General features: G+C 41.5%; 3 protein-coding genes and 1 long non-coding RNA gene across 9 annotated transcripts in view; 2 read left to right on the forward strand and 2 right to left on the reverse strand.

Moving 5' to 3' along the window:
- Window positions 1–8,358, forward strand: part of OTP (orthopedia homeobox) — a 9,730-nt gene extending 1,372 nt beyond the window's left edge. The window contains exon 3 of the mRNA XM_080973065.1: window positions 7,629–8,358. Coding sequence (XP_080829191.1) covers window positions 7,629–8,159 — 531 coding nt within the window. The 3' untranslated portion in view covers window positions 8,160–8,358. The remainder of the gene's footprint in view (window positions 1–7,628) is intronic.
- The window catches only part of LOC308458369, a 33,978-nt gene extending 25,520 nt beyond the window's left edge, over window positions 1–8,458 (reverse strand). For both annotated transcript variants that reach the window (XR_013977291.1, XR_013977292.1), the window contains exon 1: window positions 8,352–8,458. This is a non-coding gene — a long non-coding RNA (uncharacterized lncRNA). The remainder of the gene's footprint in view (window positions 1–8,351) is intronic.
- Window positions 8,459–56,680: 48,222 nt separating this feature from the next.
- Window positions 56,681–80,435, forward strand: WDR41 (WD repeat domain 41). Of its 5 annotated transcripts, none has more exons than XM_080972891.1 (14): window positions 56,681–57,423; window positions 59,735–59,847; window positions 62,714–62,762; window positions 64,556–64,687; window positions 65,570–65,632; window positions 66,972–67,083; window positions 67,868–67,930; window positions 69,083–69,190; window positions 70,531–70,712; window positions 72,552–72,673; window positions 73,425–73,513; window positions 74,024–74,157; window positions 75,095–75,272; window positions 80,068–80,435. In XM_080972891.1, the coding sequence occupies exons 1-13, from the start codon at window positions 57,373–57,375 to the stop codon at window positions 75,245–75,247; spliced, it is 1,371 nt and encodes a 456-aa protein (XP_080829017.1). In that variant the 5' UTR covers window positions 56,681–57,372; the 3' UTR covers window positions 75,248–75,272; window positions 80,068–80,435. The 5 variants fall into 5 exon arrangements, with proteins under 5 accessions (XP_080829017.1, XP_080829018.1, XP_080829020.1 ...); XM_080972892.1 differs by having other exon boundaries at window positions 80,078–80,435; XM_080972890.1 differs by having other exon boundaries at window positions 56,682–57,423; window positions 80,105–80,435.
- Window positions 75,920–118,580, reverse strand: PDE8B (phosphodiesterase 8B). Its single transcript, XM_080972475.1, has 22 exons — window positions 118,201–118,580; window positions 106,449–106,508; window positions 103,175–103,365; window positions 101,284–101,343; window positions 100,250–100,307; window positions 94,127–94,215; window positions 92,435–92,513; window positions 92,026–92,166; window positions 91,533–91,621; window positions 90,151–90,211; window positions 89,694–89,745; window positions 89,182–89,259; window positions 88,671–88,747; window positions 86,434–86,598; window positions 85,791–85,836; window positions 84,708–84,846; window positions 83,503–83,701; window positions 82,524–82,741; window positions 81,577–81,706; window positions 80,983–81,150; window positions 79,597–79,726; window positions 75,920–78,711 (listed from the first exon to the last, which is right to left on the reverse strand). The coding sequence occupies exons 1-22, from the start codon at window positions 118,519–118,521 to the stop codon at window positions 78,590–78,592; spliced, it is 2,673 nt and encodes an 890-aa protein (XP_080828601.1). The 5' UTR covers window positions 118,522–118,580; the 3' UTR covers window positions 75,920–78,589.
- Between the last annotated feature and the right edge of the window lie 3,316 nt (window positions 118,581–121,896).

The raw sequence follows: 121,896 nt of genomic DNA on the forward strand, positions 1-121,896 counted from the left end.
GAGCGGCCAAGCCACCCACCTTCCTCCACTCTCCGACCCTCCATCGCCCACCCCGTCCAGGGACAGGGGGGGCCTTCCAGGCCAGGGGGCGCCCCCGTCCCCAGACCCAAAAGGAGGGTGGCGGGACTTAAACGTTACTACCCCGCGTTGGTTAATTAGGGTCATTGAGCTCCCCTGATTAGGGACCCGAGGGCTAGCTAATCAAATTCCTCAAGGAAAGGATTTTCAATTACGCAAGGGGGGCGGGAGTTCGAACTTGTGGTTTTCGTTTTGTTTTAAAGTTGTCTCAAAAGTGAGAAAGGGCTGCTGTTGTTTCTCCAATCCAGAGACGCGAATGCAGCAGTTTCATAAAACGGCACCAACTAAAAGCAATGCTTTCGATGCCCCAAAGCGAAGCCTTCCCATTAAAAGAATAAAATAAAATAAATATCCTGCCCTCCGCTCCATCACAGCACTGAACAGCACAGACGCTGCGTTACAAAACTTAGTTTATTTGAAGCGGCCTGGGAATTTCGCTGTTGTACATTCAGTGAACGCTACAACGCTTCGAGATCGATTTCTAAGGCAACAGACTGGCACTCCGATCCCAAACACATTGCTCGATTTCACTACCAAGGAAGGAGTTTGAGGCAGCAGTCTAAGAAATATTTTCAAAGAGCCTTAAAAACCCAAGGAAGAGAAAGCCTTTGCTAGAAGTTTTAATTTTAATTTTATTAGCGTTTTATGTTAAGGAGTATTAGAAAAACAGCTCTCTGTTTATGAACAAACGCATTGGACGCATTATAGAAAAGATGAAATAATTTAAGAGAAGTATAACAAATCTCTTTTTTGTGGTGAGGTAATATTCAATTTCAGCACACATTTGCCCTACTCTTTAAGAAAACAAATCATTTGTGTGTTATCTTCCTGTTTCGCATACTGGCAGGTTTGAATTTGTTTCAGTCCGATTAGTTAAAATGACTCTGCGCTGTCCTCAGTCCTGAACTTTCCCTTTCCTTGGTTCTTTCTATTTTGATTATTCTGATTGAAATCGCTGACATCCAAAAGGAAAAAGAAATGTATTCTTTTAAAAAATCTTAAAGTGGAACCAAATTTATCTGGAGGCATTTGCATTTTAGATCTTTTTTTAAAGGCACTAATTAAATGCTGCTGACTCCAATACCATCATTTTAGTTTGATATTATTAGCAGGTTTATGAGGAACTTAATTACAGGGAAATCAATGAGATTTCTCTCTGTATAGAGAGAATAGATGTGTATGTACTTCGTGAGTTGAAATCCTCTCTAATTAATTTAGCCAGAACTATAGAACGCCAAGCAGATAAATGCAGAGGAAATCTAGAAACAACACTTTTAAATCCCAAGGAGGACTTTTGTGTTTGCGTTCAACAGAGTTTCTGTCACCATATACCTACCTATGAAAAGTGCATTAATATTATCTATTAGATTAGAAAACACTATAATGGGGAGTCTTCCAGAAAAATTGTTACGCATGCCCAAACCAAACCAATTTAAAAACAGTAACACCAATGCTAAAACCAGAAAGCTACCGCAATTCTTCTCTGAATATATATATATATATATATATATATATATATATATATATATATATGATAAGTTATACAGATTTATTCAACCAGTATAGAACGTTAATTAGTTTAAATTAAAAACGAAATCTGGTTCCAAATAAAATATAATTGGACAACTAACTTGGAAGGAAGAAAGGAAAAGAGCAGGAAGCCTATTAAACTCCACTGGGTTTCTCCAAAGGTTAATAAGCAATTTCATTATCAGGAATGTGATGAACGAAACAAAATGTATAATATAGAATGGAAATAGCGATTATTCACCCGCTTCCTCTCCCCAGTGGTCGAAATCCGTAGAACTAAATGATAATGGGATCCTGGCCGTACAACGATTTACAGATAGTAAACGAAATTACGGAGAATGAACAGATGCATACGATCTTATTTTGGGTTAATTAATTAATACGGAATAATTACCTCGCTTCATTTACAATTGCTAACGCAAAATAAAACCCTCCACTTCAACATGAACAAGTGCTTTTCAAAGACCCCAGTCGCGGTTAAAACAGGGATAAGGATTGTTATTCCATTTTAAATCATATTGTTTCTTGCCTTTCCTTCGAAGGTAAGCGCGCGTCAGATGGCGACCCGAGGTCGCTTACAGCCTGAAACTAACCATATTTTTACCCCCGTGGTTTTCTAGCCTTACTTGTAAGTAAGTCGCGTTCACCTCAGTAGGACTCACCTCCAAGTGAAATGGGGGGGGGGGGGAGCATTTTAATGACCTTAGCATAATCCTACACGCTGCTAATAGCTACGGGCGGCTGAATAGAAACAATTTAATCGAGTGGCAATTTAAATATTCTTTACAATAATGTTCTGCAGTTTAAAAAGTAATCAAATCAACATAACCTTCTTAATTAACACTTCAGAATGATTAACATTGTGTAAGCTTGTGCAAAAATAAATTATGGGAAATGTATTTACTTCCCAGTTCATTGTATTCTTGCTACTTGACCAAATGGAAATGAAAGAGTAATGGATGGGTTTATGGTCTCGTTTACACAGCCTTTGCGGCGCGTAGGGGGCTCCACATTGATCCGGGAATGCTCCACGCGCCCGCCTTTCGAGCTGCTCTCTATGCACCATTATATGCAAGAATAAATTATATTTTTTCTCACTTTCCTGTCTTCTACATTTTAAAAACCTACCCCTGCTTTGTCGAAAAGGCCTATCCCACGCCTAAGCTACCACTTTGCGCTCTCTCTCTCTCTCCCCCCCGCCTCTTTCCAGACCGGGTGTAATAAAACCATTCTTTTTATAGCATGCCATTATTAGAAACCAATTTCAGAATTATTTATAACCTGGAATGGCTTATTAAGCAGCAATGCGAGAATCATGCAAATGACAGCGATCCAATGCAATATAATAAGCATAATCATTAGTCTCTCGCGCTGATTAATTAACTTTCAATATTTTATTTACATAAAAAGCAAATCAGTGAAATAACTTCTGCACAGCCAGGCTTGCCTTTCAATATTTTACACCAACCTAAAAATAATGTGCTGAGACTCCATTGACCGTGTCCCCCCCGCGCTGGCCGTGTCACCTGCCACATCTTAATAGGGGACAAGCTGAGAGTATTTTCTAGTTTTCTAATGGAATGAGAAATTGCATTTTCTTCCTCTCCCAGTAACTATTAAAGCGTAATGAATTCGGCCTAGAGTTCACGGCTGGCTGATCGAAATGAACCTGAAATCTGAGCTTTAATGCAGCTCCCCAGATTTCCTACCAAATCTTCGCATTAATCATCCGCTGGATTCCAATGAGATCTTCATAAAGCTTTGTGAAAGGAGGGGGTTGGGGTGGGAAGAGAAAGGAAAGTAATACCCTCTCCCCTTTTTTCTTCCCCATTTATAGCTGGGGAATTAAACGGGCTATATATTTCCAAATACATTTACAGTATGTCTATATTACTGTAGCAGCAGGTATCATGAAAGTAGAGTTTGAAATTGCAAACTCCATTAGACCCTCAGTGTTGTATTAATAATGTTGGGCGGTGGGGAAGCAGAGGGGGAGTCGCTGCGTTTTCTGATCGCAGCCGAAGTTGCCCAAATGCCTGTGGCTAATATATTTCCAGCTCCGAGTTGTCATGTGCGCCTTTTCAAAACCTCCCTCAGGTTCTCTCTCCCTTTTAATCTGTCATGCACCGGTTTCCAAGTGGATACGTTCACATTTTCAAAAGCATATGCGCCGTCGCTCTGAAGTGAGGCGATGACGACCTGATGGAGATTCTTTTACAACCCCAGTAAACCATGACACATAAAAAGATTTTGTGGCCACCATTTAACTATTAACCCTAAAACATAATTGAACACGACTTCTCTCCGTCTCTCTCTCCCCCTCTCATCTTTTTCTTCCTGCCTTCCTTCCTATTATTATTCCTATAACATTTAAGTCCTTAACAGCTGTTCCTTCTTGCTAATGGCCAATCGCATTTCCCTGTATAAATTGAAGGGTTTGAAAGAATGCGGCGGTGCTCCGGAGCCTCTCAAATCCGTAGGCTTGTAGACTGTCCCTAAAGCAGAGTGAGTAGGCACAAGAGCTCGGAGCGGCCCCATTCCAGAGTGGCGTGGCAACCCAGTGCGCCCACCGCCCGCAAATAAGACAAGGATCTTTGTTACTAAAGCGCACACGGACGGTTCTTAAAACAAAAGGTTGGAGTGGGACAATAAATACTAAAATCGATTTGGAATTGTTACGGAAATTCCCGGTTCCAAGGCTGGAGTTTGCTTCCCTGATTAAAAAAGCACAGCAACCAAGTGGGGTGTACACCATGTACCCAGATTTGACTCTGGATAGGGCCCAGCCCAGATACGCATCTCCATTCTGCCCCCTTTTGCGCTGCAAAAGTTTCTGCCCTTTCACGAATTTTTTTTACGCATCAACTTGTGGCGGCGGCAGCGCTGTGGCCGGGGTAAAACAGCCAGAGCAGGGTAAGACAGTGCAAAGAGAGAAAGGGGTCGAGGCAGAAGAAGGCAATAAAGAACAGGCCAGATGTAGGCGGGGAGAGAGCTGGGGAGAACCACCAAGCTAAAGAATATTCCCACAGAGAAATAAATGAATACCAGGCCAAGTCACTTATTAAGAACCCGTAATATTTACATATACAGTACATGCAAAATTGTGTATATTCGCGTGACATATACGTTCATTTAATTAACTCAACTGGAGTAAAACCAAAAATACCAACATTGTCTCACAATAGTTGCGCCGCGCGATCCTAAACATGTTTACTCGAAAGTAAGCCTCACTGAGTTCAATGGAGGTATTCTAAGGCTAGAAGGGGAGTGTGCGCCATTCAGTTCAGTGGGGGGGGGTACATCAGAGGAAACATGCATAGGATTGCGGTGCCCGCCTCAGTTTGCTTTTCTATCCAGCCAAGTCCCGCTTGCTCATATTCAAAAGCCTACTTATAGTGCAATACTAAGGATGTTTTTCAGAAGTTGAGTCCCACTAATTTCTGAAAGTCTGATACCAGGTCAAGTATGCTTAGCGTTCGAGTCTTGTTTATTTATGCTTAGTATTTAGACACTTGGGAAAGGCCTAATTTTTTTTTTAAAGCCGAGTTGAATGGCTCAGTAGAAAATGAAAAGCTGCTGACACAGACGACTTCAACGTTTGGTGGAGCTGACAGAAGCTCGGTTGATTAACTAAGGCATCAGAATGAATATCTAAAGCAAAATGCTCCACAATTATTGCAATGGCAGCTCACTTGAAGTAATGATTTAATGCATCTTTGTTGCATCTCCTTAATGAGGTACTTGAGCTTCACCACAAGTCAACTGCAAAACAAAAACTTTAATATATATATTTAAAACTCAGCTTCTCAGTAAGCAGCAATCTTTTCCAAGTAGTCACTAATCTGGCTTTGTTTCCAATTACGTTATATAAATTATTTTTTGAGGGGGGAAAGTTTCCCTTATGTCTTATTTACATTTACAATATGAATATTTCTCATGCCTTGAAGTAGGAAGAAAAACATATGAAAACACCAATTATTTCACTGGGAAGTATGGCATATTCAGTGCTTTCAACTTCTGGTACTCAGGTAGTAGGAATAACTCCTATTGGAAACCACTGCTAAGCACTAAAATAAAAATAAAAATGTGTATGGGACCTCTACACATCTATCTGCAATGTATATTCAGAGTGTTCCACATATCTGTAACAAAACACACTTATTTGTTTGATCCCAGTAGAGAGATCAATACACAGCTTTCTCCTGTTCATCCATATTCCCTTGCTGATCTAGGCTCACATATGCAACAGATGCTATGTGTATGGATCCTGTGGCTGGATGCTTTAGGGCAGCATCAGTGCTTGCATGTGTGATTCCCAGCCATGGGTACCAAATGCAGGGTTCTCAATAACCAGCATAGATAAAATATGGATGCCAATTGTAGATGAGTATGCATCTTCCATATTGTCTGTTGATGTATTCAAATCAGGATACAAAATATACACATATCTAGCCTCACATAAACACACACACATACATGCATATGGGTAGCTAAAAATGTACTTCTATATTCAAAAGTCCTTGTAAAGATGGGCAAAGAATGCAGTCCGTATTCTAATTTATATATTTGCTCTAAGCATATGGAACTAATGTAAATAAGGGGTGGATACTTTTAAAACTATTATAAGAAACACAATCTTCTGGTGCATTAAATGAACATGCCTACAGATGAATCTCTTGCTCATAAATATTTTATAGCTTATATTAACGTACTTATCTTGATTATATTTATTGCGTATCCTTCATAAGATACCCCATTAGATTATTTAAAAGTGTAGATCTAGTGAACTCAAGTGGTTAGTGAAGAACTTTTCTACAATCTCAGTCAGAAACCAATTTAACCTGAACTTAAGTTAAATCACTGAAACTAAAGAGCCCACATGGCTTGTGAATTCAGCTACTACTGAACACCTTGTTCAAATGTGAGGAATGGAACTTATGTGTAAGTCTGAAGGTAAATGTGCATATTTGAGAAAAAACACAATGACACCATTCTCTAAATATGTTTTCTTTGAAATATTTCACCAATATTTCGGTGCAAATCTCAAGAGTGCTTAGGATGAGGTACTATTAGAACCATGAAAGTTATGTCATTCACATTGTCTTAAACACAAGTTTTGCACAACTTGTTTATGCATCAGCGTATTAATTAGACTGCCAGCTCCAGAAGTAAGAGGTACGATTGTAGCTTTATTTTTTTCTTTTGTGCCTATGCTCACATAGTAGGCCTCCCAAACTAGATATGAGTCTAGATGCTTAAGAAAGATTATTATAAAATCTAAACATTATTACAAAAATAGTAACAGCTGTAGCAAACTCACAATAGTAAAATAACAGATTATTGGTACCAGAGTAACAACTTTATTTTCTACTGTTTTCCCTAGGTTCTATCAGGGGAAAAGGCAGGGTATAAATAAATAAATATATAATAATACTATTTCAAAGGGCTAAAATCTAAGGATTGTAAATACAGTATGCCAGCTCTTTTATTTTTATCCCTCAAGCCATCTGTGTCCAGAGTGGGGAAATGTTCCTCCTCCTCCTCCACCACCACCACCACCACCTTTAAAGGAGTATTCTCCCTTTTGTCCCCTATGGAAATAGAATAGTTGCCCTTATTTTCTCCCTTCACTTATGCTCCCTTATTAGTCAATGGAACATTAGGGGTCGGTTTCGGAGGAACCGTGGCGAGGCTGAAGGAAACAAGGCAGCGAAAGTCCTTTGCGTTAGGAGCAATGATAAAATACCAGTGCGTAAAAACCCATATTTTAGCCGGACAGCAGGACAGACACCAGACGTCTGTATCCACACACAGACGCCTTCTTTCCCCCCTCCTGACAACTCCATCTTCACCTTTAGGGCCTCAAGCCAGAGGCGTGGGCCCTCAGAGAGGCGGGTGGCGGAGGGACGCGGGGCCTGTTCAAGCGCTTTGCCCGGAGTGCCACGCTAACCGGCCTCTCTTTTCTCTGTCCTTCTCCCCACTTGTCCTTTCCCTCCCCGCCGGCGACAACGGGCGGCTAGGTGTGGTTCCAGAACCGGCGGGCCAAGTGGAAGAAGCGCAAGAAGACGACCAACGTGTTCCGCGCCCCCGGCACGCTGCTCCCCACGCCGGGCCTGCCCCAGTTCCCCTCCGCCGCCGCTGCCGCCGCCGCCGCCATGGGCGACAGCCTCTGCTCTTTCCACGCCAACGACACGCGCTGGGCCGCGGCAGGCATGCCGGGCGTGTCGCAGCTGCCCCTGCCGCCGGCGCTGGGCCGGCAGCAGGCCATGGCGCAGTCGCTGTCGCAGTGCAGCCTGGCGGCGGGGCCCCCGCCCAACTCCATGGGCTTGTCCAACAGCCTGGCGGGCTCCAACGGCGCCGGCCTGCAGTCGCACCTCTACCAGCCCGCCTTCCCCGGGATGGTCCCCGCCTCCCTGCCCGGCCCCAGCAACGTGACGGGCTCGCCGCAGCTCTGCAGCTCCCCGGACAGCAGCGACGTGTGGCGGGGAACCAGCATCGCCTCCCTCCGCCGAAAGGCGCTAGAGCACACAGTCTCCATGAGCTTCACCTAATGGCGTCTCCTTCCCGCCTTCCTAGCCAGCCAGCAGCCTGCCCCCAGCCGCGCCTCCCGCTTTCCCGCCCTTTTTGCTTCTTCTAATTCCTCTTCTTCTTCTTCTTCTTCACCTCAGCCCTGCCCTCACTCCCCACTCCCGCCATTTTTTTGTACTTAAAAGAGGGAGGGGGAAACAAAACAAAACACTTACCAGGGAGTCGACTCAGGATCAGAAGTGAGTGGACTGGTTTGCGGGCAGAGTTTAAGAGTGGTCGTCCAAATAACACGACCCAGGCAAGCGCACGCACACATAAAAACATACAGACAAGGAACACGCTCACCCCAACCGCCGCCTACTGTGCTCCAAGGGCGGAAACACAATCGACGTGTGTCTTAATAAGGATTTGAGAGATACTCAACCTGACAAAAGGACTCGTTGGATCTCCTCCTTTAATTTCCTCCCCCCCCCCCATGTTCCAAGCCCGCACAGCCAAATTCAGATCCAGGCATCTGTTGGGCTTTTATTTTTTTATACAAAACACCAAAACAAAAACCCACCTCATGTAGAAAGACAGTATACAATGTGTGCATGTGCGTGTACAAATAAAGATGAAAGTTGGTTGCAGGGGTTTTGATAGAAAGGTTTTCTTAACGGGCAAGTTTGGCCCTCGGGTGGCTGCGAGGCAAGAATAGTGGTCAGGATGTGAAGCGTGAAGGGGAAATTGAACCGATTTTGATAAAAGCATTTTTAAGCGAATTTTTTTGGGGGCGGGGGAGGGATTCAAACGATTTTTAAAAAAGAACCCGCTCCAAACACTTCCTATTACTCTTTTTTCTTTTTGTGGGCGTTTTGATTTCTTTGTTTCGGTTATTGCTGTCCCTCCAGTTTCTCTTGTTGCCCTCCCTCTCCGAGCAGCAGGCTGATAGATAGATGCCTGGCGCACGTGGACTTGAGACATCTCCAACCTGGCAAAGACTTTGTACAGATAAAACAATCAGCTATTTTTTTCTCCCTTTCTGCATGTGCTGGTCCAATCCCAGAGAACAGAAGCTATTTCGAAGAATGAACAAACAACGTGAAATAGGATGTTTTGTGTAGATAAAGCATTCTTGTTACATACTGGTCGATTTGTGATATGTTAAAAGAAAAAAGAAAAGAAAAGAAAACTTACTGTCTGTGCTTATTTATTATGGAATTTTGGGTTTCTTAATAAATGTTTGAGGCTACTATAAAGCATATGATTTGACTTTTGCCAACAAGTTTATATATCAAGTTAATGTAAATGGATAAATAAAATCATTTTCAATATGTGATAATGAGAACGATGGTGTGGCTTGAGATAAGAGGTGTTTTAAACAAGAGAAGAAATAAGATACTTGCTACCTTATTTTTAAATTTAGGATCCAGCGAGGTGGGGGGGGAGGGTTGTCATACATTTGGAAATAGTTTGCTTGCTTGAACTTTGCGATGAAGCACTTCATTTATTACAATTTGGATACTTTATGTGAATAAACTTTTTAATTTCTCTGCGTAAATGACCTTTTAACTCTCACGAGCAAGGTTATGATGACAATAGCAGCAGCAGCAGCAGCAGCCGGAAGCAATTGAAGTTAAACCAAGTAACACACGATGTGTGCGTGCACGCGCCTGTGCTCGTGCCCGCACATCGAAGGACGGGAGAGAGTTACAGAGAAGGCAGCAAAAGTCTAGGGCCCTTTGTGTTGGCAACGTTTTGTAAGAAGTGGCACCATTTAGTTGTTAAGCCAAAAGCAAAAATTTATTCGGCTAATTTCAAAGAAGCCCTTTCAGTTTCACAGAGAGAAGAGGCATGCACGGCTGACTGCAAGGAAAGTCCACAGATTTCTGACGGTAAAAATCTTAGCATTTTTATTTTTATTTTTTTGCCGAATACGAGGGCTGTGAGCTCCAAAAAGAAAAGAAAAGAAATAAAAACACAGAAGCCCCACTGTCGAACTATATGAAGCCAAAAAGAATTGCTAATAAAAATCTGAAAGGGCGGGTTAAGATTAAAGCAGCGTCCGGGTGTTTTCTTTCATCTCAGTTGACTAAAGGTTGTAGGCAGGAAGAAATGAAATTGACATGTATTTGGAGAAAGCAGAAGGTGCATTTTGCAATCTATCTTTTCGCCGGCTTTCAAATGAGCCGCTGTTATTGTTGCTGTGACTCACTAGACATGATCTTACGGCAGAGAAGACATTCGCTTCCCTTCCCTTCGCTGTTTGCAAACTTGGGTTCTGCTAAAGGGCAGAAGGTTGTCAAGCACCAGGTAGAAAAGGATGCTTCGTTTTTTAATGCTTCACTCAGATCGTTTTTGTCTGCACATCAATTATAGATCTCTTAATTACACACAAGAGGGTGCCCAAGTCTGGAGCCTTTCACAGAAGGGCCCTTGGTTGCTCCCCAGTGAATTCCGCAGATGCTTCTTTAATTTAAAAATAAAATAAAAAAGAAGTCAATGATTAAAGGTCCAGGATGAGAAGGAAATCACTTTGGTGTCCTGAAGAAGGAGCCCTTTGGATAACTTAGGCACCCCAAATGCCATTTAAATGAAGCTCTAATTTAAAAGTGGTCACTCTCCAGGGTTACACCACAATGGCAAGAGAAAGGTATCATTCTTTAATATCAGTTTTGAGATTCAGCATTCACACAGGAGGTAAACATAATCAAATATCACATACAGATTAACGGATGATAATGTGCAATCATATGGAGCCATTTTGAAAATAATTTTTGAAAGCTCCCTCTTCTTCAAGCAAAAATATTAATCCTTCCTCCTGATGACACTAGAGCTCCACTGGCCCAGGAAATGAATACTCTTGAAATTTTTATTATGCCCTTTTGTTTGCGTTTTTGTTAAACTAGACTAGAATCTAATTTTTCCCCAGATTGTGAACTGAATGTATATTCAGTGACTTTAATTAAACATGCTGCATCACACCTATTTTGGTCTTGGGGATACATTTAGAGACAAATTTTGATTCTCTCATTGACTTCTAAGGTCTGTAGAGCCAGTCCCCATCCACTGATGCACCCGACCTCTTTTGTGTGTCTTCTATAATCTCAGTTGTTATTAGAGATCCCAGATGGATCTATTTGATCCTTAATCTTAACATCCTTAACACCAGGGGCTTCAGAGAACATAACAGAGAGCCCTTATTTTAATACCCCCCAATTCAGTATCAGTCCACATAGATGTCATCTTTCCATTCTGCCTTTCGTCTTTCAATCTATATCATAGTTTCCTTATGATGTGCTTCATGCCTTTAATTGAAATACAGTAGGTCTTTTATCTGCTTTATAATGTATTTTTCAAATAAAATACAATTCCCTCCCTCTCCATTTCTTGTTTGTTTGATGTTACTGAGAGCAAGGAAGATCGTACTTCTGAGAATTTTGCTTTTCTTACAGAATTTTGATTAATACTATTTTTTTAAAAAGAGGACACAGGGTGTGTGTGTGTGGAGAAATGCTCTGATGGGCTAGTTGCTGCAGCGCTGGCCTCACATAGTGGCTCAGAGCAAGGTAGGATATGCCAACTCTAACCTCTGTCAGAACTGCACCAGGGCTGACCTTAGGCACATTACTGTTCTATATGGGCCCCTTCACACATTAGGTGGTGGCAGAATGGATCAATTCAACTGGGATCTGCAGCCAGCTCAGCTTTCTGACTAGCATATTTGTAAGAGTTCCCAAATGCAGCTGTGTACAGTGGTACCTCGGGTTACATACGCTTCAGGTTACAGACGCTTCAGGTTACAGACTCTGCTAACCCAGAAATAATACCTCGGGTTAAGAACTTTGCTTGAGGATGAGAACAGAAATCGTGCTCCGATGGCGCAGCGACAGCAGGAGGCCCCATTAGCTAAAGTGGTGCTTCAGGTTAAGAACAGTTTCAGGTTAAGAACGGACCTCTAGAACGAATTAAATATTTAACCCGAGGTTCCACTGTATTGTATTTTTAAGTGAGCAATTAAAACATTAGAATATACCCAAAAAGTGACCCAAATCTGCAATATATATGGGGATAATAATGACATTAACTTGCTTTACTAAGATAACATAGATGAAGTGTTTGGATCCTAAAACCTCTTATTAACATATCTAATGTTTGGGCAGCCCAACTTGAAAACCAGTTAAGTCACATGTGTTGGGTTGAGCTTGAGGCAAAGCAAATTGTCTTCATAAGCAGATAGCAGTGAGATGCATGTATTTCCACCACTGAAGTAAACACATCCAATATTGGTTTAAATTCTAATGCTCCAATGCATCTAGGTTTTCGATGGACTTATTGAACCCACAGGTGGCTTGCTCTAGTTGTAAAAGAGTACATGGACTGCCATCCTTAACTCAGGGGGGTAGCATGGGTGGTAGGAGGGCCATGGCCCCCGGTGCACAAGTTTGAGGGGTGTGAACTAGGTGTCCCCATGGAGGCACAGCCTTTTGCAGGGATCCCTGTCCCACCCAAGCATATCCTGGCAGGCCCTGTCCCTGGCTTCCCATCCTTCCCTGCCTGTCACTGGGGGGTTTCAGGGAGCCCAGTCTGGCCTCACCACTGCATCCCCAACCCCCTTGTTGAATGGCCACCTGGCTCAGTGTGCTCCTTAGACAGTGAGTGGGTACAGATGGAGGGAGACAAGCAAGGGGCAACCCCAGTATGGCCTGGCCTGGTGCTCCTCTACGTGGGTGTCAGGGGGATTTGCCCACCAAGGGTCATGTTGATTGGCTGGGCTCCCCCCGCCACAGGCGGGCAAGCTCTGGTGGGGAGGTGTCACTCTGGCAGCATTGGCATTGAGGGCTGGTCTGGTGTGGTGGGCTCAGTTCACCCTCCGGACCCCGCCTGGTGTGCCTGTGCGCACCCCAGGCGCCAGCAAACCACACTACGCCAATGCCTTAACCTGCTGGTTCAAGAGTGTGTCCTATTATCATAAACAGATACAATGTTAAGTAAGCTTAAAACTTAAGTGCTGGTCTTTTCATTCTTCTGAAATAAATCTGACTCCTCCATATCCTAAACCTTTCAAAGGTTGAACCAATGGTCTCCAAGCAGTGATAGTGTAGAGAATTATAGAGAAACGAGCTACACCAGCATAAAGGGTTCTTATGTAACCCGCTTTTGTCCTTCCATTTGTGCATAAGAGGCATGACTCACTTCACATTTAGGTGATCTCTGCAAATCTCCCACTGCTCCTTACCAAAGTGCAGCAAAGGTTGTTTACAAGCATGCTAATTTTACAGCCCTTTTATATAGCTTTAAGTGAGACAGGTTTGTGATGTAGGCATGTAATAAAATATAGTCTACAAGAGTTTTTTTTTTTCAAAAACAACAGCTCCAACATCAACCATGTGTTTTAAAGTGTTAGGTGGAAATGGGCTCTTAGGCTGGGAAGGGGGGTACCAATCCAAAAGGTCCAACTCCATTCACTAATGGAAATGTGGTAAAGCATTGCAAAGACTTCCACTTAATTATTATTCCCAAAATATGCATCATGTTCTCGAGGGTTTAATGAAAAATGTCCTGGTTCTGAACAAAGCTACTTGGCTTCACTTATCCTCAATGTAACATTTGTTTCCATGGCAATAGATGTTTGCCTTATATGAAGGCCTGGAAATTTGTGGAACCAGGTGGATCGGGGTGACCTGAAAAAGCTCTACATTTGCCTAGTATAGGGGAAGTGATGCACTTAGAACTGGAATGTGGTGAAAGAAAATAAGGCGAGTGCAACTTATGAGTAATAATTCCCAGAACAATTTTCCTTTACAAAGTGTTTACAAACTATATCATATATATTCACAACAGCCTTGTAAGTCTCTCGTCTGACTGGTCATTAACTTCACTTTGCAGAGGAAAACGGAGGCTGCAATTCTAAACATGCTTACTAGGGTGTTGTTGGCATCTGTCTGTCTCAAGGGACAATTGAGTGAGCCTGCGGGGGTGAAGTCAAACCTCTGGAGATGCATTAGCAGTCCGGAAGTGACTTCTCTGGGGCGCAAGCCTGGGCAGTGTGTATGGAGGCCCTGGGCTGTCAAGACAATAAGACCCCTTCTTAGTCTCGCGGATGAGGTCCAAAGGCAAACAGAGGAATACAAATGGCACCAGCCTGGCTGCTGGAACTGCCAGAAGGAGGTGTACAAGATGCCATCCAACCATCTTAGCGACTCCACTCTGGATTTGTCTAGGGTTTACTCCTTAGTCTTTTCTTCTCCTGAATATATCCCGCAAGGTAATGGGTACAGATTTTTCCTTGGGGTTTACTCCCAAAGCCTTTCTCAAGAATGAGTATTGCCGCAAGGCAGAGGAGGTTTAGGATCAGAGTTTTCCTTCTTCTAGATGGGCTACCGTACTTTCCCATGTTAATGAGCCCCATCTGCGCGTACTAGGGTGTATGCCCTATTGATCATATCGAGGCTTACTTCTGAGTAAACAGAAATGGACTAGAGCTGCATATCACAGAATCGGAATCCAGATCAAACTTCAGCAGTACAGTGATACCTCAGGTTACATACGCTTCAGGTTACATATGCTTCAGGCTACAGACTCCGCTAACCCAGCAATAGTACCTCAGGTTAAGAACTTTGCTTCAGGATGAGAACAGAAATCGCGCAGCAGCGGCGCGGCGGCAGTGGGAGGCCTCATTAGCTAAAGTGGTGCTTCAGGTTAAGTACAGTTTCAGGTTAAGAACGGACCTCTGGAAAGAATTAAGTACTTAACCCGAGGTACCACTGTACAAACATTGGACTATGTGGAAGGTTACTTCACACTTGATTTGAATTGAATTTAACTACTTGTGCTGTTTATTGTGATCATTTTTATTTTTTATTCATCTTGTTGGTTTTATGGTTGTATCACGTGTTAATTAGCTACTCTGAAACGAATGGATGTAGATATTTTAAAAACACAGGTAAAGGCATTTTCATGTTGGAATATCTGCAAAACATATGTGTAGTAGATCATTCTGTGTGATTACCTCACCTGTGGGTTTGGTTTGTTTGCTTTTGTTTTGTTTATGATTAATCTCAGCAGTCCTGAGGTTAAAGGCCTCAAGCATATTTCCATAGGCTGATTTGCTCACAAATGAGCGTCCTTTTCAAATGGCTAACCATAAAAAAAAACATTCTAACAATTATCAAATCACCAAAATAAGCATAACAAATCACCAAAATAAACATATCAATAAGAGCTCACATATTAGGTGGAATCTTGGGAAGAACCCCATGGGCTTACTGAGTGGAAATGGGCAGGCTGCTTTCAGAGCTGGCAGAACACATTTTGATTTCTGAAATGATGGGTAGCATGATGTCCCCTGCTAGAAACTAACCATACTGCCTGGTGTATCTTCCTTCAACATTGGTGATGGGGGACAGCGTCCTCTATCATGCCTGAGGGCAGCAAGGAAAAAGGAACATGAAGCCCTGTTGTCCAACAGAAGAGCATCACTGGCTTCCAGTACAATTCAGTTTCAAGGTGCTGGTTATTATCCATAAAGCCAAAAACAGTTTGGGACCAAGCTATTTAAATGGAATCTCTTGCGTGAATCCACTTGCTCATGTTGTGCTTCTCTTGACCTGGTCCATTGGCCTTTTGAGACAAGGTTGGTAACAACACATGAGAAGGCATTACCTGTGGTGGCTTCCATCCCGCAGAAGCTCCACCTCCATACCCCAAGAGCATGGGTAGGCAAACTAAGGCCTGGGGGCTGGATCCAGCACAATCGCCTTCTAAATCCAGCCTGCGGACGGTCTGGGAATCAGCATGTTTTTACATGAGTAGAATGTGCCCTTTTATTTAAAATGCATCTCTGTGTTATTTGTGGGGTATAGGAATTTGTTCGTTTTTTCTTCTTCAAAATATAGTCCGGTCCCCCACAAGGTCTAAGGGGCAGTGGACCGGCCCCCTGCTGCAAAAGTTTGCTGACCCCTGCCCAAGAGATTAGGTCTCATTGGGTCTTTATTTTTGTTCTGTTGACAATATAAAACTTTCCTTTTTAAGAAAGATTTTGATTCTGTTGCTAATTAGTGTATTGATGGTACTACTCCTGGTGGGCTTGGGGGGGCTGTTGTTTTAATGGTTATTATTGTTTTCATGTTTACTACTTATGTGTATGCCACACTGAGCAACAGTTGAGGGGTAAAGCAGAATATGACTTTTTTTAAAGGTAACCCAGAAAATATGCATCTAGATGCAAATGTATTTGCATCAGCATCACACATGGCTCCCCCCTGTTGGACTGGGCTGAAAGATTATAATGCAGTAGATGATGATGATTACTTATTGTTATTATTACTGATTTCTATCCCGCTTTTTAGGATGGGGTATCTAACCTCACAAGACAACAATAAGCCATTAACATTAAAAAATATTGGGTGATATCCCTTTATTTCAACAAGTCTATTCTAAGTATGACTAACACTGAATATCACTCATTAGCATCAGCTAATGAATATTTGATAAAACAGAGCTCCATTAAATACAGACTGGAATAAAAACATTTTTAAAGGTTCTTCTAATAACGAGAAAGGAGACTATTCATAACTCCCTGGGAAGGGCTTGCCAAAGATGAATTTCTTCTATAAAACTGAAAAAATGCTATCAGTTTCTAAACATCAGCAAAAGTATTTTTTAAGCAAGGATCAGTTATTAGATTCCAGCCCTGCACAATACTTTATTTATAAATATTTCAGGTGACAGTAGGCCAGGGTCACATTTCTGGCTACGTGCACAACTAAGGTGCCTGGGATATAGCCAACCTTGTTCATCTAATATTTTTCTGAAAGGCAGGGAAATGGAATAAACCGAATATCCTTTCAACAACTGCAACAAATACTGAATTGAAACAGGAAAGAGGAAACATTTCTCTCTCTCTCTCTCTCTCTCTCTCTCTCACACACACACACACACACAGAGGAAATTTATATTTAGCCTACATTTAGCTTTCTCAAAGCTTTCAGCATTAATATAATATTTTACTGTTTGTCAGGACTTGCATATGCTGGACATATTTGCCTTCCTTAGTTTTAATATTTATAGAGCTTTAATAAGATTCAGTTATTAGCAAGTAGATATTGATTTATTTCCATGCCAACAGGCTTGCGAACATGTTTATTCCCCTTTAAATATTTCTGCCCCTTATACCTACAGATGGCTGTGTAATTAGGAAGAAGCTTTTATTTACTTCTATTAAAATGGTTTATCACTTCCCTCTCGTCTTCTTCCTCATGGGAATGCAAAATTCCATCACTTTGTAGACTGTAGCATTGGGCATGATTCATGTATAGCACTAGTGTAATGCCTTGTGGATGAATCTTTTGCTCTCTGCTTGGTGAATGGCAATCCAGAGAATCTGAACTAACGTGGAAAGGCAGGAAAGGATTACACTAGAAGATGAACTCTCATGCCACTTCCTGCTTTATGGTTCTCTAACTGCCTCTGGTGAGCAATAATTAACAGTTGCAGAAACTTTGGGAAAGGGATGCTACAGAATAGATTATGCTATTTTAGTATCACCAGCAATCATCCTTGCCACTGGCAACAAAAATGTGTATTAATTTGTGTTGTGCACTTTAAATTTTCATGTTCAGAATAAAAACCTCAGAACATGAAAATGTCTCTTGCAGTAATGGAGTGATGGCAGTTAACCTGTCAGATGAAAGTGCGTAACCTTCCTTTTCTCCTTTTCATGACAAAGATAATCTTATCTGAGGACATTTATGTGAAGAAATAGAACCATGGCATGGGGAGACCCCTGGATCATTAATCCTGGCATCTACTTCCTTCGCAGTTCTTTGATTAGTTAGATTCATTCATTGGAGATTTCAGAGCAGGTTTTTCCTCCATTTGTCACTATTGGCTAGGTTCACTGAGTTCAGGCTGAGCTGAGGCAGCAATGTTTACTAGTAATTTGGTAATACAGACTACCCTAATAATTCAGCATAAATATATCTTCCTGGGGGGTGGAGAGTAGCAGCCATTTGCTCCTACATACTAATACAGGTTGCACTCATGTTCAGAGAGAAATGAAAGAACACAACTAACTAGGAATGTGTTTTGTATATTATATGAGGATTAATAACTAGGCCATCTTTGTATCTAAGAAAGAATATTAATGGGCTGCCATAAAATAGTCGCCTTCAGTCTGGTATTAACACAGATCATGCCCATGTGGATCACTGCAGGAAATTATGCCTTTTTAGCATTTCATGAAAAAAACAACATAGAGGACAAAAGGCGTAAGTCATTGAGCCATTGAGCCAACCCATTCAAATGGCCCATGCAAGGGGACTTTAAATGGGACTTCACAGGAGAATACCAATTCTCTCTGAAAATGGTTCCAATCCGTATCAGGATGTAAGAGCAAATAGCTGGTGCTTTTTCAGATGAGATATTTGTGCTAAATAATTATTAGGACAGTCTATACTACCAAATTGCTAATAAACTTTTATTCTGACTCAGTTCAGCCCGAACCTAGCTAACAGTGACAAACAGAGAAGCAGGAAATTCTCTGCAATATCCAATGAGTGAATCTAACTAATTAAAAAACAACAACCCTCTGTGGATTGTGCCCACAGAGGATTTTGTTTTTTTCTAACAGAGAGTGAAAAATGTAAAACACATATGTCATTATATAGCAAATAATTACAGCACACCCATCTATACTTATTCACAGTCAACATTCTCTTACAGTATTGGATTTAGGGCCTATAATTCATACATTAGGCAGCTGACAAATGCTGAGAATAATATTAAGTTCCAATTCTGCATTACTCACACAATGTTTAATATATTCTCTGTTTCTTTTCGTTTAAATAGCTAGCCTGGTACAATCAAGCAGTGTATAAATTTTATTAAATAAATAAATAAATAAGGTAGGAAATAATATAAACACACCCTTCCTTAACTTCCCTTACTCCATTCCCTGTCAACTTGTTTCAGATTCGCTGCTGTCATTTCCCCACATTTCAAGTTGTTAAAGTTAAAGTTGTTACAAAGAGCTGTGCTGTAAGGAAAGGATCTAACACATATTTTGTCTAGACCATGTGTCTAAATGCACTGGAAAGCCCCATTTGGACTGAAGTTTTAGATCAGGTTGGAAGTCAATGTTATTGTTATGGATTTTCCTGAAGGACTGTAGAAATGAGAGTTTTGTAGAGGTGCTGAGAATGTATGCCATGACAGTCAAACACGTTCATACTGATTCAAATTTGTACAGTGGTACCTCGGGTTAAATACTTAATTCGTTCCAGGGGTCCGTACTTAACCTGAAACTGTTCTTAACCTGAAGCACCACTTTAGCTAATGGGGCCTCCTGCTGTACCGTGCCGCCGGAGCACAATTTCTGTTCTCATCCTGAAGCAAAGTTCTTAACCTGAAGCACTATTTCTGGGTTAGCAGAGTCTGTAACCTGAAGCGTATGTAACTTAAAGCGTATGTAACCTGAGGTACCACTGTATTGTAAATGTGGCCCTAGAATGTTCTGGGGATATGAGTGATATAAGGCCTTGCCACAAATCATGTTGCAGGAATTCATTCTGGTATCATGGACTTCAGAGTGTGCGAAAGCTGCCAACAGTCTCTTGAGTAAAAATATAACATAAGGCTATACTGCCTCCTTTAGTATTTTTTAGGACCAAGTGAAAAGTGGACTCCCAAGATTTTTCATGTTATTTGTGGTTTGGTGGTGGGTTCACCGAATATTATTTCACCAAATATTATTGGGGGCGAGGTAAAATTCTTCAACAGTTGTTATCAGAAAACACTTCTGATAAATTTTCTGCTGACTTAATATTTAAGTAAACTTCATTGTTAGACCATATTGGTAGATAAAGGAAGCAACAGCCTAAGACAAGAGGAAGTTAATTGAAGGAGTAGAGCTAGACCCATTATTTCTCTCCAGAATATTAATATAATATTGAAAGAATAATGATGCTGGATCAGCAATTTTACCTAAAATTCATAGATAAAGAAAGTGGGGATGCCATTTTCTGAATATTCTCCAGAGAAGTAACAAAATTCCCCAACAGGTCAAAATAGAAAATGTTCAATGAAATTTCATAACGTTTTCTGAGAAATTTCAGCTCAGTATTTTTCCACACCATACAGTGCTGCTGAATATTATCCTCATATTCACAATACCAAAAGCTTCCAAGCTATTTGCTCCACAGCCATGTCCTCTCCCCACAAGGATCACAAATGACAACTAATCTATCGAGGAGAGGGCAAGAAAGAATGGAAGCATCTATCAAATATAGGAGGAGATAGCAGTGATTCAAATGAGACTCTTTCAGGCACTTTGCAGGTTCCAGGTTCCACCCAGGCCCCCTGTGAAAGAGAAAACACTTAATGGTTGATCTCTTCAAACACAAAAAGCAACCATTACTTAGTTCTGCTTCCATCCTCGGGCAAAAACTGATTTATGCTTTAGGTATTGCGTAACATCTCCTAAAATTAATCTATGCCTCTGTTTCTATAAGGACTGCCTAGTACTCCACCTGCTAAAGGAACCTGTGTGTTTTGCCTAAAACAACAACACAGTTCTTTGGATTTTGGGCTATGGTTGTATGCAACCTGTATGCTTTGTTGGGATGATATTTTTCCTTTGCTTATGATGAAGCTTAAACATTTTATTTTTTTCCATGTTAAGAATTATTAACAAATAAGCATCTTCATCTGAATTAGTCCTTTAATGTATTTGGAATAAGACTAAGGTTACAAATGCAGCTTGTTTGGGGGAGACATTAAACTACAGATGGATATTAAAGTTACAAAGTTCAGAAGCTGTTCTCTTACCCAGGGTTTGGTATGGTAATTGCACATTCTGAACAATCATACAACTTCTTTAATAAAATGAGGTAATATGAAATTGGCTAGTTTTTCCCTCTCTCTCCATACTTTCAAGTTCAGTGAAAATACAATAATTAAACTCTCGGTACAATGATTTTCAAGCCTCCATGTACCTTTGCACCCACATACCCTCCCTTCGCCTCTGCTCTCTGGATAATAAATCCTTATGAAAGCTACCACCACAACTAAGATGGGTTGCAAAATTGTTTAATAATGTTGGCTCGGGTGGTGACATCACTTCAGAGTTCCTATTTATTTATTATCACGCGATGCTTAAAATATGTTGGTAGGCAGGATGGTAGAAGCAAACCATGAGAGCAAAGAGGTACGATGTGGGGATCAGGAAGGGATCTTTATCCATGAGAAACTAACATCAGGGAGCAAACTAGATGCATCTTCTTCATCTCTAGGATAAAAAACCCATCCAAACTATGGCAGCTTTGTAAGTATCCATCTTTATGCTTCATGTCTACATGCCCGAACACACTAGCACCATCAATGCCTCAGAGATCTGAATGAAGTACGAAAAGCTCATACCAATAACAAACTTAGTTGGTCTCTAAGGTGGTACTTATCTTACGTGGGTGGCACTGTGGGTTAAAGCACAGAGCCTAGGACTTGCCGATCAGAAGGTCAGCGGTTCGAATCCCGGCGATGGGGTGAGCTCCCGTTTCTCGGTTCCTGCTCCTGCCTAGCAGTTCGAAAGCACGTCAAAGTGCAAGTAGATAAATAGGTACCGCCCTGGTGGGAAGATAAACAGCATTTCCGTGCGCTGCTCTGGTTCGCCAAAAGCGGCTTAGTCATATTGGCCACATGACCCGGAAGCTGTACGCCGGCTCCCTCAGCCAATAAAGCGAGATGAACGCTGCAACTCCAGAGTTGGTCACGACTGGACCTAATGGTCAGGGGTCCCTTTACCTTTAAGATGGTACTGGAAGGAATTTTTTAATTTTGTTTTGACTACGGCAGACCAACACGGCTACCTACCTGTAATCAGGGATCTGGGTTTAAGTATATGGGAATGTAAGTTGCCTCACCTCAAAAAGGATATTGGAGAGTTAGAAAAGCTTCAGAAAAGGGCAACCCAAGTGATCAGGGGGTTGAAGAAACTCACCTGTGAGGAAAGGTTGAACCTTTTGGGGCTTTATAGTTTAGAGAAAAGCTGATTAAGAGGTGACATGATGTTGTTGTTGTTTAGTCATTTAGTTGTGTCCGACTCTTTGTGACCCCATGGACCAGAGCACGCCAGACACTCCTGTCTTCCACTGCCTCCCGCAGTTTGCTTAAACTCATGCTGGTAGCTTCAAGAACACTGTCCAACCATCTCGTCCTCTGTCGTCCCCTTCTCCTTTCCCAACATCAGGGTCTTTTCCAGGGAGTCTTCTCTTCTCATGAGGTGGCCAAAGTATTGGAGCCTCAGCTTCAGGATCTGTCCTTCCAGTGAGCACTCAGGGCTGATTCCCTTAAGAATGGATAGGTTTGATTTTCTTGCAGTCCATGGGACTCTCAAGAGTCTCCTCCAGCACCATAATTCAAAAGCATCCATTCTTCGGTGATTAGCCTTCTTTATGGTCCAGCTCTCACTTCCATACATCACCACTGGGAAAACCATAGCTTTTACTATACGGACCTTTGTTGACATGATAGAAGTTTATAGTTTTGCATGGCATGGAGAAAGTGGATAGAGAAAAGTTTTTCTCCCTCTCTTGTAAGACTAGAATTTGTGGACAACCAATGAAGCTAAATGTTGGGAGATTCAGGACAGATAAAATACTTCTTCACACAAACCATGTGTTAAACCATAGAGGCAGTGATGACCAAAAACTCAGACTAGACCTACTGAAATTAATGGACTTAAATTTAGTCATGTTAATTGCACTGGTCCTACTCTGAGTAAAACAGCTGAATACCACCCATATATACAATATACAATAATTCTGAACACATTTACTTGAAAGTAAGAGCTAAGTCATGCATTACTTGGTGTGTGAAAACTGCTTCCCTTTGATTTCTTCCCATGCTGCTTCGCAGTAAACTTGTGGGCAGAATGGCTTTTTAAAATCATTATTGTTTCCTGGCTGGGGTAGAGAACATTTTCAGGGAACTTGACTGGTTCAGGCACACTGGGGGCAGAGTCTTGAGGACACAGCAGCTGAGATGTAGAATGGAAAGTGAGAGGCGGGGGGAGGTGAATTTTGGCATTGCACAGGGTGCCACTGAAATCTGAGACCCCAAGGTCTGCTACTGTTGTCATTTTAAAACTGATCATGCAAATCATTTTTAATCCATTGTTCTATTTGTGCTAAAGCGCTTTTAAATTTTGCTGTTACTGCACAATTGCATCCACAGGTTGTTTTTTTTTTAAATGCAGTCTAAAATGTGTTTTAGAATAATAGAACGGTAGAGGTGGTAGGGATTCCAAGGGTTATCTAATCTAACCCCCTGAAATTCAGGAATCACAGCTAAAGAATCTCTGACAGATGGCCATCCAGCCACTGTTTAGAAACCTCCAATGACGGTCCACCACTTTCTGAGGTAGTCCATTCCACTGTCAAACAGCTCTTACCATCAGAAAGTTCTTCCTCATGCTTAGCATTTATAAAAATATTTGGCAGTCTGACAATGGCACCAACTGGAATGGTAGGAGATTTTAAAAATCAGTTTTGCAATTTACATGATAACACTTCGATGTAAGCACAGCTCAGAAGGTGCTGGGAAGGAGCTGGACTTGAGACATGGACAGATGTTGCCAGTCAGAGTGGAAAATACTGGGCAAGATAGATCAGTAGTATAAGGCAACATTGTCTGATTCTATGAATTATGCTTGTTGTGAGTGTGTATTGACTTTTGAATTACAGTGGTACCTCGGGTTAAGTACTTAATTCGTTCCGCAGGTCTGTTCTTAACCTAAAACTGTTCTTAACCTGAAGCACCACTTTAGCTAATGGGGCCTCCCACTGCCGCTGCGCCGCTGCTGCACGATTTCTGTTCTCATCCTGAAGCAAAGTTTTTAACCCAAGGTAATAGTTCTGGGTTAGCGGAGTCTGTAACCTGAAGTGTATGTAACCTGAAGCGTATGTAACCCGAGGTACCACTGTATACCTCTCTATCAAGCAGAATTCAAATAATTAAAGTGACACTATTGTTGAGAAGAAATCAAGATGTATGTTAAAAATCCTGCAAATGAAGCTACTTTACATCACAGGAGCTTTTGTAATATACCAGGATCTAACATAGCATTATACCATTTCCTCAGGTTAAAATTGTATTAAAAATAAATGAAGTATGAAACAAAAGTGGCACATGTCCTAGTTAAAAGCTCATATTGAAGCCATATCACAAAAATTTACTCCTAATTCTGAGAACAGTAGAAGGGGGGGAGGGAATTACTACCACTAGTAACAGATGTGAAATTACATTAGATAAATATAATCATTAGTTTCAGTCTCACCCTGGTTAATTTGTTTGTGGAAATGTGCAACCCATTATTCATTAGGTAATTTTTCACACATTGATTAGAAAGCCATGTCGAATTGTGATCCCAGCACATTTGGGCCTACCTATCTCACAGTGAACTGTAGCGCTTACAATAGTGGAAATGGGGGACAAAATGTTTATCTCAGGCTGATTTTGTGCCAATAAATAAAGTAAATCAATAGCCAGTGAAGTGTGAACGACATTTCTCTGCTGTATAATATGGTTTTGGGGGCAATTTGACATGCTACAAGGGGAAACAAGGGTCTTGAACGGAAAGGTAATAAAAGCAAATCATGCTGGTAACTGTTATTGAAGTCCTGTGTTTTTCTATACTTGGACAGCTTTAGGATGTGAAAAATAATGCACATAAAATTATGAAAACAATGAGACAGTCCCAAAATTTATAAGCTTATTGGATCTTATTCAGATATTCCATATGCAGATGCAATGAAAGGGATTTATGTCCACTGGGACCAATGTAGAATTCTTTTTTCAATGAATCTATTTCTTAAAAGAGTTATACTAAACCAATGATTTTTTATCTCCATAAGGTTTCACTTACCATATCCCATAATTTTAAATCGGGTCTGAAAACAAATGCTTGCTAGTTTGATCTTCCATAAATTCTGAGAAGAGGCTGTTTTGTCTTTCGAAATGTGCCATGTACAAAACCAAAAAGAAGACCTCCACCATCTATGCTGTATTGTCCATTCTATAGATGCAAACAAACAACACTCCTACAACTTCATCCTAGTTGAAGAGATTTATGCTATTGATGAGACAATGAACTAATATTGACAAAGGGAGTGGTTCATGGTAGAATTTTTGCCATGTTTCTTTTATGTGTTACAAGCCAGGGACAAAAAGAGGGCCTTAGACACTGAATATATTGTTAAGAAACTTATTTCTTCGTAATCCTTAGAAAAGCTTTTCTGGATCCATCTAGTCCAGCGTCCGGTGACAAACCAGATGTCAACACGAAGCAGAATATGAATCACAACAGCACTCTCCCCACTTGCGATTCCTATCAACTAGTCTTCAGAGGCATTCTGCCTCCAGCAGAAGTTGAGCACCGCTAACATAGCTAGTAACCATTGATAATTGCCCATCAAATGTTTTTCTCCACAGATAAGTTGCTCACATGCCCCTGCCAAAAGTCATTCCTACAAAACTCTCAAGTTTCCTCTTTGTGGTAATCTGGATGATGATGTGAATCCAGCCAAAAAGAGAGTTTTTGTGTCAAAAATAAAGAATTCTTTATTACAATAAAATAATTGTATGATATAGGATATAGAACTGGTATTCAGAGGAATACTGCTTCCCACCGTGGAAAGAGAACATAACCACCATGGCTAGTTGTCAAGGGTAGCCAAGAAGAGCTCTACTGGATCAGGCCAAAGGCCCATCTAGTGCAGCATCCTGTTTAATCTATGAGAAACCTGTGAGGAGGTCTGTGGAGAATCCTGTCTGAATGCTATTTCTCCTAGCTTCACAAACAAAAGAGACTAGAGACTTATTTTTTTTAAGTGTTGAAAATTCAGGGAAGTGGCCTGGAGCATCCTAGCTCTTTGGTTATAGCCCTGGACAAAATAAATCGAAGTTGGGGTGGTGGTGGTCTAAAATCCCACTGAGAACGCTCCATCCTTGGATGTGCTTAAAGGAACCCCTTGGTATCCATCCGTTATAAACTGATTCCAGTTATGGCCTGAGGCCTCAGATGTTTTCTTTTTAATCCAGATTAAAATAATTTGAGCTTTCCACATAATGCAAGCTGCATTAAAGCAATTAACATTTAATTAAAAACAGGTTTTCCTCAGCAGGTCAGATTGTGAAGGGCTCAGAGCTTGTTGCTATAGAAAGGGGAAAGGAGGGGAGGGCTGAGCTGTTTGGTTTCCAGAGATGGAGCAGCTGCATTGTGGTTTTGACAGGTTGAAATCACTGTTGGAAGGACCTGTGGAGCCAAAGGATGAGAGGTTGTCCGTGTCACAGAGACCATTTAATGCTGCAGAAGAATGTCATATTTTTCACAAATGCATTGTTTTCAGAGGGCTTTTAATTGGCCTGTAACTGTATAGATTTAAAATTCATTCGAACACACAGAAAATTAATTTAACTCATTGATCTCTGCTGTCTGTTTAGATCTTAGATACCAAGGTGGTTTTGGGTTTGTTTGTTTTTAGTTTTTAGGGTTGTGTGTGGTTGGTTTTTTTTTACAGAATCTTCTCTTTATCTTTTACTAGGTTTAAAAAGAACAATAACCAGCCATACATTTCCTGTCCTTTCTTAGTCTCACAGGCTATGAATATGATGAAGAAAGGAGCGTCACCTTCAGTTGCTTATGCTACACTCATTCATTTATTATTATTATTTAGACTGCTTTTTCTTCAAATTGCGCAGAATCACATTACTTTACCTCATGAGAACCTCTGCTAAGGATAAGACTCCAGGGCTTGCATTTGGAACCTCAGGAACTGTGATTCTGTCAGATCTGGGCTGTAGGTGGATGTCAGAGGGGAGCCAGGGATTGTACCAGGAATCTGGAATGGAGATTTGAAACATAGGCATATAGGAAAGCCTTATACTCAGTCAGACCATTGGTCCATCTAACTTTGTAATGCTTTCAGTGACTGGCAGCAGGTCCCCAGTGTTTCAGGCAGGGGACTTTTCCTGCTCTACCTGGAGATGCCAGGGATTATTGAACCTGGGATCTTCTGCATGGAAAGCAGATGTTTTCACACTGAGCTAAGTCTGCAGTCAGAGCTGAAGAACAAACCACAACATGTTAGAGTAAGGGAGATCAGGCAGAGCAGGAAGCCCTTTCAGTCTTGGTTGGATAGGGCCAATCCAGAAATGAGAATAGTTTATTGTTTTATTATATATGGTGGATGACAAGTAATACAGTCGTACCTTGGATCCCGAACGCCCTGGAACTCGGACGTCTTGGCTCCCAAATGCCGCAAACCTGGAAGTGATTGTTTTGGTTTGCGAGCGTTCTTTTGGAACCCGAACGTCCAACAGGGCTTCCGTGCCTTCTGATTGGCTGCAGGAGCTTCCTGCAGCCAATCAAAAGCCACAATTTGGTTTTGGAAGTTGAACAGACTGCCGAAACGGATTCCTTTCGACTTTCAAGGTACGACTTTAATACAAAAAACATAAGCACAACCAGTAATAAAACAGTATTCTTAAAAATCCAATAAACTCTCATTGATGCCGACAGCAGCAAGATAATACATGCTATAATCTGTTCAGCATATCAGGATGTCGAAGATCTCCTTAGAACAACATCAGTTGGGTCTAAATGCCTGAGTAATAGACAAACCTCCTAAGACAGGGAGCTCCATAAAGAGGATTGTCCACAATGTCCAGGGAGATTTTCAGTACTTCAGGTCTGGTAGCTTACCACCTTGCCTCAGGAGTGTCAGCTCATGGATCTTGATAGGCATCGTAAGCTACCATGAACTGTGCATGCTCAGCCTTTAGTGTCCACTTCAGCAAGGAGAAAAGGAACGCGTATGCAACATCATCTTCTGTGGTTGGCAGATAGTATGAAGCTGCTGGATTTGCCAGAACCAGTATGAATATATTACAGGACTAACTTGGGTTCATTAATTTCAACGGGTCTACTCTGAGTAGAACTTGGTTGGCTGCAACCCTAGAAGTCTACTGGCATGATACTTCATGAGTTAACGAGAGAATAGGAAGGAGAGGTGGAGTTCAAGAAAGAAGGGGCTATCTCCTCAGGGAGAGGCACTTCACAAAGTTTCTGTTTCAACACAATTGCAGACCCTCCAAGTGTCCCTATTTTCCAGGGACATCCCTGGTTTAAAGAAGCTGTCCTAGTTTCTGATTTGATCCTGAAATGTCCTACTTTTCCTTAGGGTGTCCCTATTTTCACTGGAGAAATGTTGGAGGGTATATAGCTATCTGAACTCAGAGCTGTCTGAAGACAATCCTGTGTAGGGAAGTTTTTTAAACGTTTCATGATTTATTATGTTTTTATATATGTGGGAAGCTGCCCAGAGTGGCTGGGGCAACCCAGTAAAATGTGTGGGGTATAAATAGTAAAATTATCATTATGGAATGGAACGTCCCTATTTTCATCAGATAAATGTTGAAGGATATGCAATTGTTGGTCTTTCATACACACTAAAGCCTTTTTTTTTGGTACTTGCCTGCTGATCAGCAGAGCAGTACATCCTGCTTACTGTCCTTTAGGCCCCAGCTGCTCCTAATTCAAGTCAGAACCTTGAGCTGGAAAGCCACCAAGCCTGACTCTGCTTACAGCTGCCCATGGTCTTGCTCTGGCCTTGAGAAGCTGAGAGACAAGCCCCCCCCCCCCCGAGGACTCTGGGCCAATTAATAAGTTGCATTTTGAATGGCAAAAAAGTACACCAAAGAGTCTGTCAATTGCAGATGGTGTATTTGCATTTAAATGGTTGTGTTTCCTTGCAACGAACATGGAAGCGAGGGTACAATTTCTATTTGAGCTACATGGCTATTGGTCCTCAGGAATTCTGTAATCGTTGCTTCTTGTCAGCCCTGCTCAGGGAGACTTTAAACCAATTGACAGCCATCCATTAGATTGGAAGATGCTCAACTGCCACAACACACACACCATCCAACTCTTCTTTCACCAAAAGGACGAGATTAAAATAAAAAATAAAAAATACCGTTGATGAAAGCTGGTGAGTGATGGAGCCATTTGATGTCCAGCTTGTCAAGTGATGCCCGTGATCATCATGTGAAAAAAACACACCTGTGTGAATTCACCCACTGGCATAGAACAACATGTACTATATATTTGTCCTAGTGAGATCTATTTCAAAGACGTCAAGAGCGCCAGGACATTTAATGTTGCTTGTAAACTGACTATGCAAGGCCCATATGCTGTAAATTGGCTACCATAGCTTCCCATCCACACTTCCATTTTTCTTTTGTTTCAGCATTATTATAAAAAATTGGTAGACTGATAAGATTACAAGTCCAGGGCAAAACTAATCATACGTTTAGTGTAAGGACATTTAAATATTTAAACAGATGGTTCCCTGTGACCTTACACGTCTCCTTTATAAATGTATGTACTGCCTTATAGAACCATCTGCATCCTAATATGCGGGTCATATGTTTCCAAGTGTTTCCTCGTTAGCCAGCGGAAAACTCCAACTCCATCTCCTGCCTGCCACAGGTTTAAATATTACTCTCCATTATTTTGGTGTGACTTCGATTGACACCATGTGGAAATGGACACTGTAAATTATCGCAAAGTGTCATATAGCTCACACGTTTTATAGTGCTACTTACCCTTTATTTACCTGTGAGCTGGTGACTGGTAGACTTTCATGTGCATGGCTTTCTGAATTAAGGAGGGGGAAAGATTTAGCATGAGAATAGTTTTGAGAAGTCTCATTCTGAATCTGAGGAGAAAAGACACATAATGCTGAGATATGCCTTGTTGCCCAAAAATATATTAAATTATATCAAACACACATGTGTATGCCTCTGTGTGCATGTGCATAAATGTGTGTGGATGTTCCTGTGTGGATCTTATGCATGGGGGGGAGGGAGGTGAAAGAGAATGTGTCTGGGGTGACCCCGTCCACTTTTACACTGATCCCACCTACTACTGGTATATGGGCTCCACATGATTAGCTATGAGGGAATGCAGCTTTCAGACTACCCCTGGTTTCTGTCAAAAGGCAGCATGGTCCCAACCCTTGGCTGAAAGGAAATATCCATCAGTAGTTCAGAACTTGCCTTTGCTAGTTTTCTGCTGCTTCACATATTTCAGGGTCTTCTCTCTTAGAGTTCTTTCAACACATCAGTGATGTTGAGGGTGAATGACAATATGAAATTGCCATGAAGAACTGTCTATAAAATACATGCATCCTCTGCTCCCAGAAAGGAGCGGAGAATAGGTTGTATGGAAATTGGCACACCACTAATTTATATTTCAATTAGAAACAAAATGCCAGAAATGTATCATATGAGAAACTGCCAAGAGTTGTACAGAATATTGTGCTTTAAGAGTGACTGTAGATCTTTGCTGGTGTCTATGAGAGAGAGCATAATTAGCACCCATATTCTCAGTCATATCAGACTAAAGGTAATGGGGTGTAAGAAATGGTTCATTAGGCTTCCTCAAGTACTTTTACTGTGTCCATACTATTTATACCAGCGGGGGTTGGGAGGTGGGGAGGGAATCAGTGCCTTTAAATATCAAGTCAAAGCATTTGCTTCTGGTTTCTTTTGGTCCAAGACATAGCACTGAGTAATGATCTCTTAAACATAAATGAGAGAAAATGCATTGTTGAAAACTTAAAAGTGTTTTTTTTTAAAATAAACAAAATAGCACCGCCCACATAGCAAATATGAGCATGTCAGATGGCTCTTCTGTCTGTACATTTCATATGCACACATGAATTGGTGGACATTATAGGAAACAGTGCAAAATTATTATTATTATTATTATTATTGTTGTTGTTGTTGCTTCATTTTTTGGTGGGTTGTCTTTTATAGACAGTGAATCGGGAGGGAGGGAATAAGAAACTAAACGTAGGTCTCTGTTGTACCACCTCATATGGTGGTGGGGTGGAGGAGGCAGGCTAGGGCAGTTAAATAACTCAGAGCATAGTACCATGGCACATATGTGTATAAATTTACATATGTTAATGACTATGTATAGCTACCACTGGCAAGTTAAAATGGCAGCTTAAAAATTGCAGGTGGGTAAGCTCTCACCAGCATTGGGTTTTGCAGGGTGCCCAGCTGCCCTATAAGCCAGGGATGAGGAACTCAAGGTGCTCCAGATGTTGCTAGACTCCAACTCTCATCAGCTCTAGCCACCATGACCAATGGTCAGGGATGATGGGACTTGTAGTCCAACAACTTGTGGAGGGTCACAGGTTCCCCAGTTTACCTATAAGCATAGTTAAAAAAACTGGAAAGGGCAAAACATATGGGGCATGGCACAAAATACTCATGGTTTGGGCCTCTCCCATCAACAATACCCCTGGGGGTAGGGCTGCTCCTCACCTTAGGTAGTGTGAGATATTTTCAGGGATGGACCTTGGTAGTATGGCATCCTGTTGAAGGCCAACATTTGACACCCCCCTCCCACCTTCTCAAAGCTGGGTAATGGAGGTACTGGACTTTGGGAAGGAGGCAGAAGGCTCTGGCTTCCTATTTCCCCCCTGGCGCTCTGGTGTGAACAAATTGACTCGGGTCACAGGATGGGACGAAAACACACCCATCTTTTGGTCCTATGCAGAAGCTGGGGCTTCTGTCAATCTGGGATGTCTTGCTTGAAACAGGACAGTTGCGCAGTATGATAACAAAGGAAGCAGTTTTGTGCCAGAGGAGCAGTATCAGGAAAGCACCATGTTGGCTACCCTTAGTCTAGGAGTGAGAATGTAATGCATCTGTGCAAAAGATCTGGATTTTGCCACCTCTATTCTTCTTGTAGCTTCATACCTTGTGTCACAGAAGTTTCCTGAACCCTGTGTGCAGCTTGCCATGCACTGGCTTTTGCCATTCTGTGGATTGGGCCCAACATGACTAGGATTGAGATAAACCATAGAACCATAGTATTGTAGAGCTGGAAATAATATAGGATGGACTATGATCTGAAGCCGAGTTAGGTCAAAATATTTGGATTTAATATGAATGATATGAATGGCATTTATTTAATTTCTAACACATTACTTGGAGGTAAGTTCTATTGGTGTCTATGGGACCCAGATTCCAGTAAAAATGTTTAGGACTTCAGTATGAACCAGTTTAAAAGAGGGTGGTGCGGAGGACTGAGGTATTTGAACATAGCATAGTTGTGGATCAAAGTGTACTCCTGGGGAAAAAAGGTCTAAGTAGGAGTAATGGCATAAAATTAAGAAAAGGAAAATTTAGGTTAAACATCATGAAAAGCTTCCTGACAGTCAAATCTATACAACTGTGGAGCCATCTCTCAAGGGAAGGTGTGAAGCCTCATCACATAAGACGTTTAAAATGAGACTGGACAAAGCAGCTGAGGAAAAAAGAAGAAAGAAGAGGAAAATATAGTGCAGGCATTAGGGGAAACTAGATGGCTTTGTGCAGTTTAATATGTTTGCCTTAGCTTTTTGAGATTCTGCTTCAGCTATGATTTCTGGACAAGTAAGCAAAATAAAGAACCACAGCATAAGCTAATGGAGGCACAAAAATAGCGCATAATAATGCCAGGCTTAATTTGAGAGAGGGCTTAGCTCTCAAACTAACTGGCTTTCAGTGCTAGGGTTCAGCCTGGAAATTATGCAAAGTTATAATTATTTAAGGTTTTATTTTAATATGTGAAGAGAATGTACGAACAGTGAGAAAACCCATAAGTCTAGTGTCTCAAACTCTGATGTACAGTGGTACCTCTGGTTACTAACTTACTGTAATTCGTTCCGGAGGTCTGTTCTTAACCTGAAACCGTTCTTAACCTGAGGTACCACTTTAGCTAATGGGGCCCCCGCTGCATGATTTCTGTTCTCATCCTGAGGTAAAGTTTTTAACCAGAGGTACTATTTCCCGGTTAGTGGAGTCTGTAACCTGAAGCGTTTGTAACTCGAGGTGTTTGTAACTCGAGGTACCACTGTATAATGCAGTAAAAACTCAGATTTCACAGTCAAAGTGTCCATTTCTAAAAATAAATTAAAATACTTTAAAAAATTGAGAATCCTGTGATAGATATTGGACGCACACTGACAGACAAACAAACAAACAAACAAACAAACAAACAAACAAACAAACAAGTGTATGCTTATGCAGCTATATGATCACATATTTACAGAAGTACTTTTGTGAAGCTCCATCACCTGAGACTTCAATTTCCACTTGTGAACATTTTTACCCTGGTATAGGTCTCTCAGAAGAAAACAAAAAAGGATACACCTGCCATTCATAATGTGATGTACTATGTCAAGTGTACAAGGACAGGGAATATAGTACAGTACAATGTTATGCTATGAAAGACAAAACTTCAGAAGTGTGATTTTTTGGGGTCAAGGGAGGGACCTACATAAATAATTCAAATCTCCTCTAGGATAACCTGTTTTTCAATTGATCTGTCAAAGAGATTGGCCTGGTGGCCATACTCTATAAGGACAGGTAGGACAACCGGCTATTTAGCATACCGGCAATGAATATCTGCAAGCAAAATGAATACACAATTAAGGCATCCTGATTAATTTGATATTTCAGGTAATTGCAAATATGCATCTTCTAAAAGAAGCATGGTATGATTATCTAGTGAGACACAATATCTAAATCAGGTACGTTGCAATGCTCTTTTCAAAGTTACTCAACAATTAGCTTTTAACATGATCTTTTGGGTGCCTAGGGTTGCCAACTTTTAACTGATTCCTACTCACTTGCCTTTTACAGATGATTCATCTGCAAACATTAGCAAGAGGAAATACTAATCTCTGTACCATTTGCCCCACTGAGCTTCAAGTCTCCTGTTATGCTGCTGTACACACCAGAGTGGGGATGTCTTCACCCAATGCCCATTACCTGATTTGTTTCCCTGTGCCAAACTCCTATTCAATGAAGCTGCCAACTGTGCATGCACTGTCATCTGCACATGTGCAATGGCTGTCTCAAATGTACACACCTCAGCTTAACTGCGGCTTATGTTTTCAAATTGGATGAAAGCTGGTTTGAGAGAAAATGCATCTAGCAGCAGATACATATGGATTGTGGCTAACATTATGTGGTGGGAGCACACTAGAGTCGGTAATGTGTACTCAGCCATGTTCTTGCACCAGAATGTATAATATGATTGCTGGTCTGGCCCAGTATGAAAATTGTGTAATTGCATTAACACTGTAAACCAAAAGCTATCTGTGTCAGGCACACTGCTGTGCTGTGCACACGTGCACTATGTAACACAGAAATGGAGTAATGGGATGTACGACAGGAGTAGACCTTCTACTGAGGCAGACTTTTGGTCCATCAAGCTCATTATTGCTGGGCACTGACTGGCAGCGTCTCTCCAGGATTTCAATGGATTTTCTCCCAGTCCAACCTGGAGATGACATGGATTGAACAGAGGACCTTCTTCGTATAAATTGAACGCTCCACTACTGAGCTACAACACTTTGCTTTAAGGTAAACTGGTGCTGGAAAGAAGAAATATCACTCCAGTACTTGCCTGATAGTAAGGTACCAGAAAGAAAATACTCCTGGAAGGGATTGAGTTGGAAGCCAGACCCTGTTTTCATTACAACTGCACATGCCATTGTTTGCGCCTCTGCAGCTGAAGTAGGTTAATAGGCTTATCCTGTCATATGGCTAGGATTTTCAGGGTGGGGAAATCTGGGGTACATGCTGGCTTACGTCCTATGATTTCTGAGTGCAGTCCTACTCACTGACTGATGCCTAATTCTACTCCAGATTTTACCCCTTGCCTGCTTTTCAACGAGTACAGCCAACATTGCTATAGAGGAGCTATTCCAATTGCAAACCTTCTGATCACTTGACAAAAAATCCTAACAATTTTACGCAGTGCAGCTTGTGAATAAAGATCAATTTTATAAACTACTTCATAGCTGTCTCTAGCTATACTTTCCTCTCTCTTTTCATTCAAAATTCAGGGGAATTCCAACACATTTTGCAATTAGTTAAGGATTATATTTCCTTATTTTTATTAATTTTATGTAAAGTGGGATTTATCAGTGGAGCATTCATTGACACTGACTTCAATTTATTCTGATGAAACTGACTGACATCTGTGTGTGCTGTTCATCAGTCATAATTTAAACCATTCTTAATTGCATTAAATGTAAATTAAGACATTCAATTTCAGCCATTATTTTTCATAAAACACTGTGAACTGAATTTTAGTGGGTCATGAGATCTTGCGTTCAAGATAAATAGGGTAAATTCAAAACTTACCATTGATGTTCATATTTCACCCTTTGTCGACTGTATTTCTTTCGTAGCTTACTAGATTGGAACAATTAATTTTAGCTGTGATGGGAACATTATTGGATGAGAATGATGTAGCCGATTTTTTTCAAAACAAATGAATTTCTCATTCTTAGACTGTGTTTGTTACTGAATGGTATTAAATATTTTAAGAGCCAACAAAATTATTCTTTAGTTTAAAGAAAATATAAATTGAGTAGAAAGCATGAAGAGTCAGGAATCTGGTTTGGAAAGCCTAAAAACAGACTTTCCAGGTATAAACCAGTGTTACTGGGATAACTTGGGCAGGATAATGCTATATTTTAAAGTAACGGGTATGAATATGGGTAGGATCCAAAGAGGCTCATGATTTTCTCTTTTTTTTAACAATGAGAGCAAAGTAAGTTTATGTACTGCATAGATATCTTCTCTACTCCTGCAGAAGAGTTCTGTGCAATCTGTAGGCCCTTTTTCACACTTTAACATCAGTTCACTAAGCATGCTGTGGCTTGTGCCCCTTTCTCGTATCACTGATGAATTGGGCAGGATGGGGAGAAACACTTCCAAAATCATATGGGAAGATGGATTTCTCCAGGACTCCAAAATTCCATTTTCTTGGAAAGAAGCATGGGTGTAGCAATCAGTCTCCTGAAAATGCGCAGGAAGAACTAGGTGCACAGAAGAGTGGTCTCAAGTAAAATGGAAGAACAATTTTAAAAGCTATGCAAAATGGGTTATTAAAATAGGAGACTGTGGATGAATATTAGTTCAGCATTTAATTTAGCCTGGCTGTGGGCCAAATATTCTAATGCGTCATTCACCAGGTCAATTTTTTTCACAGAAAATTTGACCTGAGAAAGGGCCTACAGTCCAATGTTCCATACCATAAAGAAAGTAAGCAGTATGCACAAGAACTGAGTCTTTCATGAAAACCCATGTTTGACAAGAAAGAAGATTCCACCTAAACATTAGGAAGAACTTAGCTGTTCGACAGTGGAATTTGCTGCCAAGGAGTGTGGTGGAGTCTCCTTCTTTGGAGGTCTTTAAGCAGAGGCTTGACAACCATATGTCAGGAGTGCTCTGATGGTGTTTCCTGCTTGGCAGGGGGTTGGACTCGATGGCCCTTGTGGTCTCTTCCAACTCTATGATTCTATGATTCTATGACATGTTCATACCTATAACATGTAGTTCATTATAGTATAGCTAATAGAGCAGATTGCAATAAAAGCGAGGGAAAAGCCACAGACTATAATACAAACAGGAACAGAAATTTATAGAACAACGTGGTACCCTAGCTTTCAACATATTTCTCATCATAAGCTCAAAGGGGATGTGCAAAATGGAGGACCAACATAGACTTCATAACCTGATGGTAGGCTATGGTATAGCCATACAAAAATATCTGAGGACGCTAGTCAAATATTATACTAGGGAAATCTCCCTCCCCCCATCTTAATCAAGCTAAACCATGGTACTGTTCCTCATCGCAAGTACCAGCTACCCCTTCCCCCATCTCTTCCTAGGCCAATTTCACCTATTATACCATCTCTTCGCTCACTACGAGAGTTGCTAGATAATAACTAAAAGTTTTCCATAGGTTGGCTAGCTTTTTAACATTAGTTTCATATACTGTACATTGCCATTCTGTTTTCCCTTTGTGTCTCATCTTCTGATAACATCCTTCTTGACTCTGGCTTTGGGGCTTTGTTCCTAGACTAACTGGTTGCCTAGGATGAAAGCAAGTTCCATGGAGACAACAAGGGGCTAGCTAGATGCAGTTAGTGGCTCATAGCTCTGGAATTCTTACCTGGCCAGAGCTAGAGGAAATAAGGGGAGGTGGTGGCACACCTCAGAACTCTGCTGATACAACTGGCCTCTGCTGGTATAAATGGTGGTGTGGTCAGGCAGGTATTACAATGCAAACTAAGGATAGTTAAGCAGATTCAATCCCCTACCCAGACTCTAATTAAGCCCTCAGAGAGATAATTGTTGGATGCCAATTAACTCCTCGTCTTCATAGTATATTTTCTGTGTATTCCATACAGGGGCATCCATGGAAACTCTGGTGGCAACCCCTGTCACTTACTTGGAAGTAAGTTCCATAGAATGCAATAGAGCTTACTTCTGAGTAATCATGAGAAACGTCACACATCACAAAATTCCATTGCAGAAGGTAGATAGCTCTATTTAGTGATCACACACCATATATTAGCTCCACATTTGCAACGTGTACATACAGTCTTCATGTGCTGGGAAGAGCCACAGAAAATCACCATGCATGGGAAGAAAAGCCATATACACCCTGTTTTCATGTGTAAATGTTATATATGCAGGCATTCTGAAATGTGTGAAGTGGCCCTTATTCCCGTATAAGTGTGTGCAAGATGTGAGGGAGCCTTTGGGCTGAGATTAAATTGGGCCCTAAAGTGATGGAAATGGTGCATCTTGGCTCCTTTCCTCTCTGTAGTAAAAATTTTATCTGACTATTATATACGACATTTACATTCCCATGTCAGTTGAACTGATGGAGAATGAAGTGTTGCAATAAGTCTGGAGATGGGTAGTGATGCAATCATCCTCCCCGTTTCTTGCTATTAATATATGTCTCTTACTCATTTTTAAAGATAGCCTAAATGAGAGTACTGAATATAAATGGCTTTTGTAAGTCATTCAGGTCAGTGAAGCATGTCATTGTTTGCATCTAGAGTTCCACGAAGGCCCCGGCTGGATGATAGGCACACTATATATTTTTCTCATAGATAAAAAAAACAACATAAACAATATTCAGTGTACTTAATGAAAATTAGAAGAGAATATTGTCTACAGTGAGTTTCCAAAGGCAGAACTAGTTGCAAATGTTTGCATGGTGTGACCTTACTAGATCATCTTTTGAAGAGGACGCGATGCCTATATGCCAGCAACGTATAAATTATTTCTCTGCCTATGCATTAGCAAATGTTTGATTATGATTTATTTTGGGGTTCCCTGAAAGATGAAGGAAGTTCTTTCTAATATTAGTATTACTAATGATTTTAATGAGCCATTAAAATGTTGCAGGATTCCAGGAACATTTTTCTTTTTAAATATTATTTCATTAATAGTTAACATGATCGTTTGTGCAGAATTGATTAAGAAACCTGAAAGAATGATCCACAAATTGCCAGTGCCCTTAATATAGTAGTCATCAAAATAGTAGTTGCAATAATAATAATAATAATAATAATAATAATAATAATAATAATAACAACAACAACAACAACAATAATTTTATAGAGGGATAGGTGCCTTAGTCTGTTACAGAAAGAGCAAAGGGTTCTGCCTATGGCATATTATAGACTAACAGTCCAATCTTGTGCCTTTCTGCCGTGCTAAATTCAAGGAGGTGTGGACAGGATTACAGCAATGCAGCACAATGCTAAACATCTAAACATGCTTACCCAGAAGGACGTCCAATGGACTTCAGCGTGATTTACTTCCTAGGGAATAAGCCCCCTTGTTTATGAGTATGAACTTCCATTGGATTGGGGTAAACAAAAGGCTAGCAAATTTTACTGTGGCATAAGCTTTCACAAGCTAGAGCCCTCATAATCAGGTGCATTTATTAATAACAGATAAACAAATACCTTTGTGAAGTACCTACAACATTAGGCACTGTACACAGAAGTACAATCGGGATGCGTGCTGGTTCTGATAAATATTACATTTTGGCAACCCTTTCCATAAGCAAAACTGTAAACAATTCAATAAAAAAACCTTCATTTAGAGCAGGATCCTGTGGCCCCCTGGGACGCGGGTGGCGCTGTGGGTTAAATCACCGAGCCTAGGACTTGCCGATCAGAAGGTCGGAGGTTCGAATCCCCGCAACGGGGTGAGCTCCCGTTCCTCGATCCCTGCTCCTGCCAACCTAGCAGTTCGAAAGCACGTCAAAGTGCAAGTAGATAAATAGGTACCGCTCCGGCGGGAAGGTAAACGGTGTTTCCGTGTGCTGCTCTGGTTCGCCAGAAGCGGCTTAGTCATGCTGGCCACATGACCTGGAAGCTGTACGCTGGCTCTCTTGGCCAATAAAGCGAGATGAGTGCCGCAACCCCAGAGTCGGCCACGACTGGACCTAATGGTCAGGGGTCCCTTTACCTTTACCTGTGGCCCTCTAGACATTGCTGAACTACAGCTCCCCAAATCCCTTCTGGGGAAAAGGGGGACCGCAACATCTTGAGGGCCAAAGATTCCCCAAGCCTGACTAAGGGTAAAAAAGGGTAAGGATCCTTTTTTGGCCAAAGTGTGGCACATTTACTCATGAGCGGACTTGAGGGTGGGGATGAGTGGATCACATGTCAGTGATGGGCAGAGCCAGAAGCAAAAGTGGGCAGGGTAGATAGTAGTGGCGCCCGCCCTGTGGAACGCCCTCCCTTCAGATGTGAAGGAAATAAGCAGCTATCTTCTTTTTAAAAGACATCTGAAGGCAGCCCCTGTTTAGGGAAGTTTTTAATATTTAATGCTGTATTGTTTTTAACACTTGATTGGAAGCCGCCCATAGTGGCTGGGGAAACACAGCCAGATGGGCGGGGTATACCTTGCCTGGGCCGGTTCTCTCCAGTGGAGATCCCTCTGTGGGCCAGATCGCGCGTGTGTGAGCGCGACTGCGATTTCCAGCATCTGTGTCTGCACAGACACGACTTCTGGCATCAGCGTTTGCACAGATGCGATTTTTGGCATCTGAGCATGTGCAGACGCAATTTCCAACACTGTGAAAGCGAGTCCCCGCACTTTGCTGTGCCAGTTTAGCGCAGCATGCGGGGACTCACCAAGCAGGTGGCTCAGTTCGGGGGCGGCTTGTGGGCCAGTTAAACGACCCCCGTGGGCCGCTTGTGGCCCATGGACCTTAGGTTTCCTACCCCTGGGCTAGAGGTTACCTACTCTTGAAACAGAGCTTGTCAGCTATGCTAGTTACAACATGCAGCCCCAACGTCTGAATGTTTATTGAGAAGTAGGTCTTAACTGAGTTCAGTGGGACTTACTCCCAAGTAAGTATACCTAGGCTTGCGCCTTGCATAAAGGCCTGGCTGCTCATGCAAATAGTGGATGCCTCTGAACAGTGCCAGCAAGATGCAACAAGTTCCTCTGTGGGACTTTTATATATGTGTGTATATATATATATATATATATATATATATATATATATTTGAACCCAGAGAAGGAGAAGGTTATGCAAAAATGACTTGGCTTTTGAGATATCACTGAATCTGAAGAGTGGAAGTTTGCACCACTGCAGAAATTACACACTGTCTCACACCGTCCCAATGGGATTTATCCATTCATTGTAAGTACTTTCCATGTTTCATGGGTTATTATTATTATTATTATTATTATTATTATTAGCAGGGTGTAGATTTAACCAACCACCACCACCTCTAAAAGGCTGATTGAAACATTTCCCCTTTACTGATATTAAATGGGTATTTAAGCTATCAGGCTGCATTATTGCATGTAGGACTGCGGAGGGGAAGCTGCAGGGAGATATGCAACTGTGGAAAATCTGAAAGAGGAGTGCAGTGACAGACAGGCAGAAGAGGAGATGACACAAATTTGCCCCGAGGTTCTACACCAATTCACAAATTTGAAAGGTGGAAATGTTTTCAGATACTTTGTCCCACAGCAGCTTTAACTTAAGCAACCGGCACTTATGTAGCAGATGAACCAAGGTCTGCCTGACCTTGGTGGCCTTATGGAGGAGAAGTTAATGGGGAATAAATGAAATGCTCCTGAACAATTTCACCAACGTGCGCGAGGCAAGAAAAGTCTTGCGCTGTAAGCTTTGTGCATTCCTCACTTTTCTAATGAGAGCCCTTGGTAGGTAATGTTAGTAATCAAGCCCCCATTCTGCTGCCACCTCTCCATATGCTATTAGATGCTTAGGGACATTGGGAGCTGTCTTATAGTGAATCAGGCCATTGGCCAATCTAGCTCAGTACTGTCTATAGGCAGCAACTCTTAGGGGTTTCAAACTGTGGTCTCTTCCACCATCCCTGACTGCAGGGGCTGATGGGAGTTGATTTAGAGGGCCACAGGTTCCCCATCCCAAATTAAATGGATGTCTGTATGCAGGTGGCGCTGTGGGTTAAACCACAGAGCCTAGGGCTTGCCGATCAGAAGGTTGGCAGTTCGAATCCCCGCAACAGGGTGAGCTCCCATTGTTAAGTCCCTGCTCCTGCCAACCTAGCAGTTCGAAAGCACGAAGTGCAAGTAGAGAAATAGGTACTGCTCCGGCGGGAAGGTAAACGGCGTTTCCGTGTGCTGCTCTGGTTCACCAGAAGCAGCTTAATCATGCTGGCTGCATGACCTGGAAGCTGTACACCGGCTCCCTTGGCCAATAAAGCGAGATGAGTGCCACAACCACAATGTCGTCCGCTTCTGGACCTAATGGTCAGGGGTCCCTTTACCTTTACTAGCCAAGCATAGCACAAATCTCTTTGCTTAAAAGAGGGTTGGGTTTTCACCTATTGCTAAAGCTACTGTGGTGTATAAATACTGTTGTGAGGGCTAAAAAGCAGATATTTACTCCTCACTGTGATTCTTTCCTGACTGAAGTCTCCCTCTAAATTCTGAGATGGAACCTGTAGCTCTTAATTTATTCCCTTTGAAGCTGGGAAGCAGTCCAAGCCAACCTCTGTTGATGCTAGGGGTCAAGCACAAGCTACACTTCCAGGTTCCCTTTCTTGACTACACATAAGTCAAACTGGACTGAATTATCCAACAGTGAAATCCTATAAATGTTGAGTTAGAAGTAGCTCCCATTGAGTTCAATATCAATACCCTGAGCCAATATCAAACATTAGTTTATTTATTTTTATTTTATTTATAAAGTTTCTATACCTCCCTTCATCCGAAGAGCACAGGGCGCTTTGCAACATAAAACCACAAAAATACATAATATAGTAACAAACAAAAACAATAAACAGACCGTTTAAAAGGCCATAGATGGTTTAATTAGCCAAAGGCCTATAGAACATATTCAGATTCTTTTAAATGCTGCAAATTGTGTTTTTTTGCATATTATTCTCTTTCTCTCTGCAGTTGGGTTAAAAATACTGTATTTATGGGAAAGTATACATTGACTGCCATGGGAGTATAATCTTTGTAAATAGCAATGCATTGATCATATTGCACATGAAATTTCACAACTAAGTTAAGACAATAAATATACTACCTTTCCTAATTTTGGCTTAGGGCAGCATGCAAAATATTCTGATGATTTCTTACAAGGCGAAATTTCTGGCTGAATTCATTGCCACCCCCAGCTGAATATATCATTAAGTAACAAAATTTATTAGCAACTTTAGATGCATCGCTGGACACATAAGCACAAACCCATCCCCAGTGAGATTCCCTTCACTTGAATGGTGTTTAATACAGCATCTTGAATGTACACTGTTATCCCTCTTGTATTAAATGAAGATATATTATCAGTATTTGTCTTAAGCATTCGGTTTTAACAGTCTGCATATATATTCATTAGCACCTGGAACAAGAGCAGGTTTGCACTTTTACAATTGCAGTTATTTATTTTCCAGCAGCGATCTGGGTGCAAGAGCTCTGTGTTCCTTTCCATATGCAATTTCAGTGTCTGTCATTCACATGTAGAAAACTCAGCTCTCTATTTAACACATTGCTGGTGTGAGATAGACATTTACAGGGCCCCTCTGCCCTTGAGCTGTTCCATTAGTGCATGGAAAGCACCTTGCAGCCTGTGACAAGCGCAGCAGATCGGCACTAAATCAAAAATCAGTGCCAGCCAGGGATCTAAGCCACCATGAAGGTCACAGCCATCAACTGCATGCCATCTCAATCCAAACAAAACACATTGGATACAGGGGGATTTTCGCAACTCACAATAGGAGGCAAACATGTCATGTTAGAATAATCCCTGATAGCGGCAAAAGGGGTAAACTGACCCCTTTTTAAAGCACTTTGGAGTATTTAATCAAACTTTGAAGAAGGGTAGTTTGTAATTTTGGGGTAATTTTTATACTGCAGCTGAAGCTCCGACTTTCAGCTGCTCCAAGCCACACTTTGAACAAAGGATTTCCATTTTTATAATAATTGAGATCTAGTGTTATTGTTGATATATAGAATTCCAACTAAAACCACAAATATAGCAGGGTATGAAAATAATAATAATAATAATGCACGTATAGTCTGTTCTTTATTAAGTAACAAAGCTAAGCATTATAATTATTTTTAAAGGGGGGATGTCTTGATTGTGTTTAGATATGCAGCCTAATCCATAATCCATTTAGGTGAGGTTATTTAGGCATAAATTTATTTACTGTTGCATGGCTGTGGTGGAGGTATATGTGCATTGTGGAGGTAGGTATGCATTGTTCGTGTACAGGATATTTTGCTTGAAGGCAGGGGATTGAACTACATGACCCCACTGGCTTTCTTTCAGTTGTATGATTTTACAGACATGTCTCCAAATGTGTAATCCTGGAAAACTTAGATATGTCCTGGGGATTGCTCTGCAGCTCCTTTGTAAAAACGGGTATACACTTCCCCCATGAAACAAACAGAGCCCGCACTGCCATGCAGCACAGTGAAGCAACTGGCTTCAGTCATGGGGTGGGAGGAAGAGATGAAGGTGCGGAAAAGTCACCCGGCCCCCAACAGGCCCACAAGTGTCGGGAGGGATGGGGAGAATTTTCGTTCAGTTTGCATTTTAATGATAACCTATTTAATTTGCACCAAATGAAACAACATGCATGCTGAAATGATGCTCTGCTTTGCAATTCACACTTCTCTCCAAAGTTTGCAGTTCCAGGGAAAATTGCTTGCAAAAATGTGTATGTTGGGGGAAACTGCATACCTAAATATCTGTATTCGGAGAACTGTGAAAGAACATGGGTGTGATGGGCAGCTGGGGCAGCATTGTGTAGAAACAATGTGTGGAATTTAAAAACATTTCTGAGATGGAAATGTGGAGAACTGGACATAAGACTGAAAAAATGAAGAACCGAGAGAACCCAAAACTGACATATTCGTCCATTCCTAAGTGTTACCTGCTAACAGGAGTGACATATTGGGACTCTGCTACAGGCAGTAAGATGTCTTGGGCTGGTACTGCAAATACCAGCATAGACCTATAGGTTGTGGACAGCTAGGGGAAAGGAGAGCACTTTGCATCCAGCATACTCAAAATGATAGTCTTCTCTGCCCTGCCTCATCATAATCTCTGACCAAGAGGGCTGTTCTAACTAGAGCTGCTGCAGTGCCACATGTTTGGCTAATCAGGAGGTACACAAAGACATGATTGCATCACCATAATGATGATGCTCATCATTTGGAAACCTATCAAAGCTCCAGCCTGAGAAAGTTTTAGAAATGTAGTTAAACATATCTGTTTGGGCTGCTGTTGTAGGTATAAATAGTACCAACAAGGGGTATATTCACAGGATTTCTGAACAAATGGGATGCTTCACCTGCTTCTGATGCTGTTCTAATTGAGATAGGTAATCTCAATTGGCAGCTGACTATTGGGGCTTCTCTGAAATAGTTCTGACATTCTAGAGGAGGACTGAGGAACCTGTGGATCTCTAGCTATTGCCAGACTAAAACTTCCTGGCCACTTGCCAGGCTTGATGGGGCTAATGAAAGTTGCAGTTCAGTAACATCTAGAATCTCCTTCATGGATCACTGCCTTGTCGTGGCGAAGGGGCTTGAACAACTCAGAGAACCTATGAGCTATGCCGTGCAGGACCACCCAAGAAGGACAGGTCATAGTGGAGAGTTTTGACCAAACGTGACCCACCTGGAGCAGAAACCAGCAAATCACTCCAGTATCCCTGCCAAGAAAACTCCATGGACAAAGACAACAGGCGTGCCCTGGTCCATGGGGTCATGAAGAGTCGGACATGACTAAATGACTAAACAACAACAACAACATCTACAATAGGACTGGGGGACCTTTTCTGGTTGGTGGGCCAGGTAACAATCTCCTTACCCCGGCGGGCCAAATTTAACAGGAGGGTAGGGGGTCATCCACCTGTTAGTCATGGAACATCATAGCGACACCAGGTGATGCTGCCCTTCTAAGCCCCAGTTGCTTAGAAAGTCTTGCACTGTAAGCTTTGTCCATTCCTCACTTTTCTAATGAGAGCCCTTGGTAGGTAATGTTAGTAATCAAGCCCCCATTCTGCTGCCATCTCTCCATATGCTATTAGGTGCTCAGAGACATTGGGAGCTGCCTTATAGTGAATCAGGCCATTGGCCAATCTAGCTCAGTACTGTCTACAGGCAGCAGCTCTTCAGGGTTTCAAACAGTGGTCTCGTCCATCATCCCTGACTGCAGGAGCTGATGGGATAGGTGAGCAGTGCAGGGATGCTTTAAAGCTCTTTGCAGTCTCTTGTTGCTCCTTTAGAAACATTGCTATTTGGGCCAAAAGTGCAGGATTCCCACCAGTGGCAGTGGGGAGGAACTAAACCAGCCTGAGATCATCCAGATCCCAAGTTAGACCTGCTTCCATTGCTCACCAGCATCAGGCCTGATTGCTACACCAGCACCAGGGGGGTGTAACTCAAAGCAGTTTTACCTGTCTTCCGCCTGACCATTAACATTGCCACGTCATTCCTAGTCCTGAGATTCTGAGATGGAATAAGCTATGCCTGTGGCCTTCAAGTTGTTGTTGGACTCCATCCCCCATCGTCCCTGATCATTGGCCATGCTGCTGCAGCTGATGAAAGTTGAACAATTTCCCCATCCTTCCATAGTGCCTGGATAGTGCATAAACAGATCCACTCCACTCCAGCCCTGCCCACCCACATCTGGTGACATGACATGGGTTTGCTCAGAGTTGGCTGTTAGACATGTGGTAATATCGACGACGTGCTCTGGTCCATGGGGTCACGAAGAGTCGGACACGACTAAACAACAACAACAACAATATCAATATCAATGACCCACAGAATTGCCATAATGATACGACTGGTTGCAATGGCAACAAACCACAAATTACAATGCTGTAATGGAATGGTGACTGGCTCATGCCCCATTCTGACCAGTAATTTTCTCAAGGAATTAGAGGATAAATCTAATTAAATCCAAGCACACCAGATTAATTAGTTTGTGGGTCTCGGTGTAGTTCAGCTGTTCTGCAAAAGCATAAGCCTGTTGGTTTGTACTCTTGTGTGTTTTACACACAGCTTCGTTGTGATGAATGGCTGTCTCTCCTATCGGTATATAGAAGTGCAATAAAGAGCTACAGCATTAAAATGGAAAAATGGCAGAGGGATGATGTGATAAAGGTGTTCAGGAGAGCAATTTTTTAGCTGAAGTTTAAAATGAGATGGGCGAGAGATAAAAATAGCAGCCTTTAATTTCATAGAGATGCATGGTTGTTGGCTTTTGGTAGATATGTTGAGGAAGACTATATATATTACTCTGCTATTGTATAGTTAATATTCTGAAAGGGTAGGCCTAAATTTAGTGGGAGAGAACAGAGTCTTGTTATTTAGGAAGATCCCCCTTTGCACTGCAAATAATTGGAGCAGAGGACTCCTACTGGTGTCCATGCAGAGGACGGCCCTGCGATCTTCTTGAGCTCTCTGAGCAAAGAAGACCAAGACCAAATAGCAAAAACAAAACACGTCTTGTTCTTTTTAGCAGCCAGCAGTAAATCTGCCAATAAATTCAACTTTTAAATTAATTTGGCTAAATGTCTGCTAGACCTGTGGTTGGAACAAGTCTGTACTTGCTTGGCTACTCCATTTCACCTACTCTGTCAGGGATCCTCAACCCTTTTGGGCTCAGGCACACATTGGGAAATCTAAGATACTTGTGGCCACTGCCAAACACCCATTTCACAGAAGGAAAATGTGATAATGCTAGGAATTCAGAACAATCCAAACACCAACATGCCCACAAACAAATAAAACACAGACAAAAAGTGAGGGAAAGCAGGTAACCCCCCACAAAGGCAACCCCCCAAACTGGTTTTACAAAAGTTCATCATTTTACTACATAAATAAATGGAAGGTGCAATGCAGTGCTGTTTTTCTAGAAAAGAGGGGAGGGTCTGAGATTCCCCACCTCTGCTCTAAGGCTTCACAACATAGCCATAATTCAGTAGGAGAGCACATGAGGATTCGGATTCTGTTTGTCCCTAACAGGCATAGGCAACCTTTGGCCCTCCAGATGTTTTGGACTACAACTCCCATCATCCCTGAGCATTGTTCCTGTTAGCTAGGGATTATGGGAGTTGTAGGCCAAAACATCTGAAGGGCCGAAGGTTGCCTATGCCTGGTCCATACCATCAATTGGGGTGTATGGGGTGTCAGGGGATGGGTAGTACCTCTGCTAGGAGACATGTCATGCTTCTACTGGTAGTTTGTCCACCTGCACTCAGATCTCACTTGTGGCTCCTAGAAGCTGTCAGCTTGTGACAGCAGCCACATCCTGACAGATTGAGCAGATGAGACCAATAGTGGGTCCAGTGCTCAAGAAGGTGGTTCCTGCATGTGCTGTAGAGGGAAATGAGGGGCAGATGGGGCTCATCAACCTGGCACCTGGAATGATAGCCCATTGAAAAGAAGGAAAAGTCTGATCCTAAACCTCTGGTGCCTTGCGGGATATCTTCAGAAGAAGAAAAGGCCACAAATCCAGTGTGGAGTCCCAAGACGCCTGGATGGCGGCTTCTACGGATACTTTCGACAACTCCTGCAGCCAAGCTGGTGCCAAGTGTATTGCTCAGCAAGGCTGGGGGGGGGGGTCTTGTCAGCTGGGCAGCCCAGGACCACCATAGACACTCGAGGAGGTCACTTTGGTGCTGCTAACACAGAGGTTTGACTTTACCACTGGAGATGCACTCCATTGTCTCTCGAGACAGAAGGAGGCCAGCAACAATATTAGTTAAAGTAGCCTTCTCCAACATGCTGAATGGTGGCTGGGATTTGTAGTCCAAAATATCTAGAGGGCACCAGACTGGGGAAGGCTGTGTTAAAGGGCCTCTGGTTCCAGGAACCTAGAGTTTCCTCAGCTCCATCTCCTGGAAATCTAGATGAGAAACGTGTCGCTGTCAATCAGGTCTGACAGTAGCAAGCTAGGTAGGACTGTTAGCGTGGGTTTGATGCAACTTGGCTGCTTATAAAATTGCTTATCCCTCGTGTAAAATCTGCTGCCTGAAAGAAGTCATCCAGGTCAGTTTATGAGTTCTGATGTCCTTGAATACCTGCAGAAAACAAATGGGTGCTGCGCATATATGTGAAGAATCTGGTTGGTTGGTCACCATGAGAAGGAGATGCTGAACTAGATGAGCCTTTTGTTCTGATCCAGCAGGACTCCTCTTTTGTTCTTATAACAAAAGCTTTAATTGCTGGTTGCATCCGTTTAAAACCAGTGCACCCCTGTTTTGATTGGCTTGTGAAAGGTCCCCCCAAAGTTGGCAAGGTGACAATCTTGGTTGGTGATGAAGAACCAGCTCTACAGATTTGAGAAGGAAGTGGGAGAAGATAGTGTATCTTATAGTACAGTGCCATCTAGTGGTAGGCCTGTATACCACTACAAGGCAAAAGCCCAGGGAAATTGCATTGGAAAGAGGAGGTAAGAAGTTTGTCAGATTTATCCCTCCCTTTCTCTCTCCCTCCCACCCACCTACACTACTCAGTTCTTAGACTGCGATCTGCTTCTGCTGTCAGGATTTTGTCGTTTATCTGTGCTACAGCTTTCATTAAAGTGAAGCACACCTTTGAGCTACATTATTCATTTTAAATTAACTTTATTACCAGCTTCATGGAACCATTAGCAAGGAAAGCACTTGAAAAAGAAAGCAGTGCTCCAAAGGCCTTTCCCCTCCTACTCCCCTGTCAATTAACAAACTTTTTGTATTCATCAGTCATCAGTCGTCAGCCAGTGAGTCTGTTCTATTTAAATGTGCTGGCTTTTTTTTTTTCTTCACTTAATGCATCCCATCTGTTTCTGAAATAAATTGCAATAATCCGTGTTTAATGTTAATCAATGTATTACTAAATATGCAAATTATATTAAAAGACGTGGTTTGGAAAAGCTTTCATTTGTAAATATGGTAGCTCAAAAGAAGAAGCATATCTAAAAGCCATTTAGCTACAGTAGCCTAACTCTAACACTGTGGCGGATTTACAAAGCGGTTCGCAAGTTGATCTTTCTCCCACAAGGGGATATGTAAAACTGTTGCATATCAGATGTTGTTAACATCTGATGGGCTAGTGCTAACAGTGTAAGAGCTTAATTTCCATTGGCATGTCTTTTATATTTAAATTAATCTTATTCCAGCTTTCTAGTTTTTTAAATTTTATTTAAAGAGAACATTTTGGTGCTCATTCTGACATCAGAATATACATGGGGAGATTATGAGTCACTGTGACAGCAATTTGGGTTAAGTGTTTAAGTGAGATATATATATATATAGAGAGAGAGTGGTTCAGCTCATTCCCCAATGGACAGTTTTTATAAACTCCTCCTCTATGGATGATCATTCACCCATATAGGTATGGAGGATCAGAGCATTCTTGCGAAAGTGTTCATGCCAGAAAGTGGTCTTCAAAGATGATTTGGAATAGCATTCACCTTCCTACCTAAACATCAGAGTGGAGGTGAATGGAAAGGCCTCCCAGAGGGTAGGATTTGGAGATGAGAGTGGTTTCCATCGGAAAGAAGTAGAGGGCAATGAAACTGGAGCTGGGCCTCTTTCTGGTTATATATAATTCCTTCGGCCTCCAATGTTTAGAGGTGAGTTTCAATGCTTACGTAGCCAAAACTGAGCTATCTCCAGTAGGATTGCAAAATATGGAAAGCTTTAAACAGGGGGAGAGGAAATGCCAAACTAACCCAATGAGAACTGAGTATGCTCAGGAACTATGGAATGCTGACTGGCTGGTGTGTACATTTGTGTCAAAACAGGTGGGAAGGTAAATGTAAATGGTGTATCCTAAGCAGCAGCACTCCAGGCTGCAACATTTTGTTGTAGGTCCCACGTTCTATCCTAAACTACTTCTAGGGTTGATAAGGTCAGGTTCACTATTCCAGGCATCGGTGCCTCACCCCTTGCTATGTGTTACTTCTAGAGACATTATTGGCTACAAGACAAAAGGGAAAGAATGGAGATCCATCTAGAGTGGAGATGATCTGTGAACTTCCAGATGTTGTTTGACTGCGACTTCCATCAGCCCTAGTTAGCATGGCCAATTATAAGGGATGATGGGAGATGGAGTCCAACGACAGCTGGGTAGCCAAAGGTGCCCTATCCCTGATCTAAGATGCTTTGTGAGAACATCTGCTAAGGTCCTAGGAATGCAGATTATATATGTCTAGGCAATAACTTCCTGGTAATCTTACTAGCAGTGTAAACACACTCATTTCCTTTTCTGATGTTGCAAGGTTTGTAAACTCCAGTTCTACAAAGAAATATATGTGCACATGTGATTGTCCCCGTCCCCACAATAGTTACTATTCTTTCACATACATGAGAGACACCACACACCACATAGGAAAAAGCACAGTTGTTTCAAATTCTGTTAATAGGCCAAGCACAATATTCGGTAGCTCACATTTTCAAAGTGTGTGTGAACTTGCAACATTTAGTTCTGTGGTTTTAGACAGAATAAAGGGACTAGATGAGTAATGAGGCAGGCTTTACATCTATACCTCAAAGGATTTGCTGGTAGAGAGCCGGAGAAACTAGACATGAATTTGAGCTCAAAGCATTAGGGTGAAGAGTTAGAACTATATTGCTTGTGCCACTTAAAAACAGTTTTGAACTACTCTGTTGCTGTTGGTGGGCATGTGGGAAAGACAGAAATACAGTTTTAAGCAGTGATGCACAAGTCCTAGGTCTTTTGTGTTGGACAATCCTAGATCTCATGCCCCTTCCCCCTACCTTTTAAAAACTTACTTCCTTTTTTTCTTAAATGATGGCTTGGCACACTGCAAAGCACAGTCAGTGAAACTCCAGCCACCCACTACCTTGATTTGCCTTCCAGCTGTGGCACAGATTGTATTTCTCTGTGGTTGCTGGATACCATGAGCAGCTGAGCAGTTAATGCGTAGCAACCAACCACTGTGCACATTCACCTGGCCTTATGGAGAATATGCACCTAAGCAATCCATGAAGAGGGAATTATGCAAATTTCCTGGTCAATATACATAATCTGCAACAGGCCTTGGGAAATGTGCATATACTGACTACATTTTGTACATTCTCCAGTCATTGTGCATAATCTCCAATAGGCCTGGATGGTGATGATAGTGTGGATACTTACCACCAGTTGCTACACAGACAGTTCATAGGATGAGGATTAGGAGTTCAGATACTGGCATGAGGCTCCTCTAACTGGCTGGCAGCCGTCTGTCTCAGGAGACAATGTAGGAGTACACCTTTCGGGGTGAAGTCAAAATGTTGGAGAGTTACAGCACCTGCTGTGCCTGCAGAGACTGATAAGGGAGAGACATGTTTTGTTGCAGCTGGGGCAGATGAAGGCACCCAGGTGTGCTGCTGCAGATTCACCATGGTGTTTCTTCTCTCTTTGCTCCTCCAAGTGCTCATTCCTCCCCTGGTCCCTGCTATGGTTGCACGACCATATACAGGATCTATGTCATGAAAAGATTCTGGCAGGCTTCATCCATAACAACCATGTTCCATCTGCTTATATCCTCAGCTCACAAGATATTGGATTCACTCCTGATTCACTGAATGCTCAAGGGGTCAAGGGGTTTTGAAATAGGGGTAGATAGCATTTTTTTTTCAGCTGGAGGGCTTTATTCCTTCATGGGCAACCTTTTGGGAGCAACAGATTGATGTTGTTCAGGGCCAGAGGCAAAAGGTGGGCAGAGCTTCCAATGTGACTCTTACATGTGTATAGTAGACGTCATTTCAGCCACACACATCAGAGATTTCTATACACCCCTCCCCTTCCATCTTGAATCCAGGCCATCAAGAGGCCTTATCATAGTTCAAAGACACATTCAAGTCAGGCAAAAGCACTCAAGGACGAAATGGAGCAGAGTTGTTAAGCAGCATGACCTGGGGATAGGTTTTGTGACCTGGGGAGAGAGATCCCTGAGGGCCAGAAAGACAGAGGTTCCCTGAGAGTCCCCACCTCTGCTTAAAAATTTAAAAAGCTGCCAGTCCTAAGCTGTAGCGGTGATGCAGACTTCAGATAGTCAGCTTTTCTGACTGGGTTGCTGTCATGCCATCTCTGTTTGCCTTATTCAAATCATGGAGGATGAAAGCTCTTCAGGCTTGCCTGCTTCTCAAGTACTAACAGCCGCATACCCAGGGTTGTTTGAGAATATCAAGAAACAAACAAAAAAGGTTGGTGTGGTTTTGAAATCAGTAGTTAAAATCAGTGCAGTTTTTGAAAGTTTCAGTCTGCCATCTTGGATTTGGATCCATACATAAGTGAAAACCTGCTCCTTGATCTCACGAACCACAATGCAAAATTTTGTTATGATATTGTAAGAGGCCTCCAAACTGCATAGAGAATAAACAAACTTCTAAAATGAATAGCAGTAGAGATATACAAGAGATATTCATCTGCGACTTCATTAAACAGCTTGGGGCATGTTAAACAATAACACAACAGGGCTCCTTCTCTCTCCCTGAACTGTTGGCTACAGCAAAGAGAGAGATGGGACACAGAGCCCTACCCCATTGGCTAGGCAGAACTTGCTGACATTTGGCTCCTGCTGTACCATCTCCATTCAAGCTGATCATCATAAGAACAATTACATAACTTTAAGGATTCAGTGCTTAAATCTGCCTGCTACCTCTCCACCTCTCTCCTTTTGTGTTATGTTTGTTAAACAGTTCTGTAAGCCTACAGCAGCCTTCGCAAAGCTGATGCCATTATCGAAATGTTTTGGCCTACAACTCCCATCAGTCTCAGCTAGTCCCGGTAACGTTTTCTTTCTCTTATTCACACCACAGAATTCAAGCATCTTTAAGGAAACTGATCCTTGTAGATTAGGCTACTTGGACTAACGGCAGCAAATCTTCAGAGTCTCAGGTGGAGATCTCACCTGAGCTATCTCTTCTCCCCAAGAGCCCGTCTTCTCTGAGTGTAGGCAGCATATGTTGAACCCAAGGATCTTCTAAGTGAAAACCACCCACTCTGCCATAATTCAGAAAGCAGACTACAAATAGAAGCAAAAAGGGAAAGCGGTTTTGCTTTTAAAACAATTGACATGTGTTCCATGACAACATGCCCTTCCCCCCCACCCCCTTCAGTGTCCAACTGCCCACTGCCTACAATAATCCTATATGGATTCTGTTATAATGTGGCATCCGTTTAGTAGCCATGTGTAATAAAACCTTAGTCATAATTGAATTCACACTTTTCTCATAAAGCTGTTGGAATGTAACTAATTTGGCTATAGTTATGATCTTTAAAATCTGAATGGTGCTTTTTACTGAAGAGTTGCTGCAGGACCTTGTTATCCCGTGGACTTTAATATGCTGAACACAGTTAACGGACATGATTTCATCTCTCATGGATGAGTTCACAGCCATTGCACTTGGGTACTTGGATGTGTACAAACTGGATTCTTTAAAAATAAACAGAAGAGAGTGTGGCTGTGATTCCTTTGTTCAAATCCACCATAAGGATGAGGGAAAATTGGGGGTAAATTGAAGATTGCGACTCCTCCAATATGAAAACAAACACATTAGAAAAACAAGGCTATAATGCCATCTGGGGGTTCATGGAAATATCACAGCTACTCTGCTTTGGAAATTTCTCGCTTAGAACCCTGATCCGACAGCCTGTCTGACAGCTAAACTAACCTGCTCTGAACTCCATTAATCAAATTGCAGATGAATATGTGAACAGCGCCATATTATTAATCATTGTTTTCCAAATAACATGGTGGGAAAATAAAATGCAACACTCAGGAATAAACAGTGAACCTTTTTATGGTTCATTGTTGACTGTGTGCGGTTGATGCCTACAAGCCATTAGCTAAAAAGCCTGCATCAGAATGAGGCAATGGATAATATATGGTATATTTCTGTCATCACCAAAACACTCATTAGAAATACTGTAATTATGAATGAAAAGCTATTAGGGATGCTGTGGGAGAGATCAGTTGAATTTTATTCTACACCACGTCTCTCGGCTCCCATTAAGCAATCTACAAGTTCTTCCTTGAATACAAAAATGACAAAAAGAAGGGCTCAATTAAGTCACCAAGTCATATGCCAGCAAAAGCTCCTTTTAGCTCATTTGCATTAAGAGCTCTCCCATCAATAGCAATTTTCTTTAAACACAGGGGATGGAACTGAGGCTTTGCCTGCCAGCCTACCTTTCAGTTCCTTATTCTGCTTTTTATTTTGCACTAAAGTGGGCCTTGGTCCTTTGGGATGTAGGCTGAGAACCGGGCTTGTCAATTTTAATATTTTAAAAAATCAGGGCAGAGTGACTCTGAGCATATACTAAATTCCAATACAAATATCTGAAGGGGGTCTGTGGGCAAAAGGTGAATCTGGATGATCTATTGGTAGATCCCCCAATGATTTGCAAAATCATTTGCCCCACAAGCAAAATTATATTCCTGAAATCAATAAATCTTGGAGGAGCCAGGAATGGGATTTTATGTGTGAAATGACCATGAGCTTCTTTCAGTTCTGGTACTCTAAACAAACTCCTGAACTCAGAATTATTTAATTCTAAGTCTCAAAGAAAGATGTGCTCTCTCAAGCCCACATTCCCAGCATGCTTGCACTCCTGTCTCAGCAATGTCTACACTGGCTTGGTCATGTTCACAGAGTGGAAGATGGCAGGATCCCCAGGGACATGCTGTACAGGGTGCTGGCTTCAGGCATCAGGCCCATTGGCAGACCATCTCTACATTTCAAGGATGTATTCAAATGTGACATGAAGGCTGACAATATTAACTCTGCTGTCTGAGAATCCCTTGCAGACAATTGCAGTGGATGGATACAATCAGGTCATTTATGCACAGCAGTGACCAGTGGAGAAATGACTGCTGGGAGGAGCACAAAAAGAAGAAATGCCATGGTACACTTGCATCAGCACATCTGGACGCCTTCATCTACCCTACCTGCAACAAAACATGTCTCTCCTGTATCAGTCTCTACAGTTACAGCAGGACCAATTGCTCTTCAAGGGTTTGACATCACCCCCAAAGGCACACTCTTCCATTGTCTCCCAAGATGGACAGATGCCAAAAACATCAGTACTTGTTTTACACCAGGCTCTGGTTGGTGGAAATTCTAATAACCCAACCAAGCAGCTCTTGCAAGTCTGCCCACCCTAGATCACATAGGAAAATAGGAAACTGCCTTATACTGAGCCTGGCCATTCCCCACACCCCATGTGCACTGACCTGAGATACCAGCAGTGAACGGTTTCAAGAGAATTTACCCCTTCATTGGCTGACACAGAGTAGAAGGGGCTTTTGTCCCATATGTTGGGACAGGTGTTGGGATACAGGGTTTTCCCCAAATCTGTTTTTCATGGGTTTTTTTAAAGACGATTAAAATTATCCATGGTGGAATTGAGCAAAAATGATCAAGCAGGGATTTAGTCCCAGTTTCGGACCAAAATCTGTAACAGCCAAGTCTGTACAAAAGTAGTTTCAAAGAGCAAACTGTGACACCCTTCCTGATTATTTTTTTATCCTCCTGAGATGATAATACCATGTAGTATCCATTGTTTATGGCTCTCCATACAAAGGTATCTGAAGAAGTGTGCATGCACACGAAAGCTTATACCTAAACTCTTGTAAGGAAGTTTTTAGGTTTTTAAGAAGAGTCCTTTTAACTATCCTTTTAAAGAATTGTTTTAATTTATTTTGACTTCAGCAGACCAACACGGCTACCTACTTGAATCTCATACAAAGGTTGTTATGGAGAAGTCTGTTTGCACTTTCTTTCAGTTTTCAGTAGATGCACAGTCCATAGTTTCCTGCTAAAATCTGGTAAATCTTCATACCACCCATGTTCTGCACTGGTTGGTTGGGTTTTCTGTCCCACTTTTGTTGCGCTATAGCTCAGGTGTGCCCCTCGAGACAGCAAACTCTGGGGGAGCATCACAGAACTAATAAAGCAGAATGAGGTGTGGACAGTCCAATATATAACCTCCCTGCTCATGCATTATTATTCCATCAATGACATCTTGCAGAAGACTCCCGCAAAAGAACCCACCACTCTGGCGAGGACTGCTCCACGTGAGGGCATAAACCATTCTGCTATAAATATACAGTATACACAAATAAATCGAAATTTATTGCAGCTGTATGGCACTGAACCCGGGACTCCCACCTTTTAAACGGGTTTTTTTACAGACTTTAACAGCTGTATGTCAGGCAGAAAACCAACACGAGCTTCTCCTGGCACGAAAATACATTGGGGAGGAAAACTGCTCCTGGTGATGATGTTGATGAACTTGTAATTGTACTTGTTATTACTCTGTCCGTATAAAAAGTGGCAACCCTAAACTGGAACACCGGCGCCTTACGCCTCTCGTACATTTACACATACAGAATAGGGGATCTTCGTGGGCGGGTTTAAAAGCATGCGCGCCGCGGGGGGGGGGGGAATCGATGATTCGGTACTCGCACCCCTTCGCCTAGCTCGCGAGCGCGCGGCGGTCAATCCTAAGAGCGGAAAGCGGCGGAAGACGCGTCCCTGCTTCGTTTTGTGTTGTTCACTGAAGTTTCGGGGATCGATTAAGTCGCCGACGCTTTGCTTTAGATTAAGCTCGCGCTAGCGAGTCCCTTTTCGAAGGAAAACAGCCCCGCGTCCTATTCGGCCGGCGGCGCGCGCAGTCCAACGGCGGCTACGTCGTGCGGCGCAGGGCGGACGGAAGCGAGGGACGAGTCCTCACAGCAAGAGCGTCAGCTGACTGACTGGAGCCGCGCGCGGGGCGAGGGCTGCGGCTTCAACCCGAGGCGAGGGCGCGTCCGCGAGGGCCGCCCGGACCCCACCTCTCGCGATGCTGCGGTGGCTCATAGGAGGGGGACGCGAGCCGCAGGGATTGGCCGAGGTAAAAGGGGCGGTTGGTGTGGGCGCTTGTGAGGGACTCTCGAGTCTCATTTCGGAGCCCTGCGCGCCGCGAAGGCAGCAAGCAGCTCTTGCTCAATGTATTGCTGGGCGGAGAAAGGGCCGCTTCCTCAAATGACGCGTTCAAAACACGAACGCTTGATAATACTGCGTGGGCGCTTGTTGTTTTCCTCCGATAGTCTTTTTGCAGTGATGATAATTAATTTGGTGATGCCTATATTATTAGTGTGCATAGATTAAGACCAGTCTTGGTGGGTTCAGATTACCAACAGTATATCAGAATTTAAGCTATTATAAAAGAATTGCTTCCAGTATTGCCTCCCACAGTGGCCAGTCAGAGATGCCTGTGATGTTCACAAGTAGCACATGGTAAATGTAGTCATTTAGTGTTTGCTCTCTGGCAATTAGGCATACTTTCTCTAGACGTGGAATTTTCCTTTTAGCTATGATAGATAAGTCATTTGTAGAGTACTGTAATTCTCCATGAAGCGAAGCCTGCTTCTTAAAAGAATCCATCTGTGCTAATTTGCATCACAACATTCTGAGGTAATGTTCCTTTACTCAAGTCAGCCTTGTAAAATCAAAGCATTTACTAGCTGCCTCCACCCCAGTGTATTAGTCTGCTGAGGACTAGCAGAGGAGGGATTTTGCTGGCAGCCCATTTGGTTTCTATACTGATCACAGAGGAGGGATGGAGCACTTCATTCCTTTCTTACTGCACAGAATTCTAGGTACTCGTCCGCATACAGTGCCTTAATGCTTATCATTGGACAGCAATAAGTATGCTTATTATTGCTGGTGCTTAAATACAAGACTGAGTTAAGTATGTGTTCCGGTGGGGGCAATTGGTTTTGTTTATAACCTATCACTAATCAAATGAATTGATGGCCTGAGCTCTATTGGAAAAGATACAGAAAATAAAGACATTTATATATTGATACCATTTCTAATAAATCTTAATGTATTTCTGAAGAAATTATGTTATGTTTTTTCTTTGTCCTTCCCCAACTAAAAACCACTGATTTGTTAAACTTTTCTTCCTAAAGAAGATGCTTCTCACCCCTTGATCATTTTAGTTACCATGTTCTGTAATTTACCGTACCTAAATGTGATAACCTTTCTGAGACTGAGCAACTGGAACTGCATTCCAAATGTGGGTATATATATATAATGACAATATTTCATAGAATCGTAGAATTGTAGAGTTGGATGGGGCCCCAAGGGTCATCTAGTCCAACCCCCTGCAATGTACGAATCTCACTTAAGGCGTCCATGACAGATGGCCATCCAACTTCTGCTTAAAACCTCCATGGAATCATTATATTTATATATAATTATTGCATGCATATGTAATGGCAAACCATGACTTGGCATCATGAGCATAACGTGTGAGGGGAGATCAGAAACTCTTGATTTCAGTTTGCCACAAACCATAGTTTGCAGTTATGTCTAAACCTGGCAAACATGGATCTCAAAGCCATGTTTGAGTAACAGCTTTCTGGGTTTGGCCAAAATGACAACTGATTTTCTACAGAGAAAGGGTAAAGGGTCAGTGGAAGTCTGATGCTGCTTGTGATCATAATGTCAAACCACCGTATCAAGATACTGGCTGCATTTGGATTGGTATTAAGATATTGAGCTGGTTTGCATGTAAAGCTAAGCCAAACTTAGTGTGAACAGATGTATTCATGGAGAGGAGACTGACTGTTTTGCTCCTCCAGGCCTGCTGCTGCTGCAACACTGCTGTGAGCAAATACATGGTTTGGTTTAGTGTGTTGTCTGAATCCAGGCTTGTGGTTTATCACAACAGTTGTGATCTCTCTGAGAACCGTCATGCTCATGCATTCATTCTAAGCTATGGTTTGGCTAGCAGTATGTGAAAACCAGTTCAGTGGCCGCGTTTGGGTGATCAGATAATATGAAAATTGAACAAGTTTCATGTGCCTGCATTCAGCTGCTTTGTATGGTAAGTGAACAGAACTATAAAGTTTGCTGAGTCCCCACTACCAGTTCCCCTTTTTAATCATATTTGGTACAGTATAAGATCCCTTACCTCATCCAGCAGTAACACATGGCATATTGGTTCCTTCCTCCAGGATAAAATGCTGGAGGGATAGCTGCTTTATAGTTAGCACCATAGTTAGAATTTTAAAGCTATCACACTGTGGAGGATTATTGAGGAATAAATCATATTGCAAAAAAGAAAATAGAAACATCTGTTGATGAGCTAGAGAGATTAAGATAACAAATTTGTTGATTTACAGTTTTATTTTTCTGACTTTGTGGATTTCTAGAAATCTGTACAGACCATTGGCGAAGAACAAACACAAAATCCCTACACTGAGCTGCTTGTGCTGAAAGGTCATCATGATATAGTGCGGTTTCTAGTGCCAATAGATGATTACAGGTAATACATTACTTTCATAACCTCCTTTTGCACCATAGGGATGATTTCGCTGAAAGTCTTAAAAATCGAATCTTCTGTTTCTTTTCCTCAGAACTGAAGAATATATGACAGGTAGCTTAGATCTAGGGTGTACATTGGGAAGGGGAATCTTTGCAAAACTTTTAGGTGAAATCTAATTAAAATATGCCCCCCACTGATTTTGACTTAAATAGTATTTTTTGCCAAAGTATTGGCAGTTTACATACTAAAGCTTAATGCGTGAGTGAGCCATTTATTACAGAAATTACATTACATATTTTCTCTCAGTGCAGTACTGAGCCAGTTTTTAGGCGCTCAATCATCAGTGATTTACCTTTGGTTGCAACTTCTTTATACTTCATGTGACACAGTAATGTCAGAAAAAATTATCCCATAACCGCCATAAATATTGTTGGAGTTTGGTGCCTTTTAGTGCATTCCCTTTAATATGAAGTTTTACACTGAGAAAACTATCTTCATTATTATATTTTTTTATTAATATACTCCTTGTATGCCAAAATGGCTACTAAGTAGTTACATCTTCGCATTCAGATGTAAAGCTACACGCACAAGCAAACATGAGAAGAGCTGAGCCTTAGTCTTGTGTACTTCCTTTTCTCTCTCTTTCCCACTTCCTTCTCCTTGCACTTCATGGCTTCTAAGCTGACTTCCCGTTGTCACCAAGCAGCTTGAAATATATCTAAAAATATGGGGAAAATGCAAAGCTGGTTCAAAATACTGGGTGTTTTATAGTCAGATTACCAAAATGTTGTATATGTACCGAGAAAAAAATAATGCATTTATCTAATATAAGCAGTAAAATAATTCTTATTCTTTGACTAGTTTAATTTGGTAGGTATTCCAACTTTTTAAATCTTTTGCGTGCATATAGTCATTAAGAACATTGTTTTAACCAGGCACCACCACCTTGTTTGATTCTTTCCAATAGCATTAGCATTGTTACTTGGTTTCTGAAATGGTTTTATTTAGTTTTCATAGTTTTTTCATTGCATTTTTGTCGACTGTTGTAAGCCAGGTTTCACGCTTCAGCTCTTTAGATAATATCATCTTATTGAGAATTTTGCAGAAGGATTTTCTTGTTTTCTCGGTGGCTCAGCTAAAACCAGTGAGTGGAAAATTTTCTCAGATTGGTTTCTGAAGATACTAAATAAATCCTGTATCAACCTAACCGACAGCTGCTTTTCACTTCTTTTCTTTTGTGTTTTTGAACATGAAGAGAGGGTCATATTGATTGCAAGATCACTAAAGAAGGCTAAGCCTCAGCAAGAGTCTTCCAAAAAATGGAATGAGATAAAATTGCAAGTAATACTCTAGCATTTGACACATTAAACTAGACTGAATTCATAACACACTTTAAGAATAGCTTTTTCTGTTGCTCGTTTGACCATTTCTTGCTCCTCCAGGAAGCAGACAAGGTTATAGAGGATGGTGATCATGACTGGAAAAGAATCAGGTGACCCATGAAACACCAGCTTGGTGAAAAGAATCCATTTGTTGGATTGGTAGTTCAGCTATGAGCCCTCCATGTGAAATCCTGGGCTTCATATTTCAGACTATTTTAAAGACTGTGGTTCATTTTTGAATTGAGATATTAATAATAATAATAACAAAATAACAGCAATAACTTATTACCGTATTTTTTGCCCTATAAGACACACTATTTCCCCTCCAAAAATAGCCACCTCCCGCAAAAGCAGGAAGAAGGTCTTGGAGTAGTGCACAGGCACTATGGGCCGGTGCGTCCTATAGGGCGAAAAATACGGTATTTATACCCCAGCCACTCTGGGCGGCTTCCAACAAAATATTAAAATACAGTGGTCTGTTAAACATTAAAAGCTTCTCTAAACAGGGCTGCCTTCAGATGACTTCTAAAAGTCTGGTAGTTGTTCTTCTCTTTGACATCTGGTGGGAGGGTGTTCCACAGAGTGGGTGCCACTAGCGAGAACGCCTTCTGCCTGGTTCCCTGTAACTTGGCTTCTCGCAGTGAGGGAACCGCCGGAAGGCTCTCAGAGCTGGACCTCAGTGTCCGGGCAGAACGATGGGGGTGGAGATGCTCCTTCAGGTATACTGGACCGAGGCCATTTAGGGCTTTAAAGGTCAGCACCAACACTTTGAATTGTGCTTGGAAACGTAATGGGAGCCAATGTAGATCTTTGAAGACCGGTGTTATGTGGTCTCGGCGGCCGCTCCCAGTCACCAGTCTAGCTGCCGCATTCTGGATTAGTAGTAGTTTCCAGGTCACCTTCAAAGGTAGCCCCACATAGAGCGCATTGCAGTAATCCAAGCGAGAGATAACTAGAGCATGTACCACTCTGGCAGTTAGGGTCTCAGCCTGCGTACCAGATGGAGCTGGTAAACAGCTGCCCTGGACACAGAATTGACCTGCACCTCCATGGACAGCTGTGAGTCCAAAATTACTCCTAGGCAGCGCACCTGGTCCTTCAGGGGCACAGTTACCCCATTCAGGACCAGGGAGTCCTCCACACTTGCCCACCTCCTGTCCCCCCAAAACAGTACTTCTGTCTTGTCAGGATTCAACCTCAATCCATTAGCTGCCATCCATCCTCCAACTGCCTCCACAGGACCTCACAGAGGACATTCACCGCCTTCACTGCATAATTGAAAACCGTTTTTAATTTTGAAGATTTAGACATTTTTAGGAACAGCTTCTACTAAAATCATGTTTTCATGTGTTTTTGCCCCGTGCTTATCTGTGAGATAATTTAAAGAATGGTTAGTGGTAACATTTTCTATTCTTTTTGTTTCTATATAAATGTAGCATTTCCTTTATATATATGTATGTAATTTTTGATTTGTTGTTTCGCAGGTTTGCATCTGCTGGTGATGATGGGATTGTATGTTTGTGGAATGCTCAGGTTTGTTTATGTTCAGAAATGCATTGCATACAGATGAAAATTAGGTGAAGTTTAAATTGGAGCTATTCCATTACACATGAGCTATCTAAATATAAAGTTAGTTATTAAAGATAATTGGATAATAAAAAAGGTCACAGAAGCAGTTGTTCAAACTTAAAAACTCAATTTTGTAAATAATCTTGAATGACCCTACTGAGTTTTTTATCTAATTCTCATTAGAAAAGTTGGAGACAAAATTGACTTTCAAATTTTCAGTTTATATTTTGACATCTTCCTGTGAAACTAAGGTAATGTCCCTGCAATAATAGTATAATTGCATGTTTTGTGACATTATCTTGACATAGAATTGCGTATATTATGTGCTAAGCATTTATTTCCTGACTTAGCAGTTATCTAGGTTGCTCTATAACTATCTGAAAGATAAAGGATAAAGTAAATGTGTGTGTAAGAGAGAGAAATGTTTTAAAGCTTTTAGTACTTGTGATATGTTTCCTTAATACTGGACTGTTCACTAACACAGAAAATGTCTAGAAGGATGCTGAATTTTATAAAAATTGAGATTTTGAATTATGTACATGCTAGGGCTGGGCGATATAGCGATATATCATCCAAAACTGGTTTGAAGTTCACATCATGATAATTGATTCTTAATATTTGAGCTAGCAATAAATGGCGAATCACAATGTGTGCAATGGCAGCAGCACAAACAGTGGCGGCCTGCGAGGCCTTGTGGTGGTGATAGCGATGGCAGTAGCAGCAGCGACCTGTGAGGACTCAGTGGCAGTGATGGGAGGCAGCGGCAGCAGCAGCAGTGGTGGTGGCCTTTGAGGCCTTGCAGCGGCAACAGAAGATGGTGGCAATAGTAGAGGCAGCCTGCGAGACCATGTGGCGACACAAGCAGTGGGGCTTGCAAAACCTTGCCGTGGTAGAAAGAAGTGGCAGCAGCCTGCAAGTCCTCCTGGTGGTAGTGGGAGGCAGTGGCAGTCTGCCTCAGCAAGGCCTTGAAGGCCACCTATTCTTCTGCTACCGTCTCCTGCTGCCACTGCTACTGCCACCACCACGACAAGGCCTCGCAGCCTGATGCTGCTTCTGCCACCTAGCAGGCCTGCTGGCAGTCTTGACAGTCCCAAATTATTTGTATTCACAAATTATTTGTATTCATCACTGTACTTTGGATTGTCATGAATACCACCATTTGGTAGCCAAGCCCCGAACCAAAGTCTCATTTGGATTCATTTTGGCTTGCCTACTGCTGAAAGTGACCATAAAGTGATTGATAATATCATCATTTATCAGTTTTAGACCCATAAGTAGTAGCAGTTGCCAGGACATTGTTCTGTTTGCCTCTGCATAGTTTCTTCCTTATTTCAGATATTGTGATATATCGATATATCACAATGTTTAGCTGGTGATATATTGTGACATTGAAACCAGTTATCGCTCAGCCCTAGTACATGCTTCAGTCCATAATTCCATGCCAAGTTCTTGACCTTATTTCAATGCAGAAGTTTTAGTGTCAGTTAGGACTGTTACCTTCTTGAAATCGTTAATTTATTTATTTATTTAAAATGTTTATAAGCCACATAATACTTTAAAAATCTCTAAGCAGCCTGCAACATAAAAACAGTAAGCGGTACGAAAACGATGAAAATACAACATAATCCAGTAAAAGCAGTATTTCCAGTTACACATTGCTCCATTAAATCACATCCCAGTGGATTATGCTGTTATGTGCATTGGTCTATAACATTTTATTTCATTCAGATCATTAAGATGTCTTTTTTGTTTTCCAGACTGGAGAAAAGCTATTTGAGCTACATGCACATACACAAAAGATTACTGCTCTTGCATCTTTTCCTCTATCAGATACTTGTGAAGAAAAATGTCACTTGATCTTGACAGCAGGTGCTGATAGAACTGTTATTGTATCCTTTAATCTGACCCAGACCCCAACTCTTTGTGGGAGGGAGATGTGTTGCTGGTACTCCTTTCCCACCAACATTTGTGTGGCGGGTGACAGTGGTGGACCTTGGGGCCTCAAATTTCAGTGGCACCCTATGCTACATCCCTATCTGGACAGGGATAGCCTAACTACTGTTGTCTATGCTCTGGTAACCTCAAGGTTAGATTCCTTCCAATGCATTATATGTAGGGCTGCCTCTGAAAATGGTCCGGAAACCTCAGCTAGTGCAGAATTCAGCGGCCAGGTTGCTCACCGGAGCAAGACTGTTTGAGCATATTACACTGATCCTAGTCCTACTACAATGGCTACCAATTAGTTTCCAGGCCCAGTTCAAAGTGCTGGTTTTGACCTACAAAGCCTTAAGTGACTCAGGACCACAATACCTCAAGAACCACCTCTTTCCATATGAACCTACCTGGACCCTGACTCATCTGAGGTCCTTCTTCAAGTGTCGCCTCCTTAAGCGGTCCGGAGGGTGGCAATAGGAGAACGAGCCTTCTCTGCAGTGGCTCCCTGTCTGTGGAATGCTCTAGGCAAAAACATTCCTTTTTAACCAGGACTTTGGTTGATCTGATTGACATCCTATGCCCTTTTAAAAATGTGGCTCTTTTGGGGGGGTGTTATTGGGTTGTTGTTTTTATTTTGAGTATTTGTATTGTGGTTTTTATGTAGATCCACCCTGAGACTTCTGGGCATAGGTCGGTATAATAATAATAATAATAATAATAATAATATAATAAATAATACACTTGTGCGTGTGCATCTCCATTTCTATAGTTCTGCCTTTGAATATGGATACATGCCTTAAACTTGTAGTCTTGAGATCCTTAATGAATGAAACCAGGTTTGGGATTGTGACAATGGTAGGCAAGTTCATAAAGTATCCTGCTTTCATTCCACAGTAAAGGTAAGAAAAATGAAACTGGCTTTGATTTGTGTGTACTGATTGTGGCAGTTAAGGGGCAATTCATGTGATTTGCAAATCTGAGGTATTTTTATTTAATTAAAAGCATGCACCCTGCTAGGGCTGAGCAATGTCGGGTTTTCAACATTGTGATATATTACCAGCTTAACATTGCAATATATCTATATCATGATGTCTGAAATAAGGATGGAACTATGTAGAGGTAAAGTCCTGGCAACTGCTACTACTTAGGGTTCTAAAACTGATACACTTTACTTAACTTTAACATATAGTGTTACAACTGTTATTTTATAGTACAGAGCAACGGGTGGCAGGAATCATGAGAGAAGGGATGACTGGGGTCACAGTTTTTCCCACATTACCATTCTTTAACATAGTACACACATTGTACAGTGGTACCTTGGGTTACAAAAACCTTGGGTTACAAACACTTCGGGTTACAGACTCCACTAACCCGGAAGTAGTACCTCAGGTTAAGAACTTTGCCCCAGGATGAGAACAGAAATCATGTGCTGGTGGCACAGCAGCAGTGGGAGACCCCATTAGCTAAAGTGGTACCTCAGGTTAAGAACAGTTTCAGGTTAAGAACGGAAACAAATTAAGTTCGTAACCAGAGGTACCACTGTAATATCCCATGTCAAATATTATGAAACCATTACCACAATATGGACTTAACAGATTTCGGATGATGTATCGATACATCACCCACCCTGCGTGACTTCGTAAAATAAACTCCAGTGTATCCAGTGATGTAGCTCAGCTGACAGTAAAGCTTCCATCAGTGGAAAAGGTAGGGAATTTTTTGTTGTTCTGTCTGCCCTCTTCTTGTCTTCATGTCTCAGAGCTGTGGTCAAGTATCGTGGCCTTTATGACTAGCTACTTCTGTGAATCATGAAAAGTTAATTTTATACCTCTGAAAAGCTGGAGAATTTCATTGGTCTTGGAATTCACACCACTAGAGACCTTCTCTTGATATAACGTGTATTTTTTTAATAAAATATCTCATGGAAAAGCTTGTTGTATATACAGTATTTGACATAAAAATATGTTAAAAGACTTGAACAAAAGTTTAGTAATAAGATGACAGGTTTTGTGTCTGCCTCATATCCTCCTTTGTATGATCTTGCAGTATCAAGCACCATTGTCCACCCACTTTTCTTTGTACTTTATAAGCACAAGAAATGTTGCTGGGAAATAGAATTTCAAGTTGATTCTGTAATAACCAAACCCTTACTGAAAAAGCTGATGGCAATCTTACTGAAAAATTTCCTAAAGAGCTTTGTTATGAGACATGATATGATTATTTGACTTGGTTCTACAGTGTTTGACAGTTCTTCAAAGGCTGGATGTATGGCTGTCTGGAGGGAGTGATCTGTGTGTTTGGAACCGAAAATTAGATCTCTTGTGTAAGACAAGTCATCTTATTGATGCAGGTAAAAATGTAAATGACTCATTATAGCAGCTAAAGTTAAGTAAAATGGATCTATATAATGACACGAAATCAAATTGGCAAAGTCCCTTTAATTCTAAAGATAACATATATTGAAGCTGACCTCTATTTTTAAAATGTCAGTGTAATCATTTTTGAATTAAGAGCACTTGGAGCCTCATGTGTCCTATGAATTGTAGAATATGTCAAACTTCAGTAACTGTATGTTAACTTAACTTAACTGAGCTGGGTCAGTATATATAAATCACTAAATGAATATATATTCCTTTAGAAATTAAATTAGGTTCTTCCAGTGCCATCTACTGTAGGCATTAGATAAATGCTGTAAGATTCCACCCAACCCTATAAGCAAAATACAGAAATGTAACTGGAATATAATAAAGTAATGTGATGCTTATAATAATGTAGGAATGTGCTACAAAATGTTTTTGGTTTGCAGATGTACAAAGGTGTTCTAAAAGTTCGCACACCATAATCTGCTCTGTAGTTTTCAATGAGGACAGACTTGCTGAATTGCATGTTCTAAAAACAGAGGAAAAAGGCTTTTATGAAAATATAAGGGAGATTTGTATAGCTTATCCCCTCCCTCAATTTTTTCTTAGGAAGAACTTTATGGAAATTCATGATTTGAATAACCTTCCTGTAAGAAAGTTAGATAGTATTTTATAATTTTGTGAAATAATTATAATAGATTGAGTATGCATTTACTTTTTACTTGTAATAAAATATCTTGCTGTCTACCCCCTCCCCCCATCTTCTTAATAAAGATATCAGTGCTATGATAGAATTGCCTAAAAACTGTGTGGCAGCAGCAGTTGGCAAAGAACTGAGTGAGTATTGCTATATACTGTATAATAAATATTTGAATGTTGTTATTAGCTGTGTGTTCTGTATGTTTTAAAATGTGGAGGAACATGCATTGTGTCTACCGGGGTTAAGATTCAAGCACCTGTGCACTAATTCCACTTAATCCTGGAGCCTTTGTGTTTGTATTACTGTCCCTTGATATAATGCTGTTGTATATTTTAATGATTTCATGCAATGGTTGAAATTAAGGAGGGCAATCAATATTTATTTGGTATGTTGGTACAGCAGTACATTGCACATGGAAAGCAGCAGTCCTTGAGGGAGCTGCAACAAGAAGAGTAGGTTTTTAAATATATATATATATTTATTTCATTTTCTTAATATACAAAACCAAATAAAATATTGAGATCTTAAAGTCTTCAACAGATAGTTTTTGTAAATACATACCATGCCAACAGCTTTGGTCTTAGATTTCCAAACACTTGTCTCTTAACTATCTATCCTGTAATACCCCCTTCGTGTTTGAAAGGACTTAAATCTTGCAGGAGCAAGCAAAGTACCACCTGCCCCATTAGTCAGGTGACCAGTGCTTTCAGAAGTGACAGGGCTACTTATCTGTTCAGCACACAAGGATCTCCGTATCAGAATTGTAGTCGCCTCTGCTTGTAGAGAAATAATTCTTTCTGAAGAAAACTGAGGCTGTGAGTGCTGATGGAAGTGGAGCCAAATTGGCAGGACCACAGAGAACCCAGAAACATTATCATGCTCAGGGGAACCCTAAAGTTGGCAGTAGTCTTTTGTTTTTTAAATCCACAAGTCCTCCCAAAACAACATAAAGAGTGTGCTCTTTGTGCTGCTTTGGGAGGACTTGTGTGTTTAAATTTTATATTATTTTAATTAAAAAAAACCTACTGTCAACTTTAGGGTTCCCCTGAGCTTGATAAATAGCCACTGCATGCTCAATAGCCACAAAATGTTGAGTGTCCTTAGAAAAGAAAAATAGAAAACGAGGTGTGTGGGCAAGAGAGTATTCTGGAGGAGAATGTGCCAGCCTGCCTGGAACTCTGAAAAGTAACATTCCTGTTAGGTGAGGCTACACTGCAACATTTTGTTGCAGGTCCTAATTATATATATTCTCATAAATGCCAAGCTGTTGCCTGCCTTTCTCTTTGAAGTCATTCTTAGACTGAAAGCTTCCAGAGATGGAACTGAATGGGATGTCATCGAAGTGAAGCGCCTTCTTGACCATGAGGACAATATTGTATCGTTGGTCAGTGTCAGTGGTAAGACTGTTACTAATTTAATTGCTAGTAACTCATGACACATTTTTAAATTACAAAGTTTCTTATGTTGCTTCCCAAATGTAACTAAATGTTTATCTGAAGTTTTTATTATTTGAGATGCAGCTGAGTTGATTTGTGTTAAACCTTTTTCTTTTTTCAAACATCTCTGCACAATAGATTTGCCTGTACCTAAATCAACATGAAGCTGCTTGTCTGTTTATTGAGATAGCAATCAAAATACAGTTAAGCTTAACTGATTTCAATTAACTTACATGTACAGTGACTTCTTTTTTATTTGGAATGAAACGCATAATGTTTTTATGGGTCTTAAAATAAGTGTGTGGTTATATTTTGGTCACATCCTACTTCTGGACAAGGGTGCAAAGCTCTTCCCTGCCCATTTTATCCTTGAAATAAGCATGAGGTGGGTTTGGCTGAGAGATGGTGACTGGCTCAAGGTCACTCAGTAAGATGCATGGCTGAGTAAGGATTAGAACCTGGGTCTCATCAGTTCTAATCTAACCGCTATACCATATTGGCTCTCTTAGTGTTAAAGTCTTTACAGTACAATTAATAATCTTAATCCAGAAGAGTCGATTTAAATGTGAAAGCAGTGTCTTGTGTTTAGCTTCATCTCCAGTGTGAAACATTGCTGTGGAATCAACAACATTCACCATACTTATCCAGGGTATATATGAGATGTCCCTGCAAAACTGTAATTATTCTGATATTCTCAGGGTGGGGGTGCAGGGCTGGTGGATTAAAAACAAAACAAAAAACACTTCTGGACTCAGAGTTGTCTTTTTTCCCCTCTCCCCCCATCAGCTCTCTGCAGTGCAAAAGTGAGTGTGCAGCCTTCTGCTGCGCTTGAATTTTGTGCAATTGCTTGTTAGACATGATAAGAGTAGTTTTACTATTTTTGTTTAGATTGTATTTTTCTCTTTAATTTTTATTGCATTTCTTATTTTATGTACAAAGGGTGCTTCCACGTTTGGCTTTCTCCTCCAGCTACCGGTTAGAGTTTTACTTAGGCTTGCAAATAGTTGTCCCATGTGGCCAGTGAAATTTACCGGTACCTCCAGGTGACCAAGCATTACAGCCACTAATGTCTATTGTAGGTTTGTGTAGGTGGGAAAGCAGGCTGGTAAACATTTTGGTAGTCTAGTAACCTTGGCTGGCTTTGTTGCTAAAGTCTGTCAGAGTCCTGTCCTCCCGAGTTAGTTGGAAATGGGCCAGGCAGAGCCCGATTTGCATTGACTTTGCTTGGTATCTGATTAGCTTGTGAGCCTCTGTGTAAATAGGTGTTTATTTATGCAAACTCTAATATTTTTGGTGCCTAGATCTGACTTTTGCAACAGGCTCTCATGTTGGTGAGCTGATAGTCTGGGATGCATTGGACTGGACCATGCATGCATATGAACGCAGATGGGATGCTTCTCTTCACGTTGACCCACAACAAGAAATAAAATTATCGCACAGTCAAAATGAAGTTTCAATTCAACATTTAGCTTCTGATGAGGAGGTGAACATTTTAAACAGTATTAAAAAAATGAGACTTACAATTGTTTTTCTGTGTCTGGTTAAAAAAATGCTGATTTAATATGTACTTACGCTTTATTTATTTTCACATCCCAACAAGAAATGCAGATTGAGAGTCCTGAGCAAAAGGTTAATTTTAGAACTTGTTTTAGCTTTGTAAATTTCAGTGAACTCCTACAGGCTCAATCCAATGAAACTACTCCTGTGAGAATCCCATTAAATGATTGCAGAATTTCAGTCATTTCAGACTTGAAATGGAGTGTGTTTTGGGGTTTGGGCACTGAATAGAATAGGACAAGGAACACAGCATGGCTGCCAGATTTGCAATGCGTGCTGTATTCTTCACAAAAATAATGTGCATTTTCATTAAGTTAGCAATTATTAGATTAGTAGAAATCAAGTAGATATCTTCTTTTGGATGCAATTTTATCAAATGGCATTTCTGAGCATGGTCAATTTTTGCTTGTTGTTCTTCTTAGCCCCACAGCACCAAGATCAGAAGTGAGAGATGCTGTCAAAGACCTATATCTGGTCTTTGTGCTGTGGTGTTCACCCTTAACTCCAATCTTAATCCTTAGTGCTTAGCCTAGAAATAAGAGATCTCTGCACCTGATAGCATACGACATCAGCTGACTGATGGGTGGGTGTGGTTTGCCCAAAGTGGCCCAGCAGGCCTAATTAGGATTGTGGGATTCCCTACCCATGTTAACAGCTGGGACAATACAGCAATGTTTTGTTGCAGGTTTACTAACTTACTTTAGAGCACATTGTGTTAGGCATTTTTTAATGCTTGTAGGTTGTGGTTCTGCCATAAAAGCAATAACATAAAATATACACATTATACTGTCATAAAACGCAAAGGAACACAGTGGCCGTGTTCAAATGATTAAATCTCATCTTAAAAAGCTGAGATATGAGCAAGCATAATGTACCCATGGCAGCCACTTTGCTGCTCCCTTGTTTGAGCAGGGAAACAAGCCAGGAAGCCTCACTTAACTACCATTTTTGTTTAACTGCGTTTAGCTTTTTATTTGAATGGTTATGTTTTTAAGTTTTTATTGGTTTTAATATGTCACTTTGAGTAACGCAATAAGAAAAGCAACTAACAAATAAATAATAATAATAATAATAATAATAATAATAATAATAAATTAATCACAGTTTCCTGATAATTTCCAAATGGTGAAACTGTGGTTAATGGCTGCCAAACAAGTCGTAATACAAAGTTATAGTTTAACATTGGCTTTTAATTTCCTTTCTTACTTGAAAGCCATAAATCATAGCTACTGGTTCAGTTGTAATGGCAAGCTATGGCTAAATGAGACTTCCTGGTTTGTTTTCCTGCTTGCACAAAGGGAGGAACAAAGTGGTCATGTGTGGCTTCTTCATATCTCAGCTTATTAAGCTGAGATTTCTTTGACCAAATGCACCCAATCAGTAGTAAATCTGTTAAATTGTAGTCAGCAGCAGGGGGCTAGAAAGAAACTGAACACATAGGCCAGCAAAGGTCTGGCAGAACAAGGTTTTTACAAACCTATGGGCCTTGAAAAGGGTTGTGGATGGAAATAGCTGTCTGTGCTTTATAGTTTATTAGATGCCACCGACAGCAATAGGATTGTAGTATTTATATGAATTGAGGCATAATGCAAAAACTATTTTAGTAATTATAGTGGTAATTACAGTTTAAGGAGCTACGCACCTCTTGCCTTCTGAGCCATTTGGTTTAGATTGAAAGGTAACAGTGTCACAGTCCTCCTGGAAATCCATTACACAACGTAATATGTCTGCTTTGTTAAGATGTTCTATTGAATTTTCTTTCCAGTGTGTGTTCGCTGCTGTTGGAAAGGGCATATACGTGTATAACCTTCAAATGAAGCGTGTGATTGCCTTCCAGAAGACTGCTCATGACTCCACTGTCCTGCACATTACAAAAGTTCCAAACAGGTGCAAGTTACACTAAATTTTTCATACGCTGGAAATGTAAGCACCAGAAAGATGAAGAGGGCCACACTTGATGTTTGTTCATTTCACCCAACCCCCCAACCTTTCATTATAAAATATTTGAGCAACCATTGACCTGTTATATTTTGCTTCCCTGGCTGCATGATAATCCTGGTCTTTAGCCTGAATTGCTCACTTATTTATTTTTAAATTGCAGTACTGAAATTCTGATGTACAATTAACAAAAAGAAACCCATTCATGTTCATTAAACACATTATTGCTAACATTGGATGTCATGCTGCAGGTGGTGCCACAACAATGCCGTAGAATGGAGGTTGGGAGGCGGAGGTGGGAGGGATTTTAGGGTTGCACAGGGCACTGCTGAGATTTGAGAGCCCAGACTCCACCACTGACCAAAGATCTCTCCCAGCAGCAGCACGTAGTTATTAAATAGCACCAGGACAAGAGCGGTCTTTGTGGCAATGGATTTACTCCACACTCAAGACAAGCAATATCTCCTGCCTGCCTTCTTTGACAGGGACTGCCAGAATCACCTCTGTTGTCGATGTTAGTTGAATCTGGGCTGATGTTCAGCAAGGTATCCTTCAGAAAGCAGGCCCACTGGGAACATTAATTCTAAATATTAGGTCACAATTAGAGTCTTTGTTTTGTGAAATTCTGCTAAAGACGCTCCAGTAATATGATGGTTCTGCGTGACGCTCCAGTAATAAGTAAGTCACATTTGGTTTACAGGCAAATAATCTCCTGTTCAGAAGATGGCAGTGTTCGCATATGGGAATTACGAGAAAAACAGCAGCTTACAGCTGAACCCGTTCCTTCAGGTCTGTATCCAGAATGAGGATTGTTTACACAATATCTGAGAAAGAAGGAATATGCTGGTGAATGCCAGTAGAGTGACCAGGGCTGCACAAAATTAAAATGTTATTTAGTCACTCTGCTAAATTTGTTTGTGTGAAAGTTGCTCAGAAAGCAAGAGAGACATTTTAATGTGAATGTATATGTAGCCATTTCTACACAGCTGTTCTCATATAGAAGCTTGTAAGATAATGACCATTGAGTTGGCTGGATAGAAGTATATTTATGTTTGCCAAAGATATTTAGTTAGACAGCATCCCATTTTATATGCCTTGGTTAGCTTAAGGGCCATCATTTGACAGCCACTAGCTTGTGGTAACAAAACATCCCATGACCCTTCTGATAAGTTCATGGAGTTTGGTCAACCTCTTGGTTTGAATGCCTGGATTTTGGCAGTAAGCAAACAAATGAAGAAGTAGAAACCTGATGTAGTCTGCAGGAAACTCATTTACTTCAACCAACTGTCTATTTTCCAGGTTTTTTCAGTATGTGGGGATTTGGAAGAACAAGTAAACAAGCCAGTCATGCAGCTAAAAAGCCACCAGAGAGCACCACTGTTTTCTCCTTGGATCTCCTTGGGGATTTGATTGGGCACTCTTTAGCTGTTCAGGTTTGTTGGAATTATTGCTGCCATTGTTCCTGTAACTATAAGGGTTATTTCTCTTAAACAGCTACATAGGGACTAGATTTCTTTGAGACTGTATAAGGAGTCAGAGCTTCTTCCCTAATTGGATCTTGAGACATGCAAGTACAGTAGTCTGTGAAAATTGAAGTCTCAGCCTAGAAGGCATTCATTGTGTTCTTTTTGTGTTCTATTATGACACAAACCAGGGAAGAAAACTCTTACCTTAACTCTCAGGTGCCTCATCCTTTGAGTGGTATGTCAGTTACAGTTCTAATAAACTAGAGGAACTAGAAATAGCAAACTACTTCGTTCAACATTGTCCTTACTACATATGAAAATACTTCCTGTGCTACTCTCTGCATGCTTATCCAGAAGTAGGTCCCACTAAATTCCATGAGACTTATCCCTAGGTAAGTGTGTATAGAACTGCAGCTATAATCATGTTATTTGTTCTGTTTGCACCAGTATTTTGGCATGTAAAATAGATCATGCAACTTGCTCAACATGCCCCAAAGTTGGGCTTGTTCATAAAAACTGTTTCTTATTGAGGTAACCTTCAGCAGCAGGCATAATGTTCTTCTGTGTGTTTTTTTAAAGAGTTTAAAACTGCTAGGTGTGCCTGTGCCCTTGAACATTCCTAAAATAGTTCATTGGGTCCTGGTTTTTACTCTCACTTCTTGAATCTGTTTTAGGAGCACAGAATTGGCTCCATACTTCCTGCTGCTCTAGTTCTGTTTGGCTTATTTTATTATTATATCTTTTGATGTCTCCCAGATACTTGAGCCTAACCAGGTTGGCTTTTATGTTCTTGAGGCGTTACCATTTTGGGCAAGTGTGTTAATTTATTGACCTTATTTTGTGAATGTTGATAAAAAAAGTCATAGTTGAGTATATTGTATTGATTATACAGTTTTTGTTGCAGATGTTCCTGTACTTCAGTGAACATGGCCTGGCAACATGCTCTGCTGATCACCTTGTTATTTTGTGGAAAGATGGAGAACGAGAGTCGAGATTGCGCAGCTTACTGTTATTTCATAAGTTAGAACACAGTGAAGATTTGCAGCTTAGGATCTAAAAGGACGTAAATATATGGGATAAAGGTATGGAATATGAATAATAGAAATAAGCTATTTAAAGTCTTAAGTATTTTTTTAAAAAACTTTTGTGTATTTTTTGTCTGGAACCTTTTTAAAAAACACTTTAATCAGCATTGAGGAACTATTAACCCACAAGACTGCCAAGTTTTCCTCTATGACACTGCCAAAGACGGTGGACTGTGAGGTGTAGAAAGAGCTTACCTTACCCTCATTGAAACCATTCCTTTATATCAACAGCTAACTTACATAGCATCTTGTAGGATTGAACTAAAGTGCACTGATCAGTGGTAAGAGGGGCCTCTCCCAAAGTTGATTCTGAAAGGGTTGTCTAAAACATTTGGGACAGTTTGTCAAATGTAAGTTGACTCATGTATTAACAGAAAACATGCAATCAATAGGGGCATGCCCAAACAAAAAGGTACTAAAACTGCTCTGAGGGAGGCATTGAATGAGATGAGCTTCTTTGATAATGTAGTCTTACACTGGTGCATTTTGTCTATTTGTAAGTTATATACTTTGAACCCCAGGATTTTTGTTGCATATGTTTCAATTACTGTGTATTCTGATGATGTTGACAAAATTGGATTGAATGAGAGCATGAAGAGAAGGCACACACATTTAACTGTAACAGAACTGGAGCTAAGGCTATGTGAATAAAAATGAATTAAAATTTAATCAGATATAGGCTTTGCTATTAGTACATAATGGAACTTATGAATACTGCAGTGAACACACCATTCTTTAAACAACACAATGTAGCATTATAATACATAGCAACGGAAGTTAGGTGCTGTTAGAGTTCTAACAAAAATATAGCTTCTATACATTTCTCTGCATGGAAAGTATATGAATGTTTTACAGTATTTTACATAACTTGATACAAAACATTGAAAAAATGTTGGCACATTATGTAAGCTACAATCATTTTTCATCAGTAGTAACACTATTGTTTACTTCACCTGGTTTTCCTCCTTGGACTCAGCACAAAAATATGGAGATGGCCAAAGTTTTTTTCCTTTTGGGAGGGCAGTGTAATACTTTATATCAGATCATATGCATTTCAGCATTAGAAGAGTGCCTTGTAATGTGCAGCGTTAAGTAATAGTTGACTAATTTGAAGGACTTTGTGTCACTGATAGCCAATTTGATGATTTTCTAAGTCAGTACAAGAACTAACTACTGGTCAAAAACTATAAATCATATTCTTTCTTTTGATAAGATTTTATTAAGGCTTTTCATACTACAGTACAAAAACAGAAAAAGAGGAGGGGAAATGTGAATTCCTCTCTCAAAGGTAGATCTCAATCCTTGTCTCACACAGAAAGAGGTGGCTCCTCCCAGCTCTCACCTGAAAGCTTCCTGATCTTCTGCCACCCTGGGAGATCTTCCCTGCCTCTCACATAGGGACTTTCACCTGCCATCCTCCACCTTCATTTGCATATAATCCCCTCACTGACCCAGACTAGAGGACATAAAAAAAACCAAACGAAGCAGGAGCAAAGCAGAAAAGGAAAATAAAAAGTTACAGAAAGATAAAAATAATAAATGAAAAGAGAGAAAATGATAAGGAAAGAGAAATAAATAAAAAGAGCTTCCCATTCTCTGTCTGTCAGTTGTATATTTAAAATTTATTCAAAGTGTTCACTCCAGGGGGGTATCCTGAAACTTGAAATCGTTTTCCATAGTACTCTGGAAAATAGCACAACTCACTAGGATTCACTCCTACAGGAGCCCTAGTGAAATGAATGGTAGGTTGCTAAGAATGCAACTTCCACCCATTTTTATGGGGCTTGCCCAAGAGGACCTCCCAATCTGTAACTTAAAAATGAATCTTATTAGGTCTATATTACATTTTTTTTTTTAAATACATCATTCTTAACTGTATCTCTTGAAGCAGCTTACCTCAAATAGCAATACAACCTGAACCTTGTGTTTTTGTTCTGTTCTTAACATTAAAGATTATATTTAGCGTATACATTGTCTTGGGTCCTTGATATTAAGGTCACTGTCTTAAGAGTAATTACTATGGCTGCAATCCAGGACACTATAAAGGCACAGGGGCTTTCCTGTCCTCTATGAGGGAAATACAATGTATGAGCAGCCATTTCCCTTCTCATAGAAAGATAATAGGATGCCTCTGTACAAGTGTCGATTCTGGAGACCTTTTTGAATATGGCTTGAGGGTGTGCATATCTATCTAAGCAGGGTTTCTTTTCCTTATGGCTCATGTAAATAAGCATCTGTCACACTCTGCTCCCCATTCTAGCAGGCAGATATAAAACTGGAACGGTACAACATCACAAAGCATGATTGTGCTATTGAAGCAACAGATGCAACAAGTGCCAGTCCCTGACTTTAGTTGCTTGTATGGACTTTCACAATATGGCTCACTGTCACCTGTTTAGAAGGCAGAGAAGAGAACAGATTGGCTCAAATTTATGGGCTTCATTACTGCCTACTAAAATTTTATACAAAATTGGTTTAATAAGTAAAGCAGCTCCCAGGCCTCCTTGTGTATCTAGAAACCACAGTGTGTAGAGTCCCCACATTACTGTGCAACTTTAGTAATGGAGCTACTTCTGTGGCTGCATTCCTATTGTGCATGCAAATGGCCTCCTAACATTTAAGTCCGCAGGAAAGCCAGCTTAAGGAGGGAAGCAGTATGCACAGACAGGTTTAGATCACAGAAATTGTACCATATACAAAAGAGAACAAAGTTGATAGTTAATTAACTAACTTTGCTATTAAAATAATTATTTTTCTCTAAGAAAGGACAGTTGAATTTGCTGTTTACCCCCTCAAATTTCTTTCTCCAATCGCTTTTTGTTTTGTTTTTGTTTTGTTCTTGGGTTACGTTTCACATAAAGGATATTTGCTGTAAACCAGGCTTCCCCAAAATGCTTATGTCTATCAAATGTTATTGATAGTTATTCCAGAGAAGCTAGCTTTTTGTAGAATTCTGCCCTCTCACATGGAGTTCATGTGTATAATTGATCCTGGCCTGCAAACAGCTTACACCAATCATATAATTTGACAAATTATAACAATTTGTTTTATATAAAATTACATTTAAAAGGATCCATTGTGCCACAAAAAGAGAATAGCTCTATAAAGCATATATTGGTTTCTCGATTATCATTTTTATATATAAAAAAACAAAGTTGTGTAGAATTTAGAACAATTTAAAATTGAGAAACAATAGTCTTCTCCATGCTGCCCTGTTGGTTACTTCATTGTGAAGGAAATTTCCCCCTCTTGGGTTCATACCAGTAAGTGGTTCACAGTGTGAGTGGTAGGCTATGATGTTCCATATCCTCCCTTCAGCTTCCGTTATTGTTCTCTGAAGGAAGCCGGAGGCTCCTACACTTTAGCTCATCTAGTGTTTTCCAGTGTTTGTAGTTATTTGCCAAGTGTTGCATCAGAACAGGTAGGTGTGCAAATGCTGAGAGAGGAAGAGAAAAGAAATGCTTTACTGTCAAAGCCCAGCAACAACTGAAAAAACATAGTGTCAACTTCAGGGAAGTGTTCTCACAGTGAATAGTCTTCAGCCTTTGTACTGAATTATTTAGTCAACTGCTGGTACAAAACAAAGAATAGTATATACAAAAAATGATACCTAGTTTTATTAGTGGCTAACTTTCTCCAAAAGCACAAGTGGGATCTGCAACAAAATGCTGCAGCATGGAATAGTCTCCTGTTCAGGGTGCCAGTCAACCAGGCATGCTGTTTTTCAGGTTACTCAGCATACACACACCCCTCAAGTTTCCATTCCTGCATTGTCATCTGCAGCAGCTGAGCATGCTCAGTTTTTATTGGGCTGTTTCCCCAATCCTGCTAATGGCTTGTGAGTTGACAGTGTCATTTTGGCTACATAATTAGATCATTAGCTAGGAAACTGGAAAATAAAATTGTGCTCTGTGCTAAAACAGTTGCTGTAGAATATAGTTTCTATTTATTTCAGAACAGCAACTATTTAAAAATTATTGAAAAATAATCCAAAGCAATTTTGTAGTCCTTACTGAGCTGCCGTAAAACATAGTAATCCCTAAAATCAGTACATTAGGGGAGGCCCTTTTTCACCTGCATTCACCATTAAAAGTACACATTCACCAGCGGTGTGCAATTTCCAAGCACCCCAGCCTGAGAGGTTGTGCTATCTGCACTAGCACAGATTTCCCATGGTACTGGGTAACCCAGAACTTAGGCTTATTCTGTGATGCACAGTCCCTGGCCATATGGATTTAGACTTATATATCCTACCACCTTTGGGGTGAAACAGTAAGAAATTTGTTCTTCCACAGAAAAAAAAGAAAATGCAACTTCTCACCATCCCAAGCATCAAACATGTCCATTATGAAGTAATCAATGAAGGATATCTGAGACTTGGGGATGCTACAGGTGTTTCGATCGAAAACTGGCATAACAACTGGCAGGCCCTGTCTCTTTTCTTCATCCGTCTGTAGAAAACAAAATAATTGAAGTCAATTTGTGCAGCCAAAGCAAATATTACACAATTTTTTTGGGGGTGTATGGGTGTATATCATATATGATCTTAACAGTACAGAGCAATAGCTCAGGAAAACAAACCCTACTTGCAGTTGCAATTAAAAATATTCTACCTGGAGCAGGAGCACAGAACTGCTATCCCCAAAATTATGAGAGAAAAAAATCCATGGGACCTGAAGATTAGTTTTTGCTTCAAACTATCCCAGAAGATGAACAGGCATTTTGCACATCATGGGCACATGTATGTAGAAAAGGAGGGTACAAACTGAAATAATCAATAATATCTCTTAAGTCCAATTTAGGATTTTGCTGCTGCTGTTCCCATACAGGAAAATGAGCCAGAGAAAAAGAATGAACACCCAGCCTCAAGTGCTAAAACCAGTTGGACAGGGCAAGGTGAGCAGATGCAGTTCCAGAATGGTTTGCTTCAAAGGTGGCTGATTGAACCACTGGACTAGGAAATAGCTGTACACCAGGAAGCAGCTATGATGTTGTAGAGGCATGGAGAACTTCATTCTCACTCAAAAATATTTCCATCCTATTCCATCAGTGCAGCCTTCTCCAGGCTATAAACTCTCATGTAAACTGCTTAGAAATGATAATGATTAAGTGGTATATAAATGCCTTCAATAAAAAATAAGTAAAGTGTCAATTCACAAATTGGTTCCTTCCATTTTCTCTACTTGTCAGTGCACTGCATTGCCTTTCTTGGCTGTTCAAATAATTTACCCAGGCCACCCCCCCCACCATAGCACTTCACATAACAGATTTCACAATTTGAGATTCTTTGACTGCATCACAATCATCCAAGTCTGATTTCATTATTTTCATGCATTTTTCCAGTTACATAACACATTCTAATCAAAGATTGAGTTTCAGCAGACTCTTCAAATCTTTGCCGAATTGAGGTTGGTTGGTTGTTTATTTGCTGCAATGTTCAAAGTGCTTCTGAATCACTCCAGTATATTTTTTTAAGAGAGTGTGCACTTGCTTAGCATCTGCTATCTTAAACTGTTTGATCAATTATACTTAATGAATTCTGTCATGGCATATGAAGCTGTTATTGATGGTAGAAGCTGAGGCGGGAAATACAGATAGCATGTGCTTTCTAGTCACCTGAAAACACAAGAGCATTTTAGAAGTAAAATTATTTTTCTCATGCTAAAAGCTATGTTAGTATTCAGTTTTTAAAATTATAAAGTCATACCTGTGCAAAATATTCTTCTGAAATCCTCCCAGCCCATTCAATACACAGTTCTAGAGGGCGACATGGATTTGCAACATCTGCACATTTGATCATCATGCGCTTAATCAACGTCTGGTTATCTGGAATGTTCTTGAGATTGGTTGTACATTCACAGTCACTACCCTCATTCTGAAATGCAGATACATAGTTAAAAGTGGGGGTTAGCATAACTGCTCACAACTGCTATGAAAACACTATCATAACACTTTTAAACTACACCTTAATATAAGTAACAACCCTGAACAAACCTGGTTGTTTTAGGAAGCAGTACAGGAGAGCCTACCGTGTTATAGGTCCCTTTTATTGTATCTTACAGATGTGGATTTATTGAATGACATTGTGATGCATTATGTTACATTTGGTTCGTGCAATCCAATTACTGTATTTTTCGCTCTATATGCCTTCCATCAGTGGAAAAGAAACAATGCACATTGCCCAATATATTATTATGAGATTGAGCACCTGGACATTGTTTGCACCTAATAGCATAAAACACAGATCCTGGTTGTGGATGTATGAATTCTGGTAATATGAAAAGAAAGTGCCACAAAATACCTGTGCTTCTTCCGAGGACATGGGCTTGGTGATGCTGTTCACAAACTTGTTCACATGCTCAAAATGCTTTGTCATTTCTGTTGCCAAAACCATGTCGATAATTGCCTGACGAAGCGTTCGGTAATGATTTCTGGGAAAAGGGAAAAGAGGAGTGTTTAAGAACTCAGAACATTTGGATCCCCACGGGAAGCAGGAAGGTTTAAGAGAAAGGATTATAAAAGGAGACAGAGCAGGAGTGGGCTAAATTTGCTCTAAAGAAAGTTATCAAATACTATTAAAAAAGAGGACTCTCGGCTAAGCACCAGTGTGGCTCACCATCTGCAGCCATTCACTCTTTCCCAGGTATGGTATCAGGCCTCCAAATTCACATTTAACATTCCAGCCACAGAATCACATTATGAATACATCCCTTGTAATCACTTTCACATATTCATACCAATTGAGTAAGTATCCCTCTATGTACCGGTAATCCCAAAGTATAGTCCTACTATTTTTCCTAAAAAATAGCAGATACCCCAAAATTCTGGAGAAGAAATACATTTTCATAACACTTCAACTTGGAATATAATTGGTACACACTGCACAGATATGGAGGATAGAGGTGCTTGGGTTGTGGTTTTTGTTTTTAACTATATGTATGTTACAATAAATGTCCAAAATTTGGAGAAAGGCAACATTCCCATGAGAATGCTGACCATAGCAAATAAATGTTAATGTATGGAAAAGAAAAGAAAAACCCAAGTTTTGGACATATGCTGATGAATGCTAGCAATCTCATATAGGCCAACCCTCTGCATTCTGGAGCACTGATGTGATTGTTGACACAAAATTTCAGACATCCATCTGTAAACAGAATTTTTTTTGGGGGGGGGGGCAGATCACGCACACAACCACAAAAAAATGTATCTTAATGTACTCAAAACAAAGAGAACTCTGAGGAAGCTAACCTATTGAGACTTTTGAAAATGTTGCACTTGTTGTCTTTTACGGTGAGCTGGAACGCCAGAGCTGTGTGATGGCTTTCCAACACAGCCGTGTCATTGTAGAGTACAGCAAGCTCACTGCTTGCGTTGCACAGGAAAGAATTGGTCCGTCCTGGGTGGTCCACATCATGAACTGTTGCAGCTATTAATGCAGCCACTTCATCTAAATGATCAAGGCTTGCCTACAAGAAAGAATTAAGTCTTGTTCACCTATACAGTATTTATCAAAATAAAAATGTAACAGTAATCACCAGTAGAGTCACTGATATGCAAGTCTGGGTGAGTTTGTAGAATCTAGAGGCAGGAGTTTCTTGTAATTTTCCCGATGGGAAATTTACCCATCCAGTGTAATCCACCCATAACTATGGGGAATGCAGCATTAGTTTCAATGGCTACATAGATGCAGCTCATTTTCATCTTCTGAAGATCCATTTACAACAGAGCTGGGGGTTTGGATCTGGCCAGCAGACCAGATTCTTATTCCTTTCACCTGCCAAATCACCTGACATCACAACAATGTCAAGTAATCTGTTTTTGTATAGCGTTATGAATAAAGCTATGTAAGCACTGATCATTAGTTGATTGTCAATGCTTTGTGTGCCCCATGCACAGTTCCCTGATAATCAGCTGCATTACATGCCCCACACCTCATGTATTACATCAAGTGTAGGGCATGTGGGCATGGCTTGGCCAAAATGGGGAAGCCCGGTGTGTCTACTTAGACTCATGGCCAAAGGTTCCCCACTGCTGATTTATAAATATCAATAACCATAGAAAAATGATTGGGAGATGCCACCACATAGTGACATTTTTCCATATAAAAATGATTGTATAACTACTCAGATAGTAAGCAGCGCAGTGAGGGACTTCAAATAAATACCATGGAAACACCCGGTCATAACTTGTTGAACATAAGTATAGGAAATCTCAGCAAAAATTGTACCTTAACTCTCTCTTTCCCCAGAAAGAAAGCTGTGGCATGCAAGACATCAGCTGCATGAGTGGAGTTATGATAGGAATTGGAGGAGTGGTAGTTGGCTTCAATCACCTGGAACCAGGCTCGCAGTGTGGCTTCGGGACAGTTTAAAAATTCGCAGACACCAAAGCGGGCAAAAGTTTTCAGACCCAGGTAAACCAGTGGCCTGAAACATAATTGGAAAGGGAGATGGTAAAACAAGGCAGGAAAGGCACTCGTTATCAGTCTTCTTGCTCTTGCAGACTTTGGTTAGCAACAGCTTCCATTTACTGGATACATTTCACCACTATCCCTGTGTGTGCTTGCTTGCCATGTGAAGTTGACAATCAGCATTTTGACAGTGGGGAGACTTATATAAAAGGAAGGAATGAAAGGAAGAGCCAAATTACATGACGTGAAATGCACAGCTTGGCATTGTGCAGTCCTTTTTTAAAAACAGCAGCCACATGGGGGCAATTAGGATCAGGACCATGGCACAAAGGAATGAAGGGTTAACACTACCTTCCAGTGCTGCAGTTCTAATTAAGAGCTCCCTCTCTCAGTTGCTGTTTGGCACAGATGAGAAGCTGTCATCGATGTCAATGGCAGTTACTTTTCTGTGCCAAACAGCAGCTGAGCAGCATTTTAGGAGGGCTGACAGCTTGGGGGGGGGGGAGCTTTAACACCTCAAGCTGTATTTAATGTATTCTGGCCTGAAGAGGCAAGGGGTCATAGGGGCATAATAGATTTAACATGCAGTTGCATGTTCTTAAGTTTAATTTCAATGGGAAGTGAAGAAAGGAAGAGAGAGAGAGAGAAGGAAGGAAAGAAAGAAAGAAAAAGATTGGTGGCACCATGTAGTAGCTCTTGAAGGGAGTCCCAAGACAGAAAGGATGGAGCTGCATATAGATCTGTCCTGCTCTTGCTAAACTAACCATAACAAATGTAACATAAAATAAAAAGGGTATTGTTCTGGCAGCTTTGGGAATCATGCCCACTCCACACATCCACCAGGAAGCACAGGAGAGGGAAGCAGAAGTTACTCCTGGCTTCCTGTATCAACATCTGCCAGAGACAGGCAGATACAACTAAGCAAGTCATAGATGACACAAGTTTAATTTGTGCCACAGCTTGTTCAGCAACACCTTCCACTTCTATACCTCTATCTAACACAAGGCAGAGAGAAGGCTTGCCTTTTATTTGTAACAGCTTCCAGTTCAAAAATGTTGAAGTCCCAGCTCTCTTCATTATCCAGTAAGCGTGCAATACAGGGTGGAACGTCATTTATAGTAATTGGCACAGAGAGGTGACCATGGCTCTGGTTCGTGGTATCTGTCCAGATGAGAAATTTATTTATTTCAATTACATTCTGCCTTTTCTTCTAAGGAGCTCAAGGTGGGGCACATGGTTCTCCTCTTCCTCCTCAGTTAATCCACATAACAACCCTATAAGTTAGGCAGAGGGGCAGCGATTGGCCCACGGCCACCCAATGAGTTTCATGCCCAAGTGAGGATTTGAACCCTGGTCTCCCAGGTCCTAGTCCACCACTCTAACCACTACACCACACTGAAGAATCCTTAGTAGTAATTAAGTATTTGGACCAAGGTTGACACGACGGGATGAAATCAGTAACTGAAATCAGTGGGACTTGTTAGTTGTGATTCATTGGTTTCAATGGGTCTAATCTTAGCATAACTATATCAGGATCCAATCCAGAGGCTACAATCTCATGTGTGTGTAAATGGAACTGCCCTGATGTGGAGTGGAGAGGTGCATATGCAAAGGTGGCATGCATGGTGGTGAGGCACTGCCCTCACCTGTAGTTTACCTCCCTGCAGTTTTTATGCCCAGGCACCCTCTTTCTATGTGACGGGGGCAATTCTGTATTTAACACACTCCTATCGCCCAGCTTGTGTTTTCCAACACTGTCTTCTCTGGTCCTGATACACCTCTAATTGCAGGCAACAAATCACATGTAACAACGGTGACCCTGAATGGGGATGTATAAGCCCATCAAGAAGATGCAATGAGCCAGTTCAACGGGGTCAAGTTGACCATATGACACAGCTGGATATACCCACCAAGATAAGCCTCAACATCTTCCATACATAGATATTCCTTACTGAATCAAGTAACTGCTGTGTAAGAGCTGGACCTTTTACTGTGTAAGAACTGGACCTCTGCACCAGTGATTTTCAGCAAGACTTAATTGCTTTGCAACAATAGCAACAAATAAATCAGGCATGCGTTAAAGAGAGTTGGACGTGGGAACTTACTTTTGGAAAATACATACTCATTTCCTGACAGCCTTCTCAAGCCATCCTGAAATAAAACAAAAAATATTTGCACACTGCCGGATTCCACACACCAAGGAAAAAAGGAGAAGGGTGCACTCTTAAAAGACATTGTGATCAAGCTGCAAAAGGTTAGGGAAGATTAGGATTAGGGTATCATTAAGTTTATGCACTAAGCAATATAAATTATGCTCCAAATAATTAGAAAAGCACATACAATGAATGTGTGAATGTTGTTTAAATAAATACGCTATAAAACTTGCACCACCACTGAGAATTCAATCTGACATTAAAGCTGCATGCTATCCTCCTTCATGGCTGCTTATCTGGAGCAGTTTACAGAGGCAATTTTCTGTATCCACAGAGCTCCGCTTTGGTGAACCAGGGCAAAGTTCAATATATTCCTCCTACTGTGCGTTCCATATGCTGCTTACATAAATCTTAACAGTTTTTCCCACAACAAGCACCAGCAACAGAAGGCTGATGGAATGTTATGATTTGTAGTACTATCAATGTAATGAGGCAATTGAGAAGCCACAGGAATTTTGCTTAGAACATCAGCTCAGCTGAAACACCCCACAACAGTGAGTGAAATTGGTTGTTTGATATGTGTCTTCTTACTCACAGTCATCAGACCTCCAACAAGATCACTAGTGTGAGGATCCTCATCTTTGGTACCTAACTGAGGAGAGTAAAGTTCTGTTGTCCGTAAGATTTCCAAAACCCGATCCAAGGCCTCTGCTACAGTTACAGGGCTGTTTTCTTGAGCAGAATTGATTATATTAATGACCTACGGGGTTACAAGCAGAAAGGAAAAATATATAACAGCTATTGCTCATTTTTAGTCTACATGAAACCATTAAGGAATTAGTATGTAAAAGGAACATCAGATGAATAAAGCAGTTGATTAATCATCTTATTTAAATAATTAACTAATTAATTTACCATTTAGATTAATGTACAGCTGTGTATTGCTAAAAATTCAATATAGGTGCCTTTTTGAGAATATTGAAAGTACTATGATAATTTAAAACTTATAAGCAAAAGCTATCACTGTTATAGGGACAGACTGTATTTTATATTTTCAAACCCTGTTACAATGAGTGCAAAATAGACACTAAACAGTAACAAATGTACCATTAACAACTGATTACAATTTGCCTACATCAGAGGTTTTCAACCTTTTTGAGTCCACGGCTCCCTTAACCAACTACATTCTTTCTGCGGCACCCCTGTGGGGCTCAGGAGCCCAGTTATGTTACCCCTTGCCTGCAGAGCTGGCAGCATCTCACCCTTTTTTGAACACCTTCCCTTGTGGAGTGTTCCCTCGGCTTGTTCTCCTCTCCCCTCTCCTTGTGAGTTCTCCAGGGAGTGCCCCCCCTGCCCCAAAGAGAGGTGCCTGCCAGAGGCACCAGTTGCCTGTGGAGCTTATAGCCTGGGCTGCTGCAATAAACAGCTATGCAAGCCTTTGGGAGGCAGAGACATGAGAAGGCATCAGAAGAGGGAGGGAAGAAAAGAGGGAGAGAGGGCAGTGTTGCCTGTGGCACCCCTGACCGTTTGGACTACTGCAATGTGCTCTAGGTGGTGCTGCCTTAGAAGGTGACTCAGAAACTGCAATTAATCCAGAATGCGGCAGCTAGACTGGTGACTGGGAGTGGTTGCCAAGACCGTACAACACTGGTCCTGAAAGACCTACATTGGCTCCCAGTATGTTTCCGAGCATAATTCAAAGTGTTGGTGAGGTTACAGGGAACCAGGCAGGGGGCCTTCTTGGTAGTGGCGCCCGCCCTGTGGAATGCCCTCCCACCAGATGTCAAAGAAATAAACAATTATCTGACTTTTAGAAGACATCTAAAGGTAGCCCTGTTTAGGGAAGTTTTTTATGTTTGATGTTTTATTGTGTTTTTAATATTCTGATGGAAGCCGCCCAGAGTGGCTGGGGAGACCCGGCCAGATGCGCAGGGTATAAGTAATAAATTATAATATTATTATTATCTTTCAAGTTACTGTAGGGTGCCACGGCACACTGGTTGAAAACCACTTGCCTACATGATTAAAATTGGCATCACTGAGTAAGCAATTAAAGTTCGTGCCTGTAATCCTATTCCTATTTTCCTGGGAGTAAACCCTACTGAACTCAATGGTACATGCTTCTAAGTGAACATGTACAGGAGTGCACTCTTAGTTGATTACTGATTCAAGTTGGGCAGTTCTATTATGTAATAATAGTTCATAAAGATAAAGTATTAGTTAGTATTTTAGAAAAAACATCCTTGGTCCATTTCTTGTGAGTTTACAAGGACATGTTTACAATAAGTTTTTAGAGGCATCTGAATGAATAAATAGCATGGTCTCCATTCATGTGTTTGATAAGCAACATCTTAAAATTAGCTTGGCTTTAAGTTGCCACACCTTTTATTTATCTGCTATAGTAGAAACTACATAGTTATTGGTCCAGTATGCATGTAGTGTTATGTCCGAACTCATGCTCATGGTTTGTGTATCCAAGACAAACCATGAATAGTAAGCGAAAAACAAATAGTGGCTACAACTCATAGTTTGCCTACAGCAATATAATGCCAGGCCAAACCATGACATAATTCCAGGTAGCGTAACAGCTGGATAACTGGAGGGGGAGTGAAGCAGTTATGATTTTAACTGAGAGTACATGCACACTATCATGCTCACACTTAGCCATGGTTTGGCTTAGTGTTACATGCAAACCAGGTCATTGGGGTGATGTGAAACGTACTGTGTTGGCTGAGCGCATCATAAGATATCTGAATGCCTCAACAAGCCTTGCTGTATCCGTCCAGATTGTTGGTGTGTGTGAAATTTTATCAGAAAGTTGTTGACTCTTACCTTTGTGATTGGGGCTTCTATCGTCATGGAGTGTATTCTTGCCATTGATGAATACCGACGATTCTGTAAACTTGGGGCTGCCATTAAACAGAAACATTTTGGCATTTAAAACAAACAAAAGTAAAAATCTACATCCTCATACATTGCATTATTTTAGATGTGTGGGTCTATCTTGAGTTCCATGATGAAAGAAAGGCAGGATATAAATGTAATAAAATAAATAAAGAAGCTACGGTCCCATCGTATGTTCTCAGAGAGTAATAAATTATTTGCCAGTAAGAGATGGAGACACCTCTGCCCCCAAATACTTTCCACTGTTCTAAATTGTACTGCTTTCTATTATTGTTGCTCAATAGCCCAGACAATAGGGAGCTACTTTTAACAAAAACCTTGAAGACAAATCAAGTGCCTCTCTCTCAAATCTTCAAAAATGAACAGTGGCAGTAGCAGCAGCAATCTAATCCAGGATCCTGAACTGCTAGAAATATTCTCCACACATTGGTGTCCTTACCATCGCTGCTCCGAGAAGTTATTGATTTGACATCAATAGATTCTTTTCTCCTGTTCTTGCATCTGAAGGAGTGAGAGTCTAGAAATATTACAGGAAGGTATTTTAAAAGTGGCCAGAATTTATTTTCACACACACATTTGTTTTAATTAATTTCTCATTTACGGATAAAGATATTTAAGAAAATTTATTTTCTTGATCAGAGTAGGTTGTTAAGCTAGCTAAAATGTTTCTCAATAATTTTGCCCTTGAACCACCATGTAAAGCACATTTCAATACATAATGGATTACATTCTCTACCTTCAAATCTGTTGAGAGATAGGCATCTCTTTGCATCTACCATCCAACCTGGCAGAAGGCATAATCTGTAGGCATAATTCTAGGAAAGCCCTCAGGGGGGGAAGTACCAGTTCTGCTAGATCCTTGATGGTACTTAAATATATATACATACACACTGCTGAGAGAATTTAGATGATTATAAAATGATGCCATTTGAAGAAAGATTATTCTCTAACCTGACTGAAACTGGTCTCCTGCACACTTTTCATCATGATGGGTCTTGTAGGTCTGGTGTGATGTGAAAAAAAGAAAAGGAAATAGACACATAAACTTCTGATTTAGCTAAACCTTAGCTGCACAGACAACCTTGTGGTATGCAGGTGTGTGCTTCCTTTTCTTCTGACAACTCTATTTGTACCTGTAAACAATTTAGCTTTCCCTAGGACCAAATTCTGCTACATGATGTATTCTGTGTAACTTGAAAGACTGCATAATTCTCTCCCTAAAATCTGGCCCAGTCATTTTGCTTGGTCAAATAAACTTGCATGCTACCTGGTGAAGTCTTTCAGATAGTATGTTTTGGCACTCATATTTTAAATATTACATAATGTACTGGCTGTGTGAAGACAAACAATTATTACTATGGAATGATATCAAGAAAGGCGGTTGTATACTTCGAAGAAAACACAGTACCTGTTTGTTGCTGTCATTGGTGCAACATAGCTTCTTGATAGATACAAAATGACGGATTTTCCTGCCAATATTAACAAAAACAACAAAAGCACTGTTACTAAATAAAATAATTTTGGCACAACTGGGGATTAAATTGTTACCATTTACTTTAAATAAAAAATTCAGATCTGATTAATTAAAAGAAACCTGTTAATTAACTACTCCATCACTGTCAGAAAGGTTTGAGAAAATCTAATGTCTAAATTAACATATTGCAGAAGAGCAAATAACGGAAACATTTTTTAGAGTGATTTTTTTAAATCTGTGATGTTTTGGAATGATAAGTATCAGGACAATATTCAGTCATACGATGCTGTTGACTTATTATAATTATACAGATTGCATAAAATTACTGTATTTTCAATATTTTTTTTCCAAATTAAAAAAATCCTATAATTATTATTGTCACTTGTTTATTCATCTCATCCTACAGAATAGGTCAATTATGTTCACATTTTAAAGAATGAGACTGAGAGATGAGACCTTATTTAAGGACAACTATGAGTCTAACTATGTGCAACATGGGAATTCCATGACTAGCAGTGGAATCCTATGTGAGTAGCTCTCCTAAATTCAGGGGAACTTACTCTTTAGTAAAGGTGCACAAGATTGCAGTCTGAAACTCCTCACAGCTTTTTTTTCTATTAAAAAGTGTGGAGAGTAGTTTGAATCAGAGATGCATAGGGGAATTCAACTATTTGCCCCTATTTCAACTATTTGCCCCTAACCCCAAGGTTGCTTTGATGGGTGTTCCAGTCGTGGAATTTCCACATCACATGTAGTTTGACTCTCAGGTAATCCAGGTAATACAAGGCTTGTGCCTTGGCAATGGCACTAGCATTTGGTGAGAGTCACAGGTGAAGTACAGTTAAGGATTAGCAGCTGGTGGGAGGGAGACAGGGATAATATTTATTTTATCTTAAAGCATTTATACAAGCGGTGTACTGTTATTATTATTTTAATATTGTTAAAAAACACATCCTAAAACAAGCAAACAGAAAACCCAGCTTATAGAACAGAGATTCAGGGGAATCAAACACATAAAACTGGGTCCAATCTGCAGAAAACCTAATTGCCATTTACTCTGATTTGGCAGTGAAACGCGGGTTTTCCTAGGGAAAGCACTGAGAGAGAAGAAATACACACTCAGACACAGAGCTTTAAAGCCCAGACCTGTGCCAAGAAACATGGCACTATTATATGGAATTATTATATTTGATAGAAATATAATAATGCATATAGGTGTATATATTCACAGTCAAACCTGATTCCATCTATTTATATACGTATGTATAACAGAGAAAACCATTACAACAGAGTGCACTTTTAATTAACAAACTTACCCTCCTTGGCCGGTTACAGGCGTTATCTTCACATGCTGTTGGATACTGTCTCCTGATTTCCTCCGTGCATAATAAACTCCTTGCCATTCCTAAACAAGTTGAGTGAAAACAACATTCTAGGAAGCTCAGATCACAAACCCCTTTCTTAAAATAAATATTTCTAAGCTGGTAGCATTTTGTGACCCCCAGTCTCAGACACCTTTTACGTGAGAGAATCATAGATGCACTGACAGCAAGCTACAAGCAGAGAATCCATCATCCCAGAATCTCCACATGGCAATAAACTCTGCACAAAAGCAGATTTTATGCATGCACACACACAATTCTTTCCCTCTTACAGTTTTGTTACAGGGTTATCCAATTGCACATGTTCTCCAATAAAGTTAAGGTGTCCTAGATTTGTAATTTACCAACAGAGGAAAATGATCTCAAAGGTCTGTTCAGTTTAAGGAGGTTTAAGGAGGCAGGAGGTAGAATTTAGCTAGTCACCTACTTTTCCTTTTTTTATACAAGTGTTGATCGTGTCCAGTAGGTCCACACGGTTTTTGTCACTCTTTGGAAGCTCAGTGAGTTCCTTTCCTATTAGCTCTCCCTTTTGATAGCCCATCATCCGTTCAAAGGCTGGATTGACATACTGTAAAGCAAAGAAACCATGTGAGCAACCAAGGAAAGCGTGAACTTAAAGATGCATTCCGCATGCCTATGCTACATTCAGTCCCCAGTATGAATACTGTTAGATACATTTCCATTGTAGAACTCCCTCCCCCAACAGATATTTAAGAAGAAAAGGAAGGATATGGCACAAACGTCTACATACAACCAAAGAAGCCAATGGTGTTCAATCAACTGATATATCGATACACAGGTTTCTGAAGAGGAAGAAAAATGTGCCTTTTCCATACCTGAATTACATGATCCTCGCTAGTTATTTCTATGGCTTCATGACAGTGTTCCAGTGCTGTGAACACTGAATTGCAAGCCCTGAAATTAACAAGTTATTATACACCATTAATATCTGCAAGTGTAACAGGTCAGGATTACATCAGTGCATGAACTAAACACAAAGAATTATTTTAAAAACATTGCAAGATGTATTGCATTTGTATGTTTTCATTTCTACCAGGATTTTCAATGTATTTTTCTACGATACATCTATGGAGAGGATTGTTAGGCAATATGTAATGTATTCACAGTGTAGATATTGCAAAGAAAATACTGGTTGTCTGCATTTCTCCTGCGTTTTATTCTCTCTCTGTAAATGCTTCCTTTAGCCAGAGCAATGAATAAGCTTAAGTGAGGGGAAATGGGAAAAGGGGAAGATTCTCAAGTGAAGGAGGGGATAAGCAATCCTCCTCTGTAAGTCACCCCCATGACTCCCTCATTCCTGTTACAATGTGGAATGTGCACTTGCCAAGAGAAGTCTAGTATCACATGGGGGTCAAATTTATTTTGATTTATTGGGTAGGCCCTTGACTTGTGGATGGCAAATACTGATGGTACATTTTGGGGCAGAGGGGCCAGCAGAATTTTCTGGACCCAGTACACTTACCTCATTTATGCAGGGGTTATGTTCTGAGGCGCTGTATGTTGAAGTGAAATCACATACATTTGAAACACCATTGGAAAAGCTTGTAAACACACTGCCCCACCCATTTTTGTGACATTTTTGGGTCACTTCCAGTTTCGGCACAATACGCGCACATGCAATCACACACGTACTGGAAGTGTCAAGAATAGTGACTGCCTATATGTAGATTGGACCCTCAGCTCCACTTGCAAAAGAGGGCACACATTTGTATACATTTTGGGTGGGATTGACATAATGAATCGTGTTAGTGGACGCCCTGCACAAGTTCTTCTGCTTAGGCAACAGGACTTTCCCTTCTCTCTTCCCACAGAATTGACTCTGGAGTGGGGAGCAGCAGACCCACCCCTGGACAAAATGCAGAGGGAGAAGAGTGAGAATTGTTCCATCTGGCCAACACCTTAAACTCAGATAGTTGGTGGGTATAAGTTCCCTGAAGCCATGTGGAAGAACAGCGGGGGGGGGGGCCCGGAAGGAAGAAAATGAAAGAAATGTTTGCTTCATATAGTGATACCAACTATATACAAAATGCTCTACTTAGGTGAACATATTCTGATTAGGAGAAACTAAAGCCCAATGGAAGAAAGGTGAATACTTGGAATTTAAGAAATAAGGAGTCTGACTGAGGCAAGTGACTAGAAGCTGAGTCCCTGTGCAAGCCCCAAACAGCACTTACTCCTGATGAATGGTTAATTATTTGGTCTGCACTTCCCAAATGCTGGAACTACCGTATTTTTTTCGTGTATAACACAAGGTTATTTTGCTTAAAAAAAAAAAAAGTAAAAAATTGGGGGTCGTCTTGTACACGCAACATGGGCACCCGGGGGATTTTTTAAATATTTAAGCATATGTCTGGGATTTTGGCTTGGGCGGGCTGAGGCGGTTCCTCCTGCTGCCCCCCCTTTCTCCTCCCCCTCCGGGCTGCATGCTAGCGACTGGCTTGCCTCCTTTCTGCCAAGGACACTTTCTGTCAAGAACATGAACAGTTTTCGCACATATTTTTACGTACCGTAGTTTGAACTGTGATCGCACCTCGCTATGTTCTATTTGAATCAGTTCATTGTAACAAGCAGTGATGCTACTATTCTCCAAAAATCTCTAGGGGATAGAAAAAAAAGCCTTATATGCAATTAAGATACCATATATTTATGATCAACACAAGAAACATATGAAGTTGTCAGACCACTGGTCCATCTAGCCTGCTAATTGTTTATTCCAGGGTACCCAAAATGGTGCCTTCCGGGTGTTGTTGAACTGCGACTCCCATCAGTTCCACACAGAATGAGCCAAAAGTGAAATTGCTATTCTCTTTGCTGGTAGTATTGCACTTTTTAATGTCTGCATCCTACTATGTTCTGTCCACACCAGTGGGCATAAATAATGTCTCAATGAGTCTCTTTTCCTAGCCCCTTACACAGTTTCGATGAGCTTTTTGCAAGCATATTGCATTGTGATATGGAGAATGGATTTTTTTTCATGCCTGAAGGAGGCAATCACAAAACTGGAGAAAAGAGGTATGGCCATTTAGTGCTGAAAGCATGAATCCTACCCCACAAAAGAGAATGTGTATTCACCCTAAAATTGTCCAGCATGATGAAGCATTCAGTCATGAAATCATAAGAATCACGAAGTCATAAGAGATGCGATTTAAAAGATAGAAGGGTGGGGGAGGCTCTAACATTTTACCCTATCCCTAGTAACGCAGGTATTGGGGTACAGCAACTGCTCAAGGTTAAGGTGCTTGAAAGGTCACTGGCAATGCTGAGTAAAAACAGGAGGAGAAAAGTAATTTGCGCCATGCAGGAGCCACAACATTTGGTGTCTTATTTCTGTTCCCACTGACGATTATAGATTTTTGCCAGTGAAACTGGTAGCTGTATTGCATTGGAAGACTGGTTGTTAACTGAAGATCGGGGGGGGGGGGCTGGGCTTTTTTAAGAGCACATGGAGACTTTGATGGCTATCTCAGCAGATGGTACTTTCTGATGTTACTTGCCCTATAAATGAACAAACATTTCTATGGCCAGCAAACAAACCTTTGAAGAAACTTCAAAGGCTTTTGCTGAAAGAATTATAGCAGTAAGAGTATGCCGCACAAGTCTCCACTTCCCCTCCCCACTGAAAAAGTAGCAATGTCACCATCACCATTGTAGGCGCAAAATAACTTTCACAAATTTTAATGTATTGGTTGCTGGTGTGATGTTACAGTTTCTTGCATAAGGGAAACATGACCCATAATATCCTGTCCCCACTTTTCTAAAATAACAAGTGTTGACCCAGTAGGGGATTCATTAATGAGTCTTACAGCAGGCTTTGCTTTTATTAATACAAAATCTGCCCTGGCCAAATAACATCCATATTACAATTGAATCTCTTCGGCCTTCTCTTTCACATGAATCAGATGTCAACATAAATAATTTCTAAAAGGCAATTTAAGCCTGATATGTGCAAATGCCCGTAGTTTAGATTTTTACTTTCTCCCTAGGAAGGAAAAGAAGGGGAGCATTGGTTTGTGGCTTGTAAATTGCAAATTGTGCAAATTGTAAATTACAGTGTGGTTTTTGCTTCTGGATGCTTATCTTAATGTTTTCCATGTTCTGAATTACCGTATTTTTCGTCCTATAGGGCGCACCGGCCCATAGGACGCACCTTGTTTTTTTGGGGGGGGGGGAATGAATAAAAAAAAATATTTCCCCCCCCGAGCCGCGGCTGCAGCCCCAAGCCTTGCGCACACCTGCCTGAAGCACGCCGTGCTTCGGGCTGCAGGCTGTCGCCCCAAGCCTCGCGCGCCCGGCGGGACCTCCCGCCGGGCGCGCAAGGCTTGCGGACACCTGCCCGAAGCACGGGGAGCCCTCTGGAGGGCTCCCCGTGCTTCGGGCGGCAGGCTGCTGCCCGCAAGCCTTGTGAGCCCGCGGGAACTCCCGCCGGGCTTGCAAGGCTTGCAGATAGCTTCCTGAAGCCTGGAGAGCTAGAGGCATCAGTGTGCACCGACCCCTCTCACTCTCCAGGCTTCAGCGAAAGCCTGCATTCGCCCCATAGGACGCACACACATTTCCCCTTCATTTTTGGAGGGGAAAAAGTGCGTCCTATGGGGCGAAAAATACGGTAAGTTTTTATTGGGTTGAATCCAACAGGGTTCCACTTACCGAGTTTGGGCAATTCCCCTCTTCTACTATAGCCTCCGCAAGACAGACACATTGTTTAGGTGGCCCTATATGCTTTGGGGAAGCTTTTGGGGACAAAGGGGGGGGAAATGAATTGTGCAAGCACAGCCTGCCTTAATCCTAATCTTGCTTTTGTGAGCAATGTGGGCTGGTAGATGAGGGGGAACCAGCCTGGGCAAAACTTCTGCAAACTGCAGAGACTGCAGGCACTACATATTATGCATACTGAACCCCTAAAATGTCATGCATATGTAAATTAAAGTGGCACCAACAGACATGAGAACAGAATGGATGTGGCTTTTGCAACTACAACTGAACTGTATAGCAGGGTAAGTAAATCCCTGAGTGGAAGGACTAGAGATGAAATGGACCTTTGAGAAGTTGACTGTCAGATAAAAAATATGTCATTTTAATAGCACAGAATGGTACAGAGCAGAGGTAGCCAATGTGTTGCCTTCCAGGTGTTGTACTACAAGTTCCACCATCTCTGACGATTGTTGATGCTGGCTGGGGGTCAGCACTGGAGCAAGCCAATCGGGCACCTGGGGCAGCACACGTGCCCTGCGCACAGGGGCGGGGCCAGTCACCTGCGGGGTGGGGCCAGCCGGGGCAGGATGTTCCCCGGGGCCTCCAATGAGTCTGCCTGCCTCCTCCCACTCAGCCGCCCTACAGCTGAAGCCCTGCGCTGCCCCAAATGGTCTGCCTGCCACCCTACAGCTGAGGGGAGGTGGCGGGCGGACCATTTGGGGCAGCGCAGAGCCTGCGGACACCCAAGCTACCGCATCACTCCCAGGAGAGACGCGTGGCTCAGGCGTGCTGTAGGCCCCGCGGTGAGTGCTGCCCGGCATTTTGTCACTCCCCTCAGTGTTGACACCTGGGGCAGCTGGCCCCACCGCATCCCACTTCCTCCACCCCTGCTGGGGCTGATGGGAATTGGAGTCCTAGAATATCTGGAAGGCTTCACATTGGCTGTTCCTGTTATAGATTAAGTCCCTCTCAGGTAATTTAGGCTACATATATGAAAAAGCAGGTCTGGCAAATGCAACGAGCAGCAAAAGTATAATCTGACAAACAGTTTTCTACTGAGATGAGGAATGGCAGAGTTGGGAGGGGGGAACTTGAAGAACAAACGGCAGCATCTAATATGCTGTAGTTCCCTATAATGTTTGTTTACATTTTCCTTATTCTTTGACCAGTTACTTTGAAGTCCTAATGAAAAAAGCAGGCTACTATGAATAATATACATTTATTCTTATTGTACACACAAACCCTAAACCTCTGAAATGGCTACAGCAATCCTAACCCCTGATCCATACTGCTGGAGGGAGTTAGGATATAGCAGAGATTTCCTTCTGCCCAACTCTGCTGGTGAAGATGCAGAGTTCACTGCCCCTGGTGTGGACTGTGGACAGGGTACTTGTTAAGTTATGGGTGAACATATCAGACGACACAGCAATTCTTCAAACAGCTCTTGTTTATTCACAGGCCAGAACAGAACTGAACTGAACTGAAGGGTTCAGCCAGCCTGCTTATATAGAGCTCCACTACAACGCAACAGTAACCACTTTCTGTAACTATCCAATCACTGAACGTCACTTTCAATCCCTTATTTGCATTTGTGGACCTGAGTGAAAACTATCTACAGTATCCCCCTGCTGGCCCAGGGTGAGAAGTTCAGTACATAACAGTTCTGTCAGTGAAGTTCGCACTAGTAGTACCTGCTGTAGGGCCTGAAACTGGATCTACTGGATCCTAAACCATTATAGCTGCCAGAGAGGGATGAGAGCTGGCCTCTTTGCTGTGCCAGCTTGGAGTTGGCTCAACAAAAAATTGTTCCTTAGTGCAAGTTGTGTAGCTTTGGATGTGGTGGTGGCTCTGCTGCTCCTTTCAACCCCACTGGGAGTTAGGATTGCTCCCTTGGCCTCATCAATACTAATGAAGTTGCTTCCAGGTGACTGTGCTTTGAATCAGAGGCTCAGCCTCTGGCTGCTTTTCCTGTGAACAAACGGCAGCCCAGAAGGCAACCAGTGAAGTATAGAAAGTATCTGTCCACCCACTCAGTATTATTTTAAAGCCTATTCTTTGGTATGTTAATCCTTTTTCTGTCACTTGAGAACAAGGGCAACAAGAATGAGCTATAATACACAACCTAAAGATGGCATGGAGATATTCAATGGGATCCTGTCTGAACAAGTTGGTTGTAATTATTGCAGCAAATACATGAGAGCGAGAAAGATAAGAAAGACAACAGAATTCATACCGAGAGATTATTAGACTGGGTCATTCGTGCTGATTCACAAGACCAAACTGATCTGTCCATAAGAGAGCTGATGGATCAGTGGCGGGTTCAAAATGAGCCCATCTTAAAACCAAGCTGCATTTACAGCACCATGACACAGCTTACAAATGTGGGTTGGTGATGTCTGATCATTTTCCACCTGGATGCATGCTAATGTCACCAGATTTGTGAGGTGGCCAGCTATAACGCAGATCAATTCAGCCTGCAAATGAGCATGCCATTTTTGTGACTCAGTGCTAAATTGCATCATCAGAGCATTAAGCTCATATCCATTGAAATAATTCAGAAACAAATGCTGAACTTTGGGTTTAGCATCACGTGCAAGAACCTGCATCATACTCAGGTCTTCACACACACACACACACACACACACCCCTCCTTTGACGTGGTCATGAGGACATAGGAAGTATCTACACCTGCTTTTAACCAGCCTTTCTCAACCTTGGGTCCCCAGATGTTGTTGGACTACAACTCCCATCATTCCTAACCAGCATGACCAGTGGTCAGGGATGATGGGAGTTGTAGTTCACTAAACTAACCAGTTTATTGTTTAATAAACTAACCAGGGTCCTCATGTGTGAACTTGGATAACCCTGGTTAGCTTAAAAGCAGGAGTCAAGTCTAATTCCATGTGACCCTTGGCTTAATTTCATGTGGATGTCATGAAAGCGGGGAGGAAGAAAAAAGGAGGTGGCAAAAAGAACAGAAAAGGGGATGCCCCCCCACACTGCTGGCTCTGAACAAATCAGCACCATAAGTCATTTCTGATCCTGGCGTCTCTGAAATGACAATAGCTTGAACTAACCAGAATTCAGAAATAACACAGAAGTTTGATTAGTTTAAAAGTAGAACTTTTCAATCTTTTGTTGCGGCTGCACCAAAGAAACACACACTATGCTTAGACTGAGCTCCAAAGACAAGAATTATGATGTTGAAGATGGAATTTTGAATACATTAGATAGTAAGTATAAACACAATAGTACTATTAGTAAATAGAACTAAAGAAGCCATGCGTGGGGGGGGGGAGTCACAAGGGTACATGGGGAAAGAGAAAGGTGTAACAATAGTTGGTAAAATGTGGATATACAACTGCAATGTTAAAGGTGAAGAATACATGACTTGTTTTATTTACAGTATTTGAACATTCAAAGTTTATGTGTCTTATCTATATAATTTGAAATGTAAATAAATAAATAAATAAAGGGAGGGAACACACCACCACACACCAAACAGTTGGTCCCTCTTTGTTTTTTAAAAAAATTCATCTAAAAATGCAGTTCTCCAGTGTAACCAGGTCTTTATTGGGAAGTTCAGGTGGTTGCTTATGGAGTCTGACCTTACACCCAGACTCATTTTGTGTTTACATAAGGATCTTAAAGGCAAAGAAAGCAGCAGCCAGCTTTCCAGTCCTCTTCTGCTCAGTGCTGACCGCAGAGGACCAGGCAGTCGCAGGTGCTTACTAAGGTGCTTACTAAGAAACCCTTAGAGATCCTGTATTTTCAATTTTTATGAGAATTTCTACCTCATCATTCTGATGCGTATGCACCATCACTCAGGGTGGCTGATGAACAGGTGTCTGACAACATCTGCATCAAATCTTTGAGAAAAAATAACTGGAGACTGAAAAATTAGTTATCACTTAAAGAAAGTGAAAATAACTTCTACATACCCTGTTAAAACCTGCATGGAGAAGGGGTAGGACCGACGTTTCTTCTTGGTTACCAGACCTACAGAATTGTAGAAAATGTTGTCAGCCAAGAGATCTGAAAAATTCTGATAATTCCCTCAAGTATGTGTATTTATGTATGTGTAAGCTTATGCCACAATCAATTTGTTAATCTTTAAAGTGCCTGTTGTTTTTGCTGCAACACAGATTACCATAGCTACCCATTTGGGAATTAGTGCAATAATATTCATACATATAGAAGTCATAAAGCACAAAATATATATTTACTCTAGCACATTCAGTTTTCCTCTTAATATAAGTTTTGCAGATATTGCCTTTCCTTATTTGTTATGTTATGCCAGCATGAGCTTGGTACGAGTCAGAAATCTAGACTGCACAATGTATGTTGGCTAAGTAGCTAAACTCATCATCATACCCCCACAAGGCAAATAGCTTTGGTGTGCTATCGGTCACAATGTGCTTTAATTGCATTTTGGCCTGAGAACAAAAATCCTGCAAGTATTAAATCCTGAAGGAACCTCAGAACACCATATTCTGCTCTTGCAGATTTGTGATAGGAATTCCCATGGAGGCAGCTGATGACTTTCTGTATGTATTATTTATAATTTTATTGTTTTTTTGTAACCCCCTTTGAGGTTTTTGTACAATCAAGCAGTGTATAAATTTAATGGTGGTGGTGGTGGTGGCAGCGGCGGCAGCAGCGGGGGGTCCTTTTTCAATGGCAACAGCACCATATCCTAAGTGCAGGAGTTTTGGGAAATCTATGAATTTTCAATAATGTGCCAAACCATATTCTGAAGTGAATAGACATTCTTGTCTGAAGAAATAGTTTGATCTAAGGTTTAAATGAGAGACTTGTATTGTCCTTCTCTGATTAAAGAGTCAATTAAAACACCTATCACTCGCATATTTATGGATGTGAAGTCCAACCACTGCTAAGATATTTTGTTCATTAGTTAACCTTACCCATTAAAAAAAGTGTCATTTGGAAAACATTCTTGCCAAAAAATACTTACATTTGTGGAACAACAGCTAATATTACAGTGTGTTCAGCAGGCTTTGTAGCACGGATTGACCTGAAATTAGGAAAGTCAATGTCATAATCATTGAAACCATCTTTAACAACAAAAATAAATACACCAAACACCATATTTCAACCTATGAGTGGATTCTACTTATGCAGGCAAATTGCACACAAAACCAAAGTTAAATTTGTTTCCTCTGAAGCAGTTAATATTACTGAAGAGATAAGCTATTTTATAAGCAAAACGGTGTTTTGTTTCTTCAGCAGCAAGAACATCTTCAGAGGAAATAATTTAAAAAGCTGTGGCTACATGTGTGTTTCTCTGGGTGTGTGTGTGTGTGTGTGTGTGTGTGTGTGTGTGTAATCTGCAACTTTTAGAAGCTGAAATAAAGAAAGAAACTATCAGTTTCATTCATCTTTCAACATATACCCGATCTTTACATATTTCTCAGACCTGGGTAAGATAGCTTAGTTGGTTAGAGCATGGTGTCGTTAACACCAAGGTTGCAGGTTCAATTCCCATATGGGATAGCTACACATTACTGAATTGCAGGGGGTTGGACTAGATGATCCTCAGGGTCCCTTCCAACTCTAAAGCTCTATGATTCTATTGATGGACTTTTAGAGGAGGTCATTTGATTGTTCCACCATGCAACCAGGGCTCTGCAACACCCACACAATCTTAAATTAGCTCAAGCACAAGGTTACTAAGTCAGCTCTGAGTTTAGTTGCCTACAACCTTTTTATTTTCAGAAGTGAAAACAAAATACGGTACTGCTTTTGGCTTGATTTGCAGAGAACTATCTTGCTGTATTCAACCTCACATGTATGCCTTTTATTCCTGGTGTTGAGGGTCTAGTTTGATGTTGAGGTGGTAAACCTCAATGTATGTCACATCAGACTGCAGGTAGGGGTCACCTAACTGAATGCTCCTCCATACAAAAAAAAAATCTATATATAGATAGATAGATAGATAGATAGATAGATAGATATAGATAGATATTGTCTGTTGAAACATTGGTGAGATGCTGCCAGTCAGTGCAGGCAACACAGAGCTAAATGGACCAACAGTCTGTTCAATATCAGGCAGTTTCCTATGTTCCTATTCTCTTTGACATTCAACTTTCTGTAATGCAGGAGTTCAGCTCTTCTATGGAATCATAGAATAATCATAAGAACAATAGCATATATGTGCTTATCAAGTCCTTTATAGTGCATTTTCAAGGCCTTTCTAGTCTGGCATGCATAGTTGTCAACCAAATCCTTATATAAGCCTAAAATCTGGCTAAGTCCTCCATAGCACACGTGTGATCTTCAGTAACTGCTATTCAGACACATACTGCCTTTGATTCCGGAGGAAACACATTGCTGTCTTAGCTAACGGCCATTGGCAGTCTTCTCCAGAAACAGTCCAAATTGGTGGCTATCACCACATCTTGTGGAAGCAAATAGTTTTAACTATGCTCTGTGATCTCTCCTACTATGCAGCCTGAAGTGGCACGGTCCAGGCACTGATTTGCCTTAGAAATAGAGTTCCCATATTTCAAAAGGTGAAAATGCAGACAAAAAAGTTGTTGAGTGTTTCTTTTAGTATTGCCCAAAGTTTGAGCTTTTAGTGGGTGTGCAAAATCTCAAAAAAGTTTTGAACTCTTTTTAAAGAGAAATCACAAAAAACGACACTGCCAAAATGGGTTGCCATACATCTGGATTTTTGCTGACATTTCAGAGATTTCCACCTGGACACTGTTTCTGACGGCCAAATCCCAGCTATGTCCAGGAAATTCTGGATGTACAGCAACACTAAATAAAGTGACCATAGTACTATTGTGGAACAGTTAACTCACACTCCAAGTTTCATATGAAAAACAAGGGCAATTAATTACCTACAGATGGCTTCTGCATCAAAGTATCTGGAGTTTCTATGATCTATGACAATTATTTCATGGTGTTTATCAAGAAAGCATTCAAGCGCTGACTCGGGCGTCCGAGCTATGTTACATCTGTATCCAGCTCTGTCACAAGCCCACCAAAATCCATCACTCTGTTTGTCTTCTTTCACAAAGATCAGCAACACCTATAAAATATAGAAGGCAAGCTACTGTCGTCACACTTAAAACACCTTCCTATACTGTGGATTTAAACCTAATAATGTTTGCGGTTAAAATTGCACTATTTGTTTTTAAAATTACTGCAACACTGCTCCCACTCACTTTCCAAAAGTTGGCAGCATTTAAAACACACACTTTTGAATGATGAAATTTATGGATGTGCTTGCCATAAAAGCCAATGTAAAACACTGTTAAATGATGAGAATAGTAACTAAAATCAGAAGCGATATTTCCTAAATTTGGGAAGAGACTCATAGAGCTGACTAACTGGCCTATTAGTAATGAAAGTGCAAGAAATCAGACCCACAATACAAGTCTAAGTAATTCACAACTAGGTATGGAAACATATCATGTTGTCTTGTATTAAAACTGAACTCTGATTATAAAATCCTGCCTTCAATATTAGCAAAAAGTCTTAATATAATGGGGAAATTATTTTTTAAGCAAACTAAGAAGCATGGTTAGTAATGCTAAGACTGCTGCTCATCTTATAGAGACCATGCAAACATTTTGAAGTTTCCCACAGTTACTATTCTGGAATGCAGCCAAGGCCTTTGATCGTATGGAATGGCTTTCTTTACTAGAAGTATTTAACACCTTCAATGTTCAACTCAGAAATTGGCTGGGCAATATATTCATCCATGGTAGCTACAGTTTCGTTCAATTCAGAATTGACAAACACTACTCAAGAGACAAAGGGAATGAGTCAGGGGCTGATAAAGTATATGGCGGGGAAGACCTGGGCTTCACCCTAACCTCTCCCATTCTACTTTTAATAATGTCCTCATCATTCTAGGAGGTAATACTCCATATCATGTCACCACATCTCCCATTCAGGACTGTACATACAGTGCCCAAATGGCCATATTATAGATACTTTTGTGGATTTTCTGCTTCCAAGGGTTGTCACTCATGCATCTTTAAAGAATTATGTGAGCTCAAATTTTCTGTAGTACATTTCTGTAGTGTCTCTGTGGTAGATCTGCCAATCCCAAGGCAGTGACAAGATGAGAACTGCTTTCTAATGTGCTGAGTGAGAAAGCAACACTGTAAATAATTCATGATTTTTCACGAGAGCGCTTTAAGAAGGAAATATGTTGTCATCTTTGTGACATTTACTAGTCGTTTTCAAATTTATATAGCCAGCAGCATAGGAAATTGAACTGCTCTGTTTTGAAATATACACAAATTATTAAATCACAGCAATCACCAGGGCCGGTACAGCCATTAGGTGGGGTTAGACCATCATTTCAGGTAGTGGGAGCCCCTGATGTGGTGTTCCTGTGGATATCCCCCCCCCCCGCCTCCACCATTGGCACTAATTTTAGACAACATCTGACCAAAATTGCATAAGATCTCACTTGAAATCCACAAGATCTGTGCCTGAAACGAGTGCCAATGCTGGCACTGCTGCTCCAACAGTGGCAGATCTAGTGGGTCATGCAGCATGTTTGCTTTAGAATAAATATAATACAAGAAAGAAAAGATTCGCTGTTTATAAAAAATTGACAAGAACTGTTCAAAGTACCCAGCTAGAACTCTTTTAGCATAAAATGTACAGAGTTTCAAAGTTCAGTTTATTTCATATGAATAGATTGTCCTGTTAGTATCCTTGGGACACCCTGTGTATAGGAAAGAAAGTTTTGTTCTCTTTAGCTGGTTTCTGACGACTGTGCTTTGCCATGGCGTCACCATATGAAAGTCAATGCATTTAATCTGCAGGTTGGCAAGGTGACCTTGATTTTGTGTTATCTAAAGCTATCTGAAGTGCTGACTTCCCAACAATAAGTGAGATGATGATTAATACGACGGTTGCACCACCACAAACGTCAGTGTATGACTAATCTGTTAAGAAAGCTGAGTGCTTGTGGCTGTAGACTATTAATGTACTTCAAAAAGTTCTAAGACAAGCCAGTATGGCACGTGAAACTTAAGTAGGCAGAAAAGTTCTATCTTTTTTAAACTTTGCTATAACTGGTTCTTTCTGTACAGAGCAGTCACGCCTAGTAAATAGCTCTTGAATCTGTGGAACTAAAGAATTCCTCTAGAAAGCATTAGAACCATGTGCGATTCAATGTCTTGGTACCAAATGCTCAGGCTTCAGGGCCAAAACCTGCTCTAGCCTTCTTATCCCCGGGGTCGGGGAGATATCCAAACATGCCACTTGCCACCTGTATTCCGAAACTAAATTGTCCCAGACAGACTCTCCCACTCCGTGCCCTGACTACATGGATTGACTCTCAGGGAGATTAATTAAAACAGAAATCTGGCAGCTCTGCTTGAGAGATGGCAAGCAAGTAAAAAAGTTAATTCCTTCTCTCAGAATACAAAACTTCAGCACTCGCCATTAAAATTGAAAGCCAGAGGTTTTAAGTACTTTTCTATACCCAGTGAAATTTGTTGCTGCAGAATATTATGGCCTATAATGAAAAGGATGCTTTGGCTACTTGTCCTGACAGCCAGAAGTACAACTTCCACATTTTGAGAGAGAGCCTGACTCTGGGATGATGCTGGAGACTAAGAACTGAAGATGGAAAGTACAACTTTGCAGTTGTTTTAATGCTAATGCCGGAGGTGGTATCCACTAAAGTAGTTCAGTGTCCACAAAATCTGTGCCACAGAACTCCCTTCTCCTCTCCTTGCACGCTCCATAAGTCTGTTCTGGGGATAATATCCAATCCATGCAGAGCAGATTTGGAGAGGGCATAGAGGCATCATTGCACTAGCAGAACCTCACTGGATACCACTCAATATTCCCAGAAAATGATACCATCAGATATTACTTTTTTATTTATAATTCTCAAGTAAGGCAAGCTGGTTCAGAATTTGAATATCACACAATTTACTGAATCTTTGTAACTGGTTTCAAATGATCTATTAGCTCCGCAGTCATCCTAAGAATAAAGTTTAAAATGTACAGGTCTTTTTTTACATATACAGAAAGTGTATGGTTTAACCTGTGTATTTTCCTGAGCTGAAGGATTGTAGCAGTTAGTTGAACCTTAATACGGAATTTAATAGTTATTACTAAAATGAAAAAATGTCCTACCTGAATAGGATCTTGTGTCAGCCTCATGGGCCCAATTTCTGTCTCGGTTGCTGAAGCCTGCTAAATGAAAACAGTGTTTAAGATTTCTGCCCCAGTGTCAGACCATGTTAACAGCATTTATCTGAATATATTACACAAAAATAAAAAAGGGAATATAATTAATACAAAACAAACATTAACATGACAAGTTTTACACGAGGGCTTGGTTCACACGTGGCCTGGGTGACCAGGTTATGTATGTGGCAAGGTACCAGAATGACCCTTGGGATTCTGCACATTTATCCCACAGCATCCATGTGCAGACTCTTAATGCTTATTACAGTGGTGGAGCAGGAATTCAAGCTCAAAGTTCACAGCAAAGGACTGTAAACCAGTCCCCAACAAGGCTACAGAGGCATATGATCCCAACAAATGACTAACTTTTAATGCCCTAGCAAGCTGCGCCTTCTTGAAAAGCCTAAATTTCCAATCTGCAGTAGTTTCATTATGACCCGAAATGCCTTTTAGAATGAATTAATATTTAAATATGAGTGACATAGCCACATGGCAGACTAGCATTGTCCTGTAAGTAAGGAGTAAGTCCAACTGACATCAGTGAGACTTATTCCCGAAGAAAAATGCATAAGATTGAGTTGTGTATAATGTATATTAATTCCAAGCTGGGATATATTTCTGTTCCAACCCATGTTCTACCCATACACCACTGTTTTGTTACGATATGGATGCAATGCAGCTGCAAACTGCTAGCTTGAAAACAAAACATGATGGGAATGTTGGGACTGTCCATGGGAAACAGTCGGTTCACAGGGCAATGCACCGGAATTAGCTCAGAGTGTAATATGAGCTCTTCCTCTTGCGTATGTACAGGAAGTACAGGAAGTCTTTGTCACTTGACTGCTGGAGTTTGAAGAGTACAGACATGTTTTCTGTAATGCTGCAAAGACAGAAATAAAGGCATGTAAATACATTTCTGTCTATCTCCTTTCCCTGCCGGGGGAGCAGGAGGGAGGGGGTGTGTTCTTCCCACGTTTGGGAAGAATCGCCTATCAAGACCTAGCCTGTGCTTGCTGGGGAATGCAGCCAGGGAGGTCAACAGGAGACCAAGCCGGGTTCCTGGGGGAGTTGCCAGTTTCTCCCAATAAAGGCTTGATTTCCGACATGTTTATCTTCCGATGCAGTTTGGTGTCCAATAAAAACCACACTATTTCTCTCACTGTCCACTGTGGTGGAATTTTACATAATTATGTAATTAAGTACATTATCGACACTATTCATTTCAATGCAAAGATAATTCATTTCAGTGCAAAGAAAACACAATACAAATAAGTGGGAAAGTAATCAACAACATATCATTGGTAGGCTGAAAACAACAACAGCCGCAGCAGCAGCAGCAAATACTGATTGTATTCTCTGGTTTGATTTCTGCTCTGGACATAGGGCAAATAAGCAAATAGCAATTTCTTACCTTCATAGGATCTCCTTTGGAAAATGAATTTAATCTGGTAGCTTTCGGTGGACTGCACCTGTGTCTATATACCAGTAGTTCATTATTTTTAGTATGCATACCTGAGCCACTACTGCAATGTGGTTCAAGTTGGCCTACATAGTGGATGATGGTTGTGAAAATGATGGTTACATTCACCTTCATTGAATGGAAGTTAATATTAAAAATGTTTGTGAAAGTTATGAATGTGGGTATCTGTGAGAGTCAAACTTCTCCAGCTTTTGCTCAGAGTCAGAGATGCCCCCTACTTCAGTTTCCAAAGGGGGAAGTAAAGTGCTTCATACTCCTAGCATAATATATCCTTCCTGAAACAGCTCTCAAGCAAATCTAGTATGAATACTCAATATTTGACTCATAATCTGACACCTAATCTGCCTTCAGCTCTGCTCTCTGAGTGGAATCCAGATGCAAGTTACATTCTTTATTTATTCTAATATTAATGATACCCTCCTTAATTAGCTCAACTCTGGCTCTCAAAGTGAGTTACAGAAAAGCACAATACTGTTGCACCCCACCCCAATCACAGAGCACTGCGAGATTCCAGGCGATTACCCAGGGTTCGTGTTTCCTTTTGGGAAAGAGGCACAGTGGAGACTGTGGTGTCTTTATGAAATATGGTTCATTTACACATAAATACAACCTGAGCCTACTATGAAGGGGTTCACAGCATTAACACTCCAAAAGGGTCTTGCTTCTCCCATAGCCACAGCCTTGGATCGAACAAAAACCAAATGTTGCTCTCCCTCTCTTTCTCCAACTTGCTGCTTTCCTTCCTAGGTCCCATCACCACTACCTCTGCTCCAAACTCTGGCTTTATCTCCTGAGGAAGAGGGGCCTGCCCATTTGCTGCCTTGCATCCAGCACCTTAATCCCCTTTAATGGCTCATCACCCAAGCTATCACCTCACCAGGAGGCTAGCTTGGCTTTTCCAAGAATTAGAAGCCTTGATTACATTCTAACACTTGCTGGATCCAGGGATTAGAGGAGTTCTGGCACCCAGTTTACCACCCCAAACTCATAAAAATACAGCTAATTTCCGTGGGAATTAGGTGCACTTCACTGATACTGTCCACAGTACCTAGCAAAGTATTTACAATCGCTACAGTTTACTCGAACAGTACTTCAAAGGGCTGGGGATGTACGACACACAGCAATAATACAAAATTATCACACTGCGAAATTTCTGTTGACTTTTGCCCAGCCTTTTAAATTAATATTACTGTGAGATAAACTGCACCAAGCTTTTCTCACAATGGCAGACTTTACTTACCTGCTGCTTCCTGAGTGGAACACAGAAAGCTGCCTTATGCAAAGTCAAATGAATGGTCCTTCTAACTAAGGAATGCCTACACTAACTGGCAGCAGCTCGTCAGGGGTCTCGCCCAGCACTAGTTGGAGGTGTCAAAGATTCAGCCTGGGACTTTTTGCTGTTCTTAACCTGAAGCTCCACTTTAGCTAATGGGGCCTCCTGCTGCTGCTGCGCCGCTGGAGCACGATTTCTGTTCTCATCCTGAAGCAAAGTTCTTAACCCGAGGTACTATTTCTGGGTTACCGGAGTCTGTAACCTGAAGCATATGTAACCCGAGGTACCACTGTATGTGCTCTATCATTGAGCTACAGTCCTTGTGTTTTGTCATTCTGAAAGCTTCCCTTACTTCTCTGTTTGGTTCTTCCCAGTCCTTTCTCTTTGAAATCTGTAGACATGGTTTGAGCACCTAAAGCCTTTGGTTTGCTGTGATCACTCACACCGTTCCATCATAATATATGGCTGGGAATCTCCCTATGCATAGGGCAAGAGGAAGGAAGGAGGCCATATCTGGGTTTGGCCCTGGAAGATTACACCAGGGGCCTTCCTGCTGCCTGCTCTTGTGGCTGTGTGGTTAAGAGTGTTTTGCTCTGTGGAGTGGAGGGGCTGGGTTCCCTACATTTCCCCATCTGATGTCATTTCCCTTTGCATTAGTGCTCCTTCCTTCTTTGGCAGCACTTAAATGCTCAGATGAGCTCTAATCAGTGCTGGAGCACCATCCCTGCTGACTTAGTGGCTGGAAGAGCCTAGTCTATGTGTGCCTGGAATGGACTTTCCTTCTGGCACTAGCCTTCAGACGTTTCTCTGCACCTTTCAGTTCCTTATGCGCCTCTGCACCTTTTGCTGTGACTCAGCTCTGTTTCATTTGTAGCCACAGCTGTGTGACAAGTCCCAGGACAGCTCAATGGACTGGCTCCCATGTTGCTTCAGCAATGTGCGAAGGAGGCACAGATGACTGTGTTACCTCTTACCACCTGGCAGTTCACACTGGCATGGGAAGCAACAAAACGATTAGGGCAACTTCTAATCTAATCCTTATCTCCACTTAAAATGACCAGGAGCCTTGACAGTCACTGCCAGTCAGAGTAGGCAATACTAGCCTATATGGACAAATTGTTACTTGCAGGATTGCCTGACCTTATATGTCCCCACTGAACCAGAACTGGCACTGTTACAGGTACCACATGATATTCACTCTGCACCTGTAAGAAATTGATATTTTCGTGCGGCAGTATCCACACTTTGCAACTCCTTGCCTATTGACATCAGGCAATACTCTTTTTGCTGTACTCTTTTTGGCACTTTTGTTTAGGCAAGCCTATCCAGATATGTAGAACGTTATACATCTTCTAGTTACAGGTAGGTGTTGGTCTGCCGTAGTCGAAACAAAATAAAAAAATTCCTTCCAGTAGCACCTTAGAGACCAACTAAGTTTATTATTGGTATGAGCTTTTGTGTGCATGCACACTTCTTCAGATACCATATACATGTTTTAATCACTCTTTAACTTAGTGCTGATTTCAATTATATTTTGAATTTTTAAAAATACCTGTTTCAACTGCCTTTTCTTAATAAATGTAATGGTGGGTTGTTGTTGTTTTGTTAAAACATTTATAGGTTTGCATCACATGGCAGGATGGAGTCTCAAACAAAGATGTACTTTCCCAATCCTACATTTCCAGCATGTTTGCACTCCTGTCTCAGGGATGTCTATGCTGGCTTTGTCATGTCCACAAAATGGAGGAATGGCAGGATCCCCAAGGATGTGCTGTACGGGGAACTGCCTTCAGGCACCAGGCCAATGGCAGACCAACTCAGCCTTACAAAGATATGACAAGACATGAAGGCTGGAAACATCAACCCCACTGTTATGTACTGAAGTTCTCACCCTGGGCCAGCAGGGGGATACTGTAGATAGTTATGCAAATAAGGGATCGAAAAGTGACATTCAGTGATTGGATAGTTTTAGAAAGTTGTTACAGTTACGCTGTACTGGAGCTCTATATAAGCAGGCTGACTAAACCCTTCAGTTAAGTTCTGTCCTGGCCCGTGAATAAACAAAAGCTGTTGAAGAATCACTGTGTCATCTGATATGTTCACCCACAACTTAACACCCACCATCTGGGGACCCTCTGCAGACAACCTCAGTGCCTGGAGACAAATAGCCAGATCATGTATCCACCAGAGGAGGAATGACCAAGGGGAGGAGCACAGAGAAAATAAATGGTGCATCTGCAGCAGCACAACCGGACACCCTCATCTGCCCCAGCTGCAACAAAACATGTCTCTCCTGTATCCATCTCTACAGACACAGCAGGCACTGTAACTCTGCAACTGTAACTCTCCCCCAAAGACGCACTCCTTCATTATGTCCCAAGACAGACAGATGCCAACAACTTCTAAGTTTTATTACAATAAAGTGGCACATAAATTTTGTGAAATAAAATAAGCTTCTACACATTACTAACATCAAACCAGGCCATGGAGATTTTACTAAGCCAGTTCTGCTTCTTTAAAAAGTGCAAAAGAGAAGCAAGCCCCTGTACCTATCCCCCACTATTTTATGAATATTTTATGCTCCAATTTTTCTTTCTTTTTTATTCCATGGTGTGCTCATCCTCCCCTCTTCTCAAGGATGCATCAACCCACCCACCCACATTTTAAAACCCTGTCTAAAATGAAAAGGAATTTAGAGCAGGCAAGGAACATTGACACTAAATTGCTAGCAATTTAAGGCAAAACCCTAAAATAGCAAGCTAATATCTGTAAGACAGCTTTAATGGAATTGATGTGCTCCTTTTCTACATCTGGCATGAAATGACAGAAGAAAGAGCACAGAGCCTTGCATTAAGGGCTAATTATTAAACAGGAGGTAAAACTTACTAGAAGTGCATTATCATAATAGTGTCTCGACATCTCACAGTGAAAAAGTGCTCATGTGATTGAGATTCATTTTTCTAGGTTAGGAATGGGCAAAAATTCTTGGCTGAAACAAGAGGCCATTATATATATTTTTTAAAACTACTTTCTCCACTAAGAGAGAGAGATTTAATCCATTAATAATTACTCATCAAATCTAAATGCACAAGAGTCCAAATCTGATCACTGTCCATAACTGAGAATGAATCTAAATAAAATGAAGGGGGGAAACCAAAAAAGCAAATTTCACATTTGTCCTTATCATGCTCATCATCTTAATCTTAAAATTTAATTTAGGAACAACCCCACCAAATGTGTTCATAAGTTCCTTTTTCTTTTTGCATTGCATTGCATTCTTTCCAATAATTGCTTTGAGCTATATTTGTATTTTTTAAAAAATCAATCAAACCCAAAAGCATATGGTATCATCTACCAGTTTATATTATAGGGCAAATTATACATATTTATCTTCATAACAACTCTCTGAGCTGGTAGGGTGACACAGGTTAGGAGTCCATGACTGCCTCCAATGTTTTCCAGTAGGCTTCATAGTTGAATTGGAAATTGATCTGTGGTTTCTCAAGTCAAAGTCCAACACCCTAGCCACACTGTGGGTTGCTTTACTTTAAATTTACAACTACTCTGAAAGTAGATGAGACTTGTTGTTGTTGTTTAGTCGTTTAGTCGTGTCTGACTCTTCATGACCCCATGGACCAGAGCACGCCAGGCACTCCTGTCTTCCACTGCCTCCCACAGTTTGGTCAGACTCATGTTTGTAGCTTCGAGAACACTCGAGATGAGACTAAGAGAGTACAACTGGCCCACGTTCACCTGATCAATTTGCATTATCAATGTATCTTTCTAAAGCCATCAGCCTATAGGTACTATTTTATATGGTTAATTTAACAAAAGTCACACATTAATCTTAGGGATTATCCACACCTCCATTTGCCCCGCCACTTTCTCCCGGGGAAGCCCAGTCTTTACTGCTGGATCAGAACAAATGGCAATCAGCTTTTCCACAGATTGACATTTGTTCCGACTTGGCGCTAGTGGGGTTTTCTGCAGGGAAAGTGTTGGGGCAAAGGCAAAACCACTCGTACCCATGCCTAGAAAGCGTAGGTCAAGCAGAAAGCCACCTGGACCCATGCTTTCTAGGCATAGGACAAAAAGTATTGTGGACAAGTCCTTAGTCTTAAAATTCTAAGATATTCTGCTACTCTGCATTGCTTATCTCACTGTGACAGCAGAAGACCCAAGCCAATGCCAGTGGTACCATGAGCCCACTGCCTTCACCCCAGCTCTATTCTAACATCTGAAGAGTTCAGCCAATCACAAGCAGCATCCACTACCTATGTGTTGTGTGAACAAGCAAGGGTAGAATACAATTAGCCAGCAGGAAGAGAAAAACACATTTCTCAAGGGTTGGACTAGATGACGCTCAAGAATCCCTTCCAACTCTACAGTTGTATAATTCTGTTTTTTGATTCATTTTATACCTTCTCTTTGATGAAATACTTGCCTGGGTAGAATTACTGCTGAAAGAATATTTGTCTTTTCTATTCCTGTTAATTTTTAATTGCTTTATCAAAGCTCACTGCAGCATAGACCATGTGCTATTTGTTTTTAAAGACCTTTTATAATTGGATGTGCCACACAGAGCCAGTTTTCAGGAAGCCAAGAAATATTTCCTAATAATAATAATAAAATTTTCATAGTGCTTATTGGCTAGTTTGTGCCCTTACAACGCAACTTGTTTTCATTCATATGGAAATCCTATAGTACTTTCATTGGACTGATGCAGTAACTGGTAGTATTTATATGTGCTACTATTTCCTATAAAAAAATTTTTTGTATTGTATGCATTGTGTCAGGAAACTACAAAATGCAGTATGAAGCATTTAAGGTAGCCTTCTTAATCAAGAAATCTCTCAGTTCTGTGCTGCCCCTGTTGTAGCACAGCATGGCAAATAGGTGTTGTTATTGATTCCTTCTAGCTCTTCCTATGTTATAATATTGCATGGTGAATTTTCAGACTTTATTATAAAAGAAGAGAGAGGTGAACACATCTTTCTACTTCTCAAGAATACTAAAAAAGTTATAATAGAGTTATATAACTGGTTCATAATGATGATAACTGCTGCCAGCACCTCATCATTTAACTAGCACCCCTATTTATAGAAATCCTACACAAAGCCTTCTAAGCTATCTGCAAAGCAAATTGGCATAATTAAGAACTTACTTTCACTTCTGAGTTCAAAACCCATTCAACATACCTGTTTTAATCTGCCCTGACTATAAAAGATGGGGCTGTAATTAAACTTTAGCTGAACAGGAAAAACAAATCACCATAATGTATATATGCTGCTAAGGTTGCTGACACACCACTGTGATTTATAAGATTGTACCCGAATGGGACTATTTGTCCAGGTAGTTATGATTTACTTGCAGCATGAGAGCCAGATGGCATTGCAGCTGTAAGCCTGCCTATCCCACCGAAGGATAAACCACCCAGTGAAATTCCTGGCAGAGTGGCACATTTTCTCTCTACATGAATTGGAGGTAAGAGGAGAATGGTGTCACTGAAGACTCTTCCTGTTCTTTACCATTCATTTTAAATGTGGTGCTAAGACGCGGGTGGTGCTGTGGGTTAAACCACTGTGCCGCTTGGGCTTGCCAATCAAAAGGTTGGCGGTTCAAATCCCCGTGACGGGGTGAGCTCCCGTTATTCAGTCCAAGCTCCTGCCAACCTAGCAGTTCAAAAACACGTCAAAGTGCAAGTAGATAAACAGGTACCACTCCGGTGGGAAGGTAAACGGCGTTTCCATGCGCTGCTCTGGTTTCGCCAGAAGCAGCTTAGTCATGCTGGCCACATGACCCGGAAAAACTGTGGACAAACGTCGGCTCCCTCGGCCTTTAAAGCGAGATGAGTGCCACAACCCCAGAGTTGTTCGCGACTGGACTTAATTGTCAGGGGTCCCATTACCTTTAAGCAATTTACAAAGTCCTTCCCTCAAACATTTGCAGAAAGTGGTAGCAACAAATGCAGATTACAATGTCCAGCCAAGGCCAAACTGGGGGCAAGTTGACAGCATGAGTTTTTCATGTGTTTATGTTTATATCTATCTGTTTTCATATTTACAAAATGTGATCCAGATTAAGTCACTGGCCAGTTGCATCCCCAACTACAAAGGTTTCCTGCCAGCATGCTCTGTGTGACCGGAGACCTGGACAGCCCTTTGCACTCACTTACCTACACAGTAGAGGAAACACCATGTCTCCAAATACATACAGAGACCCAAGTGTGTATGTTAGGACATCAGATAACGGAATAGTCCCATTTAATCTGAAGGCATTATGAATGTGTTATTTTCATGAGTCCAGAACAGGGTTGGGGAATATGCAGCACTTCAAGATGTTGTTGGAATATCCCATCATCCCTGACTATTGGCCAGGCTTGCTGGGGCTGTTGTGAGCTGAAGTCCAAAAACATCTGGGCTAGTTAAGTTTCCCCATCCCTTTTCTAGCTGTCATAGCCGGATCTTTAACTTGCTCTTTGCCAAGCATAATCGACTTAGACTGACTGTATGCAGCCAGGGTGAGGACCCGTGCTCTTCCAGATGTTAATGGCAATGGTCTTCCAGCCAGTATTGGAAATGGTCCAGAATGATGGGAACACCTGCAGTGCAATAGGTTTACCATCTGTTATACTGCTGTTAATTCTGAGGTCTTAATTCACAGGTACCAGGAATGGTATTTCAGACTATATTGTGGTTCCACTGAGAAAGCTGAACAGCGTCACTGTTTGAACAGTATGTAATTCCCCACCCTAAGCTAATGACTGTAGCTTTATCTATCCTACAGCCCTGTTCCTGGTCCTTGCCTCATTCTGTTTCTCTAGCCCTTCCTCCAGACCTCAGTACCGTCTTCTACACACTGGCCCAGTTTGTGTCCTTAGTGTGGATGAGCAAACATGCAGGTGCCTGGAGACTGCACACCTCCTCTGGTCGTGCTGCTGCTGCTGCCCTATTGAAAGCTAAGCCATGATTTGGCTTAGTATTATGTCTGACTAAGCCCCAGGTTTTGACTGCAGCTATGATCTTTTGTCCAGGAACCCATGTTTGCTCACTCACGCATATTCATGGTTTAATGTAGCATTGCATGTGAACCAGGACACTGTCTAGTTGGTGCTGATCTTTCACTCTGGCCATTAGTCTCTACCTCTTTCCTATCCTTTTTTTTTTCTAATTCTGACATCTGTTTTTAAATGTTGATGTTAGCCTTGATTTCATGAATCTGAGATACTGTAGCTAGAAACTCAATATCCCTTACCCATAGTGACTGGCTCCTGCCTTATTTATTCTTCACCATTGTATCCCAACTTTCCTCCAAAGAGTTCAGGGTAACATGCATTTATCCAATTTTATCTACAGAATTCTATGTAGTACATTGGGGTGAGAGATGATAACTAGCTCCAAGTTTGCCTACTGGACTTCACTGCAAACAAGGATATGTCTCTGGTCTCCCTTTTATAAGTTGAATGCCCCAATCATTACACCACCCTGGCTGTGTATATGTTTGATCTTGCTAAATTCTATGGGCTCCCAGTCCCAGGAACTCAGAATACTTCTGGCTGCTAACAGCCTAGTCACCCATTACTGTAAACAAAAATCAGTCAGGTTCCCAGAAACAGTCTAAGTTTTACACATTGTTTATCCAGAATATTAAAAAGCTGTGGGGCGGGGTGGATAGACACACAGTATTCCACACCCTTCATCTCCCACTCATATTACAAGGTCTTGCAGCATCTTACCGTAAAGACTAACATTTATTATGGCATAAGCATTTATAACCTATAGTCAACTCTATCAGTTGTAGTTCATGAATATGTCATAATAAATCTGTTGATCATTTAAGGTCCCATGGCTTGTTTTTACTGCAACAGACAAATTAACATGGCTACCACTCTGGAAACTGTCACATTTAAATTAATTCATGCTTTTGTCCTTTCGGGATACATCTTTGCATCAACCCATCTTTCTACTGCCACATCTTAGAATACTATATTTGAATAAATGCAGGCACACTTTTCATGAGTGAGGCAAATGGCCTGACAAAAGCTAAATGCACAGAAGCCTTCGGGATCTGCTGTAACTTTGACCCTGAGCTTCAGCATTGTAGCTGCCTGCCAATACTGTACGTGAGTGTGGTCACCTATGTGCATGTACCAGAACTTGGCCAGAATGGGAGGGACCTGTAGCAGGAGTGAGTCACTGGGGTGCCATGGCAACAGCTCCTTTCAGCTGCATCCCATGTGCATCCGCAGCAGCATCTCTGCCCAGCACAAGCTGCAGCTTTTCAGCACCATGCTCCCTTCTCTTCCATTCAGAGCAGGAGAGGCTTTTTGCCACTGCCAGTGAAAACAGCACCATGTAGGAGACAAAAACACAGAGCGCACTTGATGCTGCCATTTCCTTACCCCTCCTCTCTTTGTGGCTCTTGCTGCTCATCTCCTGGGAAACAAGTAAAGAGACACCCATCTAAAAGCCACTTTTTTGGGGGAAGTCACCCACCCCAAGTTGCCCTTTAGCAGTCAGACAGTCGGTCAGAAAGGGAATAAGGTGGTAAACTTGGCACAGACTAAAGTTTCAAAAACACACACTCACACCCCAGTGGGACACCTCCCACAGCCCAAGGCCCTCCTTGGGTGGCCACCTCAAATTAATAGCCATTGAGGGTGTCCCACGGGGAAAAGATTTGCCAGTCAAAAGTTTCTGCCTTCCAGTGCATAGGCCCCACTGGGGTGGATTTTAAAAATGACAATATTCGTCCAAGCCTGCTTAGGGTAGTTCCTTCAAGCGGTCGCCTTGACCCCTGGTGAGGCAACGGCACACACACACACACACACACACACACCCTTTTCTTCACCTCATGCCCCCCACCCCAGCTGAGTCTCCCACCTTCTCGCTCCCCATAGCTGTCCTGCGCGGTGCTGGCACCAACCCGCCCCTCGCCTCCTTTACCTTGACGTCGGTCTGGCTGGTCTGAGTCTCCGCCTCGACGCCACAGCAGTGGTGCACCCCGCTCCTGCCTTCTCGGCCGGCGGGCTTCCTGCGCCTGTGGGCCGGGCAGTTTGGTGGTGGCGGCGGTGGCGGCTGCCGGCTCTGGTAGGCGAGGACCGACGGGATGGAGTCGGCCGCGTCGGTCTTGACGAAGAGGCCGTGCAAGGTGGCGGCGGTGCCCTGCGAGATGGTGGTGGTCTGGTGCGGGGAGTTGGACTCGTCCGAGTCCCGGCAGTAAATCACGCCGCTCTGCGAGACGTGGATGCTGGGAGCGCAGCCCATCCCTCCGCTGCCGCCTCGCCGCCCAGCAAGCCAGCGGGGCCCGCGAAGCTCCCCGGGAGGCGCTGCCCAGGCGGCCGAGAGAGGCCCCCTCAGAGCTTCCAGCGCTGCTCAGCCCAGCCTAGGGAGCCGCCGCCGGCCTGCTGCTGCTGAACATCGCCTCTCACTCGGCGCAAGCGGCGCGCGCCGCCCGCCTCAGGGCGCCAAGCGGTGTTTGCTTCGCGGTCTCTCTACGGCGCCCCATCGGCTCCCCGCGACGCTGCTGCCTGCTTGGCGAGGCGGGAGCCGCCGGCCGCAGAGGGGCAGCTGGAGCCCGCCGCTGCGCTCCATCAGGGCATCCTTTCATACCCCGCTCCGGGAGGCGGGAGAGGAACCCGGAAGGCTGCCCTCCTGGGGGAACTTTGCGCGCTGCTGCCCGGAGCAGAGCCTGCCTACAGCTGCGCCGCCGCCGCCGCCGCCTCGCTCACCTTTCGCGGCTGCCGCAATCCCGGCTGCTCCGGTTCTCTAGTGGCAGCCTCATCTCTCCTCGCCCTCATCTCTCTCTCTCTCTCTCTCTCTCTCTCTCTTCTCTCTCTCTCTGTAGCCGCACGCAGCCCTGCGCGCCTCTCGCGCCTACGTCTGAGGTCTGGCCACAGGCAGAGCGCCGGGCTGTTTGGCTCTGGCAACCTGTTGTTGTTCTTTGGACTCCAGCTCCCATCATCCCTGACCATTGGCCGTGCTGGCTGAGGCTGATGGGAATTGGAGTCCCACCTTCATCCGGAGGGCCACAATTTGCCCCAGCTCAATGGGTCGGCAAAAGGAAATGACGAGCTGGTAAACAGGGATGTGTGAGGAGCGCTGCTGCTTCACTTTCTCCATAGGAATGAATGGGAACCATTTCCTTATCGTACGCGAAAACACTAAGGTGCAATCCAGGGAATGGAATTTCTCTGGATACTACTGACCCCTTAGACATTCATTTTAGTAATATGAATGCCCATGAGTGGCATAGTGGTTCTGTCTGGGCAGGGTGCATTTACAGTATTATAATGTGAAGAGTGACCCCACACCTATAGCTGTATATGCAAAGGGGAAGGCTCTCTCTGTGCAGGGTTCCTGATCATGAAGACAGTGAATCATGAACACAGTGATGATCATGAACACAGTGAATGAGCATAGTTCAGGGGCTGAGTCTTCTGTTGTGGTGCTGCCTCCCCCCCCCCCCGAGATCTACGGGTGTTGTTGTTGTTGTTTAGTCGTTTAGTCGTGTCCAACTCTTCGTGACCCCATGGACCAGAGCACGCCAGGCACTCCTGTCTTCCACTGCCTCCTGCAGTTTGGTCAAACTCATGCTGGTAGCTTCGAGAACACTGACCAACCATCTCGTCCTCTGTCGTCCCCTTCTCCTTGTGCCCTCCATCTTTCCCAACATCAGGGTCTTTTCCAGGGAGTCTTCTCTTCTCATGAGGTGGCCAAAGTATTGGAGCCTCAGCTTCAGGATCTGTCCTTCCAGTGAGCACTCAGGGCTGATTTCCTTAAGAATGGAGAGGTTTGATCTTCTTGCAGTCCATGGGACTCTCAAGAGTCTCCTCCAGCCAGTGGCGTAGCATGGGTTGTCAGCACCCGGGGCAAGGCAAGTAATTTGCGCCCCTTAACCCGTGGATTTGCGCCCCCTAACCCTAACCCTAACCCCCAGATGTTGCGCCCGGTGCGGCCGGCCCCCCCTGCACCCCCCCACGCTACGCCACTGCCTCCAGCACCATAATTCTAAAGCATCCATTCTTCAGCGATCAGCGTTCTTTATGGTCCAGCTCTCACTTCCATACATCACTACTGGGAAAACCATAGCTTTTACTATACGGACCTTTGTTGGTAAGGTGATGTTTCTGCTTTTTAAGATGCTGTCTACATTTGTCATTGCTTTTCTCCCAAGAAGCAGGCATCTTTTAATTTAGTGGCTGCTGTCACCATCTGCAGTGATCATGGAGCCCAAGAATGTAAAATCTCTCACTGCCTCCATTTCTTCCCCTTCTATTTGCCAGGAGGTGATGGGACCAGTGGCCATGATCTTCGTTTTTTTGATGTTGAGCTTCAGACCATATTTTGCGCTCTCCTCTTTCACCCTCATTAAAAGGTTCTTTAATTCCTCCTCACTTTCTGCCATCAAGGTTGTGTCATCTGCATATCTGAGGTTGTTGATATTTCTTCCAGCAATCTTAATTCCGGAATTAAGGTCTACGGGTATAGGGCAGTATACAAATTAAATTAATAATTATTATTATTCCTACTGATGGAATGCCTATCTGAAGAAGGCTGATGGTGGGGTGGGGGAAAGCTGCCTCATCCCCACCTTTTCCATAGCTTTCCGTGTTTGGGTCAGTAGAAAGAAAAGTTGATCCTTCTACATAGCAGGATTCGAGAGCTCAGGTAAACAAATCTGCTGTGTTTGCTCCATACCACTAAATGTAGAGAGGCAATGCTGGGACAAATAATTCACAGGAGACCACATGGTGGGTGTGATGCACACCCAGTGATTCCTGTGAGTGCGATGGCATAAAAGGATGCAAATCTGGCAACAACACTTTCTGGTGCCCTTTTTCATGGTTCCTTTCACTTAGCTCTGCATAAGAGGCACATCTTAGTTCTTACTTTTACACACATTTTAAAAGCACTTAGATAAAAGTGCTACAAAAGTACATTGTGTTCCTAATAAATGATTTAAGAAGATTCCAGACATACAATACAGATCTAATAATGATGGTATGTCAACAGCTATTCCGAGAAAGAGGTAGGTGTCATAATTTCCAGAAAAGTAGTCATATTCGGCTGTTGTAGCAGAAACAACAAAGAACCTTGTAGAAGCTTAAAAGCCAAGGTATAAGTTTTCATAGACCACAGTCCACTTCATCAGATGCATAAACTGGAATCTTTAATTGTGTCTATGCTTGCTAATTCAGGATAATGTTTCATGCATCTGATGAAGAGCACGGGCCACAAAAGCTTATGCTGTGTTAGGCTTTCAGGTGCCACAAGAATTTATGTTGAATGCGCTATATTGGATAACAAATTGAAGATCACGCAAACAAGTATCAACCATATTACACCCTATGACTGGCAGGGGAGACTTTGTCAGTAGTGCTGCTGCTGGGAGCTGCCTGGTTGATGACAGGGTATTTTCGGTGGTGGTTCTCTATTTGTGGAATGCTGTCCCTGGTGAGGTGTGTCTGTCTCCAATATTGCTAACTTTCAGGACAATTTTTAAAATGTTTCTGTTTACCCAGGCGTTTGATGGCTAAAATATACTGTTTGTGACATCCAGAATCACTGGTTGACATGATGTTTTTATAACTGTATTTAAAATGCTTTTTTATTGTTGATGTGTTTGCCATGCTGTATTCC

The sequence above is a fragment of the Podarcis pityusensis genome (genome assembly GCF_964106645.2).
Source record: "Podarcis pityusensis genome assembly, chromosome: 11".
NCBI classification, from domain to species: domain Eukaryota; kingdom Metazoa; phylum Chordata; class Lepidosauria; order Squamata; family Lacertidae; genus Podarcis; species Podarcis pityusensis.

Bases quoted from the DNA above. Each gene is read 5' to 3' on its own strand.
- WDR41 (XM_080972891.1), top strand. From the start codon at position 57,373: ATGCTGCGGTGGCTCATAGGAGGGGGACGCGAGCCGCAGGGATTGGCC. The intron at 57,424-59,734 runs GTAAAAGGGGCG...GTGGATTTCTAG, and splicing joins AGCCGCAGGGATTGGCCGAG to AAATCTGTACAGACCATTGG. The intron at 59,848-62,713 runs GTAATACATTAC...GTTGTTTCGCAG, and splicing joins GTGCCAATAGATGATTACAG to GTTTGCATCTGCTGGTGATG.
- PDE8B (XM_080972475.1), bottom strand. From the start codon at position 118,521: ATGGGCTGCGCTCCCAGCATCCACGTCTCGCAGAGCGGCGTGATTTAC. The intron at 100,308-101,283 runs GTAAGTATTTTT...ACAATTCTGTAG, and splicing joins TTAGCTGTTGTTCCACAAAT to GTCTGGTAACCAAGAAGAAA. The intron at 88,748-89,181 runs GTAAGGACACCA...GTTTAATGGCAG, and splicing joins AACTTCTCGGAGCAGCGATG to CCCCAAGTTTACAGAATCGT.